We start from the raw sequence: 122,670 nt of genomic DNA, 5'->3' as shown, positions 1-122,670 counted from the left end.
CAAGGCCACGGTCAGCGTCACTGAGATCACATCCTGTACATACATAACATACTACTGAGTAAATGTTCTACTTATGATTACAGGATCAACAAAGGTTTAGTTATAATCATTATCTCACTGTAAAAAAAAATAGTTGAGAATACTTGAAATTTCAAGGCAACCGTCTGCATTAAGAATTTTATGTTTTGCCAACGATGTGCCCATGATAATCCAAACTATGATAAAACTGTTATCTTTATTAAGAATTCTTAAGTCAATTTTCAATTCCTCATTCTGCCAACATAGATTTCTCTTTTTGCTGAACAGTGGCATTCACAGTAGTGCAAAAAGGCAATTGAGGTTATCACAATTTTTTTTTTAGGGGCTTTTTTCACCTCTTTTTGGATAGGACAGCGTAGAGACAGGAAATGAGAGAGAGAGACGGGGAGGGATCGGGAAATGACCTCGGGTCGGAACCGAACCCGGGTCCCCGGATTTATGGTATGGCGCCTTATCCACCTGAGCCACAACGCCCCCAAGGTTATCATAATTTATCATTAAACTATACATGCCTTTTTTCATTGTTCTACACAATTACAAAACTTCAATATTGAAATAAAGTTTTTAAAACCGGGCGGCACGGTGGTGTAGTGGTTAGCGCTGTCGCCTCACAGCAAGAAGGTCCTGGGTTCGAACCCCGGGTCCGGCGAGGGCCTTTCTGTGTGGAGTTTGCATGTTCTCCCCGTGTCCGCGTGGGTTTCCTCCGGGTGCTCCGGTTTCCCCCACAGTCCAAAGACATGCAGGTTAGGTTAACTGGTGACTCTAAATTGACCGTAGGTGTGAATGTGAGTGTGAATGGTTGTCAGTGTCTATGTGTCAGCCCTGTGATGACCTGGCGACTTGTCCAGGGTGTACCCCGCCTTTCGCCCGTAGTCAGCTGGGATAGGCTCCAGCTTGCCTGCGACCCTGTAGAAGGATAAAGCGGCTAGAGATAATGAGATGAGATGAGATGAGTTTTTAAAACCCACATCGTGGGTATGGCGTCGTGGCTCAGGTGGATAAGGCGCCATACCATAAATCCGGGGACCCGGGTTCGATTCCGACCCGAGGTCATTTCCTGATCTCTCTCCCGCTCATTTCCTGTCTCTGCACTGTCCTATCCAAATAAAGGTGAAAAAAGCCCCCCAAAAAGTCTGATAACCTCAATTGCCTTTTTGCACTACTGTGAATGCCACTGTTCAGCAAAAAGAGAAATCTATGTTGGCAGAATGAGGAATTGAAAATTGACTTAATTAAGAATTCTTAATAAAGATAACAGTTTTATCATAGTTTGGATTATCATGGGCACATCGTTGGCAAAACATAAAATTATTAATGCAGACTGTTGCCTTGAAATTTCAAGTGTTCTCAACTATTCTTTTTTTACAGTGTGATAAGCTTATCTTTTACTTCAAAAGAACACACAAAACATGTACATTATTTTTAAGCTTAATCCCCAAAGTATAAGTTGAGTATTGGACAAGGTTCTTCTCGACAGCGTCTCTGTATTCATTAAAATGGATGCTTTCCATCTGGACGTCTTCATACGGTATCGTACACCTCATTTCTGAAACAGGAGAACAGTTATGCAGTTACACATTCGATCAAACCAATTAAATCATGATTTTTAAAAAAAATTATGCATTCATAATAATCCTAGGTACCGCTGTATGCAAAAGTTTGGGCGCCCTGACCGAAAATGACACATTTGTTGATTTTTGAAGTGAAAAGTAGCTAGATGAGTGAGTTTGTTGAGTGTTAGCAAACCACTGAAAGAGGTAAAGGATTTATTATGCTCTAACGACAATCCTTTTGACCTGTTAATTTACACGTCATAAGTGAGTCGATTAAGACCTAACTTGATTACGTTCTGAGATTTCACAACTGGAATGGTGTACAAACTTTTGCACATTACTCGATTGCTTTTTTTTTTTTTAATTTCCATCAAACATATGAACTTCAATAATATTTGCGAAAATAAAATAAAAGCTATTATTTGTTTTCAATAGGTAGAAATCGGGGTATAAGTTACATCTGGGTTAGAAAATGAAATTAATTTAATCAATTATATTTTTGTAATTATTTTTCTCATTCTCATTATCTCTAGCCGCTTTATCCTGTTCTACAGGGTCGCAGGCAAGCTGGAGCCTATCCCAGCTGCCTACGGGCGAAAGGCGGGGTACACCCTGGACAAGTCGCCAGGTCATCACAGGGCTGACACATAGACACAGACAACCATTCACACTCACATTCACACCTACGGCCAATTTAGAGTCACCAGTTAACCTAACCTGCATGTCTTTGGACTGTGGGGGAAACCGGAGCACCCGGAGGAAACCCACGCGGACACGGGGAGAACATGCAAACTCCGCACAGAAAGGCCCTCGCCGGCCCCGGGGCTCGAACCCGGACCTTCTTGCTGTGAGGCGACAGCGCTAACCACTACACCACCGTGCCGCCCATAATTATTTTTAATTACAAATTTGATATTAGAACTGTAACTAATATTTTAATTATTTTTTTAACTGAATAATTATTCATTATACACGTTCACGCTCAGAAAATAAAGTATATTATTGTGTTTTTAGTGGTACAACAGTTTGTCACTGACCCAGCACCCTTGAAAGTACTTATTTGTACCCTTTATATACCGCTTAGGAACATATATGTACCGTTTTGGCCCTAAAAAGGTACAGACAGTCAGTTTGAGGTCCAATAATGAGCCTTCGGGGGTACATTAGTGCAGATTGTACCTTAGGGGACAGAAATGAGCTTTGGTTTTAACTGGAATGGTGTACAAACTTTTGCACATTACTCAATTGCTTTTTTTTTTTATTTCCATCAAACATATCAAGTTGAATAATATTTGCAAAAACAAACCAAAAAAAACCCAAAAAACTGTTATTTGTTTTCACGTCGGAAACCTGTAAACTGGCCTAAGGGGTGCCAAAACATTTGCATACAGATGTTTGTTTTGATTTCATTCACAAGTCATACAGTTCTGGTTCATTTTAGTTCAGGTCATAGTTGTAGAAATGTAGAAAATTTCAGATATCTCCAAGTGTGAAAATGTGGTTGGATGATATTTGATATTTTAAAAAGTTTTATCTCAGTAATCTCGATTAGAACTGCACATGTAAAGCTGTCTACTGGAGGACACGTGTCTGTAAATGCAGCAGTGGCAGGAGAGGTCACTTACCTTCACCTTTCTCCCTGGAACAAAAAGAAAATAAGGTTATTTAATATGTGAGACAAATCCTGTTTCACGACAGAAAGCCGAATGCTGACGTTTGTGGTTTGGAGCTAAAATAAACCAGAGGTTCCTGTTGCGACATTGCGACACTCACTTCTGCAGAACATATGAGATGAAATCACCGCCAGCAGGAGCAGGACGAAGAGCAGCCAGCGTGCGATGCTCCAGATCAAATTCATCGGATCTGTGGGAGAATTTAAAGATCATGCGTGTGTTCAGAAAACAAGCGTTCCTACAAACCTCACTAAGGACTCGGGATCTTCTAGAAATCTCACTAAATCTCTTCCCTGACCTTCAAAATGCACCTTAAAGATGAGATCGTCACGTTCTCCTGAAAGCATTTCACTAGCTTACAAAGTAGGACTTTAAGAATAATCTTAGTTACATTTTTGGAGTAAAAAGTAAAAAAAAAAAAAAGGGAAACCCAAATATTTTCACGACAGCCCATAAATTAGAATGAAATCAATCTATCATTTATTTATTTGAGTAAAATTAAAGATTTTGACTATAGACAATGAATTACAAATTTTTTTCGTCATTTCTATTTTCATTTTCTTGTAAAAACAACTTTATAGGCAGTTTTTACTCTCATCTACAAATTACACTAAAAAGAATTTTTAAAATGCTATTCATTCATTCATTCATTCATTTATATTTTATTCATTAATCCTGATAAAAAAATCAACATTTAGAGAAAAATCAGCATCAGTTTTTCCCCCCACTATAATTTACAATTTAGAACACCATTCATTTGTTTATTCTATTTATCTATTTATTTGTTATTCTTTTTTCAGTAAAATTCAAATCTGGTGGTGTTTTTTTAAGCACAAACACTTTTCTTGAACTTGGAAAAACAATCTATTTGTTTAAAAGGTTTTTTAAAATTATTATTTATTTTTGTTTATTATTTTGTATTTATTTTTAAAATATTTAAAAATAATTTCACAACATGAATGTTTTTCACTATAGACTGACTTTTTTTTATTAATAAACGTTTTGCAAAGAATTCACAAATTTTATAGTATTCAGAAAATAATTTTAGCGTTTTATTTTTAAATTAAAAAAAAAAAAAAAAAGCATGGCCAGGTTTTACTCAAGCCAAGTGTTATAGTGTTAAAAAAATCCGTCATTTATTTATTTTACTTTTCCTCCCCATCAATTGTGACATCATTTGACTTTGTAATTTTTGTTAAAATTTGAGTAGAATTTACTTCACAGCTGTCACACCATAACACCACATTACAGCGAATTTCGTGTTTGTGTCCTGATGATGAACTGAAGTGAGAAATACTGTGAAGAAAATCCACGTTACACAATCTGACTTTCTGAAGAACGATGATTAAGGCGTTTATGATGTAAATATTTGCAGCAGAACCTTCACAATGCTGTAAAAACACTTTTCAACTTCGATCAACGATCTTCACACGGTTGATTTTGTGCGTTCAGGTGAAAATGAGAAAAATGTGCTTCACTTCACCCTGATACTGTACTGTAGAGTCGCACACTTTCTCTACTTACAGCCTTTATGTTTTTCACTGTCATCTCTAACGTTGTCTCATCTCATCTCATTATCTGTAGCCGCTTTATCCTGTTCTACAGGGTCGCAGGCGAGCTGGAGCCTATCCCAGCTGACTACGGGCGAAAGGCGGGGTACACCCTGGACAAGTCGCCAGGTCATCACAGGGCTGACACATAGACACAGACAACCATTCACACTCACATTCACACCTACGCTCAATTTAGAGTCACCAGTTAACCTAACCTGCATGTCTTTGGACTGTGGGGGAAACCGGAGCACCCGGAGGAAACCCACGCGGACACGGGGAGAACATGCAAACTCCACACAGAAAGGCCCTCGCCGGCCACGGGGCTCGAGCCCGGACCTTCTTGCTGTGAGGTGACAACGCTAACCACTACACTGCCGTGCCACCCCTCTAACGTTGTTCTAAAAATATTCATTTAATCACTTTTTATCTTTTTTTGTCAGAGCACAGAATCAAAGCCTTCAGATATTGCATTTTAAAAATGTATTATATATATACAGTCCTGTGCAAAAGTCTTGGGACATGTAACGAAATGCTGTCAACCAAAAATGGCTTAAAAAATAATGAAATGTTTTAACATTAAAAAAATACTATAAACAGTAATCAGTAAGCCGGAATAAATGAAAACAAAGTCAGTATTTGGTGTAAGACGACCATAAATAGTAGTCTGAGGTCCAGTGAGTGCAGTTTTATGCGGAAATGAGCCGTAGGTTTTACTGAGCGTCTTACAGAACCAGCCACAGTTCTTCTGGACACTCACTTCTTCATTTTGCACCAAAACCCAGCAGCCTTCATTATGTTTTCTTTTTTCATCTGAAAAGTGCGATCTTATGGAATACGCAGCTCAGACATATTACAAACTTTATTTTTTCTGTAACATTTAATTTTGTGCTAAAAAAACACACACACACGAATGTTTGGAACTCTAAAATGTTTTTTGTAATGTTTTGACTCGATAATGTAAAAGTCATAAAATAGAAATCTATTACGACATTTGTATGAAGAAAAAAAAATTGGGTACTTAAGACTTTTGTACAGTGCTGTATATTTCTTTTAAGTTGAAATTCTAGAAAAACAAACAAACCTGGAAAAAAATGATTGTCTTTTTTTTTTAATAAAGAGATAGAAATCGGGATATCAGTTACATCTGGGTTAGAAAATGAAATTAATTTAATCAATTATATTTTTGTAATTATTTTTTAATTACAAATTTGATATTAGAACTGCAACTAATATTTTAATTATTTTTTAATTGAATATTTAATTATTCATTATACACGTTCACGCTCAGAAAATAAAGTATATTATTGTGTTAGTGGTACAGCAGCTTGTCAGTGATCCAGCACCCTTGAAAGTACTTATTTGTACCCTTTATATACCGCTTAGGAACATATATGTACCGTTTTGGCCCTAAAAAGGTGCAGACAGTCAGTTTGAGGTTCAATAATGAGCCCTACATTAGTGCAGATTGTACCTTCGGGGACAGAAATGGACTCCTGTAACTGTACCCCGATTTCTAACGGGGTTCTAAACTTTGTTTTTATTTTTGTTTTTTACTTTTCAATTTGACTTTTTCTGATAATCTAATCCAGTCTAATGTACCGTAATATAAATAATAGATTTTTACTTTTATTGTGTTTTAATATTTAATATTTCTATATAATTTTTCTTCATTTTTAAATATTTGATCCTAAAACTGGGATGACTGTAATTGTTAAATTTGCATTTTGAATCTTGAATTTATTTGATCAATTTAAAAATATACTGCTTCATATGTTTTTCTTTCATGAGTCAAAAATGAAGTACAATTTTACGCATTTAATAATTATCTATAAATTGAACCCCTGAATACTTTAATCTCTTGAAGGGTTTTGAAAACAGTAAAAAAAAAAAAACTTAATTATCTGATACTGGAAATTTTTATCTATCTATCTATCTATCTATCTATCTATCTATCTATCTATCTATCTATCTATCTATCTATCTATCTATCTATCTATCTAACTTCTTTCCAGAGCTACTTCATCTCCATTTGTTTCTTTCAGAAGGCAGTAGTAAGAGTTTATGTATATTCATGCATTTAATAATAATCTATATTTAATATAATTTAATAATTATAATTTAATACTCATCTATATTTAATTTAATCATGTATACTTATGCATTCAATAAAATGTGATTACCTTCAGAGATGTAAAATTCATGAATCATTCTTGTGAAAGTCTGTTTTTATTGCTTTAAGTGAAGAGTTGAATTCTTGGACTGCTGCACGTCCGGTCTACAGTAATTAATGTCACTCTGTCTTTAATAAAAATGGGATGAAAAATGAAAGCGGTGAATCGGAGCGCACTCACTGTGGATCTCTTCTTCGGCCAGTTTGATGATGATGTTGGAGCCGTTGGTGAGGCCGCACCAGTAAACTCCGTCCCCCTGAGACAAATGCTTCACGGACACGATGAAGTCCTGGTCGTTGTCCTGCACACTCAGAAGCCCGCCTTCCAGCTCACGGTTCCCCGGCATGAAGGAGAAACCCGTGCAGCAGTTGTCATTGTTTGTGTCCTTTTTACACCAAACTCTCTGGAGGTCTTTATTCTTGGGGTCGTAGGAACATTTCACCTTCTGCTCAGCGCAACACTGGGACACGACTGAGGAGAGGAACACGGTGTTACGGGAGAAAGAAATGCCTCACAGGTGTCAGGAGATGTTCTGGGGTTCTGTCATGATGGTTATGGGGAGTTGTTGAGTTTTACTGAGTGAAGTAGTGAAAGTCCACTCAGTGTGAAACGTTCAAATTTAACACAAATACAATGAGGAATCTCTGGCTTCCTTTTCCTGGCCTTCTTAATACTAATCCCAATCCTAATCCCAATCCTAATTCTAATCCTAATCCGAGCCCTTTAAATTTTTTTTGACATTTCCCTTGTTTTTCTTTTCTTTTTCCTTTTCCTCTTCTTTCCTTCCCTTGCTTCTTTTCTCAATACAACCCTTTATTTTTTCTTTTGAATTTAATTTAATCCCTTTCTTCCCAGTGAATTTCTTTCCTGTTTTACTTCCTCCTTTCCTTTTCCCTATTTTCCTTAATTCCTTTCCAATTTTCTTGACATTTTTCCTGCCTTTCCATATGCTTATTCTATTTTCCCAGCTCCTGTTTTTGTTCTTTTCTCCCAAATAACAATTATAATTAAGCTGGTCAAAAGTTAAGGTTTTTCTTTTAAACATCACATATTTTTATTGTAATTTAATTTTAGATCCAGAACCAAACTCAGATAACTCTGTTCACACTGCACTGTCAGAAATCAGGGTCCAGTTACAGTACGAGTTCATTTCTGTCCCCTAAGGTACAGTCTGCACTACGGTACCCCCTCACGCTCATTACTGGACCTCAAGGTGACACCTTTTTAGGGCCAAAACAGTACGCATGTTCCCAAACAGTATATAAAGGGTACAAATAAGTACTTTCGAGTGACATGCAGTTGTAGCCCTAAAGGTACAGTAATGTACTTTGTTTTCTGAGAGTGTGAGCGCATGTCTGACAAAAATTATGATGACTTGTACAGTATTCAGTTCATAAGATCAGCAGTTTAACACCATGAGGAGAGTCAAATTCAGGATCGACGATAAAAACGCTGCAAACTGGCTGCTCAAGTTTGGATTTTGTTTCTTCCAGTTTGAGTTTTTCTTCTCCTGAACGTCTCAGTTTAAATATTATCAGTCCTAAAGATAGTCACACTGAGATGCTGGTGTGTTTTGATTTTTTTTTTTCTGATTTTTGGCTGGAAAGGTATGAATTACATAAATTGTGTGGATGGATTAAAACACAGATAAACACACACTTACTTTTTGGTTGCACTTATTAATTTTCACTTCCTTACCATGAATGTAAGCACATCCAGAACTTAAAAAAAAATGTCATAGGTTCAAATTCATGCCTAGGCATTTAAAAAAAAAAAAATTATATATATATATATATATATATATATATATATATATATATATATATATTTTTTTTTAAATGGATGTTTATTTCTACACTGAGACTACCTGAACATTCAATTTATTTCAAAAAAAAAAATCCCTGCTTATATAATGTATATTTATTTATAAAATAATTTTATTTACTCATATTTTATATGTGTACCCTGAAACTACATGGTCATCAATAATAATGATTTTTCTGTATCTTTTTTAAATTTTTATGGATTTATTTATGACATCATGGTTTCAGATCTTCACAGCACAACACACGTTCTCTTACCTGCAGAGATGAAGATCAGTGTGGACGTGAACAGGAACATTTCCCTCGCTCAGTAAAACACACACCAAACTGAAACGTTCTGGTCTTGGCTAAGAGCAATTAGGAAATGAACATGACAGGAAGTAGCCACAGCCTCAGCCCTTGCACTCTTTCTTCCTTCTTTTGCGTTATCATTACGGATAACCTGCTGCACAAAACAAAAATGAACTCTTAGCAAGTAAAGATATCATGAATAAAGGAACCGTTTGCTAATATTTAAGAAACACAAGGCCATCAAACTCATTTCTAGACTTATTTACTCATTTCAGGCTGAAATTTGCCTTAAAATGGTCTATCAAATAATTATCTGCCAGTAGAACAGGCCTATATCAGACTTATCAGGATCAGAATCGAGTTTATTGCCGAGTCTGTTCTCACATACAAGGAATTCGCTTTGGTGGTTGGTGCTTGAATGGTTAAGATCAAAGAATTTTAAAAAGTAGTTATATAAATCGAATAAAAAATAAGAAGAATATACAGTAAAATATACACATTTGAAAAAAATAGACATATTTAAGGAGCATGTGCATGGGTTGTTTTGAAGTCCAGGCTGTACAGTATGACCCAGAATGTGCAAAAATAGGTCACAAGATGAAGATTTCTTTTTTAATGATATTTTTATGAGTAGAAATATCTCAAATTATTCTCTCCACATTCATTGGATATGAGTAATCGTGCACTCTGATTGGCTACTCTACTACTAGGATATCAGCTCATATACCATGAGTAGAGAAAAACAAAATGGTGGAGCGTGTTGCTGAACCAACCGGGGACGAAATAAAAACTAAAACAAAACCCCCCAAAAATATAAAAAAGCAACAAAATATGGAATAAAAGAATTTGATGGTAAGAACATATCTTTTATTTGTTTTTCAATAATAATAATAATAATTATTATTATTATAGCATTTTCCACAAATTGCTCCTGTCATTTCGCGGTTTGTTTACATTCTAAGCGGAAATGATTTTGTCGGACGTTTTGTCATCTCATCTCATTATCTCTAGCCGCTTTATCCTGTTCTACAGGGTCGCAGGAGCCTATCCCAGCTGACTACGGGCGAAAGGCGGGGTACACCCTGGACAAGTCGCCAGGTCATCACAGGGCTGACACATAGACACAGACAACCATTCACACTCACATTCACACCTACAGTCAATTTAGAGTCACCAGTTAACCTAACCTGCATGTCTTTGGACTGTGGGGGAAACCGGAGCACCCGGAGGAAACCCACGCGGACACGGGGAGAACATGCAAACTCCACACAGAAAGGCCCTCACCGGCCACGGGGCTCGAACCCGGACCTTCTTGCTGTGAGGTGACAGCGCTAACCACTACACCACCGTGCCGACCTGTGAAAAGAACTATATTAATAAAATTGAATTTAATTAAAGGAACAGTCCACTGCATTTCCATAATGAAATATGCTCTTATCTGAATTGAGACGAGCTGCTCCGTACCTCTCCGAGCTTTGCGCAACCTCCCAGTCAGTGAGACGCAGTCAGACGTGCTGTCACTCCTGTTAGCAATGTAGCTAGGCTCAGTATGGCCAATGGTATTTTTGGGGGCTGTAGTTAGATGTGACCAAACTCTTCCGCGTTTTTCCTGTTTACATAGGTTTATATGACCAGTGATATGAAACAAGTTCAGTTACACAAATTGAAACGTAGCGATTTTCTATGCTATGGAAAGTCCGCACTATAATGACAGGCGTACTAACACCTTCTGCGCGCTTCGGCAGCGCATTGATACAGAGCTCAGATATCAATGCGCTGCCGAAGCGCGCAGAAGGTGTTAGTACGCCTGTCATTATAGTGCGGACTTTCCATAGCATAGAAAATCGCTACGTTTCAATTTGTGTAACTGAACTTGTTTCATGTCACTGGTCATATAAACCTATGTAAACAGGAAAAACGCAGAAGAGTTTGGTCGCATCTAACTACAGCCCCAAAAAATACCATTGGCCATGCTGAGCCTAGCTACATTGCTAACAGGAGTGACAGCGCGTCTGACTGCGTCTGACTGACTGGGAGGTCGCGCAAAGCTCGGAGAGGTACGGAGCAGCTCGTCTCAATTCAGATAAGAGCATATTTCATTATGGAAGTACGGTGGACTGTTCCTTTAAGGTTCCTTCCCAGGGTTCTCCCATCTGGGTTCCCTCTGGGTTCTCCTGTGTTCATCCTACTGTCCAAAGAAACATGCCAGTAGGTGGATTGACTACGATAAATTTGCCCAACTTGTGAATGAGTGTGTGCAGGGATGGACTGATGGATCAGCAGTCCATCCAGGGTGGACAGTTGTTTCCTCACCAGCCTCTTTCCCCCCGTCTCTTTATTGAAATTAATGACAAAAACACAACTTATCATTTTGCCAAGAAACCAGAAAGCATGAACTCCTCTGTCCTGAAAACTCTATGTCAGAAAACTTTTATTATTAATTTAAATTTTTTTTTTTCAAAGCAGGATTTTCAAACACTTTTTAAAATCTGAAACCAGAGAAGCTGAAGTAAATATTCAATATGAATTCATATGAATAATAATCACAATCTTCTCTGTCACTGGCCAATCGCGTTGTCTGATTATTATCAGCTAAAATCTTTTTTTTTTCCAGGATTTTTTAAATCTTAAAACAAGCAAACAAACCCCGAATAATAATTAAAACACTTGCTTGACTTTTATTCTGAAAGCGACGTCACTCTTCGGTCTGATTGGTTACTCCATTGTCCAATAGGAAGCAGCGTTACTAGTTGCTCGCTCGGTTACTGTTGTCATCGGTGCAGCACGTGTGCCGAGCTCAAGAAAATAATAACAAAATGGTAAGATAAATCATTTAAATTTAAATATTTATCTAACTTTCACGATGTTTAATTAACAAGCTAAGTAATTTCTATATTAATTATGACTTATTCAGGCCTTAACGATTGATTTTGAACATTACTTTAGGCTGAATTACAAATGTCTCTCTACTATGCGTACTAGTGCACTACGTAGGGCGCAAATTAATGGCTCCTGTAACCTTTATAGTGCACTAATGTATCCTGAGGGGAGGTATTTGGGATGTGGCCCTCGGTTTTCAACGCTAGTTTGCTTGTTTATAGCTAGCACGCATTAATAGTCTTATTGTTTTATTGAAAAGTTTTATGTTTTATAATTACATCCATAGGAAAAGTAAATAAATTTAAAAAATTATAATTCAAAATATATAGGTTTATATTATTAATTGAGTTAGCTAACAGGGTCTGATAACATTTTTCTTAGCTAGCAAGTAGCATAGCCACATGCTAAGTAATTAAAGTGTTCTTGAAATCAAATAAGTTTTGGAGATGTTTTTCATTTCATTTTGTCAGTTCTGGATAAACGATTAAAAATCCCTGATGACTCAACCTGTACTAGACTTGTGTTCGTCCAATTAAAATCTCTGGAACGGGTATGTCCCGCCCCTGGGGGCGTGTCTTTGTGCATGTAAACTGTCTGAATTGATATCAGGTGTCTGACATCAGGCAGCACTGAATGCACAACTGAAACAACCGAGAGTGCCAATACTTTTAATCATTACCAAAAAATAGACCCCTTCGCATGTTTGTAAACATGCCGCTTTTCCACTACAAACGCGGCTGAGCCGTGCCGTGCCGAGTTGAGCTGAGTCGGGCTGAGCGGGGCTGTTGGAGTTGCATTTCGACTACAACCGCGCTGAACCGTGCTGGCTGGAAGTGGGTGGACACATTGGGTGGAGTTAGCGAAAGTGGGTGGACGTCACGTGATGTCATTAAGCAGCGCAAACAGTGACATCAGTGACAGTGGCGGAACAAGTCAGAGCCGGGCCGGGGGCGGGGCAAATGACCGGGCCCTTTATTAAAGCTTATCATAACATCATTTTAGGCTACAAAATGTCCGCAACTGCGGTGTTTACCAATTTCAACACTACCGGGTGCAACTATGTTATTTAGTACATCAAGTCCTTCAAACGAACATGTAACTCAGAAACAAAAAACATTAGGATACTGTACATGGCTCATAATAAAACATCAATAGCCTACTGCGCACATTATTTGAAGGGCATACGAATGAGCGCTCAGAGGTTGCAACGGTGACAGGAAGAGTCAGAAATAAAAGGAGGGCGGTGCAAACCTCACTGAATGCACTGTGTTTACCAATTTCAACACTACCGGGTGCAACTATGTTATTTTGTACATTAAGTCCTTCAAACGAACATGTAACTCAGAAACAAAAAAACATTAGGTGACATACTGTACATGGCTTATAATAAAACATCAATAGCCTACTGCGCGCATTATTTGAAGGGCATACGACGAGCCTTGCGCTCCGCGAACTCGTCCACGATGCTCTGTATGTCACTGATTCAGTGATCTTTTAAGCGGTAGTCTCACGACCCGGATAGTAAACAATAAACATGGAGGACATGGAGTCGTTAGTGTTGCTGGTCTTGGTGCTGTGGCTTGTTGTCATCGACAACGCGGACAGATACTGGCAAGAGCGTATAGATGAGGCGAGGCGCATAAGGCTTCAGAAATTCTCGTAATTCGTAATTATTCTCCTTCCGGGTTTGCGGTGTTTACAGATCCCAGCGCGCTCGCGGGGCGTGTGTGGGCATGTGAGGACACGCCTCCTCACCAATCAGTGCACAGGGGAGTGTCTGCTCACGCCCCCAACCTCAGTCAGCACGGTTTGGCTCGCTTCAGCCCCACTCCAAAACGGTGCGAGTTTTAGGGGCTGAGCAGGGCTGAAACGAGCTGAGTCGTGCCGGTTTTTGGTAGTCGAAACGCGAGCCGTGTCGGGCTGAAGTGAGCTGAAGCGAGCTGAAGTGAGCTGAAAAAGGGTAGTGGAAAAGGGCCAAAACCGACCGTTGCCAGGATGCGCGCGCAGCCTGGACTCAGAAACAATGGCGCTGCCCATAGACCGGCATTATGAGCTGTCAGATTATGCCAAACAGTTGTCGTTACAAGATCGAGAATGCTACATAAATAAGTTAACTCTAACAAGTGGACATCGCCTACCGGATCCGTATTTAATTAAAGAGTGGACGGACGATGTTAGTAAGTTCCCTGGTATACAATGGCCAGATATATACTCGTACCTTATTGACAAGACTTCAGTGTACACCCACGAAAAACTTCGTGCCTACAAGTCTTTAGACGCATCGGATTATGTTATGTGTGGGCATGTACAACTTGATTAACAATGGGACATTCATATTCATTTTGTTTTAATCAAATTATGCCAGTGATGTGATGGCAATGTGGCTTTAGCTACAACAGCAAATACCAACACTAAACAGCAATTTGCAGGAGGGAATGGCATGAAAGGAATGATAGTGTAAAGAGTGCAGCTAAGAGAAATCAGAGCTGCGTAAAAAGCGAGAGGCAGAGAGCAGAAATGAAACTGAACGGGGCGGGAGCTAGGTTAGAGCAGTCAACGTAAGTTGGCATTTAGAGTGAGGGCACACAATTTTACCTTTCCATCCTTGCTTTAAAATTGTGATTTTCGGCATACACAAATAATGACGGCACAAAATCTGGACTGCTTGAGTGAAGCGAGACCTCTCCTACAAACAAAATTGCATGCAAAGCTAAGTTAACATGCTAACAATATCCATTACATTGTGTAACTATGACCCAGCTAATCAGACAAACGTTACCAAAGTATTTTGCTACATCAATAAACGAAGACTAGAAAGAATAAAAAAGAAAGATTTAATAAATAGCCTGATCTTACCTGTGATGAAGTGGGCGCTGCAAACCCGCGCATTTTTGATGGTGCTTTCATCCCAGTCTACACGTTTGATGGCTTGTAGCCATAGACGTCGGCGATTTTTTTTTTTTTTTTTTGGAATGGGTGAGATCCTGCTGGAATTCTGAACATTTTAACCCCATCACTGCTACGATTCTGACATCCGAAAACACAACAACTAGGCATTTCTGAGTCTTTTTTGGGTCCAGGCTGCGCACGCAATTTCTGCTTACGTATGAATGACGTTTACTGCGAAGGGGTCTATACAAAGAAGCAAAAACATTCACTTCATAGCAAACAGAGCCAAGGGTACCATTATTTTTTTCCTTGAGCGAAAATACACCCGGCTTCTTATGTGGCTGACTACATCTAGGGCACTAGATACTGTAATGGACACATGTCCCCTATGTAGGGTGCAAGTAAAGTGAATAGGAAGCCATTTGGTATTTGGAGTTATTTCAGGATTTTATTATTTTTTAATAAAAAATGTGTCAGATGAAATTGTGATGATGATGATGATGATGTGGCTCGATTCTACAAGAAACCAGCATTAAAAAAGGCAAATAAAGACAGAAAGGAACTTGTAGTAGAAGTGACTTCAGTGATTTTGCTTTTGACCAATCAGTGTTCTGCACCATTTTGAGCTCCGCCCACTCATCCCGTCTCGGCTCACACGGTACCCGAGCAGGAAACTCAGTTCATCCCGGATCCTCGAGCTCAGGTTGTTGCGTGATTTGTCGAGTCGTGCCACAGTGTCCGAGAGTCTGTGGCGGGTTATTTAGCTAACGTTGTTCTTGTATTGTACGATCTCTTTTCAGTTGCGGCGTGAGGTTCGGCTCAGGAAGGAGTACCTGTACAGGAAGGCTCAGGAGGACAGGCTGCGCTCCATCGAGGAGAAGAAACAGAAACTCCAGTCTGCGTTAGACAGTGAGTCACATCTTCATACATATATGTTTTACAGGTCAAAAAAACGTCAACCTAAGTAATTTAAAAAAATGTTTGTTTTTTTTTGACCGGGGTTAAAATTTTTTAACCTCGATCATAATTTCCAACCGAAGGAAAATTTCGGGTTATCTAAGATTCTTAAAAGGGATTTTCCATCACTTCTTTTGTCTCTCTTTCTTCCATTCACTTCCTCTCTTGCCCCTTTTCCACCAAAGCAGTTCCAGGGCTGGTTCGGAGCCAGTGCTTAGTTTGGAACCGGGTTTTCTGTTTCCACTGACAAAGAACTGGTTCTGGGGCCAGAAAAACTGGTTCCAGGCTAGCACCAACTCTCTGCTGGGCCAGAGGAAAGAACCGCTTACGTCAGCAGGGGGCGGAGTTGTTAAAACAAACAACAATAACAAGACCGCGAAAGGTCACCATTTTTAAGCGACGAGAAGCAGCAGCTGTACAAACGCAAAGTCGTCCATTATTATTATTGTTGTTGCTGCTGCTGCTTCTTCCGTGTTGTTTTTGCTTTGATATTCACGCCAAGGTTTATGTAAACGTAGCGACGTAACTGACGTATACAGCGACGTAACTGACGTATACAGCGACGTAACTTCCGTATACAGCGACGTAACTTACAGCGACGTAACTTCCGTATACAGCGACGTAACTTCCGTATACAGCGACGTAACTTACAGCGACGTAAGTGACGTATACAGCGACGTAACTGACGTATACAGCGACGTAACTGACGTATACAGCGATGTAATGACGTGGCTCCGCTTAGCACCGCGAGCGATGGAAAAGCAAACTGGTTCTCAGCTGGCTCGCAAGTTGAATGAGTTGTGAACCAGCACCGGCCCCGAACCAGCCCTGGAACTGATTTGGTGGAAAAGGGGTATCTGTCTACACCTACCGAGTATTTCCTCTTGTCTGCTGGTTTATTCTTATCTACCTAATTAACATTTTTTAAAATATCTTTTTTCATACTTAACCAGGATTCAAACTCGGAACCTTCTGATTCTTAAAGGGGAACTGAAGTCAAATTTCTTATTATCAGAATTCTATTTTTCTCATTTTATTAAATATCGGAATGCATTTTTGATCGCTATTTTGTCGCTGCTATAGCAAGTTATGAGTGTTTGTAATACGCTCTGTAATATATCAGTCCGTATGTCAAAGCGACGGCCGTAAACGAGATTCGTTGAGACCTGTGCGAGACATCGTAGGACGGAAGTAAAACGTACAGCGGAAATCAAAGTGATGACATCTGTCAACGTTGTCAAAAGACACGCGTGACGTCTTTCGAATGCTGACGTAATCAAGCCGGAAGTTTTGTTTGTTTTGATAGCGATCAGGAAAGTTTGAAAAAAGTAGGCGGCAATCCTCATTTAAACTCGTTTTTGTGCAATACTTCGTTTGGAAAACAGTTTTCAAAATGGCGGCACTGACACCTGGCTGACACTTCACGTTTCGAAGTCTCGCACAAGTCTCGTGAAGATCGCGCGGATAAGCGACGCCTGCCGTGGACCAAACAAACTAAATTCAACACGGCTAAAACCCAATAGGCCGATAAGTATAATATTTAATCGCAATTAGTTGCCAATACGAGTCACGATATAAGGTTACTAAAACCGAAAACGTAATTGAATAACACGTTAATTACGAAATAAAGCAAGTTTAAAAATGACTTCAGTTCCCCTTTAACCCAGCACCTTCACCACTAGACCAGTGACGATTGCGATGGAAGGAGTGTGAATAAATATTTTGAATTTATTAATGAGTCTAGTCTTATTAATTCATCATGTAGTTTAAAATACAAAGTCTTCTCAAATCCGAACCCCAGATATAATAAGTCCCCCTAACACAAGTAGCAAATAATGAACTGGATTAAAAAAAATCTAATCTCAGTTGAAAAATGCCACCTGACCTACAGTTCATTAAATAAATGCAGGAGCATGTTCAGGAAGTGCTCTTCATTCATTTATTTACTTACTTACTTTATCTATTTATTTATTTAAACTGGGGATGAGGATGCTTGGCCCCCTAATCGGGGTGGATGATATGACATGACACTCACTGGCCACTTTAATAGGGACATGAAGGCATCTTTGACAATAGCGTTTCTTTGCATGTGCCAAGACTTTTGCACAGTACTGTATATCCACCCATGTTCTGAGTTTGTCCATCTTCAGATCACCTTTTCCATTTTACCGCTGAACTCATCCAGACATGCGGCCATTTTACTTTTCGTTTTTAATATTATTTCACAATTCTTCACCGAGGGCGGCACGGTGGTGTAGTGGTTAGCGCTGTTGCCTCACAGCAAGAAGGTCCAGGTTCGAGCCCTGTGGCCGGCGAGGGCCTTTCTGTGCGGAGTTTGCATGTTCTCCCCGTGTCCGCGTGGGTTTCCTCCGGGTGCTCCGGTTTCCCCCACAGTCCAAAGACATGCAGGTTAGGTTAACTGGTGACTCTAAATTGACCGTAGGTGTGAATGTGAGTGTGAATGGTTGTCTGTGTCTATGTGTCAGCCCTGTGATGACCTGGCGGCTTGTCCAGGGTGTACCCCGCCTTTCACCCGTAGTCAGCTGGGATAGGCTGCAGCTTGCCTGCGACCCTGTAGGACAGGATAAAGCGGCTAGAGATAATGAGATGAGATGAGATTTTAAACCGCAAAAGCAGCATGTCCTATGCATACAGCTCGTGGTGCAACCTGGACGCATCGTCAGTGATGAACCCAGGGTCATCGGATGTTTCGGGTCTTATCATCATACGCCCTCTCTCGGGCGACCCAGCCAGGGGTAATCAGGCCCCGACTTGTGTCCGGGTAGCTGAGTTTGCTGCACTTCACCCCTCTTAATCCAGAGCCATTGTGAAGCCTTCTCCGCAGCTTCCAAGATGTTTTTGATGGCTCTTTGTCGCTGCTGTCTACCGATTCCCAAGAGTCCCAGGACCCTGTGCAGGGACCGCCCTGTGAAGCCCCTGCAGCCCACTTCGATAGGCTCGCATCCGGCCTTCCACCCCTGTCTTCGGCTCTCTGCCACCAGGGATGCGTACTTGGCTCTTTTCCTCTCCTGGGCCTCATCCATTCTGTCTTCCTAGGGGACTGAGAGTTCCAGCATCACCACTTGCTTCGTAGCCTCCAACACCAGGACCATGTCGGGCCTGAGAGTGGTGGCTGTGATCGTGTCTGGGAACTTCAACTGCCTTCCTAGGTCGACCAGAATGTTCCAATCCCTCGCCGTTGAGAGCAGCCCACCCTGGGACTTTGGTTGGGGTTGTGGCTTCTCTCCCGCCCGCACAAAAGAGATGGGGTGCTTGGTTGGGTGCTGCCGCTTGCTGGAGCTGACGCCGGTGCAAATGGCGTCTGCTACTGGCCGCAGGACCTGGTCGTGACGCCACCTGTACCGCCTTTCTCCCAAGGCCTTCGAGCAGCAGCTGAGTATGTGCTCCAGTGACCCCATCTTCTGGCACAACTGGCAAGCAGGTGAGTCTACCAAGCCCCAAGTGAACAGATTTGTTGGACTTGGGAGGACGTCATACACTGACCGGACTAGGAACCTGAATTGTTGAGGCTCTGCTCTCCACAGTTCGGTCCATGTGATTTTCCGGCCCGCGGTATGGTCCCACTTTGTCCACGCCCCCGCTTGCCCATGCCGACCATTCTGCTGAGCCGAACTTCCTCCACTTCTGCCCGCACCACTTCCTGGATAAGCTTCCGCCTCTCCTTTCCCTTAGCTTTGCTGTAGCAGGGTGATGGGATGTACCCAAACCCAGCACGCCCGGTTGCCACAGCGCCCAACAGGATATTGTGTCGTAGTCTTTCCTCAGCTCGGTTAACTGCCTCCTTGGCGCGCCACTTCCTTCCGGTCCTAACCTCTACGCCTGCAGATGCGACCTTGGTGTCAGCGGAGTCTCGGTAGAGCAGGACTTCTCTGGCTCTGGAGACCTGGAACTCCTCCACCACGCTGCTGAATGGAAGCTGCAGCTTGGTGTCACGCCCATAAATGTAATAACGGCGCGGCGCAGACTTGTCACTGATCATAAAATACTTTTGTTTTGAAATCGATAAAATAAATCACAATCCCACCTTCCCTTTTGAATAGTTTTAGATCAAACTTCGTAGCATCTTTTAGGAATAGCATTTTCTTTCGTCATTTGTAATTCTTCCTCACTTACGGTGACGGAGCGATCGGCCGCCATTTTGCCGAGTCGCTCGAGGTGATTGGTCGAGAAATTCGGACCGTTTCTCGATAATCAGTGCGCGATGTCCTGTAATCACCTGCGTGCTTACAGTAAATCCTCTAATACTGGCCTGTATTCCATTACTGGCCGGGACTCTAATATTGGCCGGTCTCGCTGTCGGAGGAGGTAAATAATGGCCGGACTCTAATACAGGCCGGGGCTATAACCAACAATGTTTCTGAGATCATAGTGGCCTTACACAATCGTTCCGATCTGAAAGACAATTGTGATCAGTGGCGCCGCCAGGCGTATGGCCGTACGCACTAGGCGTACCTTGGGGAGAGAGATATATATTTTTTTAATTATAATTGTTACCTGAATGCTTTGGCAATGCAACATAATTTGAGAAAGAGAGAGAAAGAGAGAGAGAGAGAGAGAGAGAGAGAGAGAGACGTGTGTGTGCCGGCGCATTTGTGTGCTTCAGGAGTGGGCGGGGTGTGCGTGACCAAGAAAGCTCATTGGTCAATGCAGATATACTTTTCTTGCACCACTGAGATTCTCTCCAGTTTTGAGAAACGGAGACAGACAATCGTCAGTAGTCAGAGCTTGTGCGAGAATTTATTGAGAAGCGAGTCAAAAATGAGTAAACGAACCCTGAAACAAACGAGCTTGTTTCAGACTTTTATGAAAAAGTCCAAAAGCAGTGATCCAGGGGTGTCATCTGCTTGCCAGTCCTCTCCAGTATCAGCTAGTAACACGGCACCGGCAGCTTCCACTCCTCCGCAACCGAGCAGCAGTACGCTGCAGCTGGATGCGAGCTCAGTTCCTTTGAGGGAATTGCCTTCATCTACCTCTGAGTTTGAAACTAGCCATACATCCAGTGAATTTCATATAAGAACACCTACATCTCCCCATGTCCCTTACGATCAGAAGTAGATGGTTGCTCCACCTTGCTGACAAATGAGCCATCAGATAGCTTTACTAATGAGCCACGAGTCAGCCCGCTATCACTGACATCAGATTTATCAGACAGAGGTAAACTTCAACCAGATGCCTTAAAATGTGCACCGGACTCTGTAAAGCTCAATGTCCTACAGAACCGCTTCAAACCAGACAGAGGGTGGGTGGCTCCTTCTACTCTGATTTTCGGTAAACTCAGAAAAATACCCGAGGAGTTTTTCAACGAGTCTATGTACCCCACGTTGCGCTACAGTGTGTGTCAGAGTCGTGCGTGCGGTAGTGCTGAGCAAGTTCACTAGATTCTAATCGAGGCTATAGAGAGTTTATTGTTTATTGTCGTGTGTCCCCGGCCTATATTAGAGGATTTACGGTAGTTCACATATGTTGTTCAAATATCAGCCTGTGTTCATGGAAGGCTAATAAATGAACCTATTTTATAGGTTCAAATAGACACAAAATCTCGTTTTTATTCATTCCACTGGTAGTCTGTTTTGCTCAAATAGAAATAGAGGCCTGCCTCTAATTCTGGCCTCCTTCCAATAATGGCCTGGACCAAGATGCACTTGAGTGAAATAAAGGCCCCGGCCTATATTAGAGGATTTACGGTATACTAATAATATTTTAAAAAATGGTAAATTATGGTTTATTTCACATTTACCGTGGTTTTATTTCTTTGACCAAAATCTGATAACGGAGTTCCGTGCATCGATGCGGAAACTTTTCAACAAGCGATTCAAAATGCGTGAATTGTTTTGTTTCCTCCTCACCTCTAATCGTTCTCTTTCTCTGATTACACACTGTGCCGTCTTCTGGCGATTTTTAAACCGAGTTTCTATCAAAGATCAGTTGATTTCTTGTTAGTTTATTAATGCCTTTTTTTTTCTATTAATGTTCTTTATCAATCTTTTCTGAGCTTGAAGTGAGCGTGCAGTATTTCTGTCTGTGATGTCTCTCAGCTATCTCTGTGTTCTTCTCTCCACAGATAATCATCTGTTACCTACTGAGATCCGCAAACAGGCCTTAGGTCTGCAGAAACTTCTGGAGTTTGACGATGAGGGCGGAGATGGTAAATCTTTATCACTGTTACGATCTTTTACAGCTTTCCTTCTTGATTTAAACACAGGCGACTGTGCCAGTAGTCAGCATGTGAAAGAACGAGACATGTAAGGGTCGCTTGGAGTGATCAGATGAATTAAAAAAATAATAATAACCTGCACTGATTTGCGAGAGTCGAAACGGTTTTGGTCTTAAATTTAGCAAATAATTTACATTTAGCAGATTCTACTAATCATATACTGCACTGTTTAACCTTTATGCTGTAATTTTTAACTAAAAAAAAAAAGGTTCCAAATATTAGAGCACAGAGCTGACGTTCTGGTCATTCTGACCTTAAAGAAGTAATAAAGTGTTAAAAGTAAACCGTAGAGTGCTTTAATGCCATATCTTTGTGGCACATGCTTCTAAATCAGACCTGGGCATTTTACGGCCCGCGGGCCGCATCCGGCCCTTTGGTTCATTCTGACCGGCCCGCGTAAGGTTAATTAGAAATTACAGAATAAACATATTCTCTAATTTTACCTCATGCATGGACTGAATGTGCATTGCTTTTATTTTGAAGTTGTGTTCAACAAAAACCAGGGCTTTGAACCGGAATTTTTTTCCTATTGGTTCGTTCCGAACAGAAACGAAATTTTAACGTTTCCGGTTTTGGGTTCCACCATTAAATAGACGTTCCCGAACCGGTTAGAACAAAAAAATTTCGTTCCCGGAACGGTTAATTACGTTCCCTGTCAGCTGTTTAACAAATGGCTATAAAATTATGTCTCTGTCTCATCCAGCTTAAGCCAAATGTAGGCTAATTCTATTACAACCTTCATTAAATAAGACAAGAAATAATTCAAAACAATTATTATTTCAAATGTTGGCGATTTGGATTCTCAGTATGTCTTCCCATCTACACAAACAGAAAAAGTGCCAAAAATGAAAGAGAATTTGTTTAGTGTGTTACCAAAGGCTAGTCAGGCCCTATAGAGGGCTACCGCATGACGTCACAGCGCCGCGAGATTTTGTTAGGCGCCATATTGGAAGACCAAGTACACATCTATGCAAGTACATACATTCATAAAACAAACTACACCTGAAATGTAGCCAGGGCCGGTTCTGCCCTAATCTGGACCCGGGTGCAACATCGCGCAACCTCCCCCCCCCCCCCCCCCCCCCCCCCCCCAAAAAAAAAAAAACACCAGTCTAAATCAGGACAACCATCACATAACTATAACTATAAACATTTTATATCAACTATTTTAACTAAATGGGCTATAATAAATAAGGCTGCAGGCAGCCACGGCGGGCTGCCTCAGAAAACTAACCATTCAATGACAACTGAAGGCCTGCAGCCACGGCGGGCTGCCTCAGAAAAGTAACCATTTGTCCTACCTTAAAACTCGTTTTGCATTTTCTGCCTCCTTTTTTGTATTTTCGACCCTCCGTTTATTTTCTTTCCTTTTCTGAAAACCCGATTTGTGTCCAGACATTTTGTTCTGCTACCAACGATCTAACTCGTCAGGTCTCGTCTCTTGAGCCCGCGATGATTCCCGTGGGAAGGGCAACAACTGATACATTTTTACAAACAGCCAATAGGGAGGTTGCATCGTTCAGGCTCTTCTTTGCTCAGACACTCATGGCTTTTTTATTTGTAGGCTACGGAAACTTTGAGGAACGAAATAAAAACCGGTATTAACCGGTTACCATTATTTTTAATCAGCGTTTCTGTTCCGGAACATAAAAAATAATAAAGTTTCTGGTTTCGTTTCTGTTCCATGTGAAATAGAAAAAGTTCCCGGTTTTCGTTTTCGTTCCTTGAATCGGTTCAAAGCCCTGACAAAAACGCAACGCAACGCGCACGACATGAACATGACATGAAATCCCACGAAACCTAATCCCGCGATAACTACTTCCGTAATTTGTCCAGACCAACCACAAACTTGTACGTCATCCTTCAAACGGTCCAGCCAATCACATAGTGTGACGTCACCAGCAGGCGCCGGAGCCCGAGCCGATCTGTAGATCTGATTCCTACACCGAATCGACGTTGTTGCGAGCAGGTCACAAGAAGACTTTAGTCCCCAAAAAGAAGAAAGGTAGATGCCGAATGCAGGGTTTTCAACAAAACATGGACTGCGAAGTATTTATTTACTGAAGTCAGAGATAAAGCCGTGTGTTTAGTTTGCGGAGAGCAGATCACCGTGTTCAAAGACTACAATTTGAGTCGGGATTACCAAATGAAAAGCACCAAATGAGGTGATTAGACTACAAATGTGGGCGCCATTATTATAATATAATGTATCTTGCCTGATATTTGGAGTAGAAAGACAATATTGTGATGTCTTTATTGTGTTTTGGGCTGAATGTGACTGAAAAAAAAGGTACAAACGTTCATATTTTGTTAACCATTGTTTTGGGAAATTTGATTGAATAAATGACATTTTTTGTAAGGCAACCTCGTTTTTCCCCCCATACTCTTACCAGTCTTAGCGGCTTGTAAAAACAATGTTATTTACTGCTTTATATAAAGAAATACAATTAATATTATGCAGAATTTAGTTCAGCCTTTTGGTCCGGCCCTCCACAAAATTTTCTGTTTCTCATGCGGCCCCATGGAAAAAATAATTGCCCACCCCTGCACTAAATCGAACCTGCAACGTACTGTACTTGTGAATCAGTTTACGAATAAATAACTACAGAAACACGAGAGAGAGAGAGAGAGAGAGAGAGATTAGGAAATCTGATTTGCTAATGAATAAAGATAATGTGTGAAGTTTTCTAAGAAACATTTTCTTATTTTTTTTTTTTATTTCTACACCCTTTCACACACTTTTTTCATATTTTTTAAAATGCGTTTTCACACACACACTGAGGATTTTTTACATTTAAACTGATGCGATCATTGTACATTTTTCTGTTTGTTATTTATAATCACTGAAATGAACGTCAGTCAAATTAACGTTAAACTGTAGCCTAGTAAACTAGACCCACCCGCCTAGCGGCCAAAAATATTTTTGCCTACGAGTGGGTCTAGCCTCGCACCATATCAACAACACACCCCGGGCATCATATCGTGCCTGCCAATCACAACGCAAGGTTTTTGTTTGGATTCTTTGGGCGGGTTTTTGCAGGAGTGACGACAAGGCTGTGCGACGCTGGAGAAAGCACAGCAGGAAAGATGGCTACGGCTAGTGAACAGCGCGCGTTTGACTCCGCTTTGGAATCAGTTTTAGAAGAATTAGACTTGGAGTTTTCGTTGAAACATGAGCAGGAAGAGGCTCTCCGCTCATTCCTTTTCAAGAAGGATGTTTTCGCTGTTTTGCCGACCGGCTACGGCAAAAGTCTGATCTACCAGCTGGCTCCGCTCGTAGCCAAAAGGATGGGGCTAGTTTGTGCAGTACGAAGAATTAATAAACAGCTTTGAAACATTACTTTTTGATTGTTTCTTATTTTCCCGTTATTTTAAATTTAAGGGAAATTATTTCACCAAACACCACTAAATAAAAACTCTCAAAAACAGTTTAAGCAAACCCTTGAAAAACAATAAGTGTATGTTAAGTATGTGGTACAGACTCCAAACTTGTGGTCATTATCTCCAAACTTCTTAATATCTAGAACCTGTTTATTAATTAATACACATTTTGAAAAATTATTTATTTCAAGGTCTCCCCCACTGCTTTCTGTCGCTCTGACTATGTCACAGTCACTGTTGCGCTGATTGGTCAGAGCGTTGGCCTGTACGCACAGAGACAGTTTGAAAGACAGCGGATTGTTCCTCCCACACCCTTCGGAAATGTCTACGACCGAGACCAGACTAAATATTCACATTTAGTCTGGCTTGCCAGGCTACCAGTACTGGTCATGCTTACAACATTAATCGTGCTTTATGTATTAATTATAGACAAAAGACGCACACATTCAGTAAAAAAAAAACACCGTAAAAGCACTTTTGTGGACAGTTTTATTCTGTGAATTACCCGCGGAGGCAGAACCGCAGGGAGCAGCCATCGCCGGCCGGAAGTGGTGTACGGTCGTTGATTCCGGGTTCTCGGGTGCGAGTAAACGAGCAGTGTTCTGTGGATCGAGATTCCCAGTTCCCAGTCAAGTGACTTCAGAGCACGTTGAATAAATATAGATCTAATACTTGTAATAGGTCTTTATTTTATGGCACATATCTATTATTTCATGGCATGATGTGCAAGTAGATTTGGTTGTACACTACCGTTCAAAAGTTTGGGGTCACCCAGACAATTTTGTGTTTTCCGTGAAAAGTCACACTTTTATTTCCCACCGTAAGTTGTAAAATGAATAGAAAATATAGTCAAGACATTTTTCTGGCCATTTTGAGCATTTAATCGACCCCACAAATGTGATGCTCCAGAAACTCAATCTGCTCAAAGGAAGGTCAGTTTTATAGCTTCTCTAAAGAGCTCAACTGTTTTCAGCTGTGCTAACATGATTGTACAAGGGTTTTCTAATCATCCATTAGCCTTCTGAGGCAATGAGCAAACACATTGTACCATTAGAACACTGGAGTGATAGTTGCTGGAAATGGGCCTCTATACACCTATGGAGATATTGCACCAAAAACCAGACATTTGCAGCTAGAATAGTCATTTACCACATTCAGGGATGTGATTTTTCCGCGAATTCGCGGAATTCCGCTTTTTTCACCTCAAAATTTGAAAAAAAATTTTCCCGATTTTTCGCTCAAAAATCCGCATTCGTATCCTATTCGTTCCGACTTTCAGTAATTCCGTCATTTGAGATGAAACGAGCAGTGTTGCCAGATACTGCTGACGTTTTCCAGCCCAAAATATGTTCAAAACCCGCCGAAATGCACTTAAAACCGACCAGTTAGGCGGAAAACCGCCCAATCTGGCAACACTGGAAACGAGGTATGTGATTGGCCCATCGCTCTGTAACAACCAATGAACGCGCTTGTTAGATAGCTGTATGCAAGCTCGCTTCAAACAAAGAGTTGAAAGATGGCAGCCTCCGTGATCGAGCGTAAAGATGCAAATCGAGTTAAAGAAATCGACAGCATAGTGAAAAACAAGTTCCGCTGGGAATGGTTGGAGAAAGAGGTTGCTACAGACGTTGGACATAAGACTGTGAGACATTTGTTCAGCGATTTCGTTCTGAACACTGGAGTTATGAATATCCTTAAGTGAATGAACACTGTGGAGTTATGATTGTCCTTTGGTGAGTGAACACTATAGAGTTATGTATATGAAGTTGACATTGCTAGAGTAGAAACTGCAGAAAAAAAGTGACTGATCTGCTGGAACTGGACATGGATGCTAGCAGTTTCTTTGAGAGTTCCTGAAGACCTGTGGATGAATTCTTATGTTGCATCATGTTTGTTTGAAAAGGCATATGACGCGGTACGCGGTGGTCCGGATCACCGTATTTTCCATACAAAACGAGGGCATTAATTAATTATTTTTCCTGGATTGTGGTCCGGTTCACCGTATGCTGTATTATATTACGATATAAATAAAAACTTACCAAAATCATACTGTGTTTGTCATTTAATACGAGTTTTTTTACAAAGTCGTACATCATTTGTTATTTTTTCTCAAACCGGAAGAGAAATGCATGCGTAAAACACACGCGCAATAAAAGATACCAGTTCTAACACATGTAAAAAAGCGGGAGCTGCCACGAGGGAAGTGAAAAATAATTTTACCAACTTTTTATTTGTCTTCTGAACTTGGTGGTCCGGACCACACCTGAAAACGGCGTGGTCCGGACCACAACGGTAGTCCGGACCACCGCGTACCGCGTCATATTTAGGTATGTTCAACTTCTACAGTAATTGAAAGTATAAATGTTGTTTTTCCTTATACAATTTTCTATTTATTCTAATGCAGATGATTTAATTTAGAATGACATTTTTAGGTTTCATGTTTTGGCTTTTTGTCAGTTAAGAATCATTGAATTTACTATGGACCCTTTTCAGTCACGTGACCTTCGTAAACGCGACCGCCATTTTGGACATGTAGTGGACTTCGGCTCAAATCGGTTTGAATGCGAGGAAGGCGACAAACATAAAAGAAAAAGGAGCGAGATGCAGAAAACTGTATTTACTAGTTTACTGTAATTATGATCTGGCAGCTATTTACACCGGATCCAGTGTAAATAGCTGCCGGAGCCAACGTCCAGCCGGGCCGCGAGCAAGCGCGCTCCGGAACCTCGGACGTTGGCTCCGGCGGCTATTTACACTGGGTCCGGTGTAAATAGCTGCCAGATCATAATTACAGTAAACTAGAATGGAATGTTAACAGCAATGTAATGCCTTTTCTGGCTAATTTTATTCGTCTTACCTCCAACAAAGTGGTCACTACACAAGCGTTGGTATGCCGCTATCCATCTTCTCCGTTGGTCAGCATCTACCGGGATCCGATAAAATGATAACCCTTGCCTTGTTTGTTGATGGTTACTACATCCAGGTGCACAACAACATAGTGGCATGATGGAAGTCTTGCTGAAAATAAATACTTTCTTTGCTGCCGTTCCTCAATGCTGGCTGTGGTAAACTACTGGTAGTACATGTCCAAAATGGTGGCCGCGTTTGTCGTGACGTCACGTGAAAAGGGTCCATAGGGGCTCAGAGTTGCATGTTGACCATTAAATTGGCTTGAATTTGTTAATCATGACAAGTTTTTTCTTGTGTGTTTGCTTGCCATTTTAGTACAATTTTTAAGTCAGGAACCCCCAGAACCCAGGAGCTTCGGGGGGCTTTGCCCCCCTTGTCCTCCCACCAGGGCGCTGCCCTGGACCAGCTGGGGGCCTATGGCCCCCAGACCCCTGGCTAAAATTTTCAGATAATTTCACCAGCCCCAAATCACATCCCTGCACATTAGCAATGTATAGAGTGGATTTCTGATTAGTTTAAAGTGATCTTCATTGAAAAGAACGGTGCTTTTCTTTCAAAAATAAGGACATTTCAAAGTGACCCCAAACTTTTGAACGGTAGTGTACTTTGGGGTCGAGAGCTTCACCGGCGAAGCTCGACAGGTTTAGAATGAGTAGGTGGTTTATTGAAATAAATATCTTCGAGTTTTTTTTTTTAATCATACAAGCATGATAAACATATTGACAGAAACTTTATACTTTACACTTTCCTATGTGCTCACTGCCAAATAATATTATAGTTTTTAAATGAGCTAAATTAGATGAAACATAAAACTTGTCACCTTACTCGGTCACACCAGAGCGCGCACTTCCGCATTCATAAAAGACTGTTCGCGTGCCCTGTGTCCGAAATCGCTCCCTACTCAGTATATAGGGTACTATATAGTGAGGACGCTATTTTGTAGTGCTGTCTGAAATGATAGTGAGGATTATTACACCGTATATACAGTAGTGCACTCAGAGGGAGTAGTGAACGAGTGAGCGATTTCAGACACAGGGATGGTAACGGCATGATAATCGCTTTCACTGTTTCTGTTTCGATTGGTTTCTCTTTCGCGGTGGGAACGCCCAGCGTAAACAGGATAAAATCTGTCTGACATCTCATAGGGAATACAGGGATATATTTGGGCTATTTGGAGGTAAAACTTGTTACAAGATGGCACACGGATTTTATGCGCTTCGGATGATTCATTTTATGATTCAGGACAGCGATTCGGTTCAATCTTGAGAACTGCGACACTGATGATGAACGGCGCCCTTTTTAAAATTTTTTTTTTGAACTTTGACTCAATCCAGCCAAAGATCAGCTCGAGTAAGAGTAAATATTTCTTCTGAGCAGATCGGTTGATAATGTGCTATCTTAGACTGATGTTTGCAACACGGGGTCAGTGATCAGTCCACTGCAGCTCAGCCAATTGGACAAACCACCGACTGTGTGTCACTACCGGTGCCGGAACAGCCCGTGAAGGAGGCAACATGTCGCTGACCATGCCTGACTGGCGGAGCAGTGACTTAAAACTCGCATGTACTTGACAAGAGCTTATGACGAACGTTACATAACGGAACCACTGGTATCATACGTGATCTTTTGAAATAGCTAGTAATTAAAATTCACTACAGGTACACTTCAAAGCTAAAGTGATGCCTCTAACCTGATTTCTGTCCCGATATGATGTGGGTTAGTGGTGGGAATTTTGAGAAATCACCTTCCTCCATGGCTCGACTTTAATGGTAGTCCGACTGTCCAGGACAGCCAAACGTTTGCAGGTCTCGACATTAAAGGAGAACTAAAGGCAAATTTTTTTATCATCAAAATTCTATTTCTCTCATTTTATTAAATATCGGAATGCATTTTTCAGAGCTATTTTGTCACTGCTGTAGCAAGTTCTGAGTGTTTGAAATATGCTCTGTAATATATCCGTCCATATATCAAAGCAACGGCCGTAAACGAGATTCGTCGAGACCTGTGCGAGACATCGTAGGACGGAAGTAAAACGTACAGCGGAAATCAAAGTGACCGACATCTGCCAACGTTCCCTGTGTCCGAAATCGCTCACTCGTTCACTACTCCCTGTATAGGGAATTACTCTATAGAGGACTATACAATGAGCTCGTTGCTAAAATGAAAAGACGCTTTCGGACACTACTCCGTCGCGCTGGTATTTGCGTCATTACTGTCGCACAATTAAAACGTGCCAGATCAGTCGGCTGGTGGGTTTTCAAAATAAATACACGCATAGGGCTGGGCGATTTTACGATTACGATGTTATTCACGATATAAAATCTCTACGATTAGAAATTAGACATGTACGATATGCCTACGATAAGCCTACGCCTTCAATAAAATTACTTCAGCCGAAGTTTTGACAGACACGCGAATAGCCAATCATAACTAAACAGTACCGCACGTAACCAATCAGTTGGAAGAGAGCCACGTCAAGTTAGGTTGCGTGCACACACAAACACACACACGTGTAGCAGCAACGCACAGCATGGCTGTGGTGAAGTTTGCAGGAGCGCGGCATTTCTCCAACAAAGCGTGAAACAAAGCGATTATAAAAATGAGCGAGAAGCCAACTGACCGGAGTTCTGAACAGGAAAGTCGGAGCACTGCCCTGGAGGACATCGTTGAAAAGAAGGGCCAGAGATCTTCGGTTGTGTGGAGGTATTTTGGATATTTAAACTCGGACATACAACAAAGTGTTGCACAAAACCTTAAACACACTGACGTACAGGATTGCACTTTTTTTTTCTCCTTGCAGCATAAGGTTTACACGTCAGTATGTCTTTTATGTTTATTTGAAAGCTGCTAGAATTTGCACAAATGATTAACAATGGTGGGGCGGCACGGTGGTGCAGTGGTTAGCGCTGTCGCCTCACAGCAAGAAGGTCCTGGGTTCAAGCCCCAGGGCCGGCGAGGGCCTTTCTGTGTGGAGTTTGCATGTTCTCCCCGTGTCCGCGTGGGTTTCCTCCGGGTGCTCCGGTTTCCCCCACAGTCCAAAGACATGCAGGTTAGGTTAACTGGTGACTCTAAATTGACCGTAGGTGTGAATGTGAGTGTGAATGGTTGTCTGTGTCTATGTGTCAGCCCTGTGATGACCTGGCGACTTGTCCAGGGTGTACCCCGCCTTTCGCCCGTAGTCAGCTGGGATAGGCTCCAGCTTGCCTGCGACCCTGTAGAACAGGATAAAGCGGCTAGAGATAATGAGATGAGATGAGATGAGATTAACAATGGTATATAGTTTTTATTTTTCAGTTTCAGTTTATTCATTTGAACAAAAAGAACAAAAGAATGTGCATCCAGTTTGTTTTGGTTCTGTGAAACTTGAAGGCTTGTTAAGCTATTTTTGTTAATTAGGAAGGAACTACAAATTTGTAATGTTCATATTTTGAGCAGAAAATTAAAGAAAATACAAAAATGGTGATTTGATTTATATCGTGATATATATCGTTATCGAAAATTTTGAAAAAATATATCGTGATATAATTTTTTCTCATATCGCCCAGCCCTATACACGCATGTGTTTTTGTGATAAATCCATATTATACTGAGCGCATTTCCCACATTAATCAATACAAAGTACCTGCAGCTTTCAGGTTTTTTTTTTAAAATCAAGGCTGAACGCTTTCTTCTTTGCCGCTGCCTTTTATTAAATCAAATTTGAGACTTTTAATTTGATTTCTTTCAGCGCGGACAGCACTACAAAATGCTGTCCCCACTATATAGTGAGTAGGGAGCGATTTCGGACACGGGGGTTGTCAAAAGATGCGCGCGCCCACTTTCGAATGCTGATGTAATCAAGCCGGAAGTTTTGTTTGTTTTGATAGCGATCAGGAAAGTTTGATCAGGTAAAACCTGAAGTATAGATTAGATTAAAGAAAGCGAGTTGGACATGATAAGGGTGACGGAATCACGTTGTGGACGAAGACAAGCCGTAAGTGAGTTCGGCACTGTTGTAAAATTCCCGCAAAATATTTTACCACATTTGTGACGGTTAATGTTAATGTGGGCCATATGAAAAAAGAAAAATACAACGAATGTCTGAATGAAATGAAGATTCACCACAGAGATTTATTTTTATTCAGGTGTTTGATCTCCATTTCTCCAATTTCGATGAGTCTAATAATCTATAATCAATCAGTGGTGGGTTTCCCAAAAGCCTCTTAATGCTAAGAGCATCTTAACTAGGAGAGAGAGCGTTCATTGTGCTGCTCGCTCTACCGTTTAACGATGATCTTTGTGCTGCGATGCTTTTGGGAAACTCCTAGCCTGGCTAACGCGACTTCAAAGCTCTCCGAGCTATTGGTCTGGCCAAGATATTAAGCCCAACCTTTTCCCAGAGCCCGTGGTTGACCCGCCTCCCTGAAATGCCTCAGTTTGCTACTGGTCGAAGCCAGAAAAGGCTGTGACGAAGCTTAAACCAATCACATCACTCTTTCCTCTGACGTATGCGACGCGACGGGGCTAACTGGTAGATTAAACTCTTACCGAAGCCGGTCGGGAGCAAGGCGAAAACGTCCTTCCTTTCAATAAATACCTCCAGGGCTGCTCTTTGCTCTGTTTTCAATGAGAACTTCCCGTTGAATGCTTTCAATACAGCATGATTCTGTAAACAATCTATGGCTTCCGGTCGCAGTTCTACTACGTCAGTGCCTTGAACACGCCTCTACCCAGGGCCGTTGGAGATGCTCAAAGTTGATTGGCTCCCGATTTTTCGGGAGCTTGGAAGAGCTGTAGATAGCCTGCCTGGCCAGACTAAGCTCGCAACAGGCCCTCGTGTTGCGTCACGCTTAGGATGGGCGGGCCCAGGCTAGGAAACTCCGGCCAGTTTATTTATTCCTTCTAGCAGTAACGACTGAATCACAAGGGACGTCAGCAAGACGCAAACAATCCGACATACAAAAATACACGAGTAACAATTAATTACAGATTATAAACACAATTAAAGCCGCAAGCGGCCTCGACGGGCCCTCGCGCCAGCGGCCAAGGGGGGCGGGGGCATGCGTCCCCGCGAAAAACCTTCCACAGCTTCTTCGGCAAGAGACAATACTCCCGCAATGGCGACAAAGAACAGAATTGGACACATGGCAACGATAGGGTCTCGCACTGTACGGTGCTCGGGCCCTAATAATAATAGCGCCCTAATAAGGGTCTTGTAAAGAGTTTGCTTGCCAAGTTTGACAAATCAGAAGCTGCAATATCATTTTTGCCATAACCAGCACCCCTAGGGGCGAAAGTGCACAAAATTAGGCGAACATGTCAGGTGAGCTATGACGAGTTTGCGTATGAAGTTTGATGACAATTGAGTAAATAGAAGATGAGATATAGATTTTTGAAGAATAAAATTTTTGGTTTTTCCCATGTCAGTAGGTGGCGCTATGCTGTACATGAGCGATTATGAGTTGGAAAAATAAGTGTCTACAACAGCAACGCACTATCACAAGGTAGTGGTGTGAAGGAAAAGCATTATGGAATTATTTACCAAAAACCCATTTTGGAGCAATTGCGTCGGCCAAAAACAGCGCCCCCCATGGACGAAAATTCCCAAAATGTGGTATACATGACATGGGAGGTAGGAAGAGGGTGGCCGTGAAGTTTGACCAAATTTGAGGAAAGACTGGAATTTTTGCCCAAAAATAGCGCCCCCAGTGGCGAAATATCACAGAAAGTGGGTAACATGTCAGAAGCCCAAGGAGTGATCTGCGTGTGAAGTATGAGCAGTTTTGAGCAAGTAGAAGATTTGTTATGAATTTTTAAGCATGTAAAATGTTGCATTGAAAATTGATTGACGTATAACTTCTGAACGGTTTATGCTACGTGAAACCCATTTAGTAACTTTTGTCAGCCATGTCTGTAGATGATGTGTATCAATTTTGGTGACATTCCCATGACCGGTCTAGGAGGAGTTGCGCCGTGTTCGTGGCCATGCATTTCGCACAAAAGTGAAATTACCTCACTTCCTGTTGGGCGTGGCTAATGCATTGGCATGACATTTTTGTCCGGCTTAGTGAGATACATATGCATACCAAATGGCATGCCACTACTACAAACTACATGGCAACCAGGCACCTTAATGCGGGAGGCCAAAATCACAACGAGTTAGGGGGCGCTATAGAGGCCGTGAGGCCCGCCTGGATCTGGGCTTCTGGTTCTCAGTAGCGGTGGCAGTCTAAGAAAAAGGAGCCAAATTTCGTGCGTTGTCGACCATGGCAAGCGCCCCAATAAGGGTCTCGTAAAGAGTTTGCTTGGCAAGTTTGACAAATCAGAAGCTGCAATATCATTTTTGCCATAACCAGCACCCCCAGGGGCGAAAGTGCACAAAATTTGGCGTAGACGTCAGGTGAGCTATGAAGAGTTTGCGTATGAAGTTTGATGACAATTGAGTAAATAGAAGATGAGATATAGATTTTTGAAGAATAAATTTTTTGGTTTTTCCCATGTCACTAGGTGGCGCTATGCTGTACATAAGCGATTATGAGTTGGAAAAATAAGTGTCTACAACAGCAACGTACTATCAGAAGGAAGTGGTGTGAAGGAAAAGCATTATGGAATTATTTACCAAAAACCCGTTTTGGAGCAATTGCGTCGGCCAAAAACAGCGCCCCCCATGGACGAAAATTTCCAAAATGTGGTACACATGACATGGGAGGTAGTAAGAGGGTGGCCGTGAAGTTTGACCAAAATTGAGGAAAAATTGTAATTTTTGCCCAAAAATAGCGCCCCCAGTGGTGAAATATCACAGAAATTGGGTAACATGTCAGAAGCCCAATGAGTGATTTGCGTGTGAAGTATGAGCAGTTTTGAGCAATCAGAAGATTTGTTATGAATTTTTAAGCATGTAAAATTTTGCATCGAAAATTGATTGACGTATAACTTCTGAACGGTTAATCCTACGTGAAACGTATTTAGTAACTTTTGTCATCCATGTCTGTAGACGATGTGTATCAATTTTGGTGACATTCCTATGAACGGTCTAGGAGGAGTTGCGCCGTCTTCGTGGCCATGCATTTCGCACAAAAGTAAAATTACCTCACTTCCTGTTGGGCGTGGCTAATGCAGTGGCATTGCATTTTTGTCCGGCTTAGTGAGATACATAGGCGTACCAAATTGCATGCCACTACTACAAACTATATGGCTACCAGGCACCTTAATGCGGGAGGCCAAAATCACAACGACTTAGGGGGCGCTATGGAGGCCCTGAGCCCCGGCCAAGTTTGGGCTTCTGGTTCTGAGTAGCGGTGGCAATTCTCGGAACTGGTGCCAAATTTCGTGCGTTTTCGCCCATGGCAAGCGCCCCGAAAATGGCCCAACAGCGGAGAAAAATAAAGAAGAAGAAGAAGACGGAAGAAGAAGAAGACGGAAGAATAATAATAGTGAACTCTTACAAGAACAATAGGGCCTTCGCCCATAGGGCTCGGGCCCTAATAAAGGCAAGGCAAGGCAAGTTTATTTATATAGCACATTTCATACACAATGGCAGTTCAATGTGCTTTACAGAAGTAAAAACAAAAACAGTAAACAATAGAGAAATAAAATTACATAAAATAATTTTATCTTTATTCTAAAATAATTAATTAAAAGAATTAAAAGAAAATAATAAGAATTAAACAATAGTAGAAATAAAATATTAAAATGCCAAAAAGAAAAAGGAGAAAAAGAGAAAGGGAAAAAAAACTAGCAGAATAAAATAGAATAAAGTTAAAGTAAATTTAAAACATACAGAGAAAGTAAAGATTATAAAAAATGTAAAAATATTAATTATTTAACAGAAAGCATCTGAGAACAGCTTGGTCTTTAACCTAGATTTGAAGCTGCCAACAGCAGGAGCATTTTTGATGTCCTCTGGCAGTTTGTTCCATAGCTGTACTGCATAGTAGCTAAAAGCTGCTTCACCACACTTTGTTTTAACAACAGGTTTTAATAGTAAATGTTTCTGCTGCGATCTGGTAGATCTGATTGGGTTCGGCCGCTGCAACATATCAGAGAGGTAATTGGGCCCTGTACCATTTAGAGATTTATACACCAGCAGCAATGCTTTAAAGTCAATTCTGTAGCTTACTGGAAGCCAGTGAAGGGACCTTAGAATTGGAGTAATGCGCTCTGTTCTTTTTGTTCGTGTGAGAACCCTCGCCGCTGCATTTTGAATCAGCTGAAGTCGTTTGATGGTTTTTTTTGGCAGGCCTGTGAAAAGGCCATTGCAGTAATCAACCCTACTAGAGATGAAGGCATGTATTAGTTTTTCCAGATCATGTTTTGACACAAGTCCTCTTAGTTTGGAAATGTTTTTTAGGTGATAAAATGCCGTTTTAGTGATTGCTTTCATGTGACTGTCAAAGTTTAGCTCGCTGTCAATGAAATCACCAAGATTTTTAACCATTTCTTTAGTTTTAATCCCTTTTGTGTCAAGAATAGTGGTAATCCTGAGTCTTTCATCTTTTTTTCCAAATAGAATTATTTCTGTTTTATCTGTGTTCAGCTGAAGAAAATCTTGTGACATCCAGCTATTGATTTGATCGATACACTGGTAGAGACAATAAAGAGGAAAATTCAAGTCAGGTGATTATTAATCCACATTAAAATTTGGAATCGGATCATGCCCTGTCCAGGAAGCACTTTTGGTCGCGGATGGTAATAAAATCATAAAGCGCAGCTTCAACCACCCTAAAGTTCCCTGAGCTGAAATGATCAGGTTGATGGAATTCAGAAGGGGAAATACAGCACTTTATGAGACGGACCCCACTGCACTTCTTCATAAACTTAATGCATAATTCCTCACATCTGTCGCTGCGAGAGAGCAGGTCAATTAGAGAGCACTAAGGCTTCTTTATAGCTTCAACCTGATATTACGATGTGGTTATTTTTGCACGCGCACCTGCTGTACTCGGCTTCCCCACGATTTTGTAGACAATAACGCGGCCGGATCACTGAGGGGATTGAACTCGTTTTGTTCGAGCTTTATTGATGTAACTCTTGAATAATTAATATAAAATTGTGGTTTTCAACAAATCAGAGCAGAAGAGGCACATGTGGTGCACGATCCTAAACTCGTATAATTGGTGTGTGTGTGTGTGTTGACTCCAGGGGTCAGCTCACACATGGACGATGAGTACAAGTGGGCCGGAGTGGAAGACCCGAAAATCCTGGTGACGACTTCGAGAGACCCGAGCTCCAGACTCAAAATGTTTGCCAAGGTGATCGAGTCACGCACTTATCACGTGCATCATAGAACATTACACTAACCACACGCCTAATGATTAAGTGCGAGTGCTTGTTAACCACAGGAAGTGAAGCTGATATTCCCAGGGGCCCAGCGCATGAACAGAGGAAACCATGAAGTTGATACACTAGTGCGTGCGTGCAAGGCCAATAACATGACTGATATGGTGATAGTACATGAGACCAGAGGACAGCCTGGTACGATATATAATCACACACCTTACCATTGGATCTAATTTACTTCCACAGCCGCTCTGAGTGTGTGTGTGTTTTGTGTCGTTAGACGGATTGATTGTGTGCCACTTGCCTTTCGGGCCGACGGCGTATTTCACTCTGTACAATGTGGTGATGAGACATGACATCCCAGACATCGGCACCATGTCCGAGGCCTTCCCCCACCTCATCTTTCACAACTTCACCTCTCGCCTCGGCAGGAGGGTGAGCCGCAGAGAATGACATCATGTACAAAAAAAAAAAGTTACTCAAATCTGTATCTAATGTTTAAAACATACACATGATGTGATATTTATTTATCTATTTTTGTCTTTATTTATTATATTTTTTTAAATTTGGCTAACATTTTATTTATCTCTCTATTTATTTGGTGATCTGTATTTATTTATTTATTTATTTATTTGGCTTAATTAATAACTTGATTGATTAATTAGTTAATCTATTTATTTACCTATTATAATTAATTTGACAAACTCTATTTATATATTTATCTATTTATTTAGCTACCTGTATGTATTTATTTATTTATTTGGCTATTTATTTATTTGGTTATCTATATTTATTTATCTGTCTGTATTTATATATTTATATATTTATTTGGCTATCTCGTATTTATTTATTTGGCTAGCCTAATTAATTAATCAAGCAATAAATTAATCAACTTATAACTTATTTATTTATTTGGCTTTTTCATCTCATCTCATTATCTGTAGCCGCTTTATCCTGTTCTACAGGGTCGCAGGCGAGCTGGAGCCTATCCCAGCTGACTACGGGCGAAAGGCGGGGTACACCCTGGACAAGTCGCCAGGTCATCACAGGGCTGACGCATAGGCCAAGTTTACATTAGACCGTATCTGTCTCGTTTTCTTCGCGGATGCACTGTCCGTTTACATTAAACCGCCTGGAAACGCCGGGAAACGGGAATCCGCCAGGGTCCACGTATTCAATCCAGATCGTGTCAGCTCCGGTGCTGTGTAAACATTGAGATACGCGGATACGCTGTGCTGAGCTCTAGCTGGCATCGTCATTGGACAACGTCACTGTGACATCCACCTTCCTGATTCGCTGGCGTTGGTCATGTGACGCGACTGCTGAAAAACGGCGCGGACTTCCGCCTTGTATCACCTTTCATTAAAGAGTATAAAAGTATGAAAATACTGCAAATACTGATGCAAATACTGCCCATTGTGTAGTTATGATTGTCTTTAGGCTTGCCATCCTTCCACTTGCAAGTGGTAAGTGATCTGCCCTGGGATCACACACACAGCAGCTCAGTCCCGAATCACTGCTCGTGCACTTCACTCGCGCGCTCTGTGAGCTGCGCAGGGCCGGAGTGCGCACCCTCCAGAGGGCACTCGCTGTTCAGGGCGGAGTGATTTGGAGCGCAGGATGTCTGCGGAGCCGAGCGTATCCATGTATTGGTGTTGCTGTGTGCACGCGAATCGTGTATTGGTGTTGCTGTGTGCACGCTAATCGTTTTAAAAACGTTAATCTGATGATCTGCTGATACGGTCTAATGTAAACATGGGCATAGACACAGACAACCATTCACACTCACATTCACACCTACGCTCAATTTAGAGTCACCAGTTAACCTAACCTGCATGTCTTTGGACTGGGGGGGAAACCGGAGCACCCGGAGGAAACCCACGCAGACACGGGGAGAACATGCAAACTCCACACAGAAAGGCCCTCGCCAGCCACGGGGCTCGAACCCGGACCTTCTTGCTGTGAGGCGACAGCGCTAACCACTACACCACCGTGCCGCCCTTATTTGGCTTTTTAATTTTTTAAATTATTTTTGTTTTTGCTATCTGGAGTTATCCATCCATTTATTTATTTGGCTGTCTATCTTTATTTTATTTATTTATGTGCCTATCAGTTCAATAATTAGGGTCGTTCCTTCCCTCTCATACCTAGTCTGGCTAACGCGACTTCAAAGCTCTCCGAGCTATTGGTCTGGCAAAGATATTAAGCCCAACCGTTTCCCAGAGCGCGTGGTTGACCCGCCTCCCTGAAATGCCTCAGTTTGCTACTGGTCGAAGCCAGAAAAGGCTGTGACGAAGCTTAAACCAATCACATCACTCTTTCCTCTGACGTATGTGACGCGACGGGGCTAACTGGTAGATTAAACTCTTACCGAAGCCGGTTGGGAGCAAGGCGAAAACGTCCTTCCTTTCAATAAATACCTCCAGGGCTGCTCTTTGCTCCGTTTTCAATGAGAACTTGCTCCATGTTCGTAATGTTTCTAGTGAATGAAGCGCTTCCGGCATAGATTCTGTAAACAATCTATGGCTTCCGGTCGCAGTTCTACTACGTCAGTGCCTTGAACACGCCTCTACCCAGGGCCGCTGGAGATGCTCAAAGTTGATTGGTTCCCCATTTTTCGGGAGCTTGGAAGAGCTGTAGATAGCCTGCCTGGCCAGACTAACGCTACGTTCACACTGCAAGGCTTAATGCTCAATTCCGATTTTTTTGTGAAATCCGATTTTTTTGTGAGGTCGTTCACATTAACAAATATATGCGACTTGTATGTGATCCTCAGTATGAACGAAAAGCGACCTAAAAGTGTTCCGCATGCGCATTGCAGGATACGACGACGTCACACGCAGTGAGCATGGCCAGTGTTTACGGAAGTAAAACCGCCCGGTTGCGGTATGACCCATCCAATCTAGCTTGAATAGCTGCATCCCCCCAAATGGAAATCAGCTCCCTAACCTCTGCGTCCTTCCATTGAGAAGATTCAGAACCTTCACAGCCCGAAGCGTCCCTCGCATTGATGTCATGCGCAGGGGCGCAGATACGTTTTTTGAACTGGGGGGGACAAAAAACTGGGGGGGGACAAAGCTGCCAGCAAACCAACCCCAACCCCGATATGCCTGTCAAACTTGTTGTTAGTAACCATAGCAACCAAGCTCGAGCTCGCAACCTGTGCAGTCTGCGCAGCTCAACCAACCGAATATCAGTCTTTGTTTTGTTTTATGTGAGTTGTTGCAACTATGTATACACTGCTGTGCACCTCAATAAACCGAATGGTAATTAGTCTTTTGATTTTTTCCGTGAGGTTTGCCTTATGCAAAGAAAGACAGCATAGACGTTTTTTCCTCCCTATAAGTGGGGGGGACCGAACGAGGTGAATTTAAATATGACTCGTCCCCCCCTCTATCTGCGCCCGTGATTATGCGCCATGTTGTTGTAACTTTTTTTGAGAGACCCGCCGCCTACTTCAGCGCAGAATAGTGACGTTTGTGGCTTGTTGATGACGTGTAAGTCGGATGAATGCGACCTGGCGGTTCAGACTGAAGTCGCATATGAAAAGAGCGGATAGGAATCGGAATTAGGACCACATATCCAAACGGCCTGGGTCGGATTTGAAAAAATCGGATCTGTGTCGTTCATATTGTCAATAAAAGATTGGATACAGGTCACATATGGGTGAAAAGATCAGATTTGAGTCACTTCAGCCTGCAGTGTGAACGTAGCCTAAGCTCGCAACAGGCCCTCGTGTTGCGTCACACTTACGATGGGCGGGCCCAGGCTATCTCATACCCCTTTTCAGCCAACAGGGAATGGGTTCTTGAAGTGGTTCCGTTCAGGATTTTTTGAACCTTGGTGCCTGATAGCAAACTGGCCCACGTTTCCACCAGTTTTGTTCGGAACCGTTCTAATCGACGATGCGTCATGAACGGAGGGTGTTAAACAATCCACAACAGGAGTAAACAATAGTAGTGAGATTGCAGTGCATACTGATTACCGCCGAGGCGAGCTTTTGTTCTGTTATTGCAGGTATCTTTTATTTTTTGGTCCATTTTTTTCAAAAGATGGATCCTTTTCCATTGCTGCGCTCCACTTCCTATCCACACTAAAGACACACCCACTAACATCGTCACGGTTCGCACTGGAAAAACCTATGTTTTGCTTCCAGCTTTTCCAACTTTTCAGATTCTGAACCATTTTATTTTTAGTCAAAATGCTCCGAATGGCATCATATTTGGTGCACAAACCAGAACAGAACCCGTTCCCTGTTGGTTGAAAAGGAGGTGCATGTGTTCTCGATGACGGCACGGTGGTGTAGTGGTTAGCGCTGTCACCTCACAGCAAGAAGGTCCGGGTTCGAGCCCCGTGGCCGGCGAGGGCCTTTCTGTGCGGAGTTTGCATGTTCTCCCCGTGTCCGCGTGGGTTTCCTCCGGGTGCTCCGGTTTCCCCCACAGTCCAAAGACATGCAGGTTAGGTTAACTGGTGACTCTAAATTGACCGTAGGTGTGAATGTGAGTGTGAATGGTTGTCTGTGTCTCTGTGTCAGCCCTGTGATGACCTGGCGACTTGTCCAGGGTGTACCCCGCCTTTCGCCCGTAGTCAGCTGGGATAGGCTCCAGCTTGCCTGCGACCCTGTAGAACAGGATAAAGCGGCTAGAGATAATGAGATGAGATGAGATGTGTTCTCGATGTTGAAATGAATAAGAGAAAAGTGCAGCTTGCCATGTTACTGAGAAACCGTAAAGCACAAAGTTCTCCATCCTGATGGCAAGCTTTACCTCTGACTGTTATAAAGATCCGACACCGGAGACTCCTTTTATAAATGTTGAATAAAAAACCGATCCTCCTGACAGAAAATGAACCAAATCAGTGATTCCACATTTTTAATGCATTTATAGAGAATAGTTGTGAGAGGCGCCATCTGGTGGTCAACGCGTGCAGTGCATTATAATACCTCAAAAAGAAAAAACCCTACTGGGACACCTTTACTGGTCTGCACAATCACGAAACCTCAGTCCCATTACTGTGCTACAGCAGATCCAGACTCTGCTGGAATTATTTACACAGAAGGAGCTGCTCATGTTGCTGGATGCAGCTTATTTTCTTTCAGAAAGTTTTTAATTTAATATTTGTAGTGCCGTGTATTTAAGCGTAAAGTCGGAGTGGTGGTCATACGGTAGGCTTGAAGCTCATGGCGATTTTTTTTATTTTTTCCCCCCCTACAGGTGTCCAATATCCTCAAGTACCTGTTTCCTGTTCCCAAAGAAGACAGCAAACGTGTTATTACGTTTGCCAATCAAGATGATTTCATCTCCTTCAGGTGACTAGTGCCAGGTTTAGTGTTATTGGATCATTCAGTCTTAATATAGTTTAGTGTTAGTTCACAGGCGGGATTAGAGTCTGTGATTAGAAAATGAACAAATCAGTTATTTGGGGCCCGTTGGATGTTTTTTATTATTATTATTATTATTAGGGGGCCAAGCGCAAAAGATGTGTAGGCATCCTAATTGAATTCCTTTTATTTTTTTTAAATCAGTATCCTGGTATTATTATCATTATTACGACTAACGTTCCACAGTGGGAGTCTATAGCAACCCAGAGAATGGTTCGTATACGTTTTATGAAATTGAAAAGACTCTGGTACCTGGACAGCAGTGTGGGTGTACGCCCCTCAGGCACTCCAACACCACCTACATGGAAATACGTCGGATATACAGTGCTGTGCAAAAGTCTTGGGCACATGTAAAGAAATGCTGTCGACCAAAAATTGATTAAAAAAATAACGAAACGAAATGATTCAGCATTAAACACACTATAAACAGTAATCAGTAGGGCTGTAACGATATGCGTATCGAAATCGCAATACGCAGAGCCACGATCTGTATCGCGATACAAGAAGGCAGAATCGCGGTACACCCTTTCAAACTTCTCCTCAGCCCAAAAACAGAGGCGCTTCCAAACTTCAATTTATGAATACTTTACTTTTTATTTAAATTACATTTTAAACTTACTTAAATTACTTTTATTTTTTTATATCTATTAGTAAGTCGTTTTTTCGCCGACCTGCGACAATCTTCTGCGAGTCACGCAACGTCCACACTCGCCACTGGCAGAGCATTCGTTTCTTTTAAGCGGTCACCATTCTGGTTGCGACGCGGGGAGCGAATCTGTAAACAAGCAGCTCATTGGCTGGCTAGGTGTGCCACAAGCCAATCACAATCACTTGACCGGAAAGGCATGCAGTGTTGCCAGATTGGACGGGTTTAGGTGCTTTTTGGCTGGTTTTGAACATATTTTGGGGTGGAAAACGTTAGCAATATCTGGCAACACTGAAGGCATGTCTGCTTGGGTGGAAGCCTTCTGCGGCAGTTACATTTTGACACGCGAGCAATGTTTCACCATAAAAATTCCGTAATTTCCATCTGTTTTCCGCGATCACAGAAAATCATTGGCCCTATGAGAGTGAGACAGTGAGAGAGCCACTCCCCCCCCCCCCCCCCCCCCCCCCCCAAAAAAAAAAATCTTAACGGATTTACACGATTTGGAAAAATGACTTTTTCAGAACCGAAAAAAAACAGAGCTTCCGGCTCAACAGTATTATTTTGAGAAATAAAACAATCTTTGGATATACATTTGTTCATTTTTGCATACATATTACTCATTCTCTGCAGTGGTCTGAGTTATTTGTTATTAAATAGTTAATGTAAGTAAGTAAATGTTAATAAGTCAAATTTACTACTTTTAAAAAACATTTTAAAAAAAATTCGTGGGCGTATCGAATCGTGGGTCAAAAATGGCGATACGAATCGAATCATGAGTTGGGTGTATCGTTACAGCCCTAGTAATCAGTGAGCCATAATAAATGAAACAAAGTCAATATTTGGTGTGAGACGACCCTTTGCTTTGAAAAAAAAATAGTCTGAGGCATAGACCGCGGAACGCATTTGAACAAGGGGGGGCCACAATCGCAAGAGGGTGTCACCGAAATGTTAGGTCGGACATGATGCATATAGGCTACATTATACACGGACATGCACGTGATGCTATCAGTCATGACAGCCAGCACAGAACCGCGCAGATTAAAATGCACAAGAAAAGCACCTCGGTGGTCGGTGGTAACTCAACTTAAACTGCTTGCTTGTACTATAGAGAGAAACACTGAACACAGAGAAGTGCACTTGGCGGTGCTCGGTCAGAGGAAAGTATGGGAATATGCCTGCGGTTTTGTCAGAGCTGTGTGTGTGTCCGTGCGTGTGTGTGCGTGCGTGTGTGTGCGCGTTTCCACAATATGCCAGCACATAACTGCGCAGAATAAAATGCCAAAACAGCCAACACTAATAACCCCAGCATCAGTTATGACTTTAGTCCACAATATGCCAGCACAGAAGTGCGCAGAATAAACTGACAAAACAGCCAACAGCACAGAAGGCTATACACGTTGCTCAACGTCAAAAAATATTCTCATCTCATCTCATTATCTCTAGCCGCTTTATCCTTCTACAGGGTCGCAGGCAAGCTGGAGCCTATCCCAGCTGACTACGGGCGAAAGGCGGGGTACACCCTGGACAAGTCGCCAGGTCATCACAGGGCTGACACATAGACACAGACAACCATTCACACTCACATTCACACCTACGCTCAATTTAGAGTCACCAGTTAACCTAACCTGCATGTCTTTGGACTGTGGGGGAAACCGGAGCACCCGGAGGAAACCCACGCGGACACGGGGAGAACATGCAAACTCCGCACAGAAAGGCCCTCGCCGGCCACGGGGCTCGAACCCGGACCTTCTTGCTGTGAGGCGACAGCGCTAACCACTACACCACCGTGCCGCCCCGTCAAAAAATATTGGTTTAGGAAATGTTTAAGCAAATGTTTGATTAAATTACAGCATGGGTTGGGTTTAAGTTTGATTTTGTCGACATGTTTTGAGTTGAAAAACACTCGCAGGCCAACATTGTATTTATTTTTTTAATAATTTTCAAAAAGTTACCCAGGCCACGGCCCCCCTGGCCCGGGCGGTTCCGCGGTCTATGGTCTGAGGGCCAGCAAGTGCAGTTTTATGCGGAAATGATCTGTAGGTTTTACTGAGCGTCTTCCAGAACCAGCCACAGTTCTTCTGGACACTTTGACTGTCACACTCGTGTCTTCATTTTACACCAAAACCCAGCAGCCTTCATTATGTTTTCTTTTTTCATCTGAAAAGTGCGCTCTTATGGAATATGCTGCTCAGACATATTACAAACTTGTTTTTTTTTTTCTGTAACATTTCATTTTGTGCTGGAAAAAAACTGAACGTTTGGAACTCTAATGTTTTTGTAATGTTTTGACTCGATAATGTAGAAATCATAAAATAGAAATCTATAACAAAGTTTGCATGAAAAAAAATAGGGTGCCGAAGACTTTTGCACAGAACTGTGTGTTTGCAATACATCATAGAAATGTGAATCCGAGTTCCTCTTATTCTTTTGTCATAGCGAGGTCAAAGTTGGATTTTCCACCATTTTTTTTTTTTCTCCAAAGTTTGTCCAGTTATCATCGAATTTGGATCACAGCAATGTGAGACCAACCTGAACAAACCTCCTTCTTTCTCTGATGTGGGACAGTTTGTTCATAACACGCAAACGAATTTAAGTTGAAGTCACCAAACAAGAAGTGTGGGCGTACGGTATCTCAAGAATGCTGCACTGTATACACCTTCACCGGCCACTTTAATAGGAACTCGGTCTTGAGTCGTAAGATTCCTGTTCTGGAATCCAGTGTGGTTTTCTGTTGCATGCTGAGATGCTTTTCTGCTCACCACGGTTGTAAAGAGTGATTATATGAGTTACTATAAACTTCCTGGCAAAAAAACAAACAAACCTCGAACCAAATTGGAGGAACAGATTTGTGTTTCTTGCGGGTTATATTTTAGTTTCTAGGAACAGTTTGTTTCACATATAAAAGTTGTCCAGATATCAGGGAATTTGGATTCCATCGTTGTGAGATTGTTGACACTTTGTGGGACATTTTGTCTCGAAGGAATTTGGCTGCAAAGTTTCCGACCGGAGATTGAAGCCATTTCTCAGCAACAAATTTTTATATATTGACCCCAGTCTTGGCAGAAGTGTTTCACAGTATGACCTGATGTTAATATACAAGCGAGGAAGGGTTACTGAAAACAGGCAGTGATGCAATATCCTAGCAATGGTTTGCCTTTTCACCTGCAAATTTAGTTCCCAAGAAGTTGCACAAACACTGATGGCTTCTGGTCTTCCTCTGTCTCTAAGGGGTTGGGCCAGAATCTGCTTGGCCCCCTTAATCGCTCCTTGTAGCTATATTTCCATTTATAGCTATAAAATCTAAAATATGACTAAAAATACCGATCCCCTTCATCCCTAATATGACTCTTTTTCAGTTTTTGTTGTTCTGCGCTTTACAGGCACCATGTTTACAAGAAACCTGACCACAAGAATGTCGAGTTGACAGAAGTTGGACCGCGGTTTGAAATGAAATGTAAGTGACTCTGTAATTAGCCACAGATTGAAGTTACAGTGGGGCAAAAAAGTATTTAGTCAGTCACCAATTGTGCAAGTTCTCCCACTTAAAAAGATGAGAGAGGCCTGTAATTTTCATCATAGGTACACTTCAACTATGAGAGACAGAATGAGAAAAAAAAATCCAGAAAATCACATTGTCTGATTTTTAAAGAATTTATTTGCAAATTATGGTGGAAAATAAGTATTTGGTCAATAACAAACGTTAATCTCAATACTTTGTTATATACCCTTTGTTGGCAATGACAGAGGTTGAATGTTTTCTGTAAGTCTTCACAAGGTTTTCACACACTGTTGCTGGTATTTTGGCCCATTCCTCCATGCAGATCTCCTCTAGAGCAGTGATGTTTTGGGGCTGTCGCTGGGCAACACGGACTTTCAACTCCCTCCAAAGATTTTCTATGGGGTTGAGATCTGGAGACTGGCTAGGCCACTCCAGGACCTTGAAATGCTTCTTACGAAGCCACTCCTTCGTTGCCCGGGCGGTGTGTTTGGGATCATTGTCATCTCAAAGACCCAGCCACGTTTCATCTTCAATGCCCTTGCTGATGGAAGGAGGTTTTCACTCAAAATCTCACGATACATGGCCCCATTCATTCTTTCCTTTACACGGATCAGTCGTCCTGGTCCCTTTGCAGAAAAACAGCCCCAAAGCATGATGTTTCCACCCCCATGCTTCACAGTAGGTATGGTGTTCTTTGGATGCAACTCAGCATTCTTTCTCCTCCAAACACGACAAGTTGAGTTTTTACCAAAAAGTTCTATTTTGGTTTCATCTGACCATATGACATTCTCCCAATCCTCTTCTGGATCATCCAAATGCTCTCTAGCAAACTTCAGACGGGCCTGGACATGTACTGGCTTAAGCAGGGGGACACGTCTGGCACTGTAGGATTTGAGTCCCTGGCGGCGTAGTGTGTTACTCATGGTAGCCTTTGTTACTTTGGTCCCAGCTCTCTGCAGGTCATTCACTAGGTCCCCCCGTGTGGTTCTGGGATTTTTGCTCACCGTTCTTGTGATCATTTTGACCCCACGGGGGTGAGATCTTGCATGGAGCCCCGTGGTCTTGTATGTCTTCCATTTTCTAATAATTGCTCCCACAGTTGATTTCTTCACACCAAGCTGCTTACCTATTGCAGATTCAGTCTTCCCAGCCTGGTGCAGGTCTACAAGTTTGTTTCTGGTGTCCTTTGACAGCTCTTTGGTCTTGGCCATAGTGGAGTTTGGAGTGTGACTGTTTGAGGTTGTGGACAGGTGTCTTTTATACTGATAACGAGTTCAAACAGGTGCCATTAATACAGGTAACGAGTTGAGGACAGAGGAGCCTCTTAAAGAAGAAGTTACAGGTCTGTGAGAGCCAGAAATCTTGCTTGTTTGTAGGTGACCAAATACTTATTTTACCGAGGAATTTACCAATTAATTCATTAAAAATCCTACAATGTGATTTCCTGGATTCTTTCCTCCCATTCTGTCTCTCATAGTTGAAGTGTACCTATGATGAAAATTACAGGCCTCTCTCATCTTTGTAAGTGGGAGAACTTGCACAGTTGGTGGCTGACTATTGAAACTTTAAGAAATTTGTGTGAAAATTATAATAACTTAGAGGTTTGAGTACATTGGACAAGTTGGAGTTAATCTGGAACATTTTCAGTCATATACATATATATTCTATCCACATTCACTGGATATGGGCAATCGCGCACTCTGATTGGCTACTCTCCTACTAGGATATCAGCTCATATACCCTGAGTTAGAGGTCTGCACGGGACAGAATTTTCAGGCCCGCTCCGGCATTGTGCAGTCCCGCTCCCGCAAAGAATTATGATTTTCAGTCCCGCTCCCGCCCGCGCCTGCCATATTTTGTCCCGCTCCCGCCCGCAAAGCCCGCATGATGCAGATGTTCGCGTTATTTCTCACGAAAGTTCTTGTCATTGGCTTGGGGAATTAAACATGCTGAGCTTAGCTGAGCTCTCCACTGACCGATCCTTCACCTAGCGCACGTAGCGAGGGTGCGCGTTGCCAGGCACCTCTTTTTAAAGCAGCCCTTACTTCTGAAGCACTGTGAGCTTCACTAGAGGAGCTCTGCTCTTCTGCCACGATCGGAGATCTCAAACACGGAAGAGCGGAAAGGAATCGGAAACGTACGCGAAATTAGACCACATCCGCAAATTTAGGCATCTTAAAATGTTTTTATTAATGCCAAATAAAATATCCAGCACAAATTATGTATGATAGATATAAATTAATAATTTATAAATTTTATTTTAAACACGTTTTTAGTTCGCGGGACTGCAGCTTATCACCTCTCCCGCCTGCTCCCGCATTGTGCACGCCCCCTCCCGCAATGATCTTTCAAAATTTGTCCCACACCGCACTGCTTTGTGTCGGGTCCCGCGGGACTCCCGCGGGAGTGCAGGGCTCTACCCTGAGTAGAGAAAAACAAAATGGCGGAGCGTGTTGCTGAACCAACCGAGGACGAAATAAAAACTCGACTCAACAACAAAATGCCAAAAAATACAAAAAAAAGAAGTAACAAAATATGGAATGAAAGTATTTGATGCTAAGAACGTATCTTTTTTTTAAAAGAATTATTATTATTATTATCGCATTTTTCACAAATTGCTCCTGTCATTTCACCGGTTTGTTTACATTCTAAGCGGAAATGATTTTGTTGGACGTTTTGTATAAAGTTTCCATTGATCGAATTTGCAAAAAAATAAAAATGCTCTATTTCTCAAAATCCAGTGAATGTGGAGAGAATAAAACAGTTATTCCACTCAATCTCGTCGTACATGGATTATAGACAACTCGGTGCTACGCGCCTCGTCGGCTATCAGCTCATGTACGACTCGATTTTGTGGAATAACTGTTAAATATGTGTATAAAGTGATTGATTTAAGATGATTAGATCACATGACCGCCTTCCCAGATGTTGCGTCTCTGCATGAATCCTAAATGACTTGAAATGTGCACCACGTACAATGGAGAGTGTTTTCACTGCATCCATGGTACATTTTTAATAAAAGTAAGAAGGTAAAGATGATTTTCAGAATACTAAATCGAGACACAAATAGCAGTAACGTGTGTGTGTGTGTGTGTGTGTTTTTGTCTTTTCTGTCTCATCTGCAGTGTACATGATCAAACTGGGAACTCTGGAGAACGAGAGCACGGCGGATGTGGAGTGGCGTCATCACGCTTACACACGCACGGCCAAAAAGAGGAAGGTGTTGAGTGTGGAGTAAACACGCGTTACTCTGGTTGTTGGAAAAAGACTCCATGTGGGTTTATGATCCCTGATTTTCACTGAATTGTCTCAGTGAGAACTGTGTGTGGACGGAAGAGTGTATGGATTGTTTTTTTTTTTTTTTTACACATTTTTGCTTTCTGGTGAGAGTGTACACACATACAGTTCTGTGCAAAAGTCTTAGGCACCCTACTGTTTTTTTTTTCCCCCCCCCATACAAACTTTGTTATAGATTTCTATTTTATGACTTCTACATTATCGAGTCAAAACATTACAAAAACATTTAGAGTTCCAAACGTTTGTTTTTTTCCCCCCAGTACAAAATTAAAAAAGAAAACATAATGAAGGCTGCTGTGTTTTTGTGTAAAATGAAGAAGTGAGTGTGACAGTCAAAGTGTCCAGAAGAACTGTGGCTGGTTCTGTAAGATGCTCAGTAAAACCTATATGGAATCAATTTTGTGCCAACACATACAGCACATTTGTCCCGTACTTACACTTTGTTGAATTAATTCAATATCATAGTCGTCACTGAAGTCCACTCGATCCTTGTGTACCGTCAATGGATCGGTCACTCGTCAAACAGTGACTGCAACAGCCTCCGGGGGAATGGAGCGTAGCTGTCAGTCAAACACAATTTAGCCAATGGGAATGCATTCCTGGACAGCCCACCCACACGTGAAGTTTGTGCCAAAACTGCAAACACGCCTGCATAATGTGTACTACTGCAACACATACAATGCATTTGTCCCGTACTTACACTTTGTTGAATTAATTCAATATCATAGTCGCAGGGCGGCATGGTGGTGTAGTGGTTAGCGCTGTTGCCTCACAACAAGTAGGTCCGGGTTCGAGCCCCGTGGCCGACGAGGGCCTTTCTGTGTGGAGTTTGCATGTTCTCCCCGTGTCCGCGTGGGTTTCCTCCGGGTGCTCCGGTTTCCCCCACAGTCCAAAGACATGCAGGTTAGGTTAACTGGTGACTCTAAATTGAGCGTAGGTGTGAATGTGAGTGTGAATGGTTGTCTGTGTCTATGTGTCAGCCCTGTGATGACCTGGCGACTTGTCCAGGGTGAACCCCGCCTTTCGCCCGTAGTCAGCTGGGATAGGCTCGGATAAAGCGGCTAGAGATAATGAGATGAGATGAGATCATAGTCGCCACTGAAGTCCACTCGATCCTTGTTTACCATCAATGGATCGGTCACTCGTCAAACAGTCCGCCAGAATCCGAGTAGGAAATGGACGCAACAGCCTCCGGGGGAATCGCTGAGCGTAGCTGTCAGTCAAACACAAGTTAGCCAATGGGAATGCATTCCTGGACAGCCCGCCCACACGTGAAGTTTGTGCCAAAACTGCAAGCAAAAAGTCAGGGAGCGCAAACGAGAAAGCTGGAATCGCAACCAAAATAAATTACGTCAAACAAAACTGAGAAAGACGCGGAACAAAAATAAAAGGTTTCTGAAGAGTAATAGACTGATATTTTGCACGATTACATGAATAATTTGTTTGCCAGTCTAAAAAAATTGACTTTTTTTTTTAATTTTGATTTATCGCTTTTGTTTGATATTTCAAAAGTATTGTATGAACATTTTGGCACAAAATTGATTCCATAAACCTACAGCTCATTTCTACATAAAACTGTACTCACTGGACCTGAGACTATTTTTACATTTTTTTTTTTTTAAAGCAAAGGGTCGTCTCACACCAAGTATAGACTTTTTCATTTATTATGGCTTACTGTTTATTGTATTTTTTTTTTTTTAAATGTTGAAACATTTTCATTATTTCTTAAGCCATTTCTTGACATGTGCCTAAGACTTTTACACAGTACTGTATATAAAGACTTTCTGATGATGATAACTCATTGAAAGGATTTATAAATTTCCATCGCAGGACCTGTATATGGAGTGTCAGATACTGAATAGTTCATTATTTATTTGTGTCTTTGAGGTTCCTGTAAATATTTGATGGCATACACAGGTATACAGGAAATATGATTATTTTTCAATAACAGCACATCCTGAAATGTTTTATTCCGCTTATACCACACCAGTTGTCCATTTTTGTTCTGGAGTGTCAGCAAAACAAAGTTAGCTATTTATAGCTAACTTAGTTTATAGCTCAGTTTGGGATTCGAACCTGCAGTTGATTGAGGCCGTTCTATCTGGAGTTTGCATGTTCTCCTTGTATTTGTGTGGGCTTCCTCCAACAGTCCAGAGACCTGCAGATTAGGTCAGTTGGCGACTTGAAATTGCCCATAGGTGTGAATGGCTGCGTCTTAGACCCACGACAGATCGGAACCCGTCCAGGGTAAACCCTGCCGTTAGCACAGCGTCGCTAGGATTGGCTCCAGCTTCACCCGTGACCCACAATAGGATAATCAGTATAGAACATGGATGGATGGATGGATGGATGGACTAAAAATTTTTCGACTGTATAAGTTGCTTCATCAATACTTTGACCAAACAGAATCCAGAATTCATCAGTGCTGTGGTATAAATCTCATAAAATACTAAATTCTTTGATAATTCAAAACAGATTTTCATTTTTATATTGGTCTCTTTGTACATGATGTATCTCAGATGTGTGCTAAAATAAAAATAATACATTGGGTGAAAGTTTTTTTTTCCCCCCTACAAGAATATACTCCTTTTACACTTTATCAGTTATAAAATATGCATTAATAAGTAAATTAAAAACTGCAAACGGTTTGTTTTAATTCCAACGCCTCACAGGGCGACACGGTGGTGTAGTGGTTAGCACAGTCGCCTCACAGCAAGAAGGTTCCGGGTTCGAACCCAGCGGCTGGTGAGGGCCTTTCTGTGTGGAGTTTGGATGTTATCCCCGTGTCCGCGTGGGTTTCCTCTGGGTGCTCCGGTTTCCCTCACAGTCCAAAGACATGCGGTTAGGTTAATATGGGACGGCCTTGGGCTGAGATGCCCTTGAGCGAGGCACCCGACTGCTCCCCGGGCGCTGTTAGCATGGCTGCCCACTGCTGTGTGTGTGTGTGTTCACTGCTTCAGATGGGTTAAATGCAGAGAGGAAATTTCACAAGTGTGTAATGAATAAAGTTGTGCTTTCTTTTTTTTCTTTCTTTCTTCGTGTGAAGTTTAAAAAGCGGCTTTTATTTTGAAATGGTCATCACGAACACACTTCCGCATCTAAAATTCACTGGACGCGACTACGCATGCGCACTGTGTCAACCCGGAAGTGCAGGTGGCTCATGTTGTGATTTCTAGTCATGTGTGCGGTCTGTTGATTTTGGAAAATCATGCAGTGTGTGCGGATGTTATGTGCGGCTCACAGATGTGTCCCGAATCTACAGAACACCTGGACAACACCTGGAAAAACTCTTCACTTTGTCAGAAAGGACGTTTGTTGTTTTAAAGACGCGACATCACTTCTGAACCTCAACCTGACACGGTGTTTGTGTTCCTGTTCATCAGGAAGAAAGTGTTGGAGCTGCGGTTCTTCTGCTCAGTTGTTCTTCTGCTCTTCCTGTCGTACCATCCAGCCTCCTCATGATAAAGCGACTTATTTTGAAATCTTAAACTGGTAAGTTAAATAAAAAAGGTTAAAGGTTCTGAGTGCAAAGTTGAATTCTGGGCAAAATGTTCTCTTTCTCTTGCTGTTGGAGTTTCGAGATGTTGCGCTGCTGAACGCACCGTGTGTCCTGTGTGTAAACGTTTTTACGAAATAAAAAGCGTCCCGCATTTTACGGTTTACTTAAGCAATTGAGCAACAATATCACGTGACCATCGTGGGGCTGCTTCTGTAAGATGCTCAGTAAAACCTGCAGCTCATTTCCTTATAAAACTGCACTTGTATGTGTAGAAGGATGTTATTTTCGAAGGCATTTTTATTCAGCATGTGCATGTGCCTAAGACTTGCACTCTATATATGGGTCTGTCTCAGAAACTGGGTACTGTGGGGGCACCCCACTAAATATACTCAGTCAATAAATTATACGGTTTTGAATGATGGTTTTAATTTGAAATAAAACTAAATCTTTGTGAATATTCAGAATTTGGCAAAAATTCTGCAAATTTGTGGAAAAATGGCGGCTTGATCTGGGACATGATAAACAGTCGACTACATCGCATTCCCTTAAAAAGGTTGTAGTCCACTGAAAAGTCTACAGTTATCACTAATTGTATTTTAAGTTGTAACTTTATACACCTAAGGATTGGTGCGCTCACAGAATAATCCTAACCGTAATAAAACATCACGCAAAATATTTCATCACCGTCGTAACTCCATTTTCCGCAAACCCAAAACCAATACGATCGTGTGTTTTGATCTAAACGGAAAGCCTCAGGGTCGAGGTCACTACCTCACCAAAAGTAGAAACTTAAAATCACTACGCCATATAAACATTTAGCTATAAATCTGCAATTCTGTTTTTTAAAACGAAAGCTGAAAGTTAGGTATAGAATATGTTTCTTACAGAATATGTTACGATGGTAGCTGGTCTTATATGAATTTCTGAGCTATAAAATGAGTTGTGGTCTATTTTTTACCGTAGCGTGTTATTTGTGTGCGGGGAAGGACACACATTAACAATTTGCATGTGTAGAATGGAATTTTCCACTCCAGCAGTTAGAAGTTGATCGTGCTTCCATTTGCGGTCTTTCTGTTACGCGGGTGATCTGTTCGGACGTTATCGCTGAAAAGGTGAGTTTTGACAGTTTTGTTTTAGTCTTGCAGTATAAGGCAATAGAATGTTTCTTTTTCATCTTACTTTCATATTTCGTAGTGTTTGCGTATTTTTGGCCAATATTTTGCAACCATGGTCAATTTAGATCGAACTTTTGATAGAATCTACGGCCAGTCATTTTGCCCCGCCCCCGCCTCGCGCTCTGTCCAGCGCGGTAGTGATGTCCCGTTGCTCGCGCGCCGCAGCAGAGACCCGCGCGACCTTCAGCCGGTACAGTCGCTGTTCTTTTACCACCGCCGTTATTCTCATCTTTCCGGTGTGTTCTTGATTTTTCCATTGTGTCCTATTTCACCATATCAAATCCCCAAAATGTATCATATTATTCATATTTAACTGAAAAATCAATTCAGTCATCATAACTTGGCATTTTTAACCCAAGCAATCAAAAAGAGGAAATTTATTCAATATTTTCACTCATCTTTGAAGGAGGGGCTTTAATTCTTCATGATGGAGTTATTTTATATGGAAATCAATTTTACAAAAGCATCTCATCTCATTATCTCTAGTCGCTTTATCCTGTTCTACAGGGTCGCAGGCAAGCTGGAGCCTATCCCAGCTGACTACGGGCGAAAGGCGGGGTACACCCTGGACAAGTCGCCAGGTCATCACAGGGCTGACACATAGACACAGACAACCATTCACACTCACATTCACACCTACGCTCAATTTAGAGTCACCAGTTAACCTAACCTGCATGTCTTTGGACTGTGGGGGAAACCGGAGCACCCGGAGGAAACCCACGCGGACACGGGGAGAACATGCAAACTCCGCACAGAAAGGCCCTCACCGGCCACGGGGCTCGAACCCGGACCTTCTTGCTGTGAGGCGACAGCGCTAACCACTTCACCACCGTGCCGCCACAAAAGCATTTGAATTGTAATAAAAAAAATGTTCCACAGTGGAGGCCAGATAAAGCAAGATACTATCTTTATTCTTATTAAACATGACAAAAAAAACATTGAGTGTTAGGTAAATGCAAAAAAAAAAAAAAAGTAAAATTAGAAAATTTATTTTTTGACCATAATGTCCCAAATGAGAGACCCGTTTCTGAGATGGACCCGTACACACACACACACACACACACACACACACACACCAGTTGGGGGTCGCGCCTGGAGGATGCTCTGGACTCTTGCAGTGGTGCTTTTGTGGCTGGGGCTGCGGTTGACTTGCTGACTTTGGGGCTGCGGTTGTCGTGAATGGTTTTGCGCTCGGGTTTCCGTCGGTGGGGGTTTAGCTATAGCATCAACGAAGCTGACTTCATGTTAAAACTGTTAATGTTATAGTCAGGCTGTCTGTTGTTGCCCAAATGAGGATGAGTCTGGCTCCTCTCGAGGTTTCTTCCTCATGTCATCTGAGGGAGTTTTTCCTTGCCACCGTCGCCACAGGCTTGCTCATTGGGGATAGATTAGGGATAAAATTAGCTCATGTTTTAAGTCGTTCAAATTCTATAAAGCTGCTTTGCGACAATGTTTATTGTTAAAAGCGCTATACAAATAAACTTGACTTGACACATATGACGGAACACAAATAAAACAGAAAATTTAAGACATTTATGATCAGATCATTTTAAAAAGTAAAAGTTGAAAACATTTAATGACTTGAATTATTTATTTGATATGATTATTAGTGCATTAGATGAATATATACTAGGGCTGTAACGATACACCCAACTCACGATTCGATTCGTATCGCGATTTTTGACCCACGATTCGATACACCCACGATTTTTTTTTAAATGTATTTTTAAAGTAGTAAATTTGACTTATAACAAATAATTCAGACCACTGCAGAGAATGAGTAATATGTATGCAAAAATGAACAAATGTATATCCAAAGACTGTTTTATTTCTCAAAATAATACTGTTGAGCCAGAAGCTCTGTTTTTTTCGGTTCTGAAAAAGTCATTTTTCCAAATCGTGTAAATCCGTTAAGTTTTTTTTTTTTTTTTTTGGGGGGGAGTGGCTCTCTCACTGTCTCACTCTCATAGGGCCAATGATTTTCTGTGATCGCGGAAAACAGATGGAAATTACGGAATTTTTATGGTGAAACATTGCTCGCGTGTCAAAATGTAACTGCCGCAGAAGGCTTCCGCCCAAGCAGACATGCCTTCAGTGTTGCCAGATATTGCTAACATTTTCCACCCCAAAATATGTTCAAAACCAGCCAAAAAGCACCTAAACCCGCCCAATCTGGCAACACTGCATGCCTTTCCGGTCAAGTGATTGTGATTGGCTTGTGGCACACCTAGCCAGCCAATGAGCTGCTTGTTTACAGATTCGCTCCCCGCATCGCAACCAGAATGGCAACCGCTTAAAAGAAATGAATGCTCTGCCAGTGGCGAGTGTGGATGTTGCGTGACTCGCAGAAGATTGTCGCAGGTCAGCGAAAAAACGACTTACTAATAGATATAAAAAAATAAAAGTCATTTAAGTAAGTTTAAAATGTAATTTAAATAAAAAGTAAAGTATTCATAAATTGAAGTTTGGAAGCACCTCTGTTTTTGGGCTGAGGAGAAGTCTGAAAGGGTGTACCGCGATTCTGCCTTCTTGTATCGCGACACGGATCGTGGCTCTGCGTATCGCGATTTCGATTTCGATGCGCATATTGTTACAGCCCTAATACATACCTACTTGCTTAGTTGATTAGAACCATTAGAGCTTTTTCTTCCTAAACTTTTCACCTACACTATTTTCTGAAAATAAGCAATGATGGGATGTTTGATGAAGCAGAGTTACTGTTACCGCACTGAAGCGCAGGACACTTTTTATCCATTTATGGTTATGTTTAACTTATGGGGGATATCTGAAACAGGTTAGTTCTTGTTATCAGTTGCGTTTTTACAGCTATAAATAATCGTTCACTCAACAGCCTGTTTAATTTTTTCTTTTGAAGCTAATCAGACAAAAATCACATATCGTCATAGTACTGAGTCGTAAGTCGGAAATCGGAGAAGCCATCCATCCTGAAGACTTTTTCCCATGGTGGAAAACCTATTGACTGTTACAGTATGCTGATATTGGAGAGTCCAGTTTAATCTACTTACAACCCCGATTCCAAAAAAGTTGGGACAAAGTAGAAATTGTAAACAAAAATGGAATGCAATGATGTGGAAGTTTCAAAATTCCATATTTTATTCAAAATAGAACATAGATGACATATCAAATGTTTAAACTGAGAAAATGTATCATTTAAAGAGAAAAATTAGGTGATTTTAAATTTCATGACAACAACACATCTCAAAAAAGTTGGGACAAGGCCATGTTTACCACTGTGAGACATCCCCTTTTCTCTTTACAACAGTCTGTAAACGTCTGGGGACTGAGGAGACAAGTTGCTCAAGTTTAGGGATAGGAATGTTAACCCATTCTTGTCTAATGTAGGATTCTAGTTGCTCAACTGTCTTAGGTCTTTTTTGTCGTATCTTCCGTTTTATGATGCGCCAAATGTTTTCTATGGGTGAAAGATCTGGACTGCAGGCTGGCCAGTTCAGTACCCGGACCCTTCTTCTATGCAGCCATGATGCTGTAATTGATGCAGTATGTGGTTTGGCATTGTCATGTTGGAAAATGCAAGGTCTTCCCTGAAAGAGACGTCGTCTGGATGGGAGCATATGTTGCTCTAGAACCTGGATATACCTTTCAGCATTGATGGTGTCTTTCCAGATGTGTAAGCTGCCCATGCCACACGCACTAATGCAACCCCATACCATCAGAGATGCAGGCTTCTGAACTGAGCGCTGATAACAACTTGGGTCGTCCTTCTCCTCTTTAGACCGAATGACACTGCGTCCCTGATTTCCATAAAGAACTTAAAATTTTGATTCGTCTGACCACAGAACAGTTTTCCACTTTGCCACAGTCCATTTTAAATGAGCCTTGGCCCAGAGAAGACGTCTGCGCTTCTGGATCATGTTTAGATATGGCTTCTTCTTTGAACTATAGAGTTTTAGCTGGCAACAGCGGATGGCACGGTGAATTGTGTTCACAGATAATGTTCTCTGGAAATATTCCTGAGCCCATTTTGTGATTTCCAATACAGAAGCATGCCTGTATGTGATGCAGTGCCGTCTAAGGGCCCGAAGATCACGGGCACCCAGTATGGTTTTCCGGCCTTGACCCTTACGCACAGACATTCTTCCAGATTATCTGAATCTTTTGATGATATTATGCACTGTAGATGATGATATGTTCAAACTCTTTGCAATTTTACACTGTGGAACTCCTTTCTGATATTGCTCCACTATTTGTCGGCGCAGAATTAGGGGGATTGGTGATCCTCTTCCCATCTTTACTTCTGAGAGCCGCTGCCACTCCAAGATGCTCTTTTTATACCCAGTCATGTTAATGACCTATTGCCAATTGACCTAATGAGTTGCAATTTGGTCCTCCAGCTGTTCCTTTTTTGTACCTTTAACTTTTCCAGCCTCTTATTGCCCCTGTCCCAACTTTTTTGAGATGTGTTGCTGTCATGAAACTTCAAATGAGCCAATATTTGGCATGAAATTTCAAAATGTCTCACTTTTGACATTTGATATGTTGTCTGTATTCTATTGTGAATACAATATCAGTTTTTGAGATTTGTAAATTATCGTATCCCTGTACGAATGGAGCAAGAGTCTGGTTCACATTGCCGGCAGTAAGTCAGACCTGTTCCCAGTGCATGTTGGATTCTGGCACGGCTGCCCTTTGTCACCGGTTCTGTTCATAATTTTTATGGACAGAATTTCTAGGTGCAGCCAGGGGCCGGAAGGAATCCTCTTTGGGAACCACAGGATTTCATCTCTGCTTTTTGCAGATGGTGTTGTCCTGTTGGCTTCTTCAAACCAGGACCTCCAGCATGCACTGGGGCGGTTTGCAGTTGAGTGTGAAGCGGCTGGGATGAGAATCAGCACCTCCAAGTCCGAGGCCATGGTTCTCGACCGGAAGAGGGTGGCTTGCCCTCTTCAGGTTGGTGGAGAAGTCCTGCCTCAAGTGGAGGAGTTTAAGTATCTCGGGATCTTGTTCACGAGTGAGGGAAGGATGGAGCGTGAGATCGACAGGCGGATCGGTGCAGCCTCCGCAGTGATGCGGTTGCTTTACTGGTCCATCGTGGTGAAGAAGGAGCTGAGCCAAAAGGCGAAGCTCTCAATTTACCGGTCAATCTGTGTTCTGACTCTCACCTATGGTCATGAGCTTTGGGTAATGACCGAAAGAACAAGATTGCGGATACAAGCGGCCGAAATGAGTTTCCTTCGCAGGGTGGCTGGGCACTCCCTTAGGGTGAGAAGCACAGTCACTCGGGAGGAGCTCGGAGTAGAGCCGCTGCTCCTCCACATCGAGAGGAATCAGCTGAGGTGGCTCGGGCATCTTTTTCAGATGCCTCCTGGATGCCTCCCTGGGGAGGTGTTCCAGGCATGTCCCCCTGGGAAGAGGCCCCGGGGAAGACCCAGGACACGCTGGAGGGACTATGTCTCTCGGCTGGCCTGGGAACGCCTCGGTGTTCTTCCCGAGGAGCTGGCCGAGGTGTCTGGGGAAAGGGAAGTTTGGGCTTCCATGCTTTAGACTGCTGCCTCCGCGACCCAGTCCCGGATAAAGCGGAAGAAGACGAGACGAGTAAATTATTGCATTCCGTTTTTATTTACAATTTGTACTTTGTCCCAACTTTTTTGGAATCGGGGTTGTATTATTTAGATTAGATGATGTGGAGCGTCCGCTGTGGTCGGAACAGTGGTGACGCCTCAAGCTGAGCTCCTGTTTCTACTTAATTTCTAATGCAGTGATCTGTAACTATTGAAAAGTCAGAAACGCTCAGACGAGACTAATCTAATCCCACCTCCCCTCTGTATCGTTTTTTACCCCCAACTTTAGTGATCAGATGTTTGCGTTGGACACTCGGAAGCTTCAGGAAAAATACATAGAGCTGCAGAGATCTCTCCATCCTGACAACTTCAGCCAGAAATCACAGGTACTACTGAGTTTTTCACATCACATTGACTGACTTGGGGTATTTCTCAATGTCAGGAGTAGGATGGGACCTTACAATTCGGGTCCTTCAGACGCTAGGGAGGTGTACACGTCATTTAAAAGGTCCTGCCTTGTCCGGGGATGCATGCACGCGTCCTTGAAAATTCTCGGAATGAAGAATTTGAGGGATCCTAGACGTTGGAAAAGTCGTTCAGCAGGATTTAATGAAGTGTCGTTCTTGAAATGCAGACGTTATGGATCCTTTGTTGATGTTCAGAAACAGCCAGAAAGTTTTACTTTCCAGTAAGTGCTGCTGGAGAGTGAGTAACACTGCCCTCTGCTGCCGGGATGGGGAATTACAATCAAGATTGAATACAGTATCTTTTTTTTAAGCGTTGTACAGTTTGTAGAAAACTTTTTTTTTTTAGACACAGTGATTATTTCACACTTCACTCTGAGGAGTCTCAGTTCTTCATGGCAAGATATTTGGACGACATCTGTTCTACTACACCCCAAAGGTTTACCACACCCCATTGGATTCAGATTTCCATGTCACGTCCATGGAATCGAGTTAAGACGTGGCGGATGCCCTTATAAGGTCAGTAAATTGTGGCCAAAAAGGGATAAACATGATCAGCAGTGATACTCGGGCAATCTGTGGCATTCGAACATGTTATAATTGGGATCAGAGGCCCGAGAAAATATTCCTCACACCATTACACAACTACCACCAGCTTGAAATGGTTCAACAGGGCAGGCATTCTTCTGATCAACGAGGCGTTTCTGCATGCGGAACTTATTTCTCGCACCATCCTGCATGAAAATCCCAGGAGATCATCACGGCTTGACGAATAAACGATTTCCAATAGCGTTCGACTACCTGCTGATAACAGTCCCAGAGCGCTTGCGGTTTATTCCCCCGCCCCCTTATTTGATGGACGGCTAACATCCTCGTACAGTTTCTGAAAGACTACGCACTCGTGACTTTCTGGACTTTTTTTCAGACGAGTTCTGAAGCGTCTCGATTCCCCAGGCGACTCATTTTCTATAAAAAGCAGTGAGTGCAGCGTAGTGATCATGCAAGCAAAACTTGTGACCTTTTTGTAAAATCATTCTGAGGTCTGAGAACCACAGAAGACCTCCGTTATTGGTACAGACAGGTTTGACAAACCCAGACGGCAGAAACGGTTCTCGTCGTCCTGCTCATCCCTGCATTTCCTTCACATTATTCTTCCTGACATCCGTCTCTCGCCTCGTCCTCGCTCCGGAGAGAGCCGACTAACTCCCTCGTGGTCCCGCTGCCATTACCCAAACATGGAGACACCTGAGAAAGATGAAGAAAAATCCAATTATCATCGTGGTCGAGGACTCGTGATTCGAGAGAGAGAGAGAGCAGCTGGGTGCTTTGGGATTGTTCTGAAATTGTGTGATCGTTGTGAATCACTAGGTGTGAGCAAAATGTGAGCGTTGTACCGTAGATTACTTTTTTTTCCCCTTTTACAAAAGAGCACTTTCCTTTTGACACCCTGTGTTTGCCTGCTGAGCTGTTTTTAACTCCGATTTTGAGCACAGTGAGATGTAGTTCATTAATTTGATGATTTTTTTTTTTTTTTTGGTTACAGACAGAACAGAGATATTCTGAAGAGCAATCAGGTTTGGTAAACAAAGCCTACAGGACTCTGCAGAAACCTCTTACACGTAGCGTCTATTTGGTAAGAAAACTGAGATTTTTTTTTTTTAATTATTATTTTTTTACTATCTACAAAACTAAAGTAGCTTCCTGCAGCATGACATTGAGCCAAGAAAACCTTTTAAAAAAGTGTAACAAATAAGTTTGTTTGGAAATTCAATCACAAACTTTATCTCATCTCATTATCTGTAGCCGCTTTATCCTGTTCTACAGGGTCGCAGGCGAGCTGGAGCCTATCCCAGCTGACTACGGGCGAAAGGCGGGGTACACCCTGGACAAGTCGCCAGGTCATCACAGGGCTGACACATAGACACAGACAACCATTCACACTCACATTCACACCTACGCTCAATTTAGAGTCACCAGTTAACCTAACCTGCATGTCTTTGGACTGTGGGGGAAACCGGAGCACCCGGAGGAAACCCACGCGGACACGGGGAGAACATGCAAACTCCACACAGAAAGGCCCTCGCCGGCCCCGGGGCTCGAACCCGGACCTTCTTGCTGTGAGGCGACAGCGCTAACCACTACACCACCGTGCCGCCCACAAACTTTATCGTATAAAATAATGGTGCTATTTATACCAGGGATGAGTTTTTATTTTTATTTTTTTGCCAAGGACACGTTTCCAGAGTTCAAACATTTTCCTGGCCCCTTATGATTGCACACAAATTTGTTTTTATGAGGCACTTTCGGCACTACTTTTGAGAAGCACAGCATAATACGACTGGAACCCGAAGCTCACGAGCTACCTACACACAGCTTATGAACTTTGGTTCATTTGCTGCACAAATAAAATGAAGAAGAAGCCGCCTTTATTTATCACATGTACAGTTAGGTCCATATATATTTGGACACTGATACAAATTTTGTTTTTTTTTTACCTGTTTACTGAAACATATTCAAGTTATAGTGATATAATGGACATAAAGTCCAGACTTTCAGCTTTCATTTGAGGGTATCCACATTAAAACTGGATGAAGGGTTTAGGAGTTTCAGCTCCTTAACATGTGCCACCCTGTTTTTAAAGGGACCAAAAGTAATTGGACAATTGACTCAAAGGCTATTTCATGGGCAGGTGTGGGCAATTCCTTCGTTATGTCATTCTCAATTAAGCAGATAAAAGGCCTGGAGTTGATTTGAGGTGTGGTGCTTGCATTTGGAAGATTTTGCTGTGAAGAAAACATGCGGTCAAAGGAGCTCTCCATGCAGGTGAAATAAGTCATCCTTAAGCTGCGAAAACAGGAAAAAAAACCATCCGAGAAATTGCTACAATCTCAGAGATGCCTACCCCAAATTTTGAATTTCAGTATTCTTGAAAACATTTTTCAGTATTTTGGAATGACTTTCAGTAACATTAATTTATGCGCATTTCCATTCTAAAGAGGTGTATATACCAATATGTTTAACATTTAAATTATTAAAAAGAACTGTTTTGTGTGAATTGAATAAACAAAACACGAGCAGCCATCTCAACTGAATTTCCACTCAACAAATTTCTAGAGCATACAATAGTGTTCCCTGTTTGCAGACATTACGGTTGACTACCAATCATTGGTATTGACTGTAACTCCTCAAAAGTATTATATTATATTGCCTGGCAAAATGTTCTACCTGTTAACGGATTCTAATAAAATTTAAAAAAATTTCTTATTTCATGCCAAAGAGAGTCCGACATTATTTTAATGTCCCAATATATAAATACTTCAGCATAATGCTTCAGAAGAGACATTGAATAAAATGGCATTTATAATTGTATTTAAAACAGTGGAATGATCAATTTTTTGCCACAATCCCAACAGCACTAATCATAAAATTCTGTTTTTAATCATACTACATGTACATTTGCACTTGCAACACTGAAAAGACTTTGAATTAAAGAAGTACAGCCAGTGTTTGAGATTTCAGTGAATAAAAATCAGACGTAAAAAGAAACTGAATAAGTTTAACTCACATTTCATGGCACTAATTGGCAAGTTCAACTCCAAGCACAGGTCAACCATCACCGCTTCAGCACGGGTCACGCTCCGTGTCTTTTCATCCACACATTTCGTAAAAAACTGCTGGATACCCCCAGATTTACTTTCCGCCTGACTCGCCATTTCAGCATACTCCATATGTTTTTTTGTAGTTGACATGCCGCGTGCAGTCATCGCAACCACCATGAGTGATGTTAATGTCAGTTCTACACAGTTTGCAGTGCGCGTATCCATTGCCCTTTTGACTGGGTGTAATGCACGGCTGTTCTACCGTATCGAAAATAGCGCGAACAAATGTGCGGAATCTGCGCATGTCTCACACAGCATGTGTGGTTGTCGTAAAAATAAATAGCCTAGCCGTGAGTCGCGCATGGATTGAAAAAGTCGCTTGGACATTTAAAAACAACTCGCTGGAATTTTTTAAGACTTTATAATAATTCCGTACAGAATAACACTGTTTGCCGTAACATCGTATTTACGTAACTTTTCCGTACAAAATACGGCCAGTCCGTACTAGCAGGCATCTCTGCAATATTAGGAGTGGCAAAATCTACAGTTTGGTACATCCTGAGAAAGAAAGAAAGCACTGGTGAACTCATCAATGCAAAAAGACCTGGACACTCACAGAAGACAACAGTGGTGGATGATCGCAGAATAATTTCCATGGTGAAGAGAAACCCCTTCACAACAGCCAACCAAATGAACAACACTCTCCAGGAGGTAGGCATATCAATATCCAAATCTACCATAAAGAGAAGACTGCATGAAAGTAAATACAGAGGGTTCACTGCACGGTGCAAGCCACTCATAAGCCTCAAGAATAAAAAGGCTAGATTGGACTTTGCAAAAAAAAAAAAAAACATCTAAAAAAGCCAGCACAGTTCTAGAAGAACATTCTTTGGACAGATGAAACCAAGATCACCCTCTACCAGAATGACGGAAAGAAAAAAGTATGGTGAAGGTGTGGTACAGCTCATGATCCAAAGCATACCACATCATCTGTAAAACACGGCGGAGGCAGTGTGATGGCTTGGGCATGCATGGCTGCCAGTGGCACTGGGTCACTAGTGTTTATTGATGATGTGACACAGGACAGAAGCAGCCGGATGAATTCTGAGGTATTCAGAGACATACTGTGTGCTCAAATCCAGCCAAACTGATTGGTTGGCGTTTCATAATACAGATGGACAATGAGCCAAAACATAAAGCCAAAGCAACCCAGGAGTTTATTAAAGCAAAGAAGTGGAATATTCTTGAATGGCCAAGTCCGTCACCTGATCTCAACCCAATTGAGCAGCGTTTCACTTGTTAAAGACTAAACTTCAGACAGAAAGGCCCACAAACAAACAGCAACTGAAAACCACTGCAGTAAAGGCCTGGCAGAGCATTAAAAAGGAGGAAACACAGCGTCTGGTGATGTCCATGAGTTCAAGACTTCAGGCAGTCATTGCGAACAAAGGGTTTTCAACCAAGCATTAGAAATGAACATTTTATTTACAATTATTTAATTTGTCCAATTACTTTTGAGCCCCTGAAATGAAGGGATTGTGTTTAAAAAATGCTTTAGTTCCTCACATTTTTATGCGATCATTTTGTTCAACCCACTGAATTAAAGCTGAAAGTCTGAACTTCAACTGCATCTGAATTGTTTTGTTCACAATTCATTGTGGTAATGTACAGAACCAAAATTGTTGCCTCTGTCCAAATATTTATGGACCTAACTGTACATCACAGCACATCCCGGATCGTTAGAAAGCCGGGGTCGGAGCAAAGGGTCAGCCGTGATTTAGCGCCCCTGGAGCAGAAAGGGATAAGGGCTCAAAAGTGGTAGCTTGGTGGTGCTGGGGTTTGAACCCTGACCTCCTAAACCTTAAACCAAACCACCTCTGGCTGTAGGTGTGAACAGGGCTGAAGAACATACTCAGAAATCATTTATTTGCTGGTCAGGAATATGACGACTTAAAAAGTGGGGAAAAAGAAAGTGTGGCAGCAGGGGCGTGGTCAAGCGTCAGTTTGCGAATGGAGGGCGGGGCCGGGGAAGGTGAGTGGCAAAGTGATCACACCTGTTGTCAATTGATGTGTATTTGTTAATGCACTCGCATACTGTACATTACTCTTATAGACAATAATCAAAGAAGCTATTCTTGGAATAACACACACACACACACACACACACACACACACACACACACACACACAGACAGCCTTACATACAAACCCTGAGATTGGAGGGTCCCCACCTCAAACAAATATTTCAAGACTGGATTGGGAGCCTTAACGCTTCAGTCCATGTTTGTGATAAAGCTCCTGTGGGCCCCCGCTGTAGAAGTGATCTGCTTTTATTGAGCATCACTCGTGTCGTGTGTCCCTGAGGGTGGAACACTGAAGCACAGACAGGCGGGAAATGATCTACAACAGTCCTTTTTATTAATATTTTAGCTTTCAGCGTAACGTAGGGACTATCTCACACACACGATCTGGTCGGGGGACAGCCACCTCTTCACTCGGTCATCACTGCAACAGAGACACGCATCAGTTGACGACAGGTGTGATCACTTTGCCACTCGTCTTCCCCGGCCCTGCCCCGCCCTCCATTCAAAAACCACCGCTTAACCACGCCCCCACTGCCACATAAACGACCAAACAACAAAAAAAGCATTTACCGTGCATGCGTAGAAACACTAGGGAGCACGCTGTAATATGACCGTGATCAGTAACAGGGTGGTGTAAGGCAGCGATGTTCCAGATATGACCACAGAGTTGATTGTTTTCCCATAACAGCACATCCTGAAGTGTTTTATTCCTCTTCCACCACAGCAATGTCAATGCAAACAGTTTATTTTTATTTATTACATTTGTGCTTAAATATTACCTGTTTGTTTCCTTTAACATCATGGACCATCCAGGAAGCACGCCGGTTCCCGTTCTCACTTTCGTTAGAGCAGCTATAAGCAGTTAGCCTGGGCCCGCCCATCCTAAGTGTGACGCAACACGAGGGCCTGTTGCGAGCTTAATCTGGCCAGGCAAGCTATCTACAGCTCTTCCAAGCTCCCGAAAAATCGGGAGCCAATCAACTTTGAGCATCTCCAACGGCCCTGGGTAGAGGCGTGTTCAAGGCAGTGACGTAGTAGAACTGCGACCGGAAGCCATAGATTGTTTACAGAATCTATGCCAGAAGCGCTTCATTCACTAGAAACATTACGAACATGGAGCAAGCTCTCATTGAAAACGGAGCAAAGAGCAGCCCTGGAGGTATTTATTGAAAGGAAGGACGTTTTCGCCTTGCTCCCGACCGGCTTCGGTAAGAGTTTAATCTACCAGTTAGCCCCGTCGCGTCGCATACGTCAGAGGAAAGAGTGATGTGATTGGTTTAAGCTTCGTCACAGCCTTTTCTGGCTTTGACCAGTAGCAAACTGAGGCATTTCAGGGAGGCGGGTCAACCACGCGCTTTGGGAAACGGTTGGGCTTAATATCTTTGCCAGACCAAATGCTCGCAGAGCTTTGAAGTCGCGTTAGCCAGACTAATAAGCAGTCCCCCCCCCCATCTTGAAGTCAATACCCTCCTTCTCCTTCCCTTCTTCTCCTCCTCGTCGTTAGGCGTCACCAAAGCAGATAATATCCCTCCATCTCCCCTTGTCCTCTGTATCTTTTTCACCGTACCATTTTACGGTTTTCTACCGAGAAGCCGCAAAAACCAAAAAGTCATCCTCCCAGAACATGTCCGCTCTGACACTCGAGACTCCTTCCATCAACTTTAAATATAAACGTCTCCTTGCAGAAAACTTCAGCATACGACAGGCAACAACGATAGGTTTATTGTTTGTCCGAGATCACATGACGTCTGCTGTACAAGTCCCCATGTATGATTTGGTTACTATAGACCCTTTTCAGTCACGTGACCTTCGTAAATGCGACCGCCATTTTGGACATGTAGTGGACTTCGGCTCGAATCAGTTTGAATGCGAGGAAGGCGACAAACGAAAAACATAAAAGAAAAAGGAGCGAGATGCAGAAAACACCTTCACTATCCAGCGACGTAGGGCATTTAGAGGGCGAGCAGAGGGAGAGGTATTTGCAAAAATTGAGGTTAGCAGGCTTAAAGAACGACGTTTACCTGCTTCCACCAGGATTGTTCACTGACGTACGGAAGTACACGAAGCCCTCGTCTTTACCTGACTTCGGCCCACATGATCTGTATACCTATGTCGTTAAAAACCCATCGCCATACACGCCAACGTCCGAGGTTCCGGAGTGCGCTCCGGCTTGCTCCAGGAGTGCTCCGGTCGAGGTTCCGGAGCGTGCTCTGGCTTGCTCCAGAGCAAGCCGGAGCGCGCTGCTTAATTTGAGGGCAACCTCGGCCGGAGTGTGCTCTGGAACCTCGGCCGGAGCACTCCGGGAGCAAGCCGGCGCGCGCTGCTTAATTTGAGGGAGAGCAAGCCGGAGCGCGCTCCGGAACCTCGGACGTTGGCTCCGGCAGCTATTTATACTGGATCCGGTGTAAATAGCTGCCGGATCATAATTACAGTAAACTAGTAAATACAGTAAAGGAAAAACGAGACTGGAAGGTTTTAACAGTCATCCAAATGACTGAACGTAAACATTGCTACAGTAACATACTAGATACTCGTTGCCATTAGCTAGTCAACAATAGCTACTACAGAAGAACAAAGAGGTTACAATGGGTTATTTTAGCCTATTTGGTTACACACTCGCCGCCACAGAATGTTAACAGCAATGTAATGCCTTTTCTGGCTAATTTTATTCGTCTTACCTCCAACAAAGTGGTCACTACACAAGCGTTGGTATGCCGAGGGCTGCCAATCTGTTAATGGCCGCTATCCATCTTCTCCGTCGGGATCCGATAAAATGATAAACCTTGCCTTGTTTGTTGGTGGTTACTACATCCAGGTGCACAACAATATAGTGGCATGATGGAAGTCTTGCTGAAAGTAAAAACTTTCTTTGCTGCCGTTCCTCAATGTTGGCTGTGGTAAACTACTGGTAGTACACGTCCAAAATGGCGGCCGCGTTTGTCGTGACGTCACGTGAAAAGGGTCCATAGAAACGATAAGTCATTAATGTAAACGTTGCCATCAGAGCTGCTGCTGGTCTTCTGACCAATCAGATTTCAGAATTCAACACTGCTGTGGTATGAAAGTCATTTTGGGTTAAATTATTTACTGCTAATTAATCGCAGTTGCAGTTGCGAGGAATCGAGTTGGATGAAGGTACAGACTCTGCAGCAGATCCAGCCTTGCTGCTAAAGGTCATGGAGGTCAACGAGAAGCTGGCGGAGACTCAGAGCCTCGATGAGGTCAACGCTGTTGGGCAGGAAGTGCAAGGTGTGCACCGCAACACAGTAAAAAGAGCACACGCGCATTGCTACACCCACACGTAGGCCTTGTTTATTTGACTCCTCATACACGCTTCATAGAAATACTCAAGGATTCATTTTCATTTTTGCTCTTTTGCATAAAAGGAGGGGGAAAGCAAAAAACCCTCCATTGTGCTCTGGCATTCCTGTTCATTGAAGCGAGCGTACCACGATGCTGTAAATACACATTGTTTGTTTGTTTCTTTCCTCCTCCAGTGACACTGAAAAACCTGACTGAACAGATGAATGCATCGTTAAACAAAGGTATCCTCCTAGTTTCCTCTTCATTCCTCGTGAGTTTACTATCGGTGAACGCTGCCAAGGCTGGAGCGCGTTTCCTTGACTCATGGGAGAAAGTGTTTGTTTTTGTTTTGTGAAAAACATTTATTTAGGTTTTTTTTTTTCTCTCCTAACCCTGATTTTCTCAGGGGACCTGCAGTCAGCGAGAGAGATCCTGACTCAAATGAAATACTTTGCAAATCTGGAAGAGAAGGTGAAGGAGAAGCTGAGGGAGAACATGTGATGTGGAGGAGATTGAATGTTGGATATGTGCTAAATTAAAGTCTGTGTTTGATTAATCCGTGTGGTCGTTTTGTGCCGTTTCATCTCACAGTGGATCATTCTGAGAATTGTGATCCAGTCATTACAAATATTTCTGGCCAACTGAAATCGCAGAAATATTAAATCTGCCTTTAATGCTGAAAAATTCATGAAAGGGTTCCACAGAAACACCATTAACAGAATTGAGCAATTACGCAAACTTTAACTGTAGTAACCACATACTTACTGCCGATTAAACGTGTAACCGAATACGAATATATTATTCAAAATGTTCTAAACTGATACAGATATGAAAAGGTGGTGTACTTTGTTTTTGTTTAGAATATGGATGGATGGATAGTTGGATGCTTGATGGATGGATGATTGCTGGATAGATGAATGATGGATGGAGGATTGGTAGACAATTGATAGATGATTGATAGCTAGCTAGATGGATGATTAGTTGATTGATTTCTTTATTCTGAACAGTAAAGAAGAAAGATGAAATAAAAAATGCAATAATCAAAACATCATAAACAGAATAGCGTAGCCACAAGGCAGTAACATAATGTTCTGATAGATGGATGATATTCGATAGATAGATAGATAGATAGATAGATAGATAGATAGATGATTGATGGCTGGATGGATGGATGATAGATGATTGATAGATAGATGGATGGATGATTGATTGATAGATGGATGATTGATTGATGGATGGATGGATGATTGCTGGATAGATGAATGATGGATGGATGATTGATTGATGGATGGATGGATGGATGGATTGATTGCTGGATAGATGAATGATGGATGGATGATTGGTAGACAATTGATAGATGATTGATAGCTAGCTAGATGGATGATTAGTTGATTGATAGATGGATGGATTGATTTCTTTATTCTGAACAGTAAAGAAGAAGAAAGATAAAATAAAAAATGCAATAATCAAAACATCATAAACAGAATAGCGTAGCCACAAGGCAGTAACATAATGTTCTGATAGATAGATGATATTCAATAGATAGATAGATGATTGGATGATTGCTGGATAGATGAATGATGGATGGATGGATGATTGGTAGACAATTGATAGATGATTGATAGCTAGCTAGATGGATGATTAGTTGATTGAGAGATGGATGGATGGATTGATTTCTTTATTCTGAACAGTAAAGAAGAAAGATAAAATAAAAAAATGCAATAATCAAAACATCATAAACAGAATAGCGTAGCCACAAGGCAGTAACATAATGTTCTGATAGATGGATGATATTCGATAGATAGATGATTGATGGCTGGATGATAGATGATTGATAGATGGATGGATGATTGCTGGATAGATGAATGATGGATGGATGGATGATTGGTAGACAATTGATAGATGATTGATAGCTAGCTAGATGGATGATTAGTTGATTGATGGATGGATGGATGGATAGATGGATGGATTGATTTCTTTATTCTGAACAGTGAAGAAGGATAAAATAAAAAATGCAATAATCAAAACATCATAAACAAACAGAATAGCATAGCCACAAGGCAGTAACATAATGTTCTGATAGATGGATGATATTCGATAGATAGATTGATAGATGATTGATTGATAGATGGATAGACAGATGGATAGAATGATGGATGGATGGATAGATAGATTGGTTTACTTTATTGAGCCCAAGCTGGGAAATTGTTACAGCAGCAAGTTATGAGACACGCGAAAAGAAAGACAGTGTCCAACATAAAATAGAATTTTGGGGGAAGAATCCCAAGAGCAAGCCGACGATATGATATACAGATAAAAATGGAACGATAAAAAATATATCCTATATAGTACGTGCCTTGTACATGTGAATGTGCATTAACAGTGAATAGTGCTGAAAACAAGAATTGTGATAAATGAAGATAAAAACTGCAAAGGTGGCAGTATTGGTAGATGGATGGATGGATAAATAAATAAAAACAAATAAACTAATGGTGCAAAGTGGCTAATGACGTTAAGCAAATGACAGTAAACAAAGAGCTCTGGCAGTGCAGAAGTTCCAGGAGAACCAGGGTTCGGAACAGGAGTGTAGAGCGGAGAGGTCAGAGTTCTCTCTGTGAGGTGCTTCACAGGACACAGCAACAAGTCAGTCAGTCAAGCAAGCAGGAGTTTTTTACTTTGATGCTGTCAGATATGAAATTTGTGGGACAAGGAAAGACCACGTTAACATTTATCATGAATCTGAATCACTGTGATGTATTTACAGCTTTCATTCGTGAGAATGAGGACAGACGGACTATATAGGTGATGATGAAATTGAGAGTAAGTCTGTGACTGGTCTTCTTGTATTTTGTGTATAGTTATAGCTATGTGTGTATGTATGTACTGTATATATGTATTGTATGTGTGTATATATGCATAACATAAGTATCTGTATACGATTTGATTTGGTTGATATTATACCATGTTGGTATGTCTTGGTATGTTGGTATGTTTTCTTTTTTGTTTGTTGCTTTTGTTTTCTTTTGTATATATAGTTTATTATGGCGGAAAGTGACGTTTGATTAGCGGTGGTATGGAGGGTTAGGATTGGATAAGTTATTGCTTCTTCCTAATCCTTTCCGAACATTATTATGTTACTGCCTTGTGGCTACGTTAGTGGTGTAGTGGTTAGCGCTGTCGCCTCACAGCAAGAAGGTCCGGGTTCGAGCCCCGGGGCCGGCGAGGGCCTTTCTGTGTGGAGTTTGCATGTTCTCCCCGTGTCCGCGTGGGTTTCCTCCGGGTGCTCCGGTTTCCCCCACAGTCCAAAGACATGCAGGTTAGGTTAACTGGTGACTCTAAATTGAGCGTAGGTGTGAATGTGAGTGTGAATGGTTGTCTGTGTCTATGTGTCAGCCCTGTGATGACCTGGCGACTTGTCCAGGGTGTACCCCGCCTTTTGCCCGTAGTCAGCTGGGATAGGCTTCAGCTCGCCTGCGACCCTGTAGAACAGGATAAAGCGGCTAGAGATAATGAGATGAGATATCCTTCTTCTTTACTGTTCGGAATAAAGCAATCAATCAATTCATTCATTCATTCATTCATTCATCCTTAGTAACTGCCTGGTCAGGGTTGCGGTGGTTCAAATTAATTGACTAGCTTGTTTATGTTTTTCAAAATGGAAGCAATTAAATTTTTGAGAAAATAATATCAAGCAGCAGATACAAACCAAAATAACACCCTGAGAAAGCAGGATGTAAAAACAAAAACCCCAAAAACGTGTGGCCATCTCTAGTTGGGACCAGTTATGAACTGGAATGATGTAGCTGAGGTTGAGAAATGGCTGTGCCCACTTAGGCCACACCCACTTTGGGTTTAAATCCAAATCCAGATACAGATTTGGTACTCTTGCTCTAAATAATGATTAGCTAGATTTAAAAAAATTTTTTTTTTATCTCAAGTAATGACACTGTTTAACTCATACCTGTTGGATTTAGTGGTTGCTAGGAAACATCTAAATTTACATTTAAACATGACATTCGATGCTCATAAGATAAAATATTTCTTTATTGAGCCCCATGAGAGGAAATGCAGGTGTTGCCGCATAAATGTAGGATAAGTAAAAAAACAAAAACAGAATTAATAGAAATGTGTTGTGGATTAATTACATGTACGTAACTACACAGTTGAGAGTGAGTGAGTCCACTTTAAAGCCGTGAGCAAGTTAAACAAGAATTACAAATGTTTAATTTGTTAACAAGTGACATGTCGCGCATTTTAACGTTAATGTTATGGAACATCCAAGAGACAACTAGTTCCTGTTATCACTTATGCTATAGGAGATCATTAACAGTTGTTCCAGGTAATCGAGTCGTACAGTTGTGTTCAAAATAATAGCAGTGTGTTTAAAAACGTGAGTAAAGCTCAAAATCCTTATAATAGTTTTTATTTCCATGCATTGGGAACACTGCACATTATATTCTACATCAAAACATGAAGAAAAGTTATGAATATTTTAATTACTTTACAGAAAATGAAGAAAAATGAACATTGGACTGTTCAAAAAAATAGCAGTGTCTGCATTTTTCATTACAAACTCCAAATATTTACTGTATAAACTGAAAAAATCTTAAGGATTTAGTATTCCTGTGAATCACTAAACTAATATTTAGTTGTATAACCACGGTTTCTGAGAACTTCTGGCACCTGTGAACAGGTATTCCAGCCCAGGATGATTTACAGTGTTGTGCATGAACGCGTTCACTGAACACGCTCGTTTTTCCATGAACTTTGAACTGAACGCAACAACTTTGTAATGAAAGAACTTGAACGTGAATTCGTTCAAATTATGCGACATGAACGACAAACATGAAGATGAACGAAACATGAAACCTGATGATTCGAGTGGCACGTCTACTTGTAAGATATTTTACGTTCTACTACTTCACTGTCAGTCTGATGTTGTTGTCACTCACTGCCCTGAGGTGCCGCGTGTGTGCAATGCATCATGGATAACGTAGTGTGAAGCCGGAGATAGTGGATGGCTCTATGATTTGGCTCCATACTACGTTACCCATGATGCAGCAGAGCAGAGTAGGCATAACCCAGCGTTCCCTAGCTACAGGCAGCAGACAGCGCGCACACCACAGCCGGCGCACACTCACAGCAACATGGCCAGTGAAAGTTCAAGTAGCGGCACGAAGAACACAGATGAGTACAATGCCAAATAATTTTAGAAATTTGATTGTTGTGTGGGCGGCACAGTGGTGTAGTGGTTAGCGCTGTCGCCTCACAGCAAGAAGGTCCTGGGTTCGAGCCCCGTGGCCGGCGAGGGCCTTTCTGTGTGGAGTTTGCATGTTCTCCCCGTGTCCGCGTGGGTTTCCTCCGGGTGCTCCGGTTTCCCCCACAGTCCAAAGACATGCAGGTTAGGTTAACTGGTGACTCTAAATTGAGCGTAGGTGTGAATGTGAGTGTGAATGGTTGTCTGTGTCTATGTGTCAGCCCTGTGATGACCTGGCGACTTGTCCAGGGTGTACCCCGCCTTTCGCCCGTAGTCAGCTGGGATAGGCTCCAGCTCGCCTGCGACCCTGTAGAAGGATAAAGCGGCTAGAGATAATGAGATGAGATGAGATGATTGTTGTGTGCATACACAGATGTGTACTGAAGAATGAGGCTATCTGAAGTTTTCCTGTTCTGTATTTTGAGAAATAAAAAGCCCTTGAGCATGCATCCCTCTGTCTGATCAATATGGTTGATATGGTCAATGCTGTTGATATGGATCTTAAAATAGCACTCCTTCAGTGTATATACATATTGGCAGTCATCTTTTTAGAAACACACACATTTATGAGGAAGTCTAGTTGTCGTTTATTAGAAGTTACTGTTAGTTGAAACTGAAAGCATTTGTTTGAAGTCACGTGTAACGTTTTGGTAGCAGTGGTTGAGTCAGTGAAGAAATCAAAATATTTTGTCCTTTTTTCCATATATAGTATGTACAATAACTTCTATTTTGTGTGATAGAATGTAATATCTATAATATGTGAGTAGTTTTGAGCTAGAATGTAGCATATGATTTTAGTCTTTATTTTCATATCCCGCCTAAAAGTAAAATGAACTGAACTTTGAACTAGTTCAGAATTAAAACTGTGAACTATGAACGTGAACAGTTCACTTTTAACATGTTTGAACTGAACTTGAACTAGTTCAAAAAAAGTGTGAACTTGCACAACACTGATGATTTAACAACATTCCACAATTCCTCTGCATTTCTTGGTTTTGCCTCAGAAACGGCATTGTTGATGTCACCCCACAAGTTTTCTATCGGATTAAGGTCCGGGGATTGGGCTGGCCACTCCATAACTTTCATTTTGTTGGTCTTGAACCCTGATGCTGCTCGCTTACTGGTGTGTTTGGGGTCGTTGTCTTGTTGAAACACCCATTTCAAGGGCATTTCCTCTTCAGCATAAGGCAACATGACCTCCTCAAGTATTTTGATATACAGGGAGTGCAGAATTATTAGGCAAGTTGTATTTTTGAGGATTAGTTTTATTATTGAAAAACAACTATGTTCTTGATGAACCCAAAAGACTCATAAATATCAAAGCTGAGTATTTTTGGAAGTTGGAGTAGGGCTTTCTTAGTTTTAGCTATCTTAGGAGGATATCTGTGTGTGCAGGTGACTATAACTGTGCATAATTATTAGGCAACTTAACAAAAAACAAACATATACCCATTTCACTCATTTATTTTCACCAGGGAAACCAATATAACAACTCAACATTCACTAATATACATTGCTGGCATTCAAAAACAAAAAAACAAACAAATCAGTGACTAATATAGCCGCCTTTCTTTACAAGGACACTCAAAAGCCTGCCATCCATGGATTCGGTCAGTGTTTTGATCTGTTTGCGATCAACATTGCATGCAGCAGCAACCACAGCCTCCCAGACACTGTTCAGAGATGTGTACTGTTTCCCCTCCTTGTAGATCTCACATTTGATGAGGGACCACAGGTTTTCTATGGGGTTCAGATCAGGTGAACAAGGAGGCCACGTCATTAATCTTTCTTCCTTTAGACCCTTTCTGGCCAGCCATGCTGTGGAGTACTTGGATGCGTGTGATGGAGCATTGTCCTGCATGAAAATCATGTTTTTCTTGAAGGATGCTGACTTCTTCCTGTACCACTGCTTGAAGAAGGTGTCTTCCAAAAACTGACAATAGGACTGGGAGTTGAGCTTGACGCCATCCTCAACCCGAAAAGGTCCCACAAGCTCATCTTTGATGATACCAGCCCATACCAGTACCCCACCTCCACCTTGCTGGCGTCTGAGTCGGACTGGAGCACTCTGCCCTTTGCTGATCCAGCCACGAGCCCATCCATCTGGCCCATCAAGACTCACTCTCATTTCATCTGTCCATAAGACCTTAGAAAAATCAGTCTTGTGATACTTCTTGGCCCAGTCTTGACGTTTCATCTTGTGTGTCTTGTTCAGTGGTGGTCGTTTTTCAGCCTTTGTTACCTTGGCCGTGTCCCTGAGTATTGCACACCTTGTGCTTTTTGACACTCCAGTGATGTTGCAGCTCTGAAATATGGCAAAACTGGTGGCGAGTGGCATCTTGGCAGCTTCACGCTTGACTTTCCTCAGTTCACGGGCAGTTAGTTTGCGCCTTTTTTTTTTTCAACGCGCTTCTTGCGACCCTGTTGACTATTTTGAATGAAGCGCTTGATTGTTCGATGGTCACGCTTCAAAAGCTGGGCAATTTTAAGAGTGCTCCATCCCTTTGCAATATATGTCACTATTTTTGACTTTTCTGAGTCCGTCAAATCCCTCTTCTGACCCATTTTGCCAAAGGAAAGGAAGTTGCCTAATAATTTTGCACACCTGATATAGGGTGTTGATGTCATTAGACCACACCCCTTTTCATTACAGAGATGCACATCACCTGGTATGCTTAACTGGTAGGAGGCTTTCAAGCCTATGCAGCTTGGAGTAGGCCAACATGCATAGAGAGGGTAATGTGGTCAACATACTCATTTGCCTAATAATTCTGCACTCCCTGTATGCAAACTGATCCATGATCCCTGGTATGCGATAAATGGGCCCAACACCATAGTAAGAGAAACATTCCCATATCATGATGCTTGCACCACCATGCTTCACTGTCTTCAGAGTGTACTGTGGCTTGAATTCAGTGTTTGGGGGTCATCTGAAAAACTGTCTGCGGCTCTTGGACCCAAAAAGAACAATTTTACTTTCATCAGTCCACAAAATATGTTTTTCCATTTCTCTTTAGGCCAGTCGATGTGTTCTTTGGCAAATTGTATCCTCTTCAGCACGTCTTTTTTTTAACAGTGGAACTTTGCGGGAGCTTCTTGCCGATAGATTAGCTTCACACAGGCGTCTTCTAATTGTCACAGTACTCACAGGTAACTTCAGACCGTCTTTGATCACCCTGGAGCTGATCATTGGCTGAGTCTTTGCCATTCTGGCTATTCTTCGATCCATTCGAATGGTAGTCTTCTGTTTTCTTCCACGTCTCTCTGGCTTTGCTGTCCATTTTAAAGCACTGGAGATCATTTTAGCCGAGCAGCCCATCATTTTCTGCACTTCTTTACAGTATACGTTTTACCTCTCCAATCAACGTTTTAATCAAAGCACGCTGTTCTTCTGAACAATGTCTGGAACGACCCATGTTTCTCAGGTTTTCAGAGAGAAATGGATGTACAACATGTGCCGGCTTCATCCTTAAATTAGGGCCACCTGACTGACATCTGTTTTTTCACAGAATGAATGATCTCACTAATTAAACTCCACACTGCTATTATTTTGAACACGTCCCTTTCACTTAATTATTCGATTACACGGACTCAGGAGCATGCATATCATGAATGTTGGGTCTGTTGGTTTTCTATGACTCTACTACACCTACTGGTAAATTATTTGCCATGTAGTAATATAATTTCCACCAAAAACAGTGATTGATCTGGTTAGTTGTGTTGGACTGCTATTATTTTGAACACAAGTGTACATGAGCTGACAGCCTATAATCCATGTACGATGAGATTGAATTGAATAGCTGTTTTATTCTATTCACATTCACTGGGTTCTGAGAAATGGAACATTTTTATTTGTATTTTTTTTGCAAGTTTGATAAATAAAAACTTTAGACAAAACGTCCAACAAAATCATTTCTGCTTCAGCGGACTTCTTAAAGACCTATCGATGGCGGCACGAATTGACTTTAATGTTGTTTTATTGTCGAAAGTGCCGTCGTGCCGAGGTCTAGAACAGCTTTAGACATTTATTTAATTCTTCCTCGGACATTTCAGTTCTGTAATTCTCAAACTTCTCTGAGCTTTTGAACCAGTCTAAAAAAAATTCAACAAGTTTTAATGCTTAAAGATGAAGAATGTAAACAAACCGACCTTTGACATTAACAGGAACAATTTGTGAAAAATGTGATGATAATAATTCTTGAAAAAACAAAAAAGATATATGTTCTTACCATCAAATGCTTTTATTTCCATATTTTGTTGCTTTTTTTGGGTATTATTTGAGGTTTTGTTTTTGAGGTAGAGTTTCTGTTTCATCCTCGGTTGGTTCAGCAACACGCGCCGCCGTTTTGTTTTTCTCTACTCACGGTATATGAGCTGATAGCCTTGTAGCAGAGTAGCCAATCAGAGTGCACGATTGCTCATATCCAGTGAATGTGGATAGAATAAAATGTTCTTTCCTCACTAGCACCTCTTCTCTCCCTGTCGCAAAACAAACAAAAAACCCCAAAACAAAACCTGCAGCTTGTCATTTTCCTGAGAAACTGGAAAGTGTAACCTGTTCAGTTTCCTGTGCTGGAAAACCTTGCAAAGCACCGTGACTGTTATAAAGCAGTGACACCTGAGAGATCTTCCATAAAATGTCACGCAACATCTCATCTCATCTCATTATCTCTAGCCGCTTTATCCTGTTCTACAGGGTCGCAGGCAAGCTGGAGCCTATCCCAGCTGACTACGGGCGAAAGGCGGGGTACACCCTGGACAAGTCGCCAGGTCATCACAGGGCTGACACATAGACACAGACAACCATTCACACTCACATTCACACCTACGCTCAATTTAGAGTCACCAGTTAACCTAACCTGTATGTCTTTGGACTGTGGGGGAAACCGGAGCACCCGGAGGAAACCCACGCAGACACGGGGAGAACATGCAAACTCCGCACAGAAAGGCCCTCGCCGGCCACGGGGCTCGAACCCAGACCTTCTTGCTGTGAGGCGACAGCGCTAACCACTACATACATGGTTTTCTTTGCAATTAATTTTGGATTATGTGGCACATCTGCCGTACGAGTCCTTGTGAATGGCGTGCTACTACAGAAACAATAATGTATGAGAACGAACTGGTGGAACTCATTGTACTAGCTGATCTGTACGGATATCAGAAATGATCACCTTCTGACCAATCAGAATCAAGAATTCAACACCACTGTGGCGTAATTATATAAAGATAACGTTGATTTTTAAAAATCTTTATTCCTGACATAATACAAAAACTTGTCCCTTCAAAACGCATCTCTGGACTTCAGGTTCTCAGCCTGAGTGTTCCTGCTGGAGTCACTGTGATTAATGCATCTTATTACTCTGTAATGTGAACTGATTCATTAGGCTGTAATTGGAGCAAGTTTTTGCTCGATTGTATCATTACTCTGGACACACAGTAAAACATTGCACCCTTATTAGATACAGCCTCGGCAAAATTGCTTTATTGCACCAGTTTGTAGCGTCGCTTAAGGTGGGGGAGAAACTAAATGATGTAGAAATCCACTTAGCAATTCAAAGATTTATGATTGTGTGTGTGTGCGTGTGTTCGAATACCTCAGTCAGACTGTAGAGGGAACCATGTCACCTGAAAATAAAGCAGTGGAGACCGTATGGGTAAAATTCAGCCTCATTTTACACATTATTTTCCTCCTTATAACACATAAGACATGGGATTTAAAAAAGCAAAAACAAAAAAACCCACAAGTTTGAAATTTGGATTCCAGAGTCCAGGGTAAAAATGATTTATTCCTTCGATGTTTGTTTTTGTCACATAATCCTGTTGGGTCTCTGCATGTAACCTGCCAGACAGCATTTAATTTCTCATCTCATCTCATCTCATCTCATCTCATCTCATCTCATCTCATCATCTCTAGCCGCTTTATCCTGTTCTACAGGGTCGCAGGCAAGCTGGAGCCTATCCCAGCTGACTACGGGCGAAAGGCGGGGTACACCCTGGACAAGTCGCCAGGTCATCACAGGGCTGACACATAGACACAGACAACCATTCACACTCACATTCACACCTACGCTCAATTTAGAGTCACCAGTTAACCTAACCTGCATGTCTTTGGACTGTGGGGGAAACCGGAGCACCCGGAGGAAACCCACGCAGACACCATGCAAACTCCGCACAGAAAGGCCCTCGCCGGCCACGGGGCTCGAACCCGGACCCTCCCGCTGTGAGGCGACAGCGCTAACCACTACACCACCGTGCCGCCCGGCATTTAATTTAAATCACTAATTAAAACCTTAATTATTTCTTAATCAAGAAGAAGCGAAACGAACATCTGTGAGGACACAGGAAAACCTTGGCGAGCCCAACAGGATCGTCGTGAAGCCGGTCCTGTGGTACGAGGCCTCAGTGGCTTGTTTATTAAGCGCAGAATGCCTGTATCACGCAGTCTTCACCGAGACCGCGTTTCCTTAATTCATGCAGATTGGCTGAGAATTAAATGTCGCCCACCCACGGCAGTAAAAACAGAGAGAGAGAGAGAGAGAGAGAGGCATGTGGCCCATTTATTATTCAAGCTGTAATTGGGAAACATGTACCACGTGCCCAAATTAATGAGAAAATGTGACTGACCAATTCTAGAGTTGCCTCTTTGCTCTACCGACTTTTTGAAATTGAGTTTGAAAGAGAGAGAGAGAGAGAGAGAGGATTCTGTCAGAAGCAGCATAGGGAGACACACAGAAAACAAGCTTTAAAGGAAAAATAGTGCATAGAACAGAAATCGACTTGGAGGGCACACAGGGGGCACCAAGCAGGAGGGTATGTTTGTTTTTGCTTCTCACTTTGACTCAGACAAGGAACTGATAAACACGAAGGAAACCTTCTTGTCTATCACAACATGACAGAAATGTACCAAAACAGACAGACAAAATAAGTACAGACATAAGCGAGAATATAAAAAAAAAAAAAAAGAAGGCAGTACAATAAACGGGGCACTGATGAAAACTTTAGGCTCCTGGTCAGATCAATTCCACTCACCCTGGACAGTTTCGTTCCATGGCGTCTCCTTAAACCTGCTGTCACAATGGGTCCAAAAAGGTCACTTAATCAATGTTAATTTAATATTGTACAAGCAGGGGCGTCAGAAGCATTTTTAATGTGGGGGGGACACACTGGCGGGGGGTCCTCATCTCATCTCATCTCATCTCATCTCATCTCATTATCTCTAGCCGCTTTATCCTTCTACAGGGTCGCAGGCAAGCTGGAGCCTATCCCAGCTGACTACGGGCGAAAGGCGGGGTACACCCTGGACAAGTCGCCAGGTCATCACAGGGCTGACACATAGACACAGACAACCATTCACACTCACATTCACACCTACGCTCAATTTAGAGTCACCAGTTAACCTAACCTGCATGTCTTTGGACTGTGGGGGAAACCGGAGCACCCGGAGGAAACCCACGCGGACACGGGGAGAACATGCAAACTCCACACAGAAAGGCCCTCGCCGGCCACGGGGCTCGAACCCGGACCTTCTTGCTGTGAGGCGACAGCGCTAACCACTAAACCACCGTGCCGCCCCGGCGGGGGGTCCTCCGCCAGAAAATTTTTAATTAATTAGATGCCATTTCCTGCATTCTGGTGTATTTTTAACAGGTTGTTAAACACCTAATTTTACCTACAAAAGTCACTTAATTCAATGACTATTTTACAGACTCAACAATAAGTCCTCATTCAACTAGTCCATACATTCATCAGCCTGTTTTTAAACCCACCGCTACGCCTAAGATAATGAGATGAATGTGACACAATTTATCACCAACAATGACTTTATGGGTGCATTTTACTTTTTATTTTGTGTTTTCTATTTAGTTTTAGATGTAACACAACATGCCACTGGGCCAAGCAATAGTGACACTCAACTGTATGTTTAAAAATAAGAATATTCATAATCTCACACAATGAACAGGCATGACATGGCATCATGCAAACTTCATAACACAAAATCACACAACGGTGAGACATAAAAAACAACTTCACACAATGAACAGGTGCCATTTTGTTCACCACCAACAGTGACTTTAGTGGGTGCGTTTTACTTTTTTCCGATTTAGTGATATAACAAAAATGGCATGGCATCATGCAGTCTTCATAACACAAAATCACACTGTCAAGCAACGACACATAAAAGAGAACTTCACACAATGAACAAGTGCAGTTTTGTCAACCTACATGCAATGGCGGTACTACAGTAACATTTAGTATAACAAATAGATTTATAGATAGAACTCCTTCTTATATTGGTGCCACCACAATTTCTACCACTTCATAACTTTTATCCCCCTTTCCTTCACAATCCACCTGGAATAACATCCATCTCTCTCCATTACTTTCCTTTCTACTATTCCTTCCCCATACACTGATTTCCCATCTTACTTTCCAGAAAACTGCCAAAGGCCAGACAAAACAAGGAATCAATAAATATCATCAGAGCAGACTTGACCTCATTCTTGGCATTACAGTAAGGCAGGCCTACTGGGTTTGAATTAAATGATAGCTAAGGTTAAGCTAGCTGACACATCTCCTAACATTGACTAGACATTTCCATTGGGACAAAAAAAAACCCTGTCCTGTGGGGAAATTCTGACTGACTTTCCACTTCTTTGTAAAGAATGTCCTTATGTCCATTGTGTCTGGGGAGGAGCAAATACTGCAAACAATTCATCATCAACCAAGAATACCCCATTTCATTGTTTAGTTGAATATTAATTTAACGTGGCCTAGGGTTAATTTTGAGGGCAGATAACAAAAGAATAAGGTTTTAGCAAAAGCTAGACATTGTGAGGTTGCAATGGGGCTGACGTCACCTCCTCCACTTTCCAGCAGCTGCACTAACATTTCTGTGCTCGCTCTGAGGCCAAGTTTACATTAGACCGTATCTGTCTCGTTTTCTTCGCGGATGCACTGTCCGTTTACATTAAAACGCCGGGAAACGGGAATCCGCCAGGGTCCACGTATTCAATCCAGATCGTGTCAGCTCCGGTGCTGTGTAAACATTGAGAATACGCGGATACGCTGTGCTGAGCTCTAGCTGGCATCGTCATTGGACAACGTCACTGTGACATCCACCTTCCTGATTCGCTGGCGTTGGTCATGTGACGCGCCTGCTGAAAAACGGCGCGGACTTCCGCCTTGTATCACCTTTCATTAAAGAGTATAAAAGTATGAAAATACTGCAAATACTGATGCAAATACTGCCCATTGTGTAGTTATGATTGTCTTTAGGCTTGCCATCCTTCCACTTGCAAGTGGTAAGTGATATGCGCTGGGATCACACACACAGCGGCTCAGTCCCGAATCACTGCTCGTGCGCTTCACTCGCGCGCTCTGTGAGCTGCGCAAGGCCGGAGTGCGCACCCTCCAGAGGGCACTCGCTGTTCAGGGCGGAGTGATTTGGAGCGCAGGATGCCTGCGGAGCCGAGCGTATCCGTGTATTGGCGTTGCTATGTGCACGCGAATCGTGTATTGGTGTTGCTGTGTGCACGCTAATCGTTTTAAAAATGTTAATCTGATGATCCGCTGATACGGTCTAATGTAAACCCCACCTGAGATTCACTTCACTTGCATGCGGTGAGCTGTTGTAGGGAACGCCCGGAAAACCCGGAGTGGATTTTCAGTGGGCTGTGTATTCTCTTATCGATCAGGTGGAATGGATTCTTTCACGAAGCAATAGAAACGGCACTGGGTGAACTAATATTTTATGTTAAATGTGGGGGGTCCAAACGAAGAATTATGAAATGTGAGAGGGACATGTCCCCTTCACATTCAATGGTGGCGACGCCCATGTGTACAAGTACAACCCAGTTCCACAAATTACAGTTTTAATTAAAGCGAGACGACCTTTCGATTTCATAAAACCGGTGAAATTTATTTCCCTCTGAAATGTGGTCATTGTGATATATGTTTATTTCTGTAATATCTCAAAATATCAGGCCGTTCTGTTCTGTGGCTGGGAAGTTATTTAATTTGAGGGGATTAAAACAAATAATGTGCATGAAATCGCTCGCTTCGCGCAGCCAAGCAGACAGAGGAAGTCCGTGTGTGTGTGTGCGCATGCGCAGGTTTACCTTTGAGCGTGCACTGACAGTTCCATCATTCTGTCGCTAAACGAACAGCTGATCACACCGAGGTGCTCGCTGAGCGCCGATATTTATTAATTTGGTCTTGCGTTTCCTTTCCTTCGTATATAACATAACGTCTTTTCTTCTCGCTTTCTTTCCGTTACTGTAGTCGGTCTTTCACGTTTCATTCACACACTCACGTCCTCCATTTTTCTCTCCTGTTTCAAATTTGTATCCCACAATGCCTTGCGTGAACAGGGAAAGCCCACCACGTGATGCATGACGTAGTATCTTGAATTGAGTCATGGTGAAGCAGGAAAAAATAGCGGAGAATTTAGGGCCACGTGGAGATAAATTCATTAATTGTTCTATTTAAAAAATAATAATAAAATTGGAAGTCTGTGATTCGAATTCAGTAGCTTTCGGTCCACTAAACAAAAATAATTAGGTGTCGGGGAAAATTCTTTTTATGATCTAGACTTGAAAAATCTGAAAGGCAGTCTAGCTTTAAATAAAAAAAAAAAAATCATTAGAATGTCCTAAAAGCTTTCATATCATTAGCATAGATGCTAGTCAAGATTCAAGATAGTTTTATTGTCGAGACATCCGTATAATTTGCAAGTATACAGTGCATTGAAATACCATTTCCCTCAGGCTCAGATGGTGCATTTACAGAGAAATAGAAAGATTACAATATAAGGTATCTAAAGTTAGCCTGGGCCCGCCCATCCTAAGCGTGACGCAACACGAGGGCCTGTTGCAAGCTTAGTCTGGCCAGGCAGGCTATCTACAGCTCTTCCAAGCTCCCGAAAAATCGGGAACCAATCAACTTTGAGCATCTCCAACGGCCCTGGGTAGAGGCGTGTTCAAGGCACTGACGTAGTAGAACTGCGACCGGAAGCCATAGATTGTTTACAGAATCTATGCCGGAAGCGCTTCATTCACGCTTCCGCATCTATTACGCATAGATGCTGTATTGAAAGCATTCAACAGGAAGTTCTCATTGAAAACGGAGCAAAGAGCAGCCCTGGAGGTATTTATTGAAAGGAAGGACGTTTTCGCCTTGCTCCCGACCGGCTTCGGTAAGAGTTTAATCTACCAGTTAGCCCCGTCGCGTCACATACGTCAGAGGAAAGAGTGATGTGATTGGTTTAAGCTTCGTCACAGCCTTTTCTGGCTTCGACCAGTAGCAAACTGAGGCATTTCAGGGAGGCGGGTCAACCACGCGCTCTGGGAAACGGTTGGGCTTAATATCTTGGCCAGACCAATAGCTCGGAGAGCTTTGTCGCATTAGCCAGGCTAATCTAAAGTGGCAATTGTGTATTTGTGTGCAAATGTTAATTTTAGAGCGAGAATGCAGTTACACATTTGCTAATTCTGTGCTCAGAAACTCAAAACTGTCACTCAAAATTCAACGCGACATTGTTACCTGAGACAATATTAAATAAATAAATAAATAAATAAATATTTTCCTAGATTCAGTGTTTCATTTTTAAGAGTTTCACCAGGAGTCTTCAGTATCTATAGACCCTTTTCAGTCACATGACCTTCGTAAACGCGACCGCCATTTTGGACATGTAGTGGACTTCGGCTCGAATCAGTTTGAATGCGAGGAAGGTGACAAACGAAAAACATAAAAGAAAAAGGAGCGAGATGCAGAAAACACCTTCACTATCCAGCGACGTAGGGCATTTAGAGGGCGAGCAGAGGGAGAGGTATTTGCAAAAATTGAGGTTAGCAGGCTTAGAGAACGACGTTTACCTGCTTCCACCAGGATTGTTCACTGACGTACGGAAGTACACGAAGCCCTCGTCTTTACCTGACTTCGGCCCACATGATCTGTATACCTATGTCATTAAAAACCCATCGCCATACACATACACGCCAACGTCCGAGGTTCCGGAGCGCGCTCCGGCTTGCTCCAGGAGTGCTCCGGCCAAGGTTTCGGAGCGTGCTCCGGCTTGCTCCAGGAGTGCTCCGGCCGAGGTTATGGAGCGCGCTCTGGCTTGCTCCGGAGCACTGCCGGAGCGCGCTGCTTAATTTGAGGGCAACCTCGGCCGGAGTGTGCTCCGGAACCTCGGCCGGAACACTCCGGGAGCAAGCCGGCGCGCGCTGCTTAATTTGAGGGGAACCTCGGCCGGAGCACTCCGGGAGCAAGCTGGCGCGCGCTGCTTAATTTGAGGGAGAGCAAGCTGGAGCGCGCTCCGGAACCTCGGACGTTGGCTCCGGCAGCTATTTACACTGGATCCGGTGTAAATAGCTGCCGGATCATAATTACAGTAAACTAGTAAATACAGTAAAGGAAAAACTTGAGACTGAAAGGTTTTAACAGTCATCCAAATGACTGAACGTAAACATTGCTACAGTAACATACCAGCTACTTGTTGACATTAGCTAGTCAACAATAGCTACTACAGAAGAACAAACAGGTTACAATGGGTTATTTTAGCCTATTTGGTTACACACTCGCCGCCACAGAATGTTAACAGCAATGTAATGCCTTTTCTGGCTAATTTTATTCGTCTTACCTCCAACAAAGTGGTCACTACACAAGCGTTGGTATGTCGAGGGCTGCCAATCTGTTAATGGCCGCTATCCATCTTCTCCGTCGGGATCCGATAAAATGATAACCCTTGCCTTGTTTGTTGATGGTTACTACATCCAGGTGCACAACAATATAGTGGCATGATGGAAGTCTTGCTGAAAGTAAAAACTTTCTTTGCTGCCGTTCCTCAATGTTGGCTGTGGTAAACTACTGGTAGTACACGTCCAAAATGGCGGCCGCGTTTATCGTGACGTCACGTGAAAAGGGTCCATAGGTGACTAATCATGAACGCCGGACAGTACGGCTTTCCTGGATCTCAGCTCTACGTGTATCTGTGAGAAGCAGAACATTAAATATTTAACACATATATAAATATATTTATTCTATCCACATTCACTGGATATGAGCAATCGCGCGCTCTGATTGGCTACTCTACTACGAGGCTATCAGCTCATATACTGTGAGTAGAGAAAAACAAAATGGCGGAGCGTGTTGCTGAACCAACCGAGGACGAAATAAAAACTACTCGAAAACAAAACCCCAAAAACTATTTAAAAAAGCAACAAACTATGGAATGAAAGTATTTGATGGTAAGAACATATCTTTTTATTTTCAAGAATTATCATCATCACATTTTTTCACAAATCGATCCTGTTATTTCACCAGCTTGTTTACATTCTTCATCTTTAAGCATTAAAATTTGTTGAATTTTTTAAAACCGGTTCAAAACCTTGAAGAAGTTTGAAAATTACAGAACTGAAATGTCCGAGGAAGAATTAAATAAATATCTAAAGCTATTCTATACCTCGGCACGACAGCAAGACGGCACTTTCTACAAAAAACAACAACACTAAAGTCAGTTCGTGCCGCCATCGATAGGTTTTTAAGAAGTCCGCTGAAGCAGAAATGATTTTGTCGGACGTTTTGTATAAAGTTTTTATTTATCGAACTTGCAAAAAATAAAAATGCTCTGTTTGTCAAAATCCAGTGAATGTGGATAGAATAAAACTAGTGCTGTCAAGCGATTAAAATATTTAATTGCGATTAATGTCGTGACTGTCATAGTTAACTCGCGATTAATCGCAGTTTAATCGCACATTTTTGTCACATGAAAAACCATTGTAATTCTCTTATCAGCATAAAAAAGTGAATGGGCTTGCTCACCGTTCGAACTACGGGGTACACGGGGGATCCGAGATCCCCTGAAACAGACATGAGATCCCTTGAAAACATGATTTGGGAAATATTGGGGGGTCTCTAAAATATTGGCAAAATGATGTTTATTGACATAGCAATCGTGTGTAATGGGAAGCATTTGCATATCTGAAGTGAGCGCGCGATGGAGAGCCACGCTCTGAGACAAGCGCAAGCACCCCCCCAAGGGAAAATAAGGGTCCCCCTGAAAATATCGGCATAGTTCGAACACTGGTTGTACCAATGTTTTTTTTTTATTGCAGAGCATAACATGTCTTGTCACAGCCACTGCAAAGTGGGGCTGGAGCCGCCGATGGGAAAACGAAACCTAAGCCGAGCACCGTGGCTCTTCGGGGGAGGGCAGAGGACTCTGGCTGTGCGGGGCGTGGCATCATGTCACAGAGCGTTAATCTCGCGATAAAAAAATTATCGCCGTTAAAATTGAGTCAACGCGTTAATAACGCGACATTTTTGACAGCACTAAATAAAACAGTTATTCCACTCAATCTTGTCGTCCATGGATTATAACTATCAGCTCATTTATGACTCGATTTCGTGGAATAACTGTTAAATATATCACAGACCACTTAAGGCTTGGGTGGTGTTAATACTAACAGACGATTTAGCGTCTGAAAATTCAGTCTGAGCAATCAACTCCTCCTTCCTGTGCTTTTTTTTTTTAAGCTTGCCATTAATACTTATAGGGATTATTAAAATTACATACCATATCTGCTATTTTTGGTCTATTGAAAAATATAATAATAAAAAAAATCAATCTCAACCTTAATTTGTTGCATAAACATGGGGTATCGATTCGCATAGCTCCACTGGTTGATGATGTTTTTGTGGCTGTGTGTGGAGACTGTATTTCATTCCACCGCTCCAGCCACCATCATTGACGGCAGAGACGTTTCGAAGCAGGAGATAACCGTCACTCATCAGGGGAACGCAGCCTGCCTGCGGCTTCTTCACAAACCTGTAGATGTGATAATGATAATGACTCACTTTTGTTCCGCCTACAAGGTGTGTATTCAAACATAAAGCTGTTTTCCTCCTCTTTTAAAGAAAGATTCATGAAATCTTGACACGCATCTTGGATCGAGGGAACCAGGATGCTCTCTGCTTGTTGTATGTAATGTTCCTCCTGTATGTGCCTGTCTCGCTGTGGCACCGCTCCGAAGTCTGCGATATGAGGACAGCAGGAGGGATTCTGGGAAAGATTCAGTAATGAGCTGCTTTTCAAGGGTGAAGCAGGGGATTTTATAGCTAGTAAATCATCTCCAGAACATGTTTTTGTCTCATCTCATCTCATTATCTCTAGCCGCTTTATCCTGTTCTACAGGGTCGCAGGCAAGCTGGAGCCTATCCCAGCTGACTACGGGCGAAAGGCGGGGTACACCCTGGACAAGTCTCCAGGTCATCACAGGGCTGACACATAGACACAGACAACCATTCACACTCACATTCACACCTACGCTCAATTTAGAGTCACCAGTTAACCTAACCTGCATGTCTTTGGACTGTGGGGGAAACCGGAGCACCCAGAGGAAACCCACGCGGACACGGGGAGAACATGCAAACTCCGCACAGAAAGGCCCTCGCCGGCCCCGGGGCTCGAACCCGGACCTTCTTGCTGTGAGGCGACAGCGCTAACCACTACACCACCGTGCCGCCATGTTTTTGTCTTTAAAGTGTAATTACATTTATCTCAGGATGGATCCTAAATACCCGAGACAATACAAGTAAATGATGTTTGGATTTCTTTCAATATCAAAAGTATATGAACCTCATTTTACAGATCCGTTATTTCACTGCCTTATTTTATTGCTTGATGAGAAATGATCCCAAAGCGAACTAATCACCTGAACTGTAATAGAAATCAGTACCAGAAGCCAGCGGCATTGCAAAGTGAAATTAATAGCCTACAAAAATCGATCAGCAACAAGCCGATAGAGAACGTAGCATTTACAGGAAAAGTATGACACGTCTGGAAACGTGACAGGAAACACCGATTCCTGTGTGTGCACAAGCCCCGGGGAACGTAGTCCCTGATTTTAATTAAAGATTGGCAGTGTGTCAAGCTGCTGGCGCATCAGTGGGATCAGAAAGAATATCAATGGATAAGATGGTCTTTTGAAACCGTAGGAGGGAAGAAGAGACGGGAAAAAACGTATTTATGAAAAATTGTAGAAATCTCCAGCCTCTGGTTAGGTCTTTGGGACTCGACGAATTGAGAATGAAAAGCTTTTCTCTGAAGATGAGGCGGATAAGTGTATTCTGTGCCATTTTGTGATCTTATTACTTTTTGGATGCAAAGCACATTCATTCAGAGTATTAAGGGTACATTTTCTTGGAAAAATTAAAGCCTTTAATTCAATTTGCTTTGACTGATTCTTTCTCAATGCAAATCCCCTTGCAAAATCTCTGCTTTCATCTCCAACACGTTTTCTGTTCTGGTTCTTCAGACAGTGGGCTGAGGCTTTTCACCAAATCCTTTCTTTAACTTTAATGCCATGTATTTTTCATGCGATTTTTCAGATGTTTATACAAGAGGTTCAGGCTTCATATAAATGTGACTGAAATCATAGACTGCATTATTTTTTGCCTTGAAAGATATCCGGGTTTTTCAGTGATTCACAGTGTTTTTAACCAAGATGTGAATATTTCATACTCTGACTCAATGTATGACTATAGTGAGACATCATGGTTGACATCAAAAGCTTGGGGACTTGTATACATCCTGGTGAATAAAGGTGAATTAGTTGTTTCTGTTCTGGCAAATATTTGCATTTGACACTTTTGACCCCAATATTGTACTAAACTGTTGGTTTAGATTTTACTCAACAGATCAGTACGGCTTTCTTCAAGTGCCTCTTGCTGCAGAAACAAAAGTCCAGGGGGTGGAGTTGGACCTGATCCTATCCAGTTCCTTCTACCTGGGTGGAGTCAAAAGAAAAAGTCTAGGGATGGAGACTACTTAGTTTCTTTCAGGTTGGATGTGTTCATGTTGTAGAGCGTTTCAGGGTGTTCCACAAGGTTCTGTTCTACGCCATCTATTATTTTCTCTTTATACCACAGAGATGTTGAATTCTTGATTCTATCAGAAGGTGTTGATTAATCTTCTAGACCATCATCTCGGACAGTAGTTTTGAACACAAAGTTTATACCAATGCACTCCCTATAATCCATTATCGTTTCTATAGTAACAAATTAAGTAGGGACTTGTATGGAGAACACGAGTGTTGTAGTCAAGACCACCTAAACTAAGAACAAGTCATGACCAAGACCAGAGTGTATCAAGACTGAGACAAGACCAAGACATTAAGGGGTTGCGACCAAGTCAAGACCAAGACAAGACCAAGTCATGACCAAGGCCAGAGTGTAGGAATACTGAGACAAGACCAAGACATTGAGGGGTTGAGACCAAATCAAGCCCAAATCATGACCAAGACCAGAGTGTATCAAGACTGAGACAAGATCAAGACCAAGTCATGACCAAGCCCAAGTCATGACCAAGACCAGAGTGTATCAAGACTGAGACAAGATCAAGACCAAGTCAAGACCAAGCCCAAGTCATGACCAAGACCAGAGTGTATCAAGACTGAGACAAGATCAAGACCAAGTCATGACCAAGCCCAAGTCATGACCAAGACCAGAGTGTATCAAGACTGAGACAAGATCAAGACCAAGTCAAGACCAAGCCCAAGTCATGACCAAGACCAGAGTGTATCAAGACTGAGACAAGACCAAGAGATTGAGGGGTTGAGACCAAATCAAGACCAAGCCCAAGTCATGACCAAGACCAGAGTGTATCAAGACAAGACCAAGACCAAGTCATGACCAAGGCAAGAGTGTACCAAGACTGAGACAAGACCAAGACATTGAAGGGTTGGGACCAAGTCATAACCAAGACCAGAGTGTATTAAGACTGAGACAAGACCAATATGTTGAGGGGTTGGGACCAAGTCAAGACCAAGACCAGGAAGTTTTACATCCAATCACAGTAACGATGTTAACAAATAAATCAGACAATGCACAGGCAATTTAGTGAAATCCCCACAGTTGTGGTCTTGAAACTAAATCCAGAGTCCATGTCTGAGACAAAGACAAAATACCGTCAATGAGACTGAGTCCTTCAAAAAAAGTGGTCTTGAGACCTTTCTCAAGACCACGACCGATCTCAAGTACAACACTAGTGAACACCTCAGTCAAATGGATTACAAACATGTGTAATTGTTCATATAGTGATCTTTTCTGTAAGATGTTTATTCTTTTTGGAAGGAGTCTCCAGTGTCAGTGTTTTGTAACGGCACATTTTCCGACATGGAAAATTCTTCAGGACAGAGGAGTTTGTTGTTTCTTGGTAAGATAACAAGCTGAATTTTTTCACTTTGTAAGAAAGAACAAAGGGAGACTGATGAGGGAAAGACTGCTTATTATTGTTTATAGCTGCGAGAACATAAGTGCTAACTTTGTGGACATTCTACTTCATGAAATGTAATTAATCATTAAATGTATTAAAAGTATTAAGTAGCATTCGATGCTAAGTCAAATATTTTGATTTATTGCCAGATTTCTGTGGTACAAGAGGAAGAAAATAATTAACTTAGGGATGGTAACTCCAGCTCGTCACACCACTGATAATTGATTATTTTCCTATAACAGCATTCCCCTATGTTTGTTTCCTTATTTATAATGTATACAGCCAGTTAATGATGCAATTCACAAACACGGTGACTGCATTTCATTCCATGCTGATGATATACACATTCAAAACCAGAATTAAAATGAAATCTTACCGTTCTGAATTTAATTTAATTTTTCTCAAATTCTAGTAAATGGGGTTGATCTTTTTATTCATTAACGAAGAAAGACATTGATCAAAAATACTTTTAAACCTTTTCAACGTTGAGCACTTTTGGATTCAATTTGAAACGTGTTCTATAAAATGAGCCTGTTCATTATTTTGTCTTCTAATAACTTCCTAACATCGACTGATGTGATTATATTGTGTTCTATGGTTTGGAAAATATTATGGTCACCCTACCATGGGGATACAAAACCAAAACAGGATGCTGACTAAACAGAATATTAGATTTAATTACATTCTTAAGGGTCATTTCCACTCAGAATGAGTTTTAGTCTGTTATCACTAGACATATGGCAGTGCCACATGGGATAAACACACACGGAGCAGGTTGCACTCGCCCTCTAGGATATGTCCTATGTAGCTTTCCTGGAGTTTGTTAGCTCGGATTCAGGTGCAGGTCACGATGCTCTTATGAAATGCAATTATGTTTAGTAATTACTCAGGAGTGTGGGATAATAATTCACTCGTGGAAGCGAGCAGAGAAACCATGAGCTGCACAGTGACTCATGCTCAGTGAGTGATGATCAGGTTAGCCATCATGATCAAGGAGGTGTTACTCATTACTCGCTGTCAGTTAAAGCAGTGGTGCTAATTAAAGTATTAAGTACTGAATACTGAAAAATAGATTCGGGAAATTATGTAAAATGTGCCAAATGCAAGGTGACTCAGAAGAAGAGCATTGAGGCATACGTGCTTTATCATCACCACGCTGAGAGAGTATTAGTCATAAAATAGCGTTTGATTGTTAAGGATCAACAGAACAGCTGTTTCTATTTTCGAAAGCTGATGAAAGTTTATGAATGTTATATGTGATATATTTTTCAATTTTACATACACACACACACACACATTACATTCATCTCATCTCATCTCATTATCTCTAGCCGCTTTATCCTTCTACAGGGTCGCAGGCAAGCTGGAGCCTATCCCAGCTGACTACGGGCGAAAGGCGGGGTACACCCTGGACAAGTCGCCAGGTCATCACAGGGCTGACACATAGACACAGACAACCATTCACACTCACAGTCAATTTAGAGCCACCAATTAGCCTAACCTGCATGTCTTTGGACTGTGAAGGAAACCGGAGCACCCGGAGGAAACCCACGCGGACACAGGGAGAACATGCAAACTCCGCACAGAAAGGCCCTCGCCGGCCACGGGGCTCGAACCCGGACCTTCTTGCTGTGAGGCGACAGTGCTAACCACTACACCACCGTGCCGCCCCCAGCCAATATTATTATTATTATTATTATTATTATACATTCCTTTTGGGTATTCAATGCATCTTTCTCTTTCAAAATTCTCTCAAAATCGTCTGTATTTAACGAAGCAAACCTGGCGGCCATGTTTGTTCACAAATTGTCACAGTCGCTCGCTAGCGTGGAAGTTTTACGTCTCCGACGTGTGACGTCATGTTGTCTTGACAACCATGCAATATCGTAAACCATATTCAACGCTCATTCTCCATTGGGTAGAGTGACGTAATACACATAGGATAAGCGATATGCTAACAATATTGCGTGCTATCAAACCAAATGAATGAAACCCGCTAGAAGGGAATAGAACACGTTTTTATTCCATTGAAAAAGTGTCCTGTATGTATAATAATTCCCGATATTTCACTCCGATGATGTCACTCCCAGTGTTTTTCTGCTGACTAGATGTGTGTTGTCAAACAGGCGAACTGGTTCAAAATTAAAATCCTTTGGATTAACTTTGGTATTTTTCTTTTTGCGTATGTGTCCATATAATATAAAGAACATTACACGGTGACGTGAAGACATGAAGTTTATCTTCTCTTCACTCACTCGTGAAATATACATTCACCACTCCAAGATAAACTTCATATCTGCGCACAACTGTGTAATATCCTCTATTTATTTCTGTCGTGTATTGAATAAACTTACATTTTTGACCATACAGATACTAAGTTTTGAAATTGAATGTAGAAATGAACCGTTTGAGTAAAAAAAAACTTTGAGTAATGTTTGAGATTTGCAGTTTGGGTTCAGTTTTTTTAAATCTCAAAACCATAACCAATCATTTTGATTTGTATATTTTTTCCCCCCACAATTTTGCTCCCAATTCCCACACATAGACAATTGTATTGTTTCCTTTATTGCATGTGAAGGCTAACAAGTGCCTCCTCTGAGATACCTGAAGCCAACCAGTCGCATGTTTTTGAACTGCTGCTCCTGCTGCATCACATGGAAATGTAACACACTCGGACGAAAGTGCCGTCTGCCCTCTCCCGCATACGTGAACTCAAAGACGTCCATGATTGCTGTGATTGACAGGTGAAAAGGGTGTACGACATCCCCTCCCATCCACCTCACTCCCAATTATGATGCTGTGTCATTCTAGAGCCTAGATTATGTTTTGAAAGGCAGTTCTCACCTTGAGGAAGTTTTAAAAATCTCATCTCATCATCTCTAGCCGCTTTATCCTGTTCTACAGGGTCACAGGCAAGCTGGATCCTATCCCAGCTGACTACGGGCGAAAGGCGGGGTACACCCTGGACAAGTCGCCAGGTCATCACAGGGCTGACACATAGACACACAACCATTCACACTCACATTCACACCTACGCTCAATTTAGAGTCACCAGTTAACCTAACCTGCATGTCTTTGGACTGTGGGGGAAACCGGAGCACCCGGAGGAAACCCACGCGGACAACATGCAAACTCCGCACAGAAAGGCCCTCGCCGGCCATGGGGCTCGAACCTGGACCTTCTTGATGTGAGGCGACAGCACTAACCACTACACCACCGTGCCGCCCCAGTTTTAAAAATACTTAATATAATATGTAAAATGTTTTAAATAGTGTACGCTTCAGCAAAAAACGTATTAAATACAGTATATGTCTATAATTCAAATATTTTTTCAGCTTCCAAACTTCATATAACATTTGTCTCAACCCTTTTTTGAAATATTCAGCCAAACAAACTGAGCCTGCATTCTGCATTCAGTCCCAAACATTTGATTTCGAATGCACAATAAAGGAAGCGTGGCCTCTGACAGGATAATGATGCTCCTCCTGCATTGATGTCCGTCTCACCTGGTTCAGCATCGCCGAAGCCCTTCAGAAGGTCCCAGTTTCCATGACAACATATCCTCGGCTTGCCTGCAACTTCACCAACGCCGTAATAATAAAAAAGAGGGGTTGATTATGGATTTTGTAGTCAGCTCGGCTTTATTGATTCTGCTCGCCTTTTTGTACTGATGGCAGACGATGAGAATGCGGAGTCAATGGATGTGATAGACCTTTTTTTTTTTAAAATCAAATCCATTTTGTGTGTGCTCTGTGATCCTGGTCATGCTTTCATGTCAAACCTGTGACCATGAAATGGATCACATATACTCTCTTTTTGAATAACTGTTCACTGTTTTACTCTCTGTCTCTCTTTATTTCTCACCTTACCCACATTTGTCTTGGCTCGCTGTATTTTTCTTTCTGTCTCCCATGAACACACATCAAGCACAGAATATGATCATATCAAAGCCTGTTATTGTGTTAAGGCCTCTGCTTGGGATTGAGCTGATGTATTACAGGCCACAGAGCTGAGCAGATGATCGTGGAGAAAAAAAATTTCTTTGGATTTCACGACTTTGTCACAGTTATTGCACTTGACAGGATGCTGCCCACATAACTCAATCCTGTCAGCGCCCAGACTGAAGGCCCTGCAGATGTCTGAGACGCCGTTGACCTGTGTTATCTTGGGCTGGTGGTTTATGAAAAGGTACAACTGCAACCCGAAGGCATGGATTGCTTGCTTCATGGGATTATTTTCTTTCCTTGTTCTCTTTTTTTTTTATACTCCTCACATATTGCTCTGTCTAAGAGAAACTAGGGTTGTATCAAATGTTTTTCAGACTGAGTACCAAAAAACATGGTGGTTTTTTTTTTTTTGGTACTCATGTGTTTTTGGTACTGATACTGATATACAGTGGTGCTTGAAAGTTTGTGAACCCTTTAGAATTTTCTACATTTCTGCATAAATATGACCTAAAACATCATCAGGTTTTCACACAAGTCCTAAAAGTAGATAAAGAGAACCCAGTTAAACAAATGAGACAAAAATATTATACTTGGTTATGTATTTATTGAGGAAAATGATCCAATATTACATATCTGTGAGTGGCAAAAGTATGTGAACCTTTGCTTTCAGTATCTGGTGTGACCCCCTTGTGCAGCAATAAATACAACTAAACATTTCCGGTAACTGTTGATCAGTCCTGCACACCGGCTTGGAGGAATTTTAGCCCGTTCCTCCATACAGAACAGCTTCAACTCTGGGATGTTGGTGGGTTTCCTTATATGAACTGCTCGCTTCAGGTCCTTCCACAACATTTCCATTGGATTAAGATCAGGACTTTGACTTGGCCATTCCAAAACATTAACTTTATTCTTCTTTAACCATTCTTTGGTAGAACGACTTGAGTGCTTAGGGTCGTTGTCTTGCTGCATGACCCACCTTCTCTTGAGATTCAGTTCATGGACAGATGTTCTGACATTTTCCTTTAGAATTTGCTGGTATAATTCAGAATTCATTGTTCCATCAATGATGGCAAGCCGTCCTGGCCCAGATGCAGCAAAACAGCCCCAAACCATGATACTACCACCACCATGTTTCACAGATGGGATAAGGTTCTTATGCTGGAATGCAGAGTTTTTCTTTCTCCAAACATAACGCTTCTCATTTAAACCAAAAATTCTATTTTGGTTTCATTGGAGTGATCTTTGTTGGTCGACCACTCCTGGGGAGGGTAACAATGGTCTTGAATTTCCTCCATTTGTACACAATTTGTCTGACTGTGGATTGGTGGAGTCCAAACTGTTTAGAGATGGTTTTGGAACCTTTTCCAGCCTGATGAGCATCAACAATGCTTTTTCTGAGGTCCTCAGAAATCTCCTTTGTTCGTGCCATGATACATTTCCATAAACGTGTGTTGTGAAGATCAGACTTTGATAGATCCCTGTTCTTTAAATAAAACAGGGTGCCCACTCACACCTGATTGTCATCCCATTGATTGAAAACACCTGACTCTAATTTCACCTTCAAATTAACTGCTAATCCGAGAGGTTCACATACTTTTGCCACTCACAGATATGTAATATTGGATCATTTTCCTCAATAAATAAATGAGCAAGTATAATATTTTTGTCTCATTTGTTTAACTGGGTTCTCTTTATCTACTTTTAGGACTTGTGTGAAAATCTGATGATGTTTTAGGTCATATTTATGCAGAAATATAGAAAATTCTAAAGGGTTCACAAACTTTCAAGCACCACTGTATGTCTCAGCTGCATTTCCATATTAGATACTGGCACTTTGATTTTAATCCATTTTGTCAAGCAAGAGTTAAAAAAAAAGATTTAAAGGATCTTTAGGCTACTATCACACTGTCTCGTATCTTGCCACATAAGCGGTGTGTGGGTCAAATGCCAAGAAATGAGGCGTATTTTGTCCAAAATTAAAGTCCTGTGATGTACACGCCATATGTGTGACGTTTCTGTGGCGGTCCTGTGGCGTATCTGGGGTTTGTATGGGGTTCAAGGGACGTAAAGTTATGGTGTACTGAGGCGTATGCGTGGCATATGATGTGTTGCTGTGGCATAACTGTTTTGTTGCTTTCATTGGCATGGTGTTTCGTTCTTTCGTGTGATGTTGCTGCTGTGTACCTGCGGTGTATCTGTGACGTACAGTGGTGCTTGAAAGTTTGTGAACCCTTTAGAATTTTCTATATTTCTACATAAATATGACCTGATAAATAAGAACTGTTGATCAGTCCTGCACACCGGCTTGGAGGAATTTTAGCCCGTTCCTCCATACAGAACAGCTTCAACTCTGGGATGTTGGTGGGTTTCCTTATATGAACTGCTCGCTTCAGGTCCTTCCACAACATTTCAATTGTATTAAGATCAGGACTTTGACTTGGCCATTCCAAAACATTAACTTTATTCTTCTTTAACCATTCTTTGGTAGAACGACTTGTGTGCTTAGGGTCGTTGTCTTGCTGCATGACCCACCTTCTCTTGAGATTCAGTTCATGGACAGATGTTCTGACATTTTCCTTTAGAATTTGCTGGTATAATTCAGAATTCATTGTTCCATCAATGATGGCAAGCTGTCCTGGCCCAGATGCAGCAAAACATGCCCAAACCATGATACTACCACCACCATGTTTCACAGATGGGATAAGGTTCTTATGCTGGAATGCAGTGTTTTCCTTTCTCCAAACATAACACTTCTCATTTAAACCAAAAAGTTCTATTTTGGTCTCATCCATCCACAAAACATTTTTCCAATAGCCTTCTGGCTTGTCCACATGATCTTTAGCAAACTGCAGATGAGCAGCAATGTTCTTTTTGGAGAGCAGTGGCTTTCTCCTTGCAACCCTGCCATGCACACCATTGTTGTTCAGTGTTCTCCTGATGGTGGACTCATGAACATTAACATTAGCCAATGTGAGAGAGGCCTTCAGTTGCTTAGAAGTTACCCTGGGGTCCTTTGTGACCACGCCGACCATTACATGCCTTGCTCTTGGAGTGATCTTTGTTGGTTGGCCACTCCTGGGGAGGGTAACAATGGTCTTGAATTTCCTCCATTTGTACACAATCTGTCTGACTGTGGATTGGTGGAGTCCAAACTCTTTAGAGATGGTTTTGTAACCTTTTCCAACCTGATGAGCATCAACAATGCTTTTTTTGAGGTCCTCAAAAATCTCCTTTGTTCGTGCCATGATGCACTTCCACAAACATGTGTTGTGAAGATCAGACTTTGATAGATCCCTGTTCTTTAAATAAAACAGGGTGCCCACTCACACCTGACTGTCATCCCATTCATTGAAAACACCTGACTCTAATTTCACCTTCAAATTAACTGCTAATCCTTGAGTTTCACATACTTTTGCCACTCACAGATCTGCAATATTGGATCATTTTCCTCAATAAATAAATGACCAAGTATCATATTTTTGTCTCATTTGTTTAACTGGATTCTCTTTATCTACTTTTAGGACTTGTGTGAAAATCTGATGATGTTTTAGGTCATATTTATGCAGAAATATAGAAAATTCTAAAGGGTTCACAAACTTTCAAGCACCACTGTATCTGCTGTGTTCACAGGTGGGTATAAAAAGGGGCCCCATACGGCGTTCATTGTCATTCGTCACAGTCAAGAAAGCATCATGCCAGCAAAGAAGTCAGGACCCAAGAAGGGCAAGGGAATAGGGAAGACATCAGCCGCATCCATCCAGCCAGCCCCGGAGCCACCTTCATCAGACACATGTCAACTAAAGCGTTCGCATGGCGTAATAGGTGTTCGAGCAACATTCGCGTTGCGTTACTGCTGCATAGCTTTCATTTTGACGTGATGTATGTGTGATGTATCAAAGCTGCTACATATGTGCTATGGATTTTTAAGTGCGGACTTAAAAATACGCTGCACCCTGGCGTAAAAGGAGATCGTGTTACGCATCCTAGAGTATTAGCTACATAAGCTGGCAATGCTGTGACATTCCTTTCTTACTGTCATGTATCCTGATACGCCGTACATATGCAAGCCTGAAACGCCAATGTGTGAGCCAAGCATTATGTGATGTGTCTTTTGTGAATTAGCATTTTGGCTCAATCAGGGATATCACAGAACATGTTATTTAGCTCTAATTATGTTTCCAAGCTTTCAATTGCGGCCAAGAATTCGTGCACTTTGTCTACTAGGCTTGTTCTTTTTAACGATAGCTAGTTGATTTTAAATGAAGTGCTAGTATTGTAGTTAAGAGCACCCAAACCAAGACCAAGTCATAACCAAGACCAGAGTGTATCGACACCAAAACTAGACCAAGATTTTGAGGGGTTAAGATCAAGTCAAGACCAAGACCAAGGCAGGGTGAGACCGACTCAAGACCAGGACCAGACCAGTGTGTGTGAAGGGGGCGGGGGAGGGGTGACAGCTGTTAACTTAAGTTGAAAAATTTCAAATTCACAATGAGTCACGTTATTGGTTGAATTTGAAGCAGGAAGTTTTACATCCAATCCATCCAATCACAGTAACGATGTTAACAAATAAATCAGACAATTTAGTGAAATCCCCACAGTTGTGGTCTTGACCTGTCTTGAAATAAAATCCCGAGTCCTCTAAGTCTGAAATCGAGACAAAACCGAGTAAAAATGTGGTCGATTCCAAGATGAGACTGAGACCTTCAAAAAGTGGTCTCGAGACCAAGACTGGTCTCAAGTACTACAACACTATGACATTAGTTACCTTGCAGTGAGCAAGTTTTGTTTCACTTCACTTCTGTACAGCTGTAAGTAAAGTACGCTTGTCTAAATCCATTGTTATCAGTGATGGATAGTGGTTGATCATCAAGAACAACATTCTGGCTAAGTCCTGTTATCGTCACTCACCTACTGCTGCATTGTCTATATGTGCATTTTTCTCATAGCATTTGCTGGACCGCAAGTTGGCCTAGTGGTTAGCATGTCTGCCTCTTGACTGGGAGATCGCAAGTTCTACTTGCGGTCGGGTCATACTAAAGACCATCATAAAAATGGTACCTACTGCCGTCTGGCAAGGCACATTGCAATATAGATGTGAGTGGGGAGTCAAACTCTCGCGGTTACTAGAGGACTAGTCCCCCACTGTTACCCTAGCTGAAAAGACGAGAGGCCAAGAGCTACAAAAGCGGAGATTGGCGCAGCCCAACGTGCCTTAAAGTGCATATCACGGGTAAATTCAGGAGCAAGATCAATGCAATTCTCGTCTCGTCTCGTCTTCTTCCGCTTATCCAGGACCGGGTCGCGGAGGCAGCAGTCTAAGCATGGAAGCCCAAACTTCCCTTTCCCCAGACACCTCGGCCAGCTCCTCGGGAAGAACACCGAGGCGTTCCCAGGCCAGCCGAGAGACATAGTCCCTCCAGCGTGTCCTGGGTCTTCCCCGGGGCCTCCTCCCGGGGGGACATGCCTGGAACACCTCCCCAGGGAGGCGTCCAGGAGGCATCCGAAAAAGATGCCCGAGCCACCTCAGCTGGTTCCTCTCGATGTGGAGGAGCAGCGGCTCTACTCCGAGCTCTTCCCGAGTGACTGTGCTTCTCACCCTATCTCTAAGGGAGCGCCCAGCCACCCTGCGAAGGAAACTCATTTCAGCCGCTTGTATCCGCGATCTTGTTCTTTCTGTCATTACCCAAAGCTCATGACCATAGGTGAGAGTCGGAACGTAGATCGACCGGTAAATTGAGAGCTTCGCCTTTTGGCTCAGCTCCTTCTTCACCACGACGGACCGGTAAAGCGACCGCATCACTGCGGAGGCTGCACCGATCCGCCTGTCGATCTCACGCTCCATCCTTCCCTCACTCGTGAACAAGATCCCGAGATACTTAAACTCCTCCACTTGAGGCAGGACTTCTCCACCAACCTGGAGAGGGCAAGCCACCCTTTTCCGGTCGAGAACCATGGCCTCGGACTTGGAGGTGCTGATTCTCATCCCAGCCGCTTCACACTCGACTGCAAACCGCCCCAGTGCATGCTGAAGGTCCTGGTTTGAAGAAGCCAACAGGACAACATCATCCGCAAAAAGCAGAGATGAAATCCTGTGGTTCCCAAACAGGATTCCTTCCGGCCCCTGGCTGCGCCTAGAAATTCTGTCCATAAAAATTATGAACAGAACCGGTGACAAAGGGCAGCCCTGACGGAGTCCAACATGCACTGGGAACAGGTCTGACTTACTGCCGGCAATGCGAACCAGACTCCTGCTCCGTTCGTACAGGGACCGGACAGCCCTTAGCAAAGAGCCCCGAACCCCATACTCCCGAAGCACCCCCCACAGAATACCACGGGGGACACGGTCGAATGCCTTCTCCAGATCCACAAAGCACATGTGGACTGGTTGGGCAAACTCCCATGAACCCTCGAGCACCCTATGAAGGGTATAGAGCTGGTCCAGTGTTCCGCGACCAGGACGAAAACCGCATTGTTCCTCCTGGATCCGAGGTTCGACTATCGGTCGAATTCTCCTCTCCAGTACCCTGGAGTAAACTTTCCCTGGGAGGCTGAGAAGTGTGATTCCCCTATAATTGGAGCACACTCTCCGGTCCCCTTTCTTAAAAAGAGGGACCACCACCCCAGTCTGCCACTCCAGAGGCACTGTCCCCGACCGCCACGCGATGTTGCAGAGGCGTGTCAACCAAGACAGCCCCACAACATCCAGAGACTTGAGATACTCAGGGCGGATCTCATCCACCCCCGGTGCCTTGCCACCGAGGAGCTTGCAAACCACCTCAGTGACTTCGGCTTGGGTAATGGACGAGTCCACCTCTGAGTCATCAGCCTCAGTCTCCTCAGTGGAAGACATGACGGTGGGATTGAGGAGATCCTCAAAGTATTCCTTCCACCGCCCGACAATGTCCCCAGTCGAGGTCAACAGCTCCCCACCCGCACTGTAAACAGTGTTGGCAGAGTACTGCTTCCCCCTCCTGAGGCGCCGGACGGTTTGCCAGAATTTCTTCGAGGCCGACCGATAGTCCTTCTCCATGGCCTCCCCGAACTCCTCCCAGTTCCGAGTTTTTGCCTCCGCAACTGCCCGAGCTGCAGCACGCCTGGCCTGCCGATACCCGTCGGCTGCCTCAGGAGTCCCGGAGGTCAACATGGCCCGATAGGACTCCTTCTTCAGCTTGACGGCATCCCTTACTTCCGGTGTCCACCACCGGGTTCGGGGATTGCCGCCACGACAGGCACCGGAGACCTTGCGGCCACAGCTCCGAACAGCTGCGTCCACAATGGAGGTAGAGAACATGGTCCACTCAGACTCAATGTCCCCCGCCTCCCTCGGAAGCTGGGAAAAGCTCTCCCGGAGGTGGGAGTTAAAGACCTCCCCAACAGAGTGCTCGGCCAGACGTTCCCAGCAGACCCTCACCATACGTTTGGGCCTGCCAGGTCTGTCCAGCTTCCTCCTCCGCCAGCGGATCCAACTCACCACCAGGTGGTGATCAGTTGACAACTCAGCCCCTCTCTTCACCCGAGTGTCCAAGACATAGGGTCGGAGATCAGATGACACGACTACAAAGTCGATCATCGACCTCCGACCTAAGGTGTCCTGGTGCCACGTGCACTTATGGACACCCCTATGCTCGAACATGGTGTTCGTTATGGACAAACTGTGACTAGCACAGAAGTCCAATAACAAAACACCACTCGGGTTCAGATCGGGGAGGCCGTTCCTCCCAACCACGCCCCTCCAGGTGTCACTGTCATCGCCCACGTGAGCATTGAAGTCCCCCAGTAGCACAATGGAGTCCCCAGTCTGAGCACCCCTCAGTACCTCTCCCAGGGACTCCAAGAAGGCCGGATACTCTATACTGCTATTTGGCCCGTAGGCACAAACAACAGCAAGAGCCCTCTCCCCAATCCGAAGGCGCAGAGAGGCGACCCTCTCGTTCACTGGGGTAAACTCCAACACATGGCGGCTGAGCTGGGGAGCTATAAGGAAGCCCACACCAGCCCGCCGCCGCTCACCATGGGCGACTCCAGAGAAGTGGAAAGTCCAGCCCCTCTCGAGCTGGGTCCAGCCCCTCTCGAGCTGGGTTCAATGCAATTCTCCTATTTTAAATTAAATTTTGGTCAAACATCTGTCACATTTTGCATTTTGTGCAATTTTTTTACCTTGCGCAATACCAGAAAAATTCAGTTGAAATCAAGCCATTTGAGGCGAATTGGTCCACCTCTGAAAAAACTTTGCGTTTGGATTTCCCGGCAAACATTGATTTTCATGATATCGCGTGCGGGACGCCTCCCTCTGAATCCTACGTCAGCGCTGGTTTGTTTATGAGAAAACGACCTGATGGTTTTCTGCAAATTTCTTCAACGTTATCACGTAATTATTAAAATGGTTAACAGATGTATCGTAGGAGGGTGTAGCAACATCAATCTTGATGGGATTAGTACTCATCGTTTTCTAAAAGACCGGACAATGAGAGAGAAATGGGAGCGTTTGGTCTACACAGGCTGTGCACTGAAACCGTGCAAAGCTCACGCAGCCTGCTGGCGCTTCCGCAGGTAACGTCACAAATCTGGCTCCAGACTCCCTTGGGATTTTTCCAGATGCGTTTTGTTATTTTATTTTTTTTCTCCTGTAGACAGATGGCCTTGTGCAAAATTACCCTTTTGGATGATTGTGTAAAGGGATATTCTTTCATATAAAAAAACAAAATTGGTCCAGAATATGCACTTTAAGGGCCTGGATAGTATTGGGATGGGAGACTGCCTGGGAAGACCAGGCCCTGGCACGGGCAGGACTTTGACTTTTTTTTTTACTTTGATAGCATTAGCTGATGTGTACTGCTTGCAATGAACTCCTCAGGAGTTTTATCAATTGTAGAAAGATACTACTACTACTACTACTACTACTAATAATAATAATAATAATTAGTTCAATTTATATAGCACCTTTCTCACACCCAAGGTCGCTTTACAGTTAAAGAAAAAAAAAAGAGTACACCAAAAGAAGATCAGGATGTAATTCCAATGGCATAGTTACCACAGTCCCACCAAAAGGCGCACAAAGGTAAATCCCACACCGTCTGCACAGCCGCCGTGACGCCACCAGGCAACATCGCTCGGAACAATTCGCCATGGATCCATAAAGCAAGCACAGAAGCACCGCCACACAGAGTGCCAGTACGTCCCAAATCACCTGCACAGCCACCGCGACACCACCGGGCAACATCGCTCAGAACACTGTATCAAGCACAGAGCGCTGGACAACCATGATGTTAAAGAGCAACAAGCTCACTGCAGTCCATCGCGAGGAGCACAGGCATCACCCATGGCGGACCAAGGCCTGAAAAGAATCGACAACCAAAACTGGGTCTGGAACTACACCACAACCAGCGGACAAAACATTCAAACAAAATTACAAACATAAACACCAAAAGAAAAAACAAAGGGGGCGGGGGAAGCTCCGGTGAGAAGCGGCAGCCAAAACGTGCACGGTGTACTCTCAACTGGAAACGGAAATTACCTCTGATACTCTAGTTCTTCATCTTGTTCTTATCCCAGGGCACAGTTAGCAGCCTGCTTCGCTTTGAGTGGTATCATTAATTGTAAATTACTTCCAGATGGCTGTCACGTTTTGTCGTCTTTCATTAACGGATCATAGCCTTATGACACATAGTATCACGTGATAGGTTGCCAGTATCAGGGCATCTTTTTATGGAGTACGCGTAAATAAGCTCCATAATGAGATCCCATACCAGCTCTGGTTTTAAGATCCATGCCAAATAAATGTGTCCATGATCCATTTTTGAACGCACATCTCCAGTTTGGTAATAAAAGTTCTTTTGATTAATTTCCTGCCATGAGACGGTTGAAGGAAAGCTCAAGCCATGACAGATTGATGGCGCCCTCTGCCTCACTCCTAAAACCTTTAACTTTACAGTAATTGGAGCGTATAAAAGAATTATGGGAATTGTGTATTATTCACTAAATGTAGCGATTTTGGAAGGGAAGAGAGTGGATTTTAATAGCCAGACTTCATCAAGCCCTCTTCCACATTCTGTCCATGAAACTTAATAGATCTGGCTTCCCTTCACTCTTTGAACTGAAAGGGCACTTCATAGCGCTCTTTGTCCCTGTGTATATAAAAAAGGAGTCTTTTTCTCAAGGTGGGGGTTCTGCAAAGGATCCTTTCGAATTGAATTCTTCTGAAGGTGAAGGCTCTGAAGAAACGTTTCCAAAAAGGGCTTTATTATTTTTTTTTTAAAGGACAACACTTAAAACAGTCTCCAAGGGTCCTTCAAAGCTTATCTTCATGTCTGTGAACATACTCTTTCCAAGAGGTGAGGTACTGGGTTGCAAATTAAGCTTCCTTCTTGGGAAAGAGGAAAATCACCACTTATGTGATTTTGGTCTAAATGATAAATTATAACAGTTTGTAAATCATATCAACCTCAGGAGTGTCAAATTAATGGCTGTAAATAAGGCGTCAATCACCTCACCAACGGCCAACCAATTTATTCGTGCTCGTTAGAGGTCTTTTAGATTTAATAAGTAATGGATAAAATGTGGGCGGCACGGTGGTGTAGTGGTTAGCGCTGTCGCCTCACAGCAAGAAGGTCCGGGTTCGAGCCCCGTGGCCGACAAGGGCCTTTCTGTGCGGAGTTTGCATGTTGTCCGCGTGGGTTTCCTCCGGGTGCTCTGGTTTCCCCCACAGTCCAAAGACATGCAGGTTAGGTTAACTGGTGACTCTAAATTGACTGTGAGTGTGAATGGTTGTCTATGTGTCAGCCCTGTGATGACCTGGCGACTTGTCCAGGGTGTACCCTGCCTTTCGCCCGTAGTCAGCTGGGATAGGCTCCAGCTTGCCTGCGACCCTGTAGAAGGATAAAGCGGCTAGAGGTAATGAGATGAGATGGATAAAATGTTGAGGTGTGCTCAGGCCTTCTAAGAAAAACCCAACAATTTTATGTAAACTAATCACCATACAACTTCCTGTGTAAGCTGTTACTATAGAAATGATAACCTACTAAAACTAGCATGTTAATTAGGGCCTGAGCACTGGATGTGCAAGGCCCTATTGTTTTCCTAGGAAGTCTTCTTCTTCTTCATCAAGATTTGGCCATTTTTGAGGTAGTTCCCATGGGTGAAAACTCATGAAATTTGGTACACCCATCAGTCCTGGCCACCACTACTCAAGGATAGAGGCTTGGCCCCAGGTGTGTCCAGGGTACTCCATAGTGCCCCTACATGTCATTGAGACTTTTGCCTGGTATATAGTTTCACCTATCCATGTCAAATTTGGTAGGTGTGTAGGGTACCCCAAGATGAACAAAACTGTGATGTGCATTGTATTAGCCATACTCAACAGGAAGTGAGTTATTTTTGGTTTTGTGTGTTTTGACACATGTTACATTTTGACCTTCTCCTCTGAGGCAGTTTGTTGGATTCATGCCAGATTTGGGATACGTGATGAAAAGATGTTGCGGATTTTGAATTGCAAAGGGATTTGCGATATCTTGCAAGATGTTGAAAAGGTGAAACAATAAATTTATATGTTAAGCCATGTAAACAGGAAATGTGTTCTAAATATGCCATGCATTGCCTGATATGGCTCAAATTTCACAGGTTATAGGATATGATGGTTCCAGGTTATAGGATATGATGATAGGATATGACCACATGTGACGGGTTGTGGAACCGGAGGTCCTCGGGCCCTTCATTGCCACTTGCGGCTATATTATAAACTTGTGATTTGTCTAGCTCCTCAATGCAGTGTTATGCTATATATGTTAAATGTTGCCAAGAGTGTAGAACTACTTCAACAATTCATATTCAGTGACCTTTTCTTTACCAACAAAGATTAGCTTATGCCTGGGCTCTTCTGGAAATAAAATTACCTCTGGGTGGACAGAAGCTTGTGCACAAGTGGTATTAGGCCCATTAGCTGAGTTGTAGGCTGTGTGAATAGCTGGTCGAAGTGAATAAATAGAACGGGCATGACTTTAGCGCTCACTCAGCACTTAGCTGGGGACTGTTTAGTGTCTGTATGGATTGAGGTTTATTCTTCACGGAGGCGTGAGCAGCATTCTGAATGAGATGCTTGCTTGGAAATGTAATTTTCTCCACCAGATGGTCTTGTCTGGTGCCTCTACTTTGATAAGGACTTGTTTATTCCCCGTTTTACCAGGAGTCAGCAATGTTCTCAATCGCATAAACATCTTCATCTGTTCAAATAGATTCATCTGCACGAGTTGAGACATCTGCTGGACCTTGGGGTAACACTTCACGTAATTCATGAATGGTGGCACTACAGCTGACGAGAGATTAGCGCTTGTCTGATTTTGGTATGAAGCAACAAAACAATCCTATTCACAATAGCGTGTAAGATACTCGCTGTATCTATGGAAACCTCCATGAGGCCTCTGTTATGATCTGAATACACAACAGAGTGTTTATTATATGAACAAACAATGCTTATCGATGCCAAGAGGCAGTGAAGAGGCGGACTTCCTGTTATGCAACAGCAATTCAGCTTCCTCAGAATAAAACTTGGCAGGAGTTAATGTTCTGGATGAGGCCTTTGGTTTCAGTCCTTTACTTTATATAGTATACCGTGAACATTTGCAGGGAAAATAAGTTTTTTTTTTCAGTCAGCATGATTCTAAACACCTCTGGCGTTAATATCGGCCACTTCAGTCAGACCCTTGCTACTTTAATATCTTTGCAGGCAGTTGAGCTGCTGGCATAATCACAGTATGCCTCCTTTTCGTCCGATCCCTATAGGGATCTCTGGAGTGCTAAAGGATTTATCTATCCAGCGTTCAGAACCTGCCCGTCTGGTAGAGGGGAAATGATTGTATTTGGTTAACTGGTGGCTTAATGATGTGGAAGGCTTCATTAGAGTGCGTCCATTATGTTGGCGCTCTCAGCCCAAGTACATTTTCCGCATGCTGCACCCGAGTGTCTATGAGATTCTCAAGGTAATTTAACCTGTTATGCTGAGAGTTTTTATTTAAACATATACTAGAAATCTGTTAGTGAAGATTTTTCAAAGAACCGTTTTTGTTCTGTAAAAGACGAGATGACCTTTGGGATAAGTGCAATTTATTTTAGAAAAAAAAAACCCTGATAAACTAACTAGTGGTTGATGCACAGGCTAGAGGCTAATAGAAGATGACTCTAAGACTACGTTCAGACTGCACCCTGAAACGACCCGTATCCGATTTTTTTGCCCATATGCGACCTGTATCCGATTTGTTATTGACAATCTGAACGACACAGATCCGATTTTTTCACATGCGACCCAGGCCGCTTGGATATGCGGTCCTAAATCCGATGCATATCCGATATTTTCACATGCGACTGCAGTCTGACCGGACAGGTCGCATTCATACGACCTACACGTCATCAACAAGAGACAAACGTCACTATTCTGCGTTGGCTAATCCCGCCTCTTTGGTGGAAAACAACATTTGTACAGTTTTCAGAATTTAAATAGACTTTTATCGAATTGATCAAGCTAATGGTGGATTTGGTAGGGACCTGGATGTTGATCTGTTAGCCTGATTAAATAAAACAGTTTCTATAACTGATTTATAACTTAAACCATCCTGTATTACAAGATTATAAGATTGTTCTGGAAATTTCCAGTAATTTGACACCTTCGGTCTCATTAGTCTGCTGCCCACATTAATCAGATTATTGTGTGAGTTCTGCCGCCGCCACAAAAACCACATCGCCAGGTCTCGCCTCATCTCCATAGCAAACTGCACTGGTGTTTCTGCACCTTGAGCCAGCGCTGAGAGAAGTTGCAGAATTCAGCTGGCTATAAACAATCTAAATAAATATTTTTAAAAATGTAGAAAAAGTTTATTAATATGACGAAATAAATATGTGCAAATTATTAAGCCTGAATTAAGAGTTTGGTAATACAGCGGCCGTATCCCAAATGACTGCCTACTGAAGCTCGAGTGCACTATATAGAGTTTAAAAATCCATTACTTCCTAGTAACATGTAGTGCACTTATATAGAAATTAGAGAGACATTTAGGAGTCAACCCTCGTTACCAGGCAGGCTACACGTTTTCATTTCAGTTCAGAAACAAAAACACACACGAGACCTCACACTTTAACACTAACCAGATAATTAAAAAAAAAAGAAAAAAAAAGAAATCATTAAACTTGAAGAGTGCGCTTTTTTTTTGGTTTACGTATTACGTAGATGTGCTTATTACGTGTCAATTTGCGCATGCGGGACACTTTTGGGTCGTTTTCCGTTCATATTGGAGATTGCATACAAGTCTCATATAATTGGTAATGTGAACGGCCTAACAAAAAAATCGGATTTCACAACAAATCGGATATGGGTCGTTTCAGGTTGCAGTCTGAACGTAGTGTAAGGTCAGGTAACAGTTAAACGGTAAGAGATACAGAGTGGGTGGAGTCAGTAGTCAGCAGGTCAGTGGCACCGACACTGCGGAGTTGTCGTTCTGACGCCTTCCTCCACATTCACTCCGTCTGGTTTGATCGATAAACTTCCTGATGCCTGGTCAAGGTGAAAGTTTAAATTGGACTAAGAGATCCCATAGCTCACAATTAAATATTTATCAAGGCTGTGTTCAAGCCTGCTCGTTTTCACCACTACAAATAGTTTAAAATTCTCTCTCCTTGAGGAGAGCAAACAGTTTTGTCATTGGTCAAGTTTAACATCGTTTAAAATGGTTTGCTGGAAATGGGAACATTTCAGAAAAGGCATTTAGTAGTCAGTCACTTATAAATTAACAAACCCACACAGCTGTGATGAGAAGCTCCGAGTGCTACTTTATCACGTTCATTGATTCTGCACAGGGTGTATAATTGAATCATTTTTTAATTTAATTTTGCTAAATCTGTTATAGACTTCTTTTTGGTTGTTGTATTTCTAGCAATTTAAAGCTAAATGTACTTGGAAAGTCATTATTATTATTATTATATTATTATTATATTATTATTATTATACATAATGCAACAATGCTATTACAATTTAATTTCTCTCCAAATTAAGGTTATATTTTTGATTTGAGCTTTCAGTTCTTTACTAAAACTTTATCAATTTAAAAAGAAGATTTGGAGGAATTCTAATAAATGAGTGCAAGTTTATATAGATTGGACATGAAAGGTTTCATTCATTAGTCAAGCTACAAATTTTAACAGCTTGGTTTTTTAAGAAAAAAAAAGAAGAAAGACAGAAAGCCTTTATGATCATCATGCATATACGTGTGCAACAGAAAACTTTCTCATGCACTAATTAATTTTTGTAATAAAAATGTTATTATTTTTCAGATCTTGGTTTTCACAGAATTTTGACTAAGCCCTTGGACGTTTTTAGGAGCATTTTGATTCACAGAGCCAATGTTACTTGACTCAGTCATTCTTCAAACCATAATGAGCTACTGTACACTTATACATCTAATAAAAGTACATTATTTCTGTGGAAGATAAATATTATTACCAATAAAGAAATCACATGTAGTCTAGACAGGAACAAAAAGAGAATAAACATCTGTTTTTATGATGGCTTTAAATTGTTCACTTATAAATTTATTCACATTAAAAAAGTTTTGAATATTTATTAAGTAACTGCTGCTTAATTAGCATGAAAAACACATTTAATACCATCAACACAGAGTTAAAATGGTCAGCATGTTAAAAGTGTAAATATTTAAATTGTAACTAATTCTATATTTAAAAACATTTGTTAATTAAACGCTACATTATACACTAAATAGCAAAATATCACAATAATTCGTTTTATTTTACAACCCGAATGAACTATAAATACACTCATCGGCCACTTTAATAAGAACTTGTTGATTCTAAGATCCCTGTTCTTGGCTGCAGGAGTGGAACCCAGTGTGTTCTTCTGTTCTGCTGTTGCATGCTGAGATGCTTTTCTGCTCACCACGGTTGTAAAGAGTGATTATATGAGTTACTATATCGTTCCTGACAAAAAAGCTCGAACCAATCTGGCTATTTTCCTCTGACCTCTCTTATCAACAAGGCGTTTGTTTCCACCCACAGAACTGTCCCTCACTCAGCTCAGTGTTTTTTGTTTTTTTGCACCATTCTGTGTAAACTCTCGGGACTGTTGTGTGTGAAAACCCCAAGAGATCAGCAGTTTCTGAAATACTCAAATCAAACCAGTCCATCTGGCTCAAACCAACACCCATGCCACAGTGAAAGAAAGTCACACATTGAGATCACAATTTTTCCCGTTCTGATGTTTAAACATTGTGAAGATTAACTGAAGCCCTTGATTTGTATCTGTATGATTTGATGCATCGTGCTGCTGTCAAAGGATCGGCTGATTAGAGAACCGCGTCAAACAGCACAGCAGGTGGATGGGTGTATATTTTAATGAGCAGTTTGCAAAAAAAAAACCAAACTGAGTTATTAACTTCGGTTCTTAGCAAAAAGTCAGAAAATCATCTATCCATAGTCATCTCTGAATCTTCAGTGCTCTTAATTTACTTTAAACATCGGCTGTTGTTCTGTCTTGTGTTTAATCATCGTTAATGATGTGCTTCTGCAAGCCACAATAACAATCTGCTTGGGAGCTCTTCGGCCCTGCTCATATTAAATGAAAAGGCCAACACTCTTCCATCATGGTCCATGGTGGGAGTCACACCACTTTTGTTTTTAATTTACAAACCATGTAAGTAAATTAAAAAGAAATGGCAAACTTTATTTGGACTGTGGGCTGTTGCAATTACAGAGCAATTACACCTGGGTCTGTAACCTGAAATTGCCCTGACAGCCTTATTTAAAATCAAAAAGGGATTAAATGTTGGATGTTTATTTATCCGAGGGAGTAATGCTCAGCTGTTCTTACCTTTGTTGTAATGGCGAAGTGAAGAACTGCTTCCCAACCTACTTCCAGTCATTTTGTAATTATCTTAAAAAGAAAAAAAAAAACACCTAAAAGTATAAAAAAAAGCTATTACAATATATACAATATTTCAGAAAAGCATAGCAGGTTAGTTTATGACGATATCAATATTATGTTGTCACATCTCCCAGCCCTAATTCCAGTCCTGTAAGAGCCTGGTCCCACTATAACTACACCTATAACTACAACTCTGACTGTCCCTCTGCTTGAATTTAGTTCCAGTCTGGAGCAGAAACACCACAACTACAATACTGGTTATAATATTGGTTGGTCCCGACACTCAGGGAAATAAATGCATGCAACTTAGGAAAGGTCATGGAAGTTTTTTCCAAGTAGTAGCACATTATTCCGGGTCATATTGTACAGCTTGGACTTCAAAACAACCCATGTACACACTCCGGTGGTTGATAAAATACAGATAGGTCAGGGATTATGGAAATATAATAAAAAAGGATACAAAATACAGAGTGGTTACGGATTTTAATACGGATACATCATGGATGCTCATAATTTACGGATTGGTCACGGATGTTTCAGTATATTACAGATTGGTTACCGATTTTATACTTCTTAAAAAATTAAGAAGTCTAAAACCATTAAATGTTTGGACTGCTGAAGTTCATAATTAAAATATCTTACCTGCATTTACTGTATATGTTTACCTTATTAATTTACAATTGATATTTCATAGAATATCACATATCCGTGAATAAAATATCTGTGCTTTGTACTGCATTTTTTATTTCCCGTGAATCCGTATTCCGTGACTTCATGATGCAACAAGGATGTACAAAGATGCCCTGGGAAAAATAGCACGTGCTCAGACAACGTTACATGTAATCAATTACCTGATTGGTCAGATGTTTTATCGGATCAGGTCCAGGCCTGGAAAAATCGCTCCAGAAGCAATCTCACTGATACGGATAAACCCAGGCCTGGGGAATAGGTATCATCGGTCTGGTGTGACCACCAACCACATAAACTGCAGGGGACCTATTTATAGTTATCATTGTAGTTGTAGTTATAGTTATCGGTATTGTGGAACCGGGCCTTAAATCTATAACCTAGTTCCTGCATAAGCAAGCCTGCAACCACATATTATGACTGCTCTGAGTCTCTTCTACATTCTTTGTGGAGTTTTAACATAAGCAATTTTCTTCGGGATTAGTACAGTTTTCTGATTCTGATTTCTTGTAACACTAGTACCAAAGGGTGTGTGTGTGTGTGTGTTATGAGAGAGGTGGTGCGATATGCCACAACGTGCAAGCGGAGTGCCACTGTACCTTGTTTGAGCTTCTGCTACAGAAATAAAAACAATAACATTAGAACGAGTGTGTTAATATTAACCTAACTGCCAGAGCTATACTATTCTACAAATACCTCTGGGCCATTTTCAAAAAAATGTACCTATTACGGTAAAGAAGTAGTCTTCACTTATTTTTCAGTTTCTCTTCAGAACAGAGGGGTTTAATAGAAAAATGATTCACATAACTGCATAGACAATAAAAACCTCTCTAAATTTTTTATCTTATTTAATAAGAAAAATAAGAGTGATTTATGTTATTTTTCTTTACCGTTACCAATGCAAAAACTAATTATTCATAAATATATCTTACATTCTTGAACTTACACAGGAGTAAATTTTATTTTTCACAAAAATAACTAATTAGGTGTTTAAACAAAAGTATTGAGTACGTTATCTGATTTGTTTTTTTTTTATAAATTCAAAAAATATTGTTGTGTTACTTTAGTTTCTTTACCGTTACCCAAAACCATTTTTGAAAATAATTAGTTCCTAGTGCTTGCTAAAGAGGGAGCTGTTCGACATCCTGAAGTGCCAGGATATTGGGACTCCATTTTGAATTTTTTTTTGAGGCAGTGGAGGCTGAAAGGTGAGCAAAACATTTCATTAATTACTCATGTCACACAAATACACTTTCTTTACCGTGATGCACATATCATCTTATAGACATCAGTGATCAAATAGAAACTATTTGTAGTTGTTGATTAAGTTTGAGTGATGAAATCTCATCTCATTATCTGTAGCCGCTTTATCCTTCTACAGGGTCGCAGGCAAGCTGGAGCCTATCCCAGCTGACTACGGGCGAAAGGCGGGGTACACCCTGGACAAGTCGCCAGGTCATCACAGGGCTGACACATAGACACAGACAACCATTCACACTCACATTCACACCTACGGTCAATTTAGAGTCACCAGTTAACCTAACCTGCATGTCTTTGGACTGTGGGGGAAACCGGAGCACCCGGAGGAAACCCACGCGGACACGGGGAGAACATGCAAACTCCACACAGAAAGGCCCTCGCCAGCCCCAGGGCTCGAACCCAGGACCTTCTTGCTGTGAGGCGACAGCACTAACCACTACACCACCGTGCCGCCCGAGTGATGAAATATGAGCAATTATTTGAAAGCATAACTGTCATGCTGTGTTGTAAGAGAATGAGACACCTCTTTACCGTTACCATATACTTACTGTTACCATTCCTAATAACGGTAAAGAAACTTTGGTAACGGTAAAGAAAAAATCATGCATAAATGTCTGTTTTTCTCTAGATTTCCGGGCCAAATAGGCAAATAGAATTGAATTTAAAATATTTTAAGTCATTGTGTACCAGATGAAATATAATAAAAGCTTTTTTCGTATGGTAACGGTAAAGAAAGCCACAATTTCAGAAAAATTAATTTTTTAATAAAAATAATAGGAATCTAGCTTTGCTGATTAGTAGGACTTGATTTTAATCAATAGGCAATCTTTTTGTACATTTATAGAAAGAAAGAGTGACAATTTTTTTTTCATTTCTTTACCGTAATTGGTACAATTTTTTTGAAAATGGCCCCTCTACTGCTCACCTTATGATTTGACAATTCAACCTCGCTATGGTATAAATTATAACAATTCAATCAATAAGGGGTATCCAAGATATGACGCCACTCTGAAAATGTTTTCATAACCTCTCTATAAGAAATTATTATTGCATTATTGTAATGTTATTGTGCAAGTTTTAGCTCTGAAATCAGCAAGACGCTGATCTGATCTTCCAGACTAGAGCGCTTGAAACACAACCCTGCTTTAATCGATTGCAGGATGATTACAACTACTAAGTCATGTTAATCATTTTGTAGAGTTGTTGGAGTATCTCTTTCTCCAGCGCTTCATTACCGTGTTCGCTATATGAAGTGGCACTTCTGCAGTTTTAGCTGCTCGGAGAATGCTGTGTTCTGAATTGCTGAGTGACTTCTGACAGCACTATGGAGTTCAATAACCAGAGTCTGTCCTCATGAATTGAAGGAATTTATTAAATCTTTGCTGCCTCCTTTAATAATCGCAGTGTTTGTTTTCACACAGAAATGCCTGTATTGACCCAACATTTCTTGCAAATTCATCACAGTTTGCACAACTCAATTTGGATGAAAAGTTAAGTGTGAGACGGGTTAGGTGTGTATGCCAAAACTAAATACACCAAAATCCAACCTTATCATCTTCCCTCACTCAGATTTACATGGATTTTTCTGGAGATCAGAGATTGACTGGTAGATTAATAGAGATATCTAGCTAGCAGTCAGGATTGAGCATTTATGAATATGTTGAAAAAAAATCTCTTAAAAATTCTGCTATTACCTCCAACAACTTTGTTTCCCGGGCGGCACGGTGGTGTAGTGGTTAGCGCTGTCGCCTCACAGCAAGAAGGTCCGGGTTCGAGCCCCGTGGCCGGTGAGGGCCTTTCTGTGCGGAGTTTGCATGTTCTCCCCATGTCCGTGTGGGTTTCCTCCGGGTGCTCCGGTTTCCCCCACAGTCCAAAGACATGCAGGTTAGGTTAACTGGTGACTCTAAATTGACCGTAGGTGTGAATGTGAGTGTGAATGGTTGTCTGTGTCTATGTGTCAGCCCTGTGATGACCTGGCGACTTGTCCAGGGTGTACCCCGCCTTTCGCCCGTAGTCAGCTGGGATAGGCTCCAGCTCGCCTGCGACCCTGTAGAACAGGATAAAGCGGCTAGAGATAATGAGATGAGATGAGAACTTTGTTTCCCAACGTAACTCAAAAAGTAGTGAACAGATTTTGATGAAATTTGGTGGAAAGGTGAGCCATGGGCCAAGGAACGATTAATTAGACTTTGCTGCAAATCTGGCTATCTATGCGGCTCTAGGATTTTTTTTTTTAAACCTGTTCCCACTGTAACTCAAAAAGTAATAAACAGATTTGGATGAAATTTGGTGTACAGCTTTAGTATTATCCTAGCTTCAAGTGATTTGATGTTGATGTTGATAATATGTGGCTTGGTGGAGGTATGCACTCTACCAAGTGTGCTTCTAGTTAGCCCATGTTAGCATTTAAAACAAACATTTATGAATATGATTTTTAAAAATCCTCACAGAAATCCTGTCAGGTTAGCTCATGCTGCCTAGCTAGCTGGTAATTTAAATAAACATTATGATCATGAACAGGGCCGCTGACAGCTTTGGCTGGGCCCGGGACAAAATGCTCTGAATGGGCCCCCCCTAACAACCCCCCCGGGCCAAACCCCCCCCACCCCTCTTATCCCAGTCTCTACTCACGCGATTGGAGTGCTCTTGAAGGAGCAGCGATGGACGGGGGATTTCGGGCAGGGCTGGGGGCGAACATAGTATACTGTGCGTGCGTACTGTCCAGTGTGAAAAGCAGAGAAGAACACACCGCTCGAGAAACGGCGGGATATGATTGCGGGCTAATGTGAATATTCTTAGTTTCAATCAGATATATGAAACACAATGTTATTAAGCCGTTGTGGTTATGAAATGATTCAATGCCCTGTGCGTTTGATATGGTGTTCAGTGTGACTTGCTCTCCCCTCGTTTGTAACATGAATTGCGTGCCACGTGTGCCTTGGTTGGGGTTACTTTACGGGGCTGGAAAAAGTTGGCTGTGTCTTACCTGGCTCAGCTGCCCCACTACCTTTGCTAGTACCTGCTGCATCATCCGAATCTTTTTTAAAATATTTATGCAGTGAGCCCCTGAGTCTCTTGGTTTCTTCCTCTCTTTTCTTTTCTGTGCTCCTGACTTGTGCATGTTGGCAAATGGCACGCACGCTGATTGTCGAAGGGCTATGATCGAACAATGTCGTTTTTTTCCCCTTAAAGGTGGAGTACGAGATTTTGGAATAACGGTTCCCGCAAGCCATATTTTGAAAAGAAACACGCCCACCCTCGCCATGCTCCCCCCCCCCCCCCGCGTCTCCACCCCTCCTCCCCCTTATAAAGCCTGAGAAAGTCAGACTTTATAATGGGTGTCTATTGCGTTACACACCAGTGGAACTCGTTAAGTTAGAGTGGAGAGAGCTTGGAAAAATAGCTCAAACTTTTTCATTTAAACTGTGTTTTCAGCCCCAATTTTCACTCCACACACATAATTTTCTCAAAAGTAGTAGCCACACTTGTCCTGATTCACACAATGTGTCTACCTACACGATAGGACTTGCAGTTTTTGAATGAGAAGCCTGAAAGTGAGGAGAGGACAGCCGCGCAGCCCCATAGACTGCCATTATAAACTTGGCAGAAAAGTCACTCGTTTTTAACTCGCTCTATTGACCTCATTTTTTACACTACAGACAAAAAAATTACATCAGTGTCTTCAAGAGAGCCTTGTGGCACTCACTGTGAAAGAAATTTGTGAATATCTCCTTCCGTTTTCGTGTAAATCCCCGTTGTTTGGAGGGAGCACACTGAGAAAATCCTGTGACACTCTGCTCGCAGCGCGCGGGTTGGGGGAGGGGCTGCTCGCTCTCTCACACACACACACACACACACAGAAGGGACGGGCTGAAAGAGTCAGACCAAACCATTTTTGCATTAGGGGTGGTAGGGGGTTCTTGACGCCTTTTTCAAAGTCAATAAAGGCAAAAGATCTAGAAATCATTTATTGAATGCAAATATAGCACATTTCTCCCCCAAATCAACACATTTTGAAATGAAATAAGATAATCGCAACTTCATGAGAGCCCAGTTCTGGGCCCCCCCATTCCTGGGCCCGGGACAACATACCCGTTTGTCCCCCTCTGTCGGCGGGCCTGATCATGAATATAATTTAAAAATAATACCTCAGAAATCTTGTCTAGTTAGCTAATGTTGACTAGCTAGCTCACATTTATAAAGGTACAGCTATAAACCCCTCAGAAATCCTGTCAGGTTAGCCTGTGTTACCACACCAGCTGACAGTATCATCATGCTAGCGGATGGTACTTAGCTGGCATTTTAAATGAACGTTATGATCAATTATGAAATACAACAACAACAGGAACAACAACAACAACAACCTCAGAAATCCTGTCAGGTTAGCTCAGCCTGCCTAGCTAGCTGGCAATTTCAGTAAACATTATGATCATGAAGATATTTTAAAAAGAATACCTCAGAAATCTTGTCTAGTTAGCTCTTGTTACCCAGCTAACTCACATTTAAAGTGGATATTTATGAATATAATTTGGAAAAAAAAAAACCCAAACCCCAAAATCCTCTCGGAAATCCTGTCAGGTTAGCTTGTGCTACCTCGCTAGCTGACAGTATCATCAGGTTAGCATATGTTTAACGTGACCAGACGTCCCGGTTTGACCGGGACAGTCCCGATTTTGAGTTGCGTGTCCCCAGTCCTGACAAAGGTCCGTCGGGACGCTGAAATGTCCCGGTTTACACCAAACACTAACAAACTGTCCTGGTTACAGCGATCATATATAGCCAACAAGATGTCAATAAAGCTTCTAGCAATTCAGTATCATTGAGCATTTGTGCGCAGTCAACCTTACAATGTATCTATTTGTACAATGTTGCAATATAGAGGCCGCATTATAACGGCTTTTTTCGCTAGTGGCAATGCCGAACGGTTGAGTGCTGGGCGGAGATGTTCGCGCACTTCAAGAGTAGGGAGATTCCTTACAGCAATGCCAGCCAGCTTTGCCAGTTTGCCATGTGCCTACCTGGCACCAATGCTCCAGTTGAGCGAATATTTTCACTCATGAGCAACACCTGGACTGACGAGAGGAATCGCATGACCGTGCCTACTCTCAAAGCCTTGCTCATTACCAGGACCAATTTCAACGATACTTGCTCACAGTTTCACAGCAGGCTCTCGGCAATAAAGCGCTACTGGAGCAAATTCACTCATCATGTAAATATATGCAATAAAATGGCATCTTCTTTAGGGTGGGTGGCTGTGTTTCCAAAACATTTTTTGTTGTCTTTCATCTGTTTCATGTGTCGCGTTATAACGGCTTTTTTCGCTAGTGGCAATGCATTAGGCTCATGCACTCATTCCTGTTACAATGCATAGCCTATTGTTTAAAAAAAAAGTTCATCGCATAAAATGTTGATGTTAATATGCAAGCAATGCATTTCCTTGGCGTTTTCACAAAGGTAAAATAAATCAGTTGTATCACAGATTGTCTTGACTTGTTTGATGCTGTTGTCAACTCAGGGTTCACGTTTTCAAAATAGTTAATAGCCGACACTGGTTAAGATTAAACGGAGGCATTTTGGGTAAAGGTTCGGAGGTGACAACGATTAGGCTCTTGCGCTCATTCCTGTTACAATGCATAGCCTATTGTTTAAAAAAAAAGTTCATCGCATAAAATGTTGATGTTAATATGCAAGCAATGCATTTTCTTGGCGTTTTCACAAAGGTAAAATAAATCTGTTGAAATTTAGGCTGTTGGCCTATTCCCTATCATCACATCTGTTGTCTGATTTTCTTACTTTAACTGAATTGTGATAGAAGTACATGTAGATAACAAGAAAATACTTGATTATTCTCTGAAATGTTGATAAAAGTGAGCTTCTACAAAATGATAAAAGCACCTGTCTGAGCCATGGTTTGAGCCGGCACATGTTTACATCAAAACGCGTGTGCGTGCACGAGTATCACTGTCACGTGCAAAGTGTCCCGGTTTTAGACTCGAGAAATCTGGTCACCCTAGATATGTTACTTAGCTGACATTTTAAACGAACATTCTGAACAATTATGAAATATGAAAACAACAACAAAAGCAACAATAATGACAACACCCTCAGAAATCCTGTTAGGTTAGCCCGTGTTCCCTCGTTAGTTGACAGTATTATCATGTTAGTGGATGTTACTTAGCTGGCATTTTAAATGAACATTATGAACAATTATGAAATACAAAAAGA

General features: G+C 42.2%; 3 protein-coding genes across 4 annotated transcripts; 2 read left to right on the top strand and 1 right to left on the bottom strand.

The window, feature by feature from the left end:
* Nucleotides 1-1,367: 1,367 nt before the first annotated feature.
* On the bottom strand, nt 1,368-9,159 carry si:ch211-102c2.4 (uncharacterized protein LOC568178 homolog). 2 transcript variants are annotated; one of them, XM_060906777.1, is made up of 5 exons: nt 9,071-9,159; nt 7,170-7,460; nt 3,366-3,455; nt 3,218-3,231; nt 1,497-1,585 (listed from the first exon to the last, which is right to left on the bottom strand). In XM_060906777.1, the coding sequence occupies exons 1-5, from the start codon at nt 9,108-9,110 to the stop codon at nt 1,580-1,582; spliced, it is 441 nt and encodes a 146-aa protein (XP_060762760.1). In that variant the 5' UTR covers nt 9,111-9,159; the 3' UTR covers nt 1,497-1,579. The 2 variants fall into 2 exon arrangements, with proteins under 2 accessions (XP_060762759.1, XP_060762760.1); XM_060906776.1 differs by lacking the exon at nt 3,218-3,231 and having other exon boundaries at nt 1,368-1,585.
* Nucleotides 9,160-11,839: 2,680 nt separating this feature from the next.
* imp4 (IMP U3 small nucleolar ribonucleoprotein 4) lies at nt 11,840-51,334 on the top strand. Its single transcript, XM_060907460.1, has 9 exons — nt 11,840-11,922; nt 15,673-15,781; nt 21,912-21,995; nt 37,476-37,585; nt 37,676-37,808; nt 37,894-38,048; nt 42,827-42,921; nt 47,023-47,096; nt 50,267-51,334. Exons 1-9 carry the CDS (start codon nt 11,920-11,922, stop codon nt 50,377-50,379), a joined length of 876 nt encoding a protein of 291 aa, XP_060763443.1. The 5' UTR covers nt 11,840-11,919; the 3' UTR covers nt 50,380-51,334.
* Nucleotides 51,335-53,586: 2,252 nt separating this feature from the next.
* hscb (HscB mitochondrial iron-sulfur cluster cochaperone) lies at nt 53,587-70,658 on the top strand. The gene is made up of 6 exons (XM_060907459.1): nt 53,587-53,930; nt 60,942-61,038; nt 62,660-62,749; nt 69,904-70,048; nt 70,297-70,344; nt 70,509-70,658. The coding sequence occupies exons 1-6, from the start codon at nt 53,647-53,649 to the stop codon at nt 70,601-70,603; spliced, it is 759 nt and encodes a 252-aa protein (XP_060763442.1). The 5' UTR covers nt 53,587-53,646; the 3' UTR covers nt 70,604-70,658.
* Nucleotides 70,659-122,670: the final 52,012 nt, after the last annotated feature.

Source organism: Neoarius graeffei, chromosome 24 (assembly GCF_027579695.1).
Source record: "Neoarius graeffei isolate fNeoGra1 chromosome 24, fNeoGra1.pri, whole genome shotgun sequence".
Classification (NCBI taxonomy): Eukaryota; Metazoa; Chordata; class Actinopteri; order Siluriformes; family Ariidae; genus Neoarius; species Neoarius graeffei.
Note: the sequence above shows the minus strand (reverse complement) of the source record. Positions and strands in the feature narration are given on the sequence as shown.

Excerpts from the sequence above, each read along its gene's own strand:
- si:ch211-102c2.4 (XM_060906776.1), bottom strand. The coding sequence starts at position 9,110 with ATGTTCCTGTTCACGTCCACACTGATCTTCATCTCTGCAG. Across the intron at positions 7,461-9,070 it reads ACTGATCTTCATCTCTGCAG|TCGTGTCCCAGTGTTGCGCT; the intron begins GTAAGAGAACGT and ends TCCTCTCCTCAG. Across the intron at positions 1,586-3,365 it reads ATCTCATATGTTCTGCAGAA|AAATGAGGTGTACGATACCG; the intron begins GTGAGTGTCGCA and ends CTCCTGTTTCAG.
- imp4 (XM_060907460.1), top strand. Across the intron at positions 37,586-37,675 it reads GACTCAAAATGTTTGCCAAG|GAAGTGAAGCTGATATTCCC; the intron begins GTGATCGAGTCA and ends TGTTAACCACAG. Across the intron at positions 42,922-47,022 it reads GATGATTTCATCTCCTTCAG|GCACCATGTTTACAAGAAAC; the intron begins GTGACTAGTGCC and ends TGCGCTTTACAG.
- hscb (XM_060907459.1), top strand. The coding sequence starts at position 53,647 with ATGCAGTGTGTGCGGATGTTATGTGCGGCTCACAGATGTGTCCCGAAT. Across the intron at positions 53,931-60,941 it reads TATTTTGAAATCTTAAACTG|TGATCAGATGTTTGCGTTGG; the intron begins GTAAGTTAAATA and ends CCCCAACTTTAG. Across the intron at positions 70,345-70,508 it reads GAATGCATCGTTAAACAAAG|GGGACCTGCAGTCAGCGAGA; the intron begins GTATCCTCCTAG and ends TGATTTTCTCAG.